A 113757-nucleotide genomic window follows, 5' to 3' on the forward strand; every position below is an offset into this window, starting at 1 on the left:
TTCCTCCCAGCTTGACAGAAATGTATATCCTTTAATCTCCCACAGTGAATCCTCTGTTTGCTTGGGCTTTGGAGATTCAACAAGCGCCGTGTGCAGTTAGCACAGAGCAGGATTCCCCCTTCACTCCCTGTTTTGATCCTGGCCACAGCCACCAAGGACTGCTCTGCCTCTGGATACACAACAGGGACGTGCATCAGGCACCAATTCAGAGCTCCACCCATGCTGTCTGCAGAAAACAGAAACATTCACAGCAAAGTGCAAAAATAATTCAGAGTCTTCCACTTGATCCCTGGCGATGTTTCTGAGCATCCCTTGGCGCATCTCACCTTGTGCACCCACCTCAAGCCCCAAGAGCTACTGAGATGCTTGTTTTCCTCAGCCCAAGTCTCCTTTAGGCATTAAAGGCTCTTCTACCTGTGTTTCCAGGGAGATTAATCAATGCTGTGCACGCTGAGGTTCTGCGTACCCCAATACCCCTCTAAAACACTTCAGCCTTGTTTTTCTGCCATCCCTCCTCCTTGACCATCACCAGCTGCATGCCTGGCGGTCACCATCTGCTGTTCCACCTGGAGTGCAGTGTCCCATTTTTATCTGGATGCTTCTCCTGCAGGGTTTGGATCCGAGCCCCATCCGGTGCCACCTCAGCCGCGCATGGCCACGTCCCGGTGCCCGTCCTGCAGCAGGTCACGACATGAGCATGTCCCAGCGCTGGCTCATGGCTGTGCTCTCACAGGGGTTGATCACCAGCTCCCTGATGCTCTCGTGGGTGTCCCCAATGCTCTCAGTGTCCAAGCAGAAGCGTGTGGCTATGTGCTCGATGTGCGACCCCACCTTGCCCCAGCGCTGCGGGGAGACGATGACAGGAGAAACAGGTGAAGGAGCTGCCTGCCCACCCTGCCTTCACTGCACTGCTGAACTTCAAAACATCAAGGCCACAGCTGCCATCAAGCCCCTGTGGCCTGATGCTGGCAAGTACGAGGTCCCCCAAACCCACATTGTCACTGTGGTATTTTATGAAAAATCCCTTTGCCGGGATTTCTTCTCCTGGGAAGATGAGAAGCCTCACCTTCTCCGTGTTGTGCTCCTCTGGAATGTGATTTGGAGAACCGTTTACCCAGCATGTGAATTGTTTTTACTTAATGACCAGCTGTGTCAGGCTCTCTGGTCAGTCATGGGTTTTTAGTATTCATTCTTGTCTAGCCTTCTGATGTCTCCTTTCTCTTTCTCTAGTATAATTTTAGTATCTCAATATAATATAATATAATATAATATAATATAATATAATATAATATAATATAATATAATATAATATAATATAATATAATATAATATAATATAATATAATATAATATAATATAATATAATATAATATAATATAATATAATATAATATCTTAAAATAAGAAATCAGCCTTCTGAGAACTTGGGAGTCAGATTGTCATCTCTCACCTCATCCTGGGGACCCTCACAACACCACAGCACACACCAAGCAGAGCATTTCTCCCATCAGCAGCACATTCATTTAACTCAGCCTCTGCCTGGCTTCAGGGAGATAATATATTACTAACAGCTTTTTCCCCAGGTCACTGGTTCAAATGCCAGCTCAGTGATTAACTGCAGGGAAATGTTAGCATCTGCTGCCTGACTGGCAGCCCATGTGAACTAAATTGCCAGTTTGGGTTTGACTTCTGCATTGAAGTGTCCAGATCACCACCCTCACTAATAGACATCCTTATCAACACACTCATTTAAGAGGCAAAGGGCTGAACAGGCCAGAGTCTGTACTCCCAAACTGACTGTGCTTCCCAGATGAAGTCAGAGCACAGGCCATTTAATGTGCAGTAATACTGTGATGAAAGAAAGGGAACTTCAAAGGAAATATGGGGGATCAGTGAAGAGGGCTCACCTGCTTGTTGTCACCTTCTTTACAAGGTGACAGCAGCACCTGGGAACCAGGGAAGAGCGTGTACACAGACAGACAGAGCTGCTGCTGGCGCACGTGGTGGTTGTATGTGTATGTCCATTCCTGCACAGAGGAGGAAAAAGAAAGGTGGTGAGAGAGCAGTGCTGATTCTTTCTATTCTTTTACCTGGAAAACAAACACTTTGGCTTGGATCCTGCCCTTTGCAAAATCAAACACAAACCTCACTGACTTCAAGAGGCACCAAGAGAAGTCATTGGGATGTTTCAAGCCTCCCCAAAATTGCAGTTGTCATTGAGGGACTGCAGGTACCCCAGAAAATGCCTACAAAAGCTGCTGGAAGAACATCTTTCATGAGACAAAAGATTCCATTGCCAGAACTGGACTGTGGTTGGAGAACAAAAGGATGGGAAAAAAACCAGAAGAGAGGCAGGAACACTACCAACCACACAATGTGCAATCCTATTTTTTCAGGGAAGAGCAGCAGAGATGCTTTGCAGCTGTCAGTGGGAGACAAGAGGTGATACACAGCAAATGCCTGCAACTCCGGGGGTTCTGTTCCCAAATATCACAAAAGTATCACAAAAGAGGAAAAGCTCTGCTTTCTATCAAGGCACTAGGACCAAATTTCAAAGGTTTGCTGAAGTGGTTGGCTGTAATCATTGCTGCTCTCATTCCACTGGGCTATGCTGGAGGTTTTTTCCTTTTGCTGCTTTTTCACGTTCACCGGTGTTTTATCAGCTTGTCGGCCCCAGAAATAAACTCTGGAGGAGCAGAGACTCTTTGTCCTATGTGATGCTTACCAAACTACAGGAGATCTCTGGGATTGCCATCTTTTTCACCAGTGGATGTTTTTGGGAGAAGAAGAGGAGCAGCTGATAGACTGATGAGGATTTGCAAATGTACTGGACAAAGCACCATGGATGTACAGACACAATGCTTAGCCCAGGAGTGTTTCACAGAAGTTTACTCCAATATTTATTCCAGCTGAACATTTTCTGTCACTCACCTGTGCTCATATTACCCAAGAGCACCTCCTGAGAGAATCCCAGCCTCTCAGGCTCCCTGTTATTTGTGTGTGTGCACAAGCAGACAAGAGCTGGTTTGGCTGATGGGAAACCACAAGCCATGCTTTTACATAACCCTGGAGAGGGACTTCTGGACCAGGTGTTTTGCTTGTAACTTTCTGTGAGCATCAACTCTGAAATTAGAAAGAGCAGGGGGCTGGAAGGGCTTTGTGAGGGCTCCCATCCAGGGTGCAAAGCAGGATGAGCTTCTGCTGTGTAAATGGCTCTGAGCAGCAGATGGAAAGCAGTTTCTGAGCTGTGGCAGGGCAGGTGAGCAGGGCTGGAGGACCAGCAGCAGGCTGGCTTCACTAACATTGCAGTAACCCTGCCAGAGACAGCAAGGACAGGGAGCATAAGGCTTCCCACAAGAGACCCCAGGAGCCATGGCAGATGTTTTAGCAGGGTACAGGCTATGAAAACTCTGAACCTGCTGGGAAAGAAAAGGTGCAAAGAGGAAGCAGAACAGCTGGGAGTTCAGCTATGGAGGAGTCAGAGCTCCATGAGAAGTGATGTGAGCAGCAGTGTGGGCAGTGGAGGGGAAGGCAGTGCTCAAACATATGGCTGTTAGGCTGGGGCTGGAAAAATGGGGCTCCTGGGAGACTTCAAGCCTTTCTGAGTGCTGGAGGGGAATGTGAAGAATGGCTGCCCTGCTCTCAGAGCTGGGATGCCTGCAGTGCCCCTGACTTTGAATGGTGGAGGTTCTGGGTTGCATTAGCATGAGTTATTAGAGCAGGGACACGCTCCTGGTCCTTTGGTATTTGTCACAGTCAGCAGCTCTAACTCCTCTCCTCAACTTCAAAACAGACAGCTACAGGCATTTAACTCCTGGGAATATAAATCCCACTTTCATTCAGGTTCTTAGCCACCTGGAAGGGAAAACATGCTTTTGCACAGCAGACCCAGCTCCACAAGGACTTCACACTGTGATCCTCATACTCTGTGCTTCTCAGCCCACTATTCCCCAGCAGCTCATGGAAATCAAGCCTGGCTTTCTGAACAGCCTGCCCACAGCCTCCTCAGCAAGAGCTGCCCAGGATCTGGGTACATAACAAGCATTCATTTCCAAAGCTCCTGGCAACCACTTTTCCCTGTCACATGGAGCAGGGTTTACCTGATCCCACAGTGAACACGTCCCAGACATCCCCACCACGCAGGCTGTCAGCTGCTGTGTAAACCACCAGCCTGGGAAATCAGGAGCCAAATTAGTCCAGCATCTGTGAAGAACCAAACCCTACGGGGCAAGCTCCAACATCTGTTCTTGGCACCCACGCTGCTACAAGCTGCTCTGGAAACCTGCTTTACATTTTTAACCAATTGCTGGTCATTTTAGCTCAGGACAGGGCTGGAGCTGCACCCATGAGGCTCCTCAGCAGCAGCCAGTTAATGCTGTAACTTGTGTGAATGTTGAATTCTCCAACTAACCCAGGCCATGGGACTTTTTTGTTTGTTTTACATCTTTACCTTCTTACTTCACTGAGGTTATCTCACAGAAGAAGACTGCTCCTACCAGAGGTTCTCCATTATTTTTTTTCCAGACCAGGCTATGTTCAAACCCTCAGAATATTCACATTTTCTCAAGGCAGAGCCATCCTCTCACCCAGCAGTGGACTATGGGACAGGAAGGGTGGTGATAACCATTTTCCTTGAGCTGTTGTTCATCCTAACAAGTGAGGGCTCCAGAGCTGGATGTTCCACATCCAGCAGCAGTTCCACAGCTGACACTGGATCCTACCCTCCTGCCCCCAGGCTGTCCTTCCTCTGTCTTTATCTCAGCTGACAGATTTTCACACAGCTCATCTATCTCGGCAGAATGGCTTTTTATGGAAGCCAGCCCTGTTGAAAATGTTTTATCCAGCTCTAATCATGTCTTCTTCCCTTTCAGCCCTAGATGAAAGCCAAGGAAAATTATGCAGAAAATGAAGAAATTTGAAGGGGAAGGAGGAGGGAAGTCAGTTGAACACCACAGAATCCATGAAGGACTTTGAGTTAAAATATATGCCCATGGCCACAGAAATTTCTTTTTCTTACCCCTTATCTTCCCTTATTTTTATGAGTTGGGATTAATTTTTTTTCTTTTTTTTCCCCATGAGGAACTACTTTATCTCCTAATCCCTGGCACAATGACATGGCCAGCAAAGCAGAGGTTGTGGTGGATGGGGCAGCCTATGGCACTCCTAAGGAGCCCTGCAAGGAGCCAGCCTGGCTCCAAGGCTGCAGAATTGCCTGAGCAGATGCCATCAGTATTTAGAGCTGACCCTGGGCCAAAGAAAAACAGATCTATGAGGTTAAACAAGATTTCCTGCCTTTTCAAAGGCAAAGATGGAGGCGTGGTGGAGCCAGGAGGAAGAGAGTGAACTTGGTGAAGAGAGCATCACCAGCTGCACAGCACAACCAGCAACTCCCTTCCTCCAGAGCCTCAGATAACACCAACCCCTCATCTGGGGCTTGTGACTCTTTCTCAAGGCTTCAGCATCATCTGAGCCGGCACCTGTCACTGCTACTCAGCATTACTGTGAACTGAGGAGATTATTTTCCAGAGTGACCTTTGGCTTGGCATAGCCTGGCTGGCAGATGGAGCAAGGAGCCCCTCAGCCCAGAAAGAGCAATCCCACAGGAGCCCAGCATTCCGTGACAGCCAGGCCTGTGCTGCCCAGAGAGGTCAGCCGTGCCCTAAAGCAGGGGTAGGAGCAAGAGAAAAGCTTTTCTGAAGAAGGTGGAGCAATCTAATTATTCAATTATCCTCTTAAAAATCCCAGGGAAGGACTTGCCAAGGCACGAGTCACCAGAGGATACCGACGTGCTGCCCTCATCAAAGACCCTGGGATACAACTGGCACTTCCACACATCTCAGGAGAGGGATAGCGAAGTACACCAGGTGCCCAGGACTGTCTCTCTGTTCTTCTAAAGTTCTTCTGATGTTTACAGTTTTGTAATGGAGTTTCTCACGCACTTTTCATGTAAATAATCATTGTTTTGCATTCCGTTCTGGAAGAGGAGAGAACTGATGGACTGTTGGTTTGACCAGTGTAGATACAGAGGTGGCAGTTTCATCCTCCAATCCACAGTCACCTTCAGAATTCTATAAATACCAAGGTCCAGAAATAAATGTGCCTTTTTTTTGCCTTGGACATCTCAGCAAATGTCGTTCATTTCGTGTCGTACTGTGACACAGGACAAGCTGGGTGCAGAGATGACACTGCTGTCCCCTGCTCTGCTCACCCAGCCTGGCTCCCACAGCTCCAGCCAGCCTACAGCTGGGGCAGGTCATGCCCATGGAGGAGAAGAACAAAGGCTTTTGAGGGGAGGAGGGTCAGAACAGAATGTTTATGGTTGAGATGTCTCAGGAGGGTCACAGTCTGGACAGATGCTAAATGCTCTCCAGAAAAAGGCCAGATTTACTCAGCACACAGAGGACCTCAAGCCAACTGGGATGAGCATCAAAGCCACACCAGGCAGGTCATCACACTGCCTTTCCTTCCATCACTCTGCCTTTTTTTCCCAAGAAGAGCCAAGGTCATGCCACTCAAATGCAGTGGCAGCTGCTCAGCTGCAAAGCCCAGGTATTTTGGGGTGCAGGCCCAGGAAATGGATGCTGCAGCCTTTCCCCTGTTTCCTTGCTTGTCTAAAAGATGCCTGAGCTTTACATTCCTCTTGCAGTAACTGCTTACACGTGTGTTGTATCCAGGTCAAAGCATCTTCAGATTTTTTATCTGAAGTGTGTCAGGTTTCCTGAAGCTGCTAATGACTTAAATAAATCCCAGTCAGATGTCTTTTCCAAATTCTATGAACTAATACCAACTGACACTTGGTTTGAAAAAAAAAAAACCCAACTATTCACATCTTCATTAGATAGATGAGGACAAAATTATGATCAATTATTTTCCCTCAGATGCATTTCTCTCGTGAAAAACTAGATCAATCTGTTCATTTAGCAAATGAGACGCAACAAGGCATGGAGGGCTCCAGTGGGCAGGAGCACAGGCAGAGCCAGCCGTGCCCTGGGCCCTGCACAAACATCTCATCATCTTCTCTAGCTCAGAAGCACCCTGACAGCCACCCTGAGCTCCTCAACCACCTCAACCACCCTCTGAGAGCCATCCCAGGGGACAGAGCCCACCCTGACTGCTGCCAGGCCTTCTGCAGAGGGAGGAAAGGGCCCCGTGGATCCCCAGGATGGGAAGACAGAGCTCTCCTACACAAAGATGAGGGGTCTTCTTATGCCTCAGTGCCCCTTTCAGTAATTCAGGACCAACACCAGACACCACCAGGGAGGTATTTTGAGACCTCATAAGGGTGCAAGTCTGATTTCACCACTCATCTCAATTTACCCCAACTATGAATGTAGCCAGAGGTCTCACAACGCCCTTCCCCTATACTACAGTTAGAAAATCCTAAAATAAAGAGCAGTTGATTGCCATCGGACAGTCCTGTGCCTCTCTCCTCAAACCATGATCTTCTCACACCCAGTCTCAAGACTTCATGCATATAATGTTGGTAAAGGGCTGGGGCAGCCCAGCAGGGAGACAGCTACAGAAAGGCAATCAAAGCAACCAAATTATTGCTACTATAATAGTGATAATAAAGAATTTGGACAGCCAGGATATTTTCACGGTACTTACTGAGTGCCAAGGAAGCACAGCTTTGATTTAGCTAAGCCTATTTTTCACAAAATGAAGCTTAGGGTAAACAAGACGTGACTTCAGTGCGTTAAAAGTGAAGATTATTGCTCTATTCTGGTATATCAAATGCAAAACCAAGTAGCATTCAAGACTGCTGCATAATCAATCCTACACAGCCTGGTGAGTGTAACACCCACGTCATCCACAAGTTCAGGTGGTCTTGTGGCAACTGAGTCATTAAAATATAAGTTTCACAAAAAAAGTTTAAATATCCTGCTTTAATCTGAACTATTCTCCACGGGTAGAAGTAACAAAGAACTATCCTAGAAAGACAGAGAAAGATAAAAAGGAAAAGGCTTTTCTCTGTTCCTGCTGTGTACTGTGTGCAGTCATCCTGCAATCTGTTTGTAGTGCATTTTTCTGTTCCTTTGCAAAGTCAGTCCTGGATGTGCACAAGAAATAGAGTTGCCATCCAGTGGGAAGTGTTGACCTATTGCAAACTGCTGCAGAATCAGAACAGGAAGATGAAAAGTTCGTGGCGTGAAAAATTCCGAAAATTTACTGCACAGAAATGTCAAAACAAAATGTGTTTGGTAGGAATGAAACAATCCAACTTGTTGGCATGACATTTCTCATTTTAAAATACCACATCAAATTGGTATTTCAGAAAGACCAATACCATTTCATTTTGAAACACTAACTTGCAGCAGCATTTTTCATTCTGATTTTCCCAGATTTTTTTTTTAGAACAGTAGATTCATTGGAAGCTGCTATTGTTGTTAGAATACTTTTCCTTTCTTCTGCAGAGCTAGCCCTGAAAAACATGATGACCTGCTCTCACCAGCTTGCTGTTCATGTGAAAAGTCCATGCAGCAGTGGAAGAAAAAAAAACCCAATTCTGGAACATGGAAACCAGAGAAAATGTAAGAAGCATTACTGTGTGGCACTTGCAATTATATTAACTACATTTTCTGAACTGAACTAATATTCAAGTAGTCATTGTTGATTTTGCCATGCTGTGAAACAGATATTAATTTCCTGCCTACAGACAGGCATGCAACTGCATTTGAAAGAGATGCACATAATGACATGCTTTGTTTGCACACACAAATCAGGGGTATTTTAAGCAATCTCCCCAAGCTGGGCTTTTCATATGCACAGCTACCTTGTTTGAATATGTAACCACGAGGGTTAAGGACGTACAGTTGAGAGGAAGCATGCACACCACACCATTTCCTACTGAATTATTTCATGGCAACCATGGAGAAGCAAGGGATTGTTATCCTCCCTCTTTTATAGATGGGAGCACAGAACTTACTGACATGCCCAAAATTGCAAAGGTGAGTTTTGAAGCTGTGTCTATCTTCAGGGTCTTGCTCCAGAAACCCTCCTGCAAGGCACATGTGCCTGCTCTTGGCTCTAAAATCTCCCAGGGAGTGCTTTTGAGAACATCAATTCATACAGCTTTTTCTCATCTCAGTGAGACTGAAAAAAACCTGAGATCATCCTCATTAAATCCTCACTAGTTTAATGGGCAATCCAATACTGAGAGAATGCAGACTATGAAGTTACAAATGCCACTGCAACTCAGTCCATTCTGAGAGAAAAAAGGCTGAGAGATGAGAGGAAGTTGTAATTCTCTTTGCCTTTGATCTGTGCAGATGAGCAGCACGTGGTGTTCCTGGGCAGTGGCAAGAGCTCAGCATGGGCTCCCATGGAGATGAGTGGGACAGGCTGTCCTGTGGCTCCTGCACCAGTCCCTGCTGCTGCCCAGGGCCTCCACCAAGGTCAGGTGGAGCTGCCAGGGTTTAATGACAGGCTGCCTAAGGAAATACACTGGCAGAATGGGTAAATCCTCCAACAGAGCTTCAGCAACCTTAAGAAATCCTCTTGAAGCTGCCCCCATGGCATCTTCCCATCCAGCGCCATGAGGATACACAACACACCTTACCTGTGCCTTTGGCACTGTGCCCTTGGTGCTGTTACAAGGATTCAAGCTCAGGATGGGGAACTCCTGCTCTTCAGACTTGTGTGACTCCAGGCAGCTCTGCCTTTGCCTGATGATCCCGGTCTGGTAGAGCGATTCCTCGGGAATCCTGCGGGAACAGCGTGAAGACGACATTGTAATGCCCCATGCACAGCTGCCCCGTGCTCAGCTGCCCCAGGCATAGGGGGGCTCTCTGGGGTAAGGCTGCACCATTTCACCTCCAGAAAACGAGGGGTGGCCAGGTCTACCACAATAGTGAAGCACTGAGAGCAGCACGTGGACAGGGACGCTGCAGGAGCAGCGCTCGGAGATGGATGGCTGACCTTTGTAAGAGGAAAAAATAAATAACTGCACCAGGCAAACAGAGCAGCCAGAGCCAGGCTGTGAGCAGCTTTCAGCTTACAGGAGAGGGGAACTTCATAACAAACTGTCACAGAGCCCTGGCATTGCCTGTGAATGCTGCTGTGCAATGCCACACATGGCAAAAAAAAAAAAAAAAAAAAAAAAAGTAGTAAGAAAATGGTTATAAATCATCATTTTCACACAGTGATTCTGCACTCAGCTACTGCATCGGCAGATCCCTGAAGGTATCTCTAGAACTTTACAATTCTTTCTGAGGATGGCTCCTGATAGGGACCAGGGGAATGAATGCAATGGTTTCTGGAGTAAATTGGTAGCTAAAAGATGTCTGTGCAAAAGCAACAATATTCATCAAAGCACTGGGCTAGGAGCAAGGCAGAGACATCTGAATCCAAGTCATAAAATCCTAGGCGGAATGGTTTCACAACAGAGAAGCCTTGAGTGCCACAGAACAGTGTGAAAGGACTGGAAATTAGGTGCTTCTTTAAGGAGGAGTCATTAAGTACTGAAACACCCCAACAGAAGCTATGGTGAATTTTCTGCCTTGGGATACTTTTGTAAGGAAAACTCTCTTATTTCCCTACACAACCTGCTCCCCAGCATGGGCAGGAGGACACCTAATGAATTCCTAGGAACAAATGGACATAACTGATGCTTTGTGCCTCACCAGCCCTGCAGCAAAGAGATTGGAAGAAGCAGATATCACAGAGTGTCACCCTGTGAGCAAGCTGTGCAGCACAAAATTCCCTCTGCCCTTCTGTGAAGCCCAGGGGAGGGGTGCCCATGTCTCTGGGGGCAGGAGGGAGGGATGGAGCATCCCACTGGCCTGCTGGATGCAGGTGGAGGTGGCACATCCGTACCGAAGTTCGGGATAAACGTTCTCCAGGTACCACTTGAAGCTGTGGCATTTCAACTTCTTCCTCAGCTCCACTCTGCTCTGGATGCTGTGGGAAGAAAATATCACAGAGATACAGTGGAAATGATGAAGGTGAGATCCAACACACCACAAAGGGAGGATGAGAGAAACCCATCAGAAATGCACAGGCAGCAAACGCAGGAGCATCAGCAGCTCTGGTTTCTCTGGGTGTGAGCCTGAGCAGTTGTTTTGATCTCTGTCTCTTTGGAGGTCTCACTTGGTAAAATGGCATGATGACATACTGTCATTTTAACAAGGGAGTCTGGAGCTGAGAAGGTTCAGGGAAGAGCACGGTCATTTAAAAATTATCAGTAAAAAATGTATGCTACTATGCAATAACCCTTACCTGAGCACATCAACATATTAGGAAATTAAAATATGCTGTTTGCTATTCTAAGTTACTCTTGGTTTGCAGGACTACAGGAGGCCTTGATTTTCAAGAGCACCTAAACATGCTGGTAAGCCAGCAGAAGTTCATCACACAGTGAAACCTTTTTTCTTTTATTAATCAGGACAAAATTTCTGCTGAGGGACCATGCTGTACAGTGACATTTTCAAAACTTCAGCTCTTCCCTGGGCCAGCCTCCACCTGTGGAGCTGTTATGAGCTGGCTTTTATGGAATAGCCAGAAGTCACCAGTACACCTCCTTTTCACATAGGTCAACTTCTCTATACCCTAGGCAGAGGACAGAGCTGCTGCTTCATTCTGTGCTGATGGATGGGAGGAGGATATTAATTCAGAGAAAACAAGGGAGTCCCCAGGACTTCAAATTATTTATCCTGGAGATTGAAGAGTGGCCACAAGGAATTCAAGTCTGGACTCAGAACCCCCTGGAGTCTGAAGGAAACTTTCTAAGGCAAAGAAAATGTGAAAACGAGAAATGCAACACAAATATTTACAGTCCTCCTGAAAGGCAGGCATCTCACTCCTCACAGAATGAATGGCAAACTCTCTGCACACAAACACTTGTTGCCTTCCAATAAAGCATCAGCAGGCCAAAAATTTGATGATTTTCCTGCCTGCCAGCTGCCACCAACACCTCTGGACTCTCCTACCAAACTCCAGTCCAGGATCAGAAATAGTTCTATGTAATGCGAAGGACAGGACAGAGGCAGAGAGGGTTTTCCCCCACCTGGGTTTGGTTCACTCACTGGAATAAACCAGCACAGCATTTAACCTGGCACTTCATCAACTTCACTGCTGCAGCACATGCCTATCATCAGTGATTTATTGTCACTACAGAAGTGATGTAGCCACATTTCTCTTCACAGAGAAAAGCAAGGCACAATTCTTCCCAAGAACATTTCTGGGTTTCACATTCTCTGAACATCAGAGAAAGGAAAAACAATTCTTATCATTTGCTGTGCCTGTGTTTGTGCAAAAGGAGAATGCAATATGGAGATTGTTTACCCACAGTGATGGTGTTTTGGTTCCTTGGCCTGTCAGGGCCAGGTGTGTGTGTGTGTGTGTGTGTGTCAGGACTGTTGGGTGACAGTCACGAGTTCTGTGCAGTGTATGCAGGGTTGAGTGCTTGGCAGATTCAGTTTAGATGTAATGCAATAATAGTATGGAATAATATAGTCTAATAAAGTAATTAATTAGCCTCCCGATATCGATGGAGTCCTCCTCATCATTCCTCCTTCCTCAGGGCCCTCTCAGCACAGCTATAAAGCAACACAGCTAGTTTTCCACAGCAGGGACATCTCTGTGGGCACCCACTGCAGCAGGCAGGGCTCAGGCAGGGCGCAGGCAGGGCGCAGGCAGCAGGGGAAGGATCCTTACTTCCCAAAAGGCCTCCCCTGGGCTGCAGGCCGGGCAGCATAGTAGTACTGCTTGAACTCGTCCATCCACACCTCGGCCGTGCGCTTGGTGTTCCTGGGGAAGGCAAGGGGACACACTGAAACCAGGGGGACATCTTCCACAGTGCCCCAAGTGACCCATCTGCCCTCCTCCCGGCCTCAGCTTCACCCAAACCCCCTCTGAGCCAACCCATCCCTCACTACTACAGAAGGTGCTCCTTCCTTCCCATTACTCCAAAAATATCAGGCCAAATAAAGCTTGGATTAAGAATTCACCATTTCAAACTCAGCTGGATGCTTTGCACCCACCAGACCCAGAACTGAAGGTTGTCTCAAGCATCATCTCCAAGGCAGGAGTGCCTGGGGGTTTATTTAGTGGATGGGATGGGGCTCTGAAAAGTTTGCCAAAGATTTGCAAGTATTTCCTTTGTTTCAGTCCTGAATGGACTCACCTGCTTTGCGCTCCTGGATTTCACTGAGGCAAACCTCAGCATTCAAAACTTACAGAGAAAGTGACCCCACCCCAATGCTGCAGCATGAGTGCCACACTCCCACATGAGCCAAGTGTCTACAGAAGGTTTCTGAACCTCAGCAAATCTTCTGTTGGCTTCAGATAGCTCTAACTCCTCTTGCAAATGGATTTCCTGCTCCATGCCTATCTGCCTGTCCCTGCCCTGACCAGGGGAGCTCTCCAGTCTCCTGCTCCAAGGCAGGCCAGTGCCTCCAAGCTATTGCTGCCACACCACTGAGCTGCTGTGGGCAGGCTCTGGACCCAGCCAAGTCCCAGGTGCCCAGAAAAGGATTATTGTGCACATGAAGCCAGCACTGCACTGGAGCCTGAGCTGTCTCTCACACTGAAATAGGGGATCTGTGGAAAAGCAATCAGTATGTGGCAGAAAGGTGGAGATATCTTTTGCTAACACCTCTATTTAAACAGAAGTGCTACAGAGCCTCAGATTGCCAGGAGCTGCTTCTCCTCTCAGTCTATACCCTGTAACATTAAGGCTGATAGATACCCTAAGGTTAATAACATCCCAGCTCCTGATACCTACAGGTACATTTCTCCAGACTGATTCTCAGCTCCTTGCTGATTCATGGGCTCCCTCCTCTCTCTCTCTCTAAGGCAATAGTCTAAGTGCTCTTGCTCAAGAGATGACTAAATCAGTGTCTACATCTGTACCTAACCTTGCCCAGCGTGCAGGGCTCCTTTGTTTGGCTTCCTGATCTCATCTGAGTTTACAAGAAACACGGGGATAAGTGCCAAGGCTCACACCCAGGCATGACACAGCCATCCCTGAAGTCCCCAGGGGCCTGTGCCTGGCAGGGAGGCACAAAGCTGTACCCATCCAAGCTCCCCTTGCTCCTCCTGCAGGTGATGCAATGCAGGTGCCACCTTCTCACTCTGGTTTTGACAGGAGAGGTTTTGTCACACCCCAGCCCCTCTGAAGTAGTCCTGCTTCACTAGCAAAAGCAAGAGCCCTCCTAGTGATCTTCAAATTTGTGCTCTGCTCCTTGATGATGCCCTGTGCCTGTCACAGCCATCCCCTTCCAGCTCCACCCACTGGAGCAGGTGTTTAAACATCATAATTCCAGAGAAGCCAAATGTGAGGTTTCAGAATGTGACCTCATTTTTTAAATAGAAATAAAAATGTTCTATCTAGTTTTCTTTAGTTAATATTGACAAATAAGTGCATCATTAGTATGTACAGTTAGTATGTACATCATTAGGATCTGTACAGGTGTTAAAATGTAAGATTAAGATTTCCTATGTTTTTCCTATCCAAAAAGGGTATTGGGGCAGAATTGTAATTTTCAGAGGGACAGTTGGCAATTAGACACTGGCATTTATGAATGGTCATATTACACAGTTGTTTTTTTTTTTTTTTTTAACACCTGCTCCAGTGGCTGGAAATCACAGGTGTTAGTGAGATGCTGTCATGGACATATTTTATGAAAAATCCTTTTGCTAGGATTCTTCTCCTGAGAAGCTGAGAGGCCTCAGAAATGAAATGTAAACAACGATTATCTGCTGCTGTGGAATGCAACAAGCGCATCTTTGATTGGTCTCATGTGGTTGTTTTTATTTAATGGCAAATCAATCAGAGTCCAGCTGTCTTGGACTCTCTGGTCAGTCACAAGATTTTCTCATCAATCCTTTCCTTTCTTTTCTAGCCTTCTGATAAAATGCTTTCTTCTATTCTTTTAGTATAGTTCTAATATATCATTTTCTTTTACTATAATATATATAATAAAATAATAAATCAGCCTTCTGAAACATGGAGTCAAAATTCTCATCTCTTCCCTCATCCTGGGACCCCTGTGAACACCACCACCACCAGATGTGTCATTTGCACTCCTCCCTTTCTCAAGCAAAGGCTGAGGAAGCTGCAGAGAGCCTGGGTCAGCAGCAGCCCTGTGGCAGACAGCTGGGTCTTCACAAATGCTGCTTTCTGACAGTGGGAAGCCCACACTAAAAGGAAAGCCTGCTGTGTAAGCACTCACAGCTGCAGGTTAGCTCAGAATCAACCCTGCATTTACTGTAAGTGCCCCCAGTGCTTTTCTCTGTCATTCACTTAAGCAACAATGTTCAGCCTCACATTCTTAAAATGGAGGAAAACCTTCCTGACCTCACCAGCTGCTCTGATCATCCTTCCCATGCATATTCCCACTTCTGGATTTCCTCCTTCTTTCCCTGATATTTCCAGGATCTTAGCCCATTCCAGACAGCCCTTTCAGTGCCTGACTCAGCCTGTGTTGCTGTGTGTGAGGAGAGGTGCCTGCCCTTCAGCTGGTGTGCCCTGGCAGTCCCTTTGGTCCAGGCCAGCCAGGTGCAGCCCACTGCTGCCTCTGCTCAGCAGAGAGCACCAGCCTGGAGACAGAACCACCCTGCCCAGCAGGATGTGTGGCTCCCATCCCAGAGAGGCACTGGGAAACAAATTTTCTGGTTCAGCTGAGCCACACTGAGCCCTCAGCTGAGGTCACTGGCTACTGACAGACATTGCTGGCAGCCTCATTTTAGGTCATTACAAATGTGTTCTGGTGACCTCAAGGTCTAAACCAGCATTTGCTGTCCCAGCAGTCAGCTCTCAGGGATGTGCTGGGGCCATCCCTTCATTTCTGTGCTGATGAAAGCTACCACATAAATGTCCTATTTCTGTCATATTCTCAACACTGGAGAAATCCTATGGGACAGTTGTATTGACTTATATTTTCTTCAGCTCAAGAAATTCCTGCCCAAGGATATTTCAAAGTTTTCCTAACAAACTTTCCTGCCTGTTTTCTCTGCTCCCCTCTCTCTCTACAAGGGTAAGTCACAGAAAAAAAACCAAAGCAAGTACAAACCACTTACTTGATGTATGTATTGGCATTTCCCTCTGGAAAGATGTAGGGATGTTTCTTCCTGAAGACGTGCCCAACACGGCTGCAGGGGATGATTTCCAGGCTCCCCCCACACATCCACACACGGAAAGAGATTTCTGTAAGAGAAGCACCTTCAGCACTTTGTCTTTCTGTCCTAGAGCAGTCTGAATCCCGGTGTTAGCTCTTACTTCATCCTCTGCAACATTAAACTGGGCTAAATCAATTACCAGACTGGCTTTCCTAGGCACAAGGGCCTTAAAAGCACATTTCAAAGCTTCTTTGCAAGCTGTTTGAAGTCTGTGCACTCGAAACCTGCCTCCAGCACAGCAGGTGCAATCACAATGCTCTCACAATGTGGGACCATAAGCAGGTCCCTTTTCATACACTGCAGAATCTTCTCACACTTTTGTGCCTCCCTCATTACTCCTGCACTGCCTCTTTCAGAGTCACTTCCCTCCAAAGGGCTCTCAAGTTCACCAGGAGAAGCTGTGAATTCTCTCCATTAATGGCCACAAGTGTCATTATCTTTATGAATCCACCACTGACTCTGCAAAGTGGACAGAGAGCTGTGCATCCACCGCCTGTCCCAAAATGGACAGGACCTCACCCTGCCCAGGTACTCTGGGCCTTGAGTGCCAATGCTGCAATCAGGTAAGGCACACACCTGCACACAAGCAAAGGCCAGCGGTGGGAGGCGTTATCCCAAAAATCTGGATAAGCTGTCAGTGTGGGAGATGTCTCCCAGTCACTCCAAGCCACTCTGTGGTTGGCCCACAGGGCCCTTGTCAAGGAAAATGTGGCACAACTGACAGCAGAAGTTATAAAGCCCTTGGCAGGGAGCTGGATGAGGTAGGAAGGGTAAGCAGCATGGCTGATCTAATGGGTCCATCTGCTCCTGATGCTTATGAAGCCATGAATCTGTAGCTCTATTGTCAGACAGTACCAGCGTGGAAAAGAAATTAAATTAAAATGAAAAGGCTCCTGCAGTTCTCCGAATCCTATTTTATCATCTGTTGACAGTGCAGAGCTATATGTAGCATGTATCTACTGCAAAACTAGTAATTCCTTTTCACACACATCCTCCTCCATTTAACTACAGAATTAAGACGGGAGAACACCCATTGTCTTTGCCAACTTGTGCTCCCAGCAGTCCCCTCATGTATGCCAGCACAAGGATGGCGTGTCCCCAGGTTGGATGCTGGCAAGACAAGCCCCTGTGGCAGGAATGGGGCAGTGCCAACAGAACTCCTCCTCCTCCAAGGGTTTAGAAAGCTTCCATCCCTTCAAGAATGCTGACAGCTTCAGGGAGCAAAGGCCAATTGGAGCAAGGACCCCAAAAGCCCCCTGAGCACACAGGGCTCAGCCCTGAGCTGCTGCAGAGGTGGGAGCCAGGTTCATGATGCTTCCAGCACACCCGCCTGCTCCTGAGCTGATGGGAAGGGAAGGCTGACACAGCTGCAAAGCCTTCTTGCCTCAATGCCTGGATCCAAAATCCAAGGCTTTGATCCCATCCCCAACAGCTGGCCCTGGCAGCAGGGACAAGCAATGGCAGGGGTGGGAAAGCACAGCAGGGAGCAGTATTCCTTCCCAGAAACTCCCTCCCCTTCCCTTCACCACCGTGTTTACATGTAAGAGCTGCCAACAGCAGCTGGAGCCGCACCACTTTCCCCAGTGCTGGGTATTAAGAGGCCAATAAAACGTGTCCTTGTGCCATGTCCTGGTGCTATATTGGGAGCTGGCTTCATCACAGCTGCAGGGAAATGAGATTATGGCAGGAGATGGCCACTCTGAGCTGCTGCTGCTCTCGGTTCTCCTCGCTGCTGTCACTTGTCTGTGTGTCACAGCACTGGCCACTCTGCTGGCACTGCTGTGTCAGTCATAAGGGCACCCAATACAAGGGGACAACCAGCTGAGCAGCTCCCTGCTGTGCTGAAAGACTCACAGCATTCACTCCTTGCCTGGTTTTTTCAAAGCCTTGTGAAGAGGTCATCTCTGTGCATTGTGAACTGGGATGAGGACACAGCACAAGGAGATGCTGAGGAGTCTGAGCTCTCTGCACCCTGCAGAGCCTGCTCCAGGTACAGCAGAAACAACAAAAGCACAGATTTCCACAGGAGCCCGATTTCCATCCCTGGAGCCATCCATGGCAGGCAACAAACAAGATCTCCAGACAGGCAGCCAAGAGCTAAGTGCTCCAAGGGACGGCAGATTGAAGCACCAACTAAAGTAAGGTACAGGGTCAGCTCAGAGGGGCCAGGGGAGCAGAAACCAGCTGTGTGCTTCCCTTGACCCTCAGGAGATGTTGCCAGTACCCTAGGAGGGGGTGTGAGCAGTACATGTTGGGGTGTGCTGGAATTGGCCTTCATTCTAGCACTTCTTGCTGGCTTGCAAGTCCTTCTTGCCACTACTCATCTACAGGGAATTCAGTAGATTTAAGATCCAAACACCTACTGTGTCCTCCTTCAAAGGCAAACACGCTGACTTTTGTTCTGCCTGATGGGACACTCTGCCTTCGACTGCTGCACCTGCAGGAGGTGGAGCTGAGAGCCAGGCATTCTTGGGCTTCTTGCCCATTTCCTGGGCTTCTGCTCCTGGGAAAATGGGCAAGATGGGATCTGCCCTGCTGCTAAGCAGACCTGCACTTTGCTGTCACAATGTTAACCTTGATTTTGCTTTCCCACAGGAGGCCATGGTACCCCTGTGTCACTGGCTGGGGGCTGTGTACAAATCACAAATGGGATGGGACTGCTGGGAACGTGCCTTGAGCTGTTGTATTTTCCAGCATCACTCTCATCACATCGTTATGACAATGAGAAGATGCCACCAGCTCACATTCTAGGCAGCAGACAAAGAACTTGATGTTACAAGTCACTTTATAAGTTTTTTGATCACACAAAGCGAAAGCACATTGACAGTAGTTCTATCCAACTACTATAAGCACAGGTACCTTTGGTTAAAACAATGCTTGCTTATTTTGAATACAATACCTACTTGTAAGCCTTAAAACACAATGCACAGAGCTCCATTATCAAGCTTTAACCTTCCTAATATCTTGCTGGATAAACTTTTCTGTAGCTCAGAGAGTAATTCTAGACAAGCATTAATACACAGACCATTGTTCTGTTTGTCCTTGCTTTTCTACAGTTTAAATAATTTTTCTGCTGACCTATCTCATGGCTGCTGCTCAGCTCTAATCACAGTTCTACTGCCTCTGTGGCCTGCCTTTTGCAGTTTTCCCAAAACCCTCTAATTTTGTAGATTCCCACACCCCTGCAGCACTGCCAGTGCATGTTTGGTCAGGAGCAGCCTGCTGGGCCATAGCACCAGCAAGGGAAACCCCTCCTCTGCAGGATGGGTCACAACCAGGCACAAGGAGCACAATGCCTGCTGTCACAGGGCACGGGACAAGGATGGAGCCAGGATGGAGCTTCTCCCAGGAGCAGGCTGTCCTGTCACTGCTCATCTCCCAGGAGCAGCTCCTGCAGGCTGCTGTCAGACACAAACAATGGGCACAGACAGACAGACAGCACAGCATGGCAGCTCCTCCCCTGTCCAGTTCCTTTCCTGAATGCTTTGTTTGGACTACTGATCCAGCAGGGAAGGTGGGAGGGCTGCCACTCCCCTCCCAGGTTTCCTCACAGCCACCCCACTCAGATGCTTTGGGTCACTTCAAAGGCAAGACAGAGAGAAAGCATGAAAGAGCGTGAGATTCCTACTGCATAACAAGATAGAAATAAATAAAATATATCCAGAGGGACAAGGCATGTGAAGGAAACACCAGTGCCAGGCAGTGGATGGATTACTGCGAGGCAGCAGCATCTGCTCCCTTGGATGAGTGACAGCATGGCTGTGTGTGCTGAGACACAAGAGCCTTCCTTCCTGGCCAGCCCCACTCCCCAGAGGTGCAAAGCTATTAAAGCCAGGTTCTGATCTGTCTGCCTGACACTGAGTGCCTCCCGCTTCTCTCCTGGGTACAGCCTGCTGTTCTGATCCACAGCATCACTGCAGCTTCAAAGGGAGAACAGCACAGCCCCATCCAGCTCTGCTGGACAAGGGACAGGCTGTTACCTCTTTCATGTGCCCTCTCAAGTGTGCTTGCAGGAGATTTCTTTATGTCCCTCTTGTCCCATGATAAGGGCCAGAGATCACAGAATTTAAGTGAGCTCAACCCTTTTTTTTTTGGTGCAGGAAAAGTGACAGTATCAGAGAGAGCTGGGCAGCCCTCAGCCACCCAGGGATACAGGAATGGATAAGCAGCCCTGGTGCTCTGCCACCTGTTTGCTGCATGCTGATGGAGCTACAGCTTCACGTACTCTGCCAACTCAAGGAGGGACTGATACCTCAGTTCATAGCTTGGAAATGCTGTCATTAATGGATTAAGAAAAATTCTTTGCTTTACTAAAGCAAAAATAAGATCAGGAAGGAATAGAAGGGTGCATGTAGCGTTCTCTCATCTGTTGGTACCACCAAAGCTGCAAACTGTGGGGTTGAAGGTATTTACCTACAGGAAATAAAGCAGCATGGAAGGCAGGCAATCCCAAGTGCCAACAACTGCTCACTTCCCATCATTCGTGGTTGCTGGATCTCTCACTCTCCTAAGACCACAACCTATGAATGTAAATGAGGGAAACCACCCAGAACATTCAAAGGGAAGCCTGAAATTACCTTGTATCCATCCTGACTCAGAAAGGAAAGCCAATACAGCAAGGCACAGGAGGATGAAGAACAACTCACCGAAGTTCTCTCCACCCCAGATGTCCATGGCACTGTCGTACTTGCCCAGGTGGTTGAACCAGGCCTTGTCGATCACAAACAGCCCCCCAGCAATGATGGGAGTCCTGAACAATGCACAAGGACAAGAGGACACACTCTCAAGCACTGCTGCAGCACCTGGATGCACAGAAGAAGCCCTTCCCTTTGCCTCCCCTTCCAAGACCAGGACATCACCTTCTCACCAAGAAAAGGACAAAACACCCCAAAATGTATCTGGAACCTTTCTTTCAGCCACCTTGGCGTTCTGCTGCCAATCATAAATTGCCTGGCACTTAATGACTGGCTAATGCACCCGTCAGCACAACTCCTACAAGCCCAAAGTTGACAGCCCTGATTGTAGGCTTCAGCATCAAAAATGCACTTAGCACTCGGGGGTTATTCACTCAGAAGGGCTTTTGCCTGGAGCCAGCCTATTAAGAGCACCATTCCACCAGGGAGAGGAAGGCAGAGCCAATTCAGAAGGGCTTTTTAAAAGCCATCACTAGCTGTGTGATCTTTATTTCAAACCAGGGTTATTTTTTTTCCCTTTGGATTAGCTAAGGAAACTGCACAGAGAAGGCCCGTGGAGGAGGGGAGGGCAGGCCCAGAAGAGAGCTTGAGGAGACTTGCTGCTGGCTGGCACAAGTCCCTTCACCATTCACTTGGAGACAGTGTGGATGCTTGGGAGGAAATGGGGTGATTGCTGTGCCCAGGCTAATCTCCACAGCGCCCTACAGTGATCAGGAATGCAAGGCCAGCCTTTGGGAAGCCAGTGAAAGCTCCTGTTAACAGCAGCATCCTAAGGAGAAGCAGTGCTCTTCTCCCCTGGGAGCCTTCTGAGGCCCTGAGCTTCCCCCAACACCTGGGGTCCTCCAAGCCTCACATCTGGCTGGGGCTGCAGACACCAGCACCAGGCTTGCTGCCAGCAGAGATTTTCCAGCAGAAATCTCCATCCCGTGTCATGAGGACAGATGCTCCTGTTCAGCTTTGCTCCCTCCCCTGCACATCCCCATTTCTGAGGAATCCTCAGTGAGGTACAGAAGAGCAGTGCTGATCTGACTAGACACCAAGTTTATCATGAGGACACTGCCTTATTTTTAAGTGGTAGCTGAACTGAGAGAAGTAGCTGTCCACAGCACTGGGCTTTTTCCCCTAACCATAATCCTTAGCACTACCAAAACCCCAATAACCATAAACACACCCCTTCCATCTCTGTGGCATTCTCAGGCTTCAGTGTTGGAGGGTGAAGCTGCACTGCAAAACCCAGGAGCTTGCTAGAGGTACCAGAAGTTCAGAGCTGTCCTGGAAGAGATTCCACACTGCTGTGGAGCATAGGGACACACGTGAGGTCACATGAGAAGCCTGTCCTGCCCCTGGGGTGCTTCGTTTCCCCTCCTGACTTACTTAATGGGCTCGGTGGGATCAAGTCGTTTGGCCTTCTGCTCCGGGGAGAGCTGCTCCCATTTGAAATGCAGACTCCAGTCAAAACCTAAAACCAGAGTAGAGAAGTGCCATGGGGAAATTAGAAATTGATACGGGTTAGGAGGCAATGCAAGCTGCAGAGGCTGTGTTTGATGGAACGTTTTCCCCACCTTCAAATGACTTCAGCCACAGAGATGCAGCTCTTGAGAGGAATGTCCAATGCCTAACATATTTCACTACTACAAATGGACAAGAAACAGCACATTGCATTACAATTTCAAAGTCAAGTGCTCCAAAGGCAGGAAAAGTCAGAATTAAAGCTGCTGCTGAAACCTAGTCCCCCTGTGCACGCTCTGATGGACACTGTGTGCTCCAAATAGCACAGGCATACTAATCAGCACTACACCTGCATCCTCCAGTTGCTGCCTAGGCATCTCCCATCTCCTCCTGTCACTTCCAGTGCTGCCCAGGGTGGCTTTGACGTGACCCTTCTTTCCTGGCTGACCACCTCACCCACTGCAGCAAGCACACTGCTCACACCATCCCCCCTGTGTGTGCAGCAGCAGCACTGAGCAGCATTCATCTGTTCATCTGCTTTTCTGTGAGGCAGCAGGAGACAGAGGTGTGGTGCAAAGGCCAGTGCACACTCCCAGCACAGAATGGATGCCCACAGGACATGCACACAGCTTGGACTCACCTCCCCTGAGGTCTGAGGAAGCTGCCACGTAGGCAAAAGTGTCCAGGTTGATGATGTCAATAACAGGACTGACCACCCGGGTGGGATCCTGCAAGGCAGAAGCAGAAACATCCCTGACTTCAGGTGACACCATCCAAACTGGGCAAGGGGCTCCAAACTCCTGGGGACACCAAGGGCCTGCAAACATTGGTGTCATTCAGTTTTGCCTGGGACAAGCGTCCCTCACTGCCTCCTCCTCCTCCTCAGACTGTGCAGCCAGCTGGGCTGGATGCAAAGCTCCTTCTGCCTTTTACAAATCCACCAAAATATTCCCCTTTCACCTCCCTTAAATACTTTTAACAGGATTTCAGAAGTCAAGTGACAAACAGGCAATTGAAATGACAGAGGAAAAACACAGCCAAATAGCTTAAATATGGGTGTGTTTTTAAATGCACCAACTACAGCAGCACAGTTAGTTTTGCCAAAGTTGTGAAAGGGTTAAAAAAGAAAGACCTGATTTATTCAAAATAGTTGGTGGTGATTTAATTAACATCTTGTTATGGGCAAAGAGATTATACAAACAGTTATGAACAAAAATATCTACAGGAGGAAGAGACTCTGACAGCTTTGACTGGTCTCTTATCTCCCTTTTTCTTTTCAAAAACCCCAAACTCCAATTATAGCTCAAACTTCAAGGTTTTACCCTCACCAGATCAAATTGTTTTTCACAGCTATACAAAGCAAAGCATCTGAGCACACTTGGGCTTGCTCTCTCACTGGGGAAAGACTTTGTTTTAGAAATTAGTCCTGACAAAGAAGCATTCAAATGCAGTAGGAAGAAGCAACCAAAGGCCATGAGCTGGGAGCTGGACTAGACCTGATTTTCCAATTGAGCATGACAAATACTTGGTATTTCCATAACAGGGTCAAGCCAGGGGTCTCACCATCACTTTCTGTGAGTCAAACATCTCACTGAAAAGGGCAAAGTCTGTGCTGCACAGGGAAACACAAGCCACATCCAAGCAGGGTGAGCCTTTCAAACCCTCCAAACCTTTCCTGGCTGCTGCACAGTGCCCCCCAGCCTGCCACAGCTCAGCACAGCCAACATCCTTTAATTGCCTGAGGCCAGGGGGAAGGATTTAAGCAAAGCATCTGCTCTGTGTGCTGAGCAATGCAGGGAAACGATGGCATCCACTCATTTAAAACCTGTCCCTCAAGCATCTTACTGGGGAGCACTTCTAGCTGGCTGACACCCACCCCTGGTTTCAATTCCACTCTGCTCACTGCATGCCACAACTTCTTGTAAGAAAATCCCCTTCACATCTGGGCTGAGAGCACGACTGCAAGGTGCTAACCTTGAGCAGGGCTGTCCTCTCCCTGCCATGTCCTGGGAACATATATATTTGCTCAGCTTTCATGAAGGTCTCTCTGACCCTCACAAGAAAAGCACGGCATGCTCAAGAGCACAGTGCTGTTGCTATGATTTATTTTGGGCTGAGCACCAGATCTTATTATAGGCAGCTTCATCTTTCTGTTTTTTTTTCTGCTACCCACCCATACCAGGGCATGTTAATATTAACAACAGCCAAACCTTCAATTTTCTCTCACAAACCTGAGCATTAATTTCTGCAATGCTGTTCTCAAACACACTGTATGATGTATGGATCTAAACCAACAGAAAAAAACTCTGAAAATGCCCCTGAAGATAACAGTTACATTTCAGCCTTGGAGAAGGGCAGAGTGGCTCTCAGCCTCTACCTTCCTGATCTTGTAATGGACAACAAAAAGGGCCACAGTTGCTGCTCTGGCCCCACGGCAGGATTAGGCAAAGATTAGGCAGGCTGCCCTTCATGGGTCTCCTTTTTCCCAGGAAAGCACCAGACTGGGGGTATTTGAGCTGGGAGTGGGGTGGGTCACCATTCACTGGTCCATCCCATTTGCAAACCCAGTTTTGGGATGAGCTTGTTGAGTCATACTGTAAAAATACCTCGGGACAGATAACTACATTTTTAGAAAAGTTACTTGGTTGAAATGCACCATTAATGACTTTAGAGATATTTGTTCCATAAGCAAAAATAAGAGCCCAGGCCCACACTCCCAGCATGCTGGTGTGAGACACTGACCATCACTGCTGCTCCCTGGGACAGGGACAGGGCTGGGATCCCCCAGGCCCTCTCTCTTTCCCCCACTCTCCATCACTTGCTCTTCCTGCTTATTTCCAAATCCATGTGCTGGCTGTGTGCTGCCCATGCCCACCAGAGGAGGGGAAAACCATGATCAGCTGCAGGCAAAGCTCGAGGTGGAGCCTGATATGGGTTCCCAGTGGCACACATGGGCTCTGGCACTTCCCACCATGGAAAGGGGCAGGAACGGCTGCTCTGGCTGAGAAAATAAGAGAAGCCAAGAGCGGGGTGACTGGGCTGTGGTGGCAGAAGTGATGGGTGTGCTTTGAGGCACTCACCGCTCGTTTGCTTGGAACTTAAAGCACATCAGCTCAGAACAGGCTGTTCCTGGGAGCAACGGAGTCAAAAAATGCTCCTCCCAGGCAGCTGATCCTCATGGAGCAGCTGGCCAGGGAGCCCATCTCTAGAGCACAGCCTGAAGGTGGCAGCAGTAACATTTCATACACTTCACTGATCAATACCTTAACCCTGCTGGCAGGGAGGGGTACAGTGGGCCTGGAAGGAGATTGGAACTCTGCCCTTATCCTGCAGCTTCTGTGAGCAGTTAAAAAGCAGGCATGCAGGACCCCTCTGGCTTTGCAGGTTCCTCAGCACCCTTTGTAGTACATCTCCCCTGCTGCCTGAGGCTGCAAGATGCTGGGCAAGGTCAGGGCAAGCTCACAGACTGCCTTACTTCCAGCTGGGGAAAGATTCAATCCAGAGGAGTTTACAGAGGTGATGTGTGTGTTTGATGCTGCATTCAGACCACAAGGCACTGGAAATGCTCTGGTGATGCTGCACATGGCACTCATATTCACCCATCCTGTGGATGCTGGACATGGGGCACTGTCCTGGAGCTGGGTGGGAAAGCAGATCTGCCAACTCCCTTCCTGCTGCCTTCACTGCCCTTCTCCTGACAAAACACATCAAAAGCTCTGGATACTCCTTACTGAAGTACAAGCAGGGCTTTGGCACAAAGCAGGGAATGCCTGCCTTTAAAAAGCCCAGAGGAACAAGTGATGCTGTAAAGCTTAGTAGTAAATCCCAGTCTGGACAGGCAAGCCATGAGGCTCCAGTGGGATGTCACAGCATGTGTTCTCATAACTCTACCAGAGCCATGATCAATGATATGAACAGCCCATTTCCATCACATTTCCATCTATCTGCAGCTCTGTGGCCCAGGCTGCAAGCTGAGGTTGGGATCTCTCCAGTGCTGGCTGTGCAATGACTGCCAGCAGCACTGACTGCCCTCACCTGTGTGGGGTGGGACCTGCCCTGGTGCTGTGCCCCCTGCCCCTGTCCCATTGCTGACACACAGAGGGGATGCACAGCCCCGCCATCACAGCTGCCACATCTGCAGGTGTGAAAAGCAGGATGCCTTAGGTGAGGGGCACTGTGAACACCAGCCAGGCACGTTTTTCCATGACCCACCACCTCAGCTGCCCTTATGTCAATGCAACTCAGGAGCTATAAAATTGCTGAGTAATTAACAGTGGCCATCAGGAGCCAGAGGTGTAGCGAGGGTGAAGGGAAAGGATGAGGATGGTGCATCCACACCCTGGCTGATGGTGGATCAATCCCTTGCACTCTGCTGCCAGCAAGTCAGGGCACAGAGCTCCCCTGACTCGAGTGACAAGGCCAGCAGCCTCTGTGTGCACGTCTGGCAGGAGAGACACCGCCACAGAAAGGGGAATGTCATTGTCTGCTCCGAAATCAGCAGAATTTAAATCCTATTAAATCAATTTATTAGTGCTTAATTTGCATGAAATTAAATTCGGCCCCTATTCAAGGAGCCGTCACTCCCTTAAATCATCATCACTGAGCATTTTACATGAGCCTAATTAAAATCTCTGCTGGAGCACTGCCCACGTATTCCCCTACCACCACTCAACCTGTGCCTGCCCATTAGAGTCCCACTGCCCCAGAGACACCTTGTCCCACCCACCCACGTGCTCCCCCAGCCACACACACACCCCACCTGCCTGCTGGGTGGAGGAAGACCAGAAAAGGTCACTTTGTACCCCAAAAAGGCCTCTTTGTACCCCAAAAGGCCTCTCTGTACCCCTTACTTGGATGCTTGCATGCAGTTGGTTATGGTGGGATGGTCATGCCCACTGGGAGGAGGAAGAGGAGGGGGACAAGGGGATGCATCCCCTGAGGGTGACTCTGGTGTCTCAGGAGCACTCACCTCCTTGATCCTCTGCAGCAGGGGGAGCAGCCAGTCCTTATTCACCTCGCAGTGACTGTCCAGGAAGGTCAGGACACCTGCCGTGGCCACGTCTGCCCCTCGGATTCGGGATCGGATCAGACCTGTTCAGGGACACACCGTGCCAGCTGCTCCCCACACACCTGGGTCACATCCCCAGCCTCCTCCACTCGTGCTTCTCCTGGTTTTACCCTGCCCAAATCCCACCCAGATAAAGCATGGCCCAGGCTCATTGCCTCCTTTCTGGTGCTGCAAGGTATGCCAAGCATTTCCTAAGATCCCCAAAGAAATAAATGGCTCCACCAAGGTTGCTGATTAATGGCATTTATGCCAATATGTAGTTTGCACAATTAATTTTGCTGTCACCTTCTGGGACAAAGCATGAGTCAAAATGCTTTCATGTCCCTCTGCAGGCAACAAATTCAACACAGATGTGAGGCAGTGGGGAATGGGACACAGGAATTGGGGGTGGGAACACCTACCAGAATTAAGCTTTTCCCAGACTACTAATTTTTCCTGCTGCAACCCCTTTTGTTTCCCAGTGATCCCCAGATCTCTGTCCCACCCTGAGGGCACTGCTCAATGGGAACACATTTTCCACCAAGGAAAGAGGGTTGGCTTTTCAAGGTGCCTGACTTATCAGGGTCATGATGGTGAATTTGAAATCATTTGGAGATGGGAATGGATTGCTGCACACATCAAACAAGAGGAGAAACAGGTGACTCAAGGGGAGCAGAACATCTTTATGAAGGAGAAATAGTGGCAATACAAGGGGACACATGGGCAGATAAAGAGACAGGATTTCAGGGAACAGTTACACATCAGGTTCATGCAGGAGGTCACTGACTTTCATACTAAAATTCCTTAGGGGAAAGGGCTTAAGCAACAGCCTCTGAGCTGGAGAGGGAACACGTGAACAAAGCCTGGAGCATCCAGAATTTGCCAAGGTCTCCTCCTGCAATGCAGACTTGTATCTCCCTGTATCTCTCTCTGTGACTCCTAAGATCTTGTGTGTAGGTATGCTCTTCTTCACCGACCCTTGCCCTTCCCAAACCCTGGCAGCCCCTGGGGGACACAGTTTAAGTGATGAACTCAGCAAGGTAAGGTTGAGCTCCCACACTGTGGCTGATTTATAGAGCACCAATAACTGCAGGTCCCTCAGGAGCTGGAGATGAGCACACATGTAGTACCCTCATAAGGCAGGGGAGAAAGGTGAGGAGGAGGTGCAGGTCTATGGAGATCTCCCTTAATCTCCAGCTAAAGCAAGAATGTCTCTTACACCCATGGGGCCTGATGCCACCCTGTCACCAGGCCTGCAGAGCTGAAACCTTCTGCAGAAAGAATCCTCAGAGAAAAGAACCTGTTCCACTCCTCAGTCTCCTCAACCCAACACTGACCTGGATGCACACCCTGGATTTGCAGCACCAAAAAACTTCTTTGTCTTTAGTTATCCTAATACTGCAAACCAGGATTTGAAACACATTCAGGCTATGGGGAATGGGGAGATGTCTCCAAAGGTTGCCAGCAGCAGTCCAGTAGGACATGCATTCATCCTCCATATAGCCCTTCTTAATCTCTCAAATATAATTAATTATTACCAAAAAAATCCCACAGAAGCAGCAGGAGCAGATCTTCTCTTTTTCATTAGAGCTAACATCTTTACAAATAAGACCCGGGGCTTTGTTTTGCCTGTTCTAATTTTCTGGCTAATAAGCTACAGCTGAGCCTCACTGGAAATCTTAATAGCCCCATCTTTTTCAGCGAGAGAGGGGAGATCCATTTCAAATCCCAGCTCTTTATCACACTTTCCTTAATCAGGGTCCCCCTTATCCCCAGGAGCCACTGAGCTCCTTGCTGACCACTGCATGGAGGGGGGTCCCCATGGCCCCATGAGCGTCCCACCTCCCAAAATGTGTGTTTCCCACCTCCCAAAATCCGTGTTTCCCACGTGGGCTGAGGGCAGGCAGCTCCTACCTTCCCGCCGGCCGTTCCGCAGGCACTTCACCTTGGGCAGCTGGCCCAGCAAGCGGCAGTCATCAGCTGGGGACACACAAAGGGAGGACAAGTCACCTCCACAGTGCCTCTGGCAGCAGAAATGGGCACTCCCAGGAGACACTGGCAGCAGGGGAGAGGACCCTGTCCTGTTCTGGTTGATGGTTTGTTAGGGAAATGGAGCTGCTGGGTCACGACAGCCTCGCCCCTCAGTTCGTGGAGCATAAATTTGGCTGGCAGAGCAGCAGTTTTCATAGAACTTGTGTAAATTCAGCAGATTTGCACTGAGAGCAGCTGAATTATGCTCTAAAATCAGCACAGAAAAGTTGTGGTTCGGGTCAGAATCTAAATTTCTGCACATTAATGCAAATGACTATTTTTGGTAGCTGCAAAGCAACGCGCAAGCTGTTGATGCGTGTCTGCCTGGCGGGGCAGGCGCTTCCTGTGGTGGCCTGGAGCCTTCAGCAAGGAGAAAGGGATGCTCAAAGAGAGTCCTGTGGAGCAGCTGGGGGCTCCTCACGCCCTGGGCAAGAGCTCCATGGGGCAGAAAGGCCTGACAGCCACCTACACCTGAGCTAGGGAGGTCCTGCAAGCTTACATGCAGCTCCAGGATCTGTCCTCACCCAGATTTCTGCAGAGTGGAGGATGTCAGGTGTAACCATCATTCATGGGTTGTGGAGGTCATAGTGTGGGTGTGTAGAGGTGGAAGGGGCTGTGATGGGTATACCTCACCTCTCACTCCTCTGCCTCTTCTTCCTCAGCACTACAAACACAGAGGTGAGTGCCCCATCCCCTCTGCCCAGCCCCTGAACCCACACACTCAACCCTGAGCACCGTCACCCCCTCCAGAAATCTCTGTCAGCAAGAGATCACTGTACCCACACCCAGGACAGAGCTGGAACAGGGCAGCAGAAGTGGCAGGGCTTGGCTATGGACCCACAGTGAAAACCTGCTGGGGATAGTGAGAACTCACGTGCTGGAGAACTGCATCCCAGTGAATAACAGGTCAGCAGGCAGAGGGAGGTGAGAAATGAGACACAACTGGGCACGAGATAAAAGCACTAATTGCTTGGGGTGGGTTGCAGGGAAAAAACTGACCATGTGTGTGTAGTGCATTATGCAAATGCGTGTATTTTATGTAAATGCATGCAGAGCAGATGCCAGCAGGCTCAGACTATCACAGCAAAGATGTCAGATAGCTGAGAAGTGCTGAGTAGCTGAGGGGCTGCCCTAAGTTACACAGGAAACCCCTCTGGTGCCCTGGGATGAGTTAAGACCCAGCCCTGCTGGGACAGGGGAGCTGTGCTCCTACAAAGCTGCCTCCTCCCAGGAAGGCAAATGCTTTGCCTAATTTAGCCAAATACTTGCCATTTACTTCCTACACCCTCCAAAAATCCCTCTGCTGTTCTGCAGGGCAGCTCCAGTCCCTGCAACTGCTCCTGTTCCCCTTCACAGCCATTCTGCCAGATCCCAGACTTGCCCAGCCTGCCTGCCCCGTGTGCTGGAGCTGCTCCAGGGCTCACCACAGTCACAGCAGCTCCTTCCCCTAGCTTCAGCAACTTCCCAGTGCCAAGAAGTGGGTCTTGTGTGAAATCTGTCCCTAATGCTCTCCGCGGCAGTGCCTATTTATAACATCCAAGAGCAAAGCCCAGATCCATTTCTTAAAAGAAACCTATCTGGCTTTGTTTTCACGTTTCCAAGTAAACAGCTTTATTTTGCAGCTCCTTGAAACATAAGTGCCACAGACCACTCAGCCAGTTTATCATCCTTTTTATGCCTGAGACAGTGTTTTTTGAGCACTTAGATCTTCAGCTCTCCCATCAAACTAGGCAAGGTCTTTAGCAGGGGTTGTTCCCTGGGAGCCCCTGGGGCTTCAGCTCTCTTCTAGTGGAGACCAGAGCTATTGATTTCCCTTGAGTCACACTATTAACTGGGAGGCAACAGCAGGAGGATGTGGGCTGTTTGTGTGGTGCACAATGCTATTTATGGTGCACCTCAGAAATGGGAAAACCCATGCAGGGAGTCCTCTCTTTCCAAGAGTGAAAAAGAAGGTAAAAAAAAAAATAAAAATCAAGAATTGCTGACAACCTACATAAATGTATGCAGAATATACACATAGGGTCAAGAGGGTCAGACTGCCATTGTCCTGTGGAATTCCAGTGGTGCCAACCCAGAACTGCCCCTGGCTGCAGCTGTGGTGGGATACAGCCGTGTAAGGATTGGATTCACGTCTGCTGGGCATAAAAACGATTTGCCAAGAGCTTTTCTTGCATTATTTTCGTGGGAAGAGGTTGGATCATCTGGAATTTGAATTCTACACGTGGCGATGCAAACCCAGCACAGCGGGGTTTGCTCTTCACAGCTACAGAGCTTTAAATTTCCTTCCACTCCAGCAAACTAACTCTCCCCTGCCTCAGTGCTAATCCCAGTCTCTCCCAGGCTTTTGGGCCCTTTGCTTTTAACAGGGAAAGGGTCACTTACGGTCATCACTGAAGTCATCCACGAGTATGATTTCATGGACGAGGTGCACCGGGGTGCGGTTCAGCACGCTGAGGGATGAAGAGAGAAAAATCCATGACAGTGCTTGACCAACTTAACAAGCCAGCAAATGGAATGGAAAAGCCAAGGAACTGACCCCCTGCCAAAGCACAGAAGACCAGGCTTGGATTTCCACAAAGGATATACTAGATAACTCAGAAACCACCCCCCAGTCATCTACAGTGCCTGGCTATCACCCTGTAGCCTGATCTAGGAGCTAAGTGCTCTGTACTCCTAGAAAATAGCTGAGATTCACCCTTCTCACCTTTGTGAGCAAAAGCAGAGCCCCACATGAAGCCAGGAAAAGCTGGCTTTTTTTTTTTTTTCCTAAATTGGACCAAGATTCCTAACTGGACTTACAGCAAAGCTGCCATCACCTCTCCACCTCCTCTGGGGCTAATGATATGGTGTCCAGCCACAGCAGGGCCAACACAGAGAAAATTACTCAGCTCAAACCCATCTTTACATGGCTCACAGCTGTGGCAGGACAACTCCTGTTTTTATCCACAGGCTGATTGTGTTGCAGAGGCTGCTGAGAGGATAAGAGCAGGGTTGGAGCTCGCCCAGGTAATGAAAGAGAGGCAGGAGGATGTGGTTCACAGCTCCCTCCGTGTAGACAAACACTGAAACGTGGCTCAAAGCTAAAATCTTCCCTTAATTAAGCCACCAAAGGTTATTATTGTTATTATTAAAAAATCTAGACCTGTTCTTTCCCTTTCTCTCACGGTGCAGAGGTCGTGGATTGGTTGCACTGGCTCCGGCAATTTAATCTCAAATAAACAGCAGTGCAGCAGTCACCCTGACACGCAGGACATGGAGTTGCAGTTGCTATTACACATGCTTAAAATCCTGCCCCAGCAAAGGGTCAAGGCCAGCTGCTTGAAGCAGAAGCCCCAGAGCATCCCAAAAGCCTCCTAAGTGCTTTGGTTGGGCTTTGATAATGCCAGTCAGATGGTACAGGCTTTCACAGCATTTAAACTTCTTTGCCTTCATCCTGAGCACGGCTCCTCTTCCACAAAGCATTTAAAATCCCCCCAAATTTCAGATCTTCAGACCTCCCACTGGCACAGGAGGGCAGTCACCCAACCACATAACAATCTTTCAGCCCCTGATCCCCTGCCAGATCCTTATTAACAGGTTCTCTCAGTCTCTCAAGCTCCCAAAACTCTTGCAAAAAAAAAAAAAAAAAAAAAAGAAAAAAAAAAAAAAAAAAAAAAAAAAAAGCACCTGAAAGTCTGGAAAAATCACATCCCTGGCCCAGACCACAGTAAGGAGAGCTACTTATGGGAAGCCCTAGGGAACCTGGGAGCCATCGAACCAGCTGGCAAAAAATGCAGCTCACCCCACCCCACCCAGGGGGGGTTCCCCTTTGCCAGGTGCCTTCTGCCTGCAGAAAGAAACAGTTGAACCAGATTTTTCTTTTTGGAGGCATACAGGACATCCCAAGGCAGATGCATGACATAGAATCATAGAATCAGAGAACGGTTTGAGTTGGAAGGGAGATCATCCAGTTCTAATCCCAGTGCCACAGGGAAGGGACAACTTCCACTAGAGGGCTCAGTGCCCCATCCCACCTGGTCTTGAACACTTCAAGTAAATGGGCATGTACAACTTCTCTGAGCAACTCACAGTAAAGAATTTCTTCCATATATAATCAATACTTACTCCATGGTGGTTTGTTTGGGTTTTTTTGGTTTTTTTTTTTCCCTTGGGGAGAAATCCTCTGTAAAAAGGAGGTTTCCTCTCAGACCAGAGTAGGTAAGCCTAGCACCTCCCTTGTGGAGCACCTCAAAAACCACTTCCAAGAATTACTTTCTCTGGAAAGACAATCCCAGGATCTTGGAAAAAAACCATTATTTTCCCCCACTTCAGATGCCTTTGCATGCTAAGGTTTGAAGGAAGAGAAGGCCGCTGTCCCCTCAGCAACAGCCTGGAGCTGCTGTGGCCACCCCAACACTTTGGCTTGTGCCAAGCAGAGTTAAACAACACCTCTCTAACACCTACAGCCTGAATGGAGTACTGGGAAAAAGTGGCTCAGCGCTCCTCCTCCCACTGGGGCACACAGAACAATTTAGATGTGCTGTTTCCACCTGTCAAGTGTTTTTTAATTATTGTTATTAATAGGCTTGTTATTTCTTAGAAATCCCCGTACGCCAGAGCTGAGTTCAGCAAATTACCGTAGCCGAGCATCAGTGGAGAGAGACAGGAGAGCAATATCATGCTCAGTGGAATATTTAACAAGTGTTGATTGCCTGGAAACCTAACTCTGTGCAACCTGCAGGAAAGAAGCAGGCTTGTAAAAAAAGCCAGCAAAATAAATAAATAACCCACCGAGAGCGGAAGGGGAGGAGGCAGAGGGAAACTTGGAACATTCAAGGCCTGCCTCTGCCTGGTCTCCCCTAAAGATCTGGCTGCCAGAAATGCAGTGCAGGGCTAAACTCTGTGGGAAGGTGGCTGCAAAGGGGCTGATTCTGCTGCTTTTGCTGGTACCAGCCATTAGAACTCAACCAAAGCACTGGGCTGTGTAGGCTCAGGCCTGAGCTCTAGGCAGTACTCAGTGCCTTAAAGGATCTCCTGCCAGAGAACATCTATGGAAGAAAAGAAACCACTTCCATTCCAATGGGCCACTTCCATTCCAATGACCCTTCCCACTCCAATGGGCCACTTCCATTCCAATGACCCTTCCCACTCCAATGGGCCACTTCCATTCCAAGGGACCACCTTCAAGGCCCTGGGATGAGGAGAGGCGCAGCCCAGTCCCAGCTCAGTGCAGGCTCCCGCTGTCCCCAGATTTGCTGCTAACTCTGTGCCTGGGCCTCCCGCCCCATAAATCAGGGAAGATGACCCCTAAGTGCCAACAAGGTCCATCTGTGGCACTGACCAGAGCAAGGGGGAAAAGGCCAGCACGCTGACCCATGAGGGAAGGCCATCTCCAAGGTCTCCTCCATGAACTGTCACCCTTCCATGGGGTTAGTGACAGACACCACCACTGTGGGTGGCACACACCCCCCTCCCAGCAAATCCCTTGTGGGACTCACTCACCACACAACACTTTTCCCAAATTCCAGTGAACAGCTCACCCTGGTGAGGGCAGTCCAGAGGCTCTATGGTCCCTGCTGTTTCAACGCACTTTGAGCTCATTATTGCCCCTGCAAGTCAGAGCACTGACCCCAGCCAGCCCCAAAACTGCTGCTAAAGCCAGGGGCCACTTGATGCAGGCACAGAGAGACGCCCAGCAAAGCCAAATTCCTGTCTCCAGTGCATTTTCTGCCTGGTGCTCTATTAACCACATAATACCGTGAACACACAACATAAGCACCCCTCCTGCAGCGCTCCCCAGGGAGGATGGGAAAAAGAGGCATCAAATCCTCCACGTTTTCAACATTACAGTTTTTGGGTTGGTTTTTTTTTTTTTTTTTTTTTTTCAGCTAGACCATAAAAGCTCTTTTAAAAATTCAAAGCTGGCTTTTCTATTACTTGTGCCTCTGCTCAGCTTTGATTTTTTTTTTTAATACTTTCCTTTCTTTATGTCTGGGCATGGCTTTTTTTTCCCTTTTATATGGGAAAAATCAGAAGACAATATTACAGTGCTTTGAAGTCCCTCTGTTATTATAGATTTTCTTTCCCTGAAATCAAACATAGGTAGATATATACTGCAGTGATGGATATATTTGAACAAATCAAAACAGTTTCTAAGTTCTGCTGTGCCAAAGATCACAACATTTTCTCCCTTAAATTGCCAAAAGACCTGTTACCATCAAAATGAAAGCTCATGCCTCCAGTCCAGAAAGTGCTTACTCACCCTAATAAGAACAGGTTTGCTGCTGAATTATCTTTTGACAATGCTGAAACTTTCTTTGTCCTGAATTATTTACCTTATGCACACATAGCCATGGAGAATTTCACCTTAAATTTTCATCCTCCTCAAGAATTTGCTGGGATCCTTTTCCACCTACCCAAAAGGTAAGCACTGGATCCAGCAATTTCATCTCCAAATGAATACCAGTGCAAAAGTCACCCAGACCATGTAAGACATGGAAAATGTTTGCAGGCAGGAATTTCGACCTTCTGACCAAGTCAGGGTGGTTTTGGCCATCATCCACTTGCTATAGGGAGGTGACTGTGGACACCCATCCTTGAGAACTCATGAACCTGTTAATTCTCTCCATGGCAACATATTAGGACTTGTTGGGAGAGGGAAAAAACACCTTTGGGAGGATAATGAAGTATGAAAAGGGCCAAGGGTCACAATTATCAAAATCAGACTGAGTATGGAGAGAAAATACCCACCAAAATGAACTGCTTCAACAACCCCAAATGGCTAATTATGTAGGAAGAAAGACATCACACCAAGAATAACCATAATGAGCTTTGATTACACTGCAGCTTTTGCATTTTATTCTTTCAAATACCCACCAAGCTCTTTGAAATTCAAGAGTTCTCTTATGTTAACATCAAAAGGTAAGAGCGCACGGAGGGCTGTGTACTCAGTCACCGCGAGAGATGATTAGCAAATTAAGAGAGAAAAAAAAAAGTCCAGGGTTTAAGCAAAAAGCAGAAAAGAAAAGAAGAAATGAAAAAATAGTCAGCACAAAGTGCTAAATATACAGTTTCTGTGCAACACCTGGCTTGTTTTTGCTTCTTTAATCAGGCTCATTTCAGTTATGGCACAGACTCCATATGGTGCCTAAGCAAGGAGGCTTTGTCACCTCCCTGCCTCAGATGTGTCTGGATAGAGACAAGGCAGTGGCATGAGGGGTGGGTGAGAGGTGTTGGCTGCCCAGGACACCACTTCTTTCACCTATGAGCACTGGAAAATGAAAGGCATGATATTCACTCTGCTAATTAATGATCTAAATATTTGATGTGGTATTCACAGCGCTTGCATCAGGACTCCTGCCAAAGGATGTGTTTTGGTTTGTCAGCAAGAGGTAAATAATTTAAGTTTTCTTATTCCTGCCCTGAGCTCCCCAGCTGCAAGTTTGAAGAATAAATAAATAAAAACCACTCAGCAGAGTAAACGGGACCGTCTCACCATCTGCCCAGCAGGTCATCCACAAGACAGGATTAGGATTCCCTTGCTAAATTCAGGCTAGTATAGGATGGAAAGACAAGAAAAAAGAAATTGTTGTTTTGGAGGGGTTTTACTTTTTATTTTAAATGCCTCTGTATTGCTTATTTTCACCCTTGCTCCTGCCTTCCCACCTTGTGTTTACTCACATGGTCCCATCTCATGCACTGTTGGAGACTCTCACCAGTTTTAGGGACTGAAAGACACAAAACTGAACCACAGAGGGAAAAGGAACTTGTTAAAAAGTCAGTGGTTGAAACAACCTAATGAGACTTTCTGCACAGTAAAAAAAACCTTAAAAAAACCTCTCCAGAGCTACTTTGCTATTGACCATCTCCTCCTTTCAGTCATCTTCTTCTGTTTTCTATTTCCCCTTTCTCATGACACCCATCCCCTACTCCCTGGACAGTTGTACATATTCACAAGCATTTATAAATGCTGACCTCACCATTTCCAGAGATGTGGTCCTTCGATAAATTTACTTTTTCTTTTTTTTTTTCTCCCCCTTGCTTTACTTCCAGCTGGCAAATGGTCAGAGAAAAGATCACGAAACTTTTAAATGAATTCATTATTCAACACAATCCACCAGCTTCTCTCAATAACTCTGACAACGCAAAATGTCCATAAATGAACTGTCCCAAGCGCTCCCAACGTGAACTGATTAAGGGGTGCCAGGGAAGCCACGTGTTGCTGGTTCCTACCAAGAGCCTGAAGCACCCTGAGCCTGCAGCACAGTTCAGCCTCAGCACTTGGGGAGCACTGAGGCTCTCAAGCATCCAGGAAAACTGCAGGAATAGCAAAATCCCCCCTGCTCAGCAAGTAAGTGGTCACTTCTGCAAGAGGCATTCCCCTAAGCAGCACTTCCCTCTGGCTCTCCTCTCTGCTTACATAGGGAGTGCCCCTTTTGCAGGGTCAGTGCCCCATCACCCATGGCTTTGGACCAGCCAAGAAATGTCCCTTTGTCCTATCTCTTGCTCCTGGACAGGGTGATTAACACTGAGAATCTCAATTAACATGAGAACACTGATTCTTCAACGAGGCTGGAAAATCCAACATACTGGAACTCAGGAAACCAGGTTGCAACTCAGAATCTTCCACCAGCTATGGAAAAATCACCTCTCTGTTCCTCAGTCTGTCCATCTGTCTGTCACCTCGGTTATACCACTGCAAACATGGACTAGGGAGAAGAGGTGCCAAATTTACCCACCACAATGCTAAAAGCAGTTGGCCACAAAATGCCCCAAAAGGCACAAAGCACTGCCAAGAGGACAGAGTTTGTTTTAAATGGCCAAGGAAAATTATCCATGTTGTTACAGCCACTGTGGGATGGAGTCATCTGGAAGATCTAATTAAACCAAGTATTTGGTGAGCAAGAGGGAAAAAGCCCCAAGCAGTCAGAAGGCACAGCAAATTAACCCACAGAGGCTAAAGAGGCAGATGAACCTACAAGAAAGAGGGCTCAGAAGGGGCCCCAGGGCTGGGGAAAACCTCCCCACAGATTAAGCATGAGCACTGGAATTGCCAGGACCCATAAGAGAGAAGGAGCAGTGCAAAGGGGCAAAGCTGTGGTGAAAATCGCACACGACCAGGTAAGGAAGGCAGTAAAGCCAATTAATCAAGCCAAGCAAATTGAAAAAAAGAGGAACAAGAAAGAAAGTCTTTCTATGCTGGAAATAAGAAACTTCAAAGGACAATCACCTCAAGGAAGAAGTAAAAATTCAATGTACCTGTACTTCTAACCTTGCCATCACTGCAATGAACAGTTCTCTAATGAAGCCAGATATGGGGGATCCAGGCCTAAGAGCTGTACCATGGGTCTAACATTTCTCATGTGACAACATCACTCCTGGCAGGACAGTCAGGTGCTGAGTTACGAGGGAAAATGAGGTTAAAATCCATCCCTGCTCTTCCCATGTTATATTTCAGGAGCTAGAGGACTGCACTTGCCACCTCTGTTACAAATACAACTGGTTCTGGAGAATGGCAAACTTATGCAAGGCACTGAAAAGATGAAAGGGGAGGCCCAGTACTGAGGAGGTGGTGCACAGCACCAAGCATCAGTGTCACCCAAAATTCACACACGCCAGAGAGAGAAAGCAGTGACAGATTACTGAGTGTGAAGCAGGGAGACAGGATTGGGCATGAAACCATAAAGCAGAGCAGGAATTCAATTTCAGGACTGTCAAACTCACTTGTGGCCCTGGATACACTCACCTGAAGAAGGATGCTGAGAGAAAAGCTCAGCAATGACATGACAGTGAGCAGGGCACAGCTGAAGCCTCCCCCTAACCAGCAACCCCAGTCTGACCAGCACCAGCAATGGCAAGGGGTCCCTGGGGATGCCAGGGCTTAAATTTAAAAGCCAAGACTTGCAGCAGGGCACATGAGATGTGCACCACTGGCACAGAGCACAGCACACCCAGGCTTGCTACAGAGCAACCCACCAGCCCAGAGCTGGACACAACCTTCCCACAAGAGAACCTGCAAATTCAAGGCACACCTTGGGATTAAACACAGATTTCAAAAAGCCTGCAGTAAAAATGAAGCCTTCAGTCTATCCACGACAGCAAAACACAGCCAAGAACAAACTGACAAATGAAGGGATGGCCTCATGCCCAGAGTGCTGCACCGTGCGGCTGCAGGAGGACAGAAACCCTCCCTGAAAATCTGCTCTGCATGTGTGTCATTAGGGCTTCTCAATTAGCAAGCCTTTCTGGCACTGGAGAAGCTCACAGAGCAGCGCTGGAGCAGATATCCATAGAATGATAGCTGTCCCTAGAGAGCTGGGCCAAAACACAGCTGAGCACTCCTACCCAGCTGGATAGAAAAGCTCTTAGCCCAGACTCTGTCTAATCTGCTGATGAGCCCTCAAGAGTTTCCCATGCTAGGCCCTGCAAAGGGAAGCACAGCTCCTCACTTCCCTGAGCATCCCACTGTAAAACCTACTTCTCAGAGAGCAGCTTTCAGGCTAATTTCTCCCAGTCTCCATTTGAGACCACAGCTGGCAGGTCTGCTCCTGTTGCTGTGGTGAGGGCAAACAGATTCTGCCTTTTTCATTTGTGATGACCACTGACCCTCTTACCAGAGGCTCCCAGGAGCTCTTACCTGCGGATTGTCCTCAGCAGGGTGGACCTGGCCTCGTTGTGGAAGGTGATGACCACGCTGGTGGGCGGCAGGTCCTGGCTGTAGTGCAAGGTCGTACACCTGGGGAGGGAGAAGGCAGAAAAGGCTGAATTCTGGTGCTGGAATTCAAAGCCAGAGGCAGGCAGCACAGTCCAACAGTAAACGGTCTCCAGCCGTTATTACAAAGAAATAAATAAGACATTTTTTGTGTGAATAATTTATAGAGGAATCCAGGAACTGCCAAGTAAGCCATTGAGGATTAAAGCAGCAAAGAACTGTCATTAATGGGAAGGGATGAGAAGGGAGGCACACAGCTGGTGGCCCTTTCCTCTAACCAGTGCTTCCCAGCTACCCACCAGCGCTTCTCTCATCCCCTGGCTCATGGCACCATGAGAGGTAAGAGCATGCCTGCAGCTCCATCTCCCTTCCACCTCACTCTCAGCCTCCTGAGGAAGCAATTCCCACCTGCCAGCTGCAAGGTAAACCAAGCTCTGTTTCTAAATTGATTGTTTCCTTATTAATTCCGCCTTAATTACATAACCAGACTACAGGGAAGACTGGGATTTCAAACTTTCCAAGCCAGCCTTCAGAAGGTGAAAACCCACAGCTGCAGCCACAGTCCCTGCTGCCTCCTTCCCAGGAGGAAATGTCACAGACTCTGTAATTACTTTGACCTTTAGCTGATTAAATTTGTGGCTTTTATAGACCCACACCAATATATTCCCAGCTCAGAAAATCCAGATACCCCTTACATCCATGCTGCCCTTTCCAGGGCCCTATCAGTCCCTTAAGATGGTCTCAAGATGACACAACAGGAGCTCTCCATCACAGCCATCCTGTCCCTTGCCATCCTCATGCCATTTGTCTGCTCCTGTGTCACTGCCCAACTGCTACCGCTAGCACCCCTCAAATGCAGCAGGAAAGAGCACTGAGCAACCACTTTTCCAAAAAACCATCAGCTCACTCCCCCAAAAATTCTGGGCCACAGAACCTGCAAGGTGAAGTAAAAACAGATGGAAAAATTAAATTGGATATGGAGAGGAGAAAACACGTAAGAGCAGCCAGATATTGCTGGTTTATGCTATTCAGAACAGCATGTTGCACCTCTCAAATGCCAAAATGCTCTATTTTAAACGAGGTTTTACATATTTTAATTTTGAAACTGTATTTCTGATTATTTACAAAGTGAACAAGAGTGCACAACAGGAGAAACAATTCCAAAGATAAGGAAAAAATGGTATCTTGGGTGGGACAAAATATTTACAAGCTCACGCTAAATTAGTTGCTGCTTTCTCTCATTGTTTCACTCAAAACCCTTTCCAAACCCTGCTTGAACTTGACCAAAAGCAGGTTTCTCATTACTCCCCTGCTCTTTCAGCACAGTCATCCACACCAGGAATTCACCTTGGAGCCAATTCTAATTCTGAGTCCATCCCAAAGGACGCCGAGGCCGCGCAGCTATTCCATATGCAGGAGAAAGTTCAGCAGCGCTGCCCCGTGCGACAGCACCCTCATCCATCAACGCTGCATCCCAGGGATGCTGGAAACAGAGCCTTTCTGAATTATGGAACAGCACTGGGTCGTGCCCTGAGCTGCTCCCTTGGGTCACTGCAGCATCACTGGCACCACCCAGTGTCCCGCTCCAGCCCGGCCATCCCAAGCTGCTGCTGCTGCTGGGTTTTGCCATGCCCAGGCTCAGCTCCCGTTTGCTCTGCGGAGCTGCAGGGACAGACGATGGCAGCTGCTCTGCCTGTGCTATTTATACTCGGCTCCCAGATGCGTGTCCTTCCACCCACTTCCAGCAGGGCTCTGTGGAGCCAACAAGGGAAGCTATTTCTGGCAGAGAACGAGCGGGAGTGGAAAATACAAAGTCATCAATACTTTACTTATGCTGTTACAACAGCCCAGGAGCTGGTAAAGAAAGCAGGAGCTGGGAGTGTCTGTGCCTCCCACGGGTGGGAGTGCTGGGGCTGCTGCAGGCTGGCTCAGGCTCCTCCTGAGCAACAACCTGCTTCTAAAATTCCAGATGCTGATGCACCAGACTGGCCCAACCAGGCAGTGTGCGTGTGGGAGAAGCTGGAATGTCACACAGGGGCACCTCCAGAGCTGCAATTCACCTCTGGCTCGTGTCTAGTGAGGCTTGTCACATCCCCAGGACAGGAATGATGCTGCTGTGGAGCTCCAGCCTCGCTTCGCCTCTGTGACTGTGGTTATTCATATTGTTGTATTTCATATTTCTCAAGTCCCATACTGTTGCAATCATATTCTTAAAGTTCATACCTTCTTGGCTGGTTTTCTACCAGGCAGTTCTTCTCTGCAGCACAGTTCTTCGTGGCTTCTCAGGGGCTCCTCCTGGGCTCTCAGCCCACCCCTTTTATTCCAGTTACCTTCACAAGCTACAGCTGCTGCCCAACTAAGGACTTTGCAGCTGTAGCTCATTTGGAGTCCTCAACTAGGACCCACTTATCTAATACACAGATCTTACAGGGACTCTCGCCATATGTGACCAGCACCACACCACAGCTGGGACTTGCCTCTCCAAAACCCCTCCAGAACTGGGACTTGCCTCTCCAAAACCAGAAGCTGCCTGCAAAGGGTGAGGCAGAGCTGCTGGATCTTCCTCCCAGGGCTCCTCCTCCTGGGTGCTTTGTCGCAGACATCTTTTCATTAAAAATCTTTCTTTAAGATTTTTTGTTCCTGAGAAGCTGAAAGGCCTCAGGAACAAAATGTAAACAATGGTTATCTGCTGCTGTGGAATGCAACAGGTGGATCTGTGATTGGCCCATCTCAGATGTTTATAATTAATGGCCAATCACAGCCCAGTTAGCTTAGACTCTGTCCAAAACACAAACCTTTATTATTCATTCCTTTCTATTCTTAGCTTAGCTAGCCTTCTGAGATGAAACTTTTCCTTCTATTCTTTTTAGTATAGTTTTAATGTCATATATATCATAAAATATTAAATCAAGCCTTCAGAACATAGAGTCAACATTCTTGTCTCTTCCCTCACCTGAAAACCCCTGTGAACGCCATCACAGTGCTTTATGGCTCTGACTCTCTCCTTGCCCAGGATTTTACCCCTAGGTTCTTTAAGGAGCCCTCCCAAAGTTTCCTCCACTTGGTCCCTTTTTTTCCCCACCCTTCCTCCCCCAATGTAACTGCAACTAAACATCTTAGGTCCCCAGAAGGCAGATTTCAGTTTAAGTTGTTGACTACAAGTGTCTTTTTTGGCACTTACTTGGGTAATAAAAACCACAGCTTGGAAAAGCATTAAATCCAGCATGTCCAGAATTATTTTGTGTGACAATTACATCTGGGGTAATTTCAATTTAATACCTCACTGCAAGTGAAAATTGCAGCATGCAGCCCTAAAATTGCTGTAATAATGAAAATAAACCTGCTAAAAGCTGCCTGTGCTACCTCAGGCTGTCACTGGATAAACGTTTTGTGCTGCTGATGGTATTTCATAGGTCACTCAGTTGCCAACAAAAATACAAAACAAAACCAAAACCAACACCCACAACATTTTCAGGAAACCAATGAAAGTTTGAGGGTTTTTTTTAGATTGTTAAAAAAAAAAAAGGAAAGAAAAAAAGGACAACAGAAAAGCAGTAACTGCACTGCCTGTATTTGCAGTGTGTTGAAACTCACTGGCTAAAGCCATTTAAAGTTTGATGCTTTGAAACCTTGCAGCAGGACTGGAGAGCAAGTGCAAGCAGGAAAGCTGCCAGGCAGCTCTGCAGGTTCCCAGCATCTGGGTGGGGTGAAAGAAGACAGAAGTTATGCTGGCCTACCCTAAAAACCCCAGGGATAGCATCCAGATGGAGAAAAATTCTTATTTCCTCATGCAAGATGTCAAACTTCATTTGACGGGAAGAGTCACTTTTTGATTGAAGTTTTTTTTTCCATTCAAAATGAAAATAATTTCACAATCAGGAAGTTCTGAAAGGGGTAGTCTGGCTACAAACACCTTAGGAATCACTTGGAAAATCCCAGTCTGGACTGGCTGCCTGTCATACTTCCTCCAGGTTGGACAGGGCAGACCATCTGCCCCCACATTCCCAAAGTGCTGCTAACTGCTGAGGAATAAATAATGCATTGCCTGTTTGTGGGGACATGGAGCAGACAGCCAGAGCCCTGCACTCACTGCAGGAATTGCAAAGCTCTCCTGCAAAGTCCCAAACTCTGGAAACTCCAGCATTGCCCTCAAAATCCCTTTCTCAAGATATTTTCCTTGAGCTTCTTCAGCCCTTGTGCTGCTGGTGAGCGCAGGAGTATCACAAGCTGGTGGCCTCCACACACAGAGCTGCCCCCGCATCCTTAGAGATCCTCCTGACAGGGCAGCACACACCCATTTCTAGGGAATCTGAACCCATCTTACATTTAAAAATGGCAAACTTTACTCTCAGTGCCCCTCACCAAACCAAAGCCCACCTTGCCACCACAGCTGCACAGCACAATGGTAAAGATTAAGTGTGAACAAGATAAGACTTGATGCTGTTTAGTTTTAACTTTCATATCTAAAAAGATTCTGTACTGCCTTGGTGTGTGACTCTGAACTTCATATAAAGTGTTAGCAAGCTCTCTTCACAGTTTAGTTAGACCAAAAAATGCTTTTCCAGCCTGAGAGCCAAGGACACCGATGCGGCTTTAGGCTCAAGAAGTACAAACAACAGCAAACTGAGGAGAGCTTTGTGACTGGTCATCCATCCTGCATCCACCTTGGATAGAGCCACAGCTGGGTTCTTGTACTGCCCAAGGTGTATCCTTTGAAGGCCTTTTAACAAATACCTACTTTATTCCTTTAATTCTGCCTAGTCTCTGTTCCAGATCAGCCTCTTTAGGCATCAGACCCTGTTCCACAGCCTCTTCTGGTGCCCCAAGGCTCATCCAACATTACATGTCCACAGTGCAGTGCTGTGTCTCTCAAAATCCATCTCTTACATTCACCCTCTCTGTACCTCATTAAATTCCCTCAAAAAATGATCATCCTTATCCCCTGGCTTCCCCCTGCCAGACTTCTGCTCATTCCTCTGCTCCACTTCAACAGCCATCACTTGCCAACAGCTCTGCTCCGAATTTTTAACGTTTTCCACAAAGTCCAAACTCTCCCTCAACTCAGCTCACCACTTCCAAAGCACTCTCTGCATATTTATTTCAAACAGCAGCTGCACCAGGCAGAGCTACACCATCCTTCACCTCCCTGCTGGCTCCTCTCTTCTCCTTGGAAACACATGGGAGAACACAGTCTTGTCACCATGCATCCAAAATAAGGGTATTTGGGTTTGTGTGCACTCTGCTGCCACAGGGCTGTGACATCAGCCCAGAGGACCTGCCATCACCAACAGGATGGGTTCATGTTGTATTCATATTTCTCAAGTCCCATACTGTTGCAATTATATTCTTAAAGTTCATACCTTCTTGGCTAGTTTTCTACCAAGCAGTTCTTCATGGCTTCTCAGGGGCTCCTCCTGGGCTCTTGACCCACTCCATTTTATTCCAGTTACCTTCACAAGCTACAGCTGCTGCCCAACTAAGGACTTTGTAGCTGTAGCTCGTCTGGAGTAACTAGGACCCACTTATCTAATGCATAGATCTTACAGGGACTCTCCATTGGTTCACACCAGCCCTGATGGACAAACCACACTGATTTCAGACGACATTCCGCAAGGAATGTTGAAAAATTGCTCCCATGGAAGAAAATTAAAATTATGGCCCTGGTGAGAAAGGAAGCCACTACTCACCACAGGCAAGGAGAGGGCTGTCAGTGGAAAGGAAAAGATCAGAACTCCCGGCTGTCCTGGCCAGTAGCAAACACTGCTAAAAAGGCTCTGCACACCTGTAGGGATGGGTGGCAGGACATGCAGGCACCTCGGTCACACCTCTCAGGACAACCTCTCAGGGTGGCATACACAACGGTGGAAAACTATTGTGCCTGAGCCCTGTCTTTGAGCTGAAACAAAATTCATAGATCATAAAAACATAGAATGTTTTTATGTGGGGTTGGAAGGGACCTTAGAGATCATCTAATTCCAACTCCCTGCCTTGGGAAGGGACACCTTGCACTGGAACATGCTCCTTTAAATCCCATGCAACAACTGAACACCTCCAGGGATGACATTCCACAGCTTCTCTTGGGAACCTATTCCAGCGCTTCATCCCTCTCACAGTAAAGAATTTCTTCCCAAAAACTAACCGAGGAGACTTACACGAAAATTGTCTAAAAATTGGAACCCTGGCTATGGTTTGATATAGAGGGGGACATGATTTGATATATGTGGGGAGGGCATGCCCAAATATGGTCATGTGGGTGTGGCCAAATTCCAAATATGGTCATGCAGGCGTGGCCAAATTCCAAATATGGTCATGTGGGTGGGGCATGCCCAAATACGGTCATGTGGGCGTGACCAAATAGCAAATATGGTCATGTGGGCGAGGCATGCCCAAATAAGGAAATGGGGCACACCCAAATATGGTCATGTGGGCGTGGCCAAATTCCATACATGGTCATGAGGGCAGGGCATGCCCAAATAAGGAAATGGGGGCGTGGCCAAATAAAAATATGGTCATGTGGGTGTGGCAAATTCCAAATATGGCCATGTGGGCGTGGCCAAATTCCATATATGGTCACATGGGCGGGGCATGTCCAAATAAGGAAATGGGGCATGCCCAAATATGGTCATGTGGGCGTGGCCAAATTCCAAAGATGGTCTTTTGGGCGGGGCATGCCCAAATACAGTCATGTGGGCATGGCCAAATCACAAATATGTTCATGTGGGCGGGGCATGCCCAAATAAGGAAATGGGGCATACCCAAATATGGTCATGTGGGCATGGCCAAATTGCAAATATGGTCATGTGGGCATGGCCAAAGTCCAAATACGGTTATGTGGGCCGGGCATACCCAAACATGGTCATGTGGGCAGAGCCTGCTATAAAACAATGCATGTGCCAAATCATATGGAATCTGGGAAGTTCATAGAGCTTACTGCTGGATAGGACTGTGCACCACCTCACCTGTCCTCTGGCAAGCACAACCTCTGGCATTTCTCCCAGTTATTTCTGCATTTTCCAGTTATTCATGCATTAAGTCCAGTGACTTGTGCCTGACTGCAGAGTACCTTTCAAAAAATCATTACCTGATGACCTCCAGAGATGGAAAATCCAAGAAGTCCTGCTCACACCACAGTCAGTGCATCAGTCTCATACAAGAGTAAAAATGGGACACAACAATTCAGAATTTGCTTGACCAGAGCGCATAGAGGGGTCAAGTGATCTCCATGGCATTCACCTCCCATCAATACCCTTGCTTCTTGGCTCTCCCCAAGCCCCCCCTCCTCATGTTGCCTCAAAGTGTTTTTCATTCAGCTTTGAGAGACCTTCAAAATGCTCCTTTCCATCCAAGTTATGCCAGCATCTCCTGCTCCTTCTCTGGGTTTGCTTTGCCCCTCCTTAGCCAGGAAGAAGCTGCCAAACAGAGGGCTGGCCATGGCCTGTGCATCCCCAGCACCACCACGGCACCCAGGGCACAGCTGTGAGCAGTGAGACAATTGCTGCTGGCACATCCCTGCATGTGGGGTCAGCTTTGGCACAAAGACATACTGAGAAAGCTCTGGGATTCCCTCTGGTGTTGCCTCTAAGCTCCACCAGGACACAATCTGAGTGTGGAGGTGGCAGCTCAGAGCACGGATGTGACTGTCACAGCACAACAGGAAAACCAGCAGTGGCAGGAACTGCCACCAGCTCCAGACCCTCTGGTCCTGCAGGTCCACCTCGGGCTGGCCATGGCTGTGGGCAGGTTGGTGCTACAGAAACACCAGAACAAAGGCCTAGAGCAAAGAGAGGCTGGAACACAGCTGGAAGGCTCAGCAGAAGGAAAGTAGCCGTGCCAGAAGGAAAGAAGAAAGGACACGGAGTCAGATGTCAGCTGGCAGTGCCACATGATTCCACAGAATGCCAGCTCAAGTTTGGCTTGCCAAGGTGAAAATATACCCTTGAGAAAGGTCAGAAGGATTTATCTGTGCTGGACTGGCATGTGCCTCAGGTCTGCATTCCCAAAAAGGGGCTGAAAAATCCCTAGGGTGGTATGAAACAGACGCTGTCAGGCTGGGAGAAACAGTGGTGGTCCAAAGAGAGGAATCCCTGGTTGGGCAGATGACTTCAGGGTGTACAAGGGCTTCAGCAAGGGTAAGGAGGCACATCTGCAACAAATACTCACTGGTGGTTCCTCACAAGGAATTATTCAGCAGGTTTGAACTAGATGTAATTTGATAAAATTGCAAAGAAGGCCCTGAGGAAAAATCTGCTGGGGCTGTGAACCAGCTCTGGCTGTAGATTAGATGTCCAGAGGAACCTGTCCAAGTCTGCTCCTTCCCCACAAAAATACTAGAAAATGCACAAAAGACTAGAGTCCTGCAAATTGGTGCAGCTTAACCACTGGCTGACCTGAGATCAGTCTCCTTGGGTTGACCAAGAAATACATTTTTCTACACAGCCTCTGGAACCTGAAGCAGTGCTGGATTTGGCTAGCATGCAATTAATATTTCCTCTAACTTGCTGCCTCTTTCAGTCTCTTTCTTTCTTCTCCCTGCAAGATAGGTATCTGAAAAATTAATCAAACGACTAAATTTGAAGAAAAGGGGAAATGCAAGAAGGCAAAAATAACCTTCTGTGCACATGATGTGCTGCTGCCTGTGAACCTCAAAACTGATGAGAAGATGCATTTATAATTCATTAAAAATTTGCTGGGTTTTTGTCTTCAGAAAAGGAGAAGGGAAAAGAAAGAGAATTTACTAAGAAGGAAGGAAAGAATAGCATGGTTGCCTTTAAAAACAAGTTAAACCAGATTGTGTGTCTTGATTTTCAAAGCAGCTCATGAATAATTCAGACTTCTAGGGCCCTCCACACAGACTCAGGGTCTGTCTTGCTTCTTGACTCCCTCCACCCTTCCTTGCTCAGAACTGAGGCAAAAAAGAAAAACTGAGCCAACAAAAGTGAAAAGAAGAAAGCAAAACCAGTACAATTCAGTAGAATTTTAAACTGATGCCAGTTTTACTGGAATACCAGAGCTGACAGCAAAGTTTTTCACTTAGTGGAAGTAAAAGCAAAATCTGGTACATTGCACCTTCATGGACAACCACCAATCCATTATTAAAGACCTTCAGAAGCCAGGAAAACCTGAAATTACATTTCAGATGGTTAGAACCCTGGATGTAAAGATTCCTTAGGGAGGATGCTTTCTGACCAGAGAGTTTCCTGGCATCATATGGCAAATCAAAGCTGAGAAAGTCCCCATCCTCACAACACCTCCACAGTCACAGCTGGGGAAGCACAAACCCAGCTCCACGCTGTGACAGCTCAAAAACACTTCCAGCATGTAGGGATCTGCAGTGCTCAAAGCAGAAATCCACCCAAATGGCCCCAAAACAAAATGCCCTTTTGCTGCAGCTGATGGACTAGGAACTTAAGGTGCTGGCTAGAAGAAAAAACCAAACAAGAAGATGGAAGAAACTGTCTCATGGCCTAAATTATCATCAGGAGCGAGTCTTGGAGAATTAGTTCCATTATTTACTAATAGTTGACTTTGATTTCAGCCTACATAAACGTATTAGGTCAATAGAAATAGCAAGACAAGCACGAGAGTTAAACAAACAACTTCATTCTGTCAGAATTACTCGGAGCAAGTTATCAAAGTAATCGATGGCACATAATAACCATAAGACAAGTGGTCAATATGTTACAGCAGTCAAAGGCAGAGGATGGTTCTAGCAGAGGGTGATCAATGACACCCTGGGAATGCTGAAGCACTTGCTGATGAAGGGATGGCCACCACGAAATCATCACTGGGCCTTGGTGTGATTCAGGTGGGTGCAGCCTCTGAAGGCCACCGAGACAGGCAAGGGTTTCTCTTCCCTAGAAAAACACCAGGATCAGTCCTTTGCAGGGAAGGAGGCACCTGGAGTTTTAAAAGGAAATCCTGTGCCCCCATGGACTGACTGATGCCACTGTCATATTATCTGAAAAATCCCTTCGCCAGAATTTCTTCTCCTGGGAAGCTGAGAAGCCTCAGGGAAAAAAGGAAAACAATAATTACCTGATTTGTTTCTCCTCTGTTTTGCTGCTTTGGAATATGGTTTGGACATTGTTTACCAACTGGTCATTGTTTCATTGGTTTCATGGGAATTGTTTTGACTTAATGACCAGTCATGGTCAGGCTGTGTCAAGACTGAGAAGAGAGTCACAAGTTTTCAGTATTATCTTTTACAATACAGACAGAAGGCTTTGTCTATTCTTTAGTATAGTTTTAGTATAGTATTCTTTAATATAATATAGATCATAAAATAAATTATTAGCCTTTTAAGAACATGGAGTCAGATTCATAATTTCCTCCCTACAACGGGGACCCCAGAAAATACCACAGACTGATGCTGGCACAGCCACCTCAAGGGCCATGGCTGGGTCTGCAGTCAGTCCCGGTGTGTCAGAGACCCCCATCCCTCCCTCTATCCCCTGGGAAGAAGCCTCTCCCTGGTGCAGTGATGCCTCCCACCAGTGGCTCCTGCACCCACCAACGCACGGTGCAGCATCACTTCCACTCCAGCACATCGCTTGTTCCTCAGGAGCCCAGTGTGTACTTTTCATCTGATACTCAAAATCACTTGCTTTTAAATACAGCTTGTCATTTTTAGATGACTCAAATGTCAAAAACATTTGAGATCTAAATGAAATTTTTCCCTTTTCAGGATGAGAAAAACAGATCTTTTTGGCTCTAAGTTTTCCTGCCTTTTTACTTTTAGATTCACCAACAGCTTTGCTTTTGGTTTATCCTGAAATTGCCATCTCCTGGCTTTTCTTTCTCTTAAATAACCAAAGGACTGAAACACTGTTATTCACTCAGCTCTACCAAGCCTTACCTACCCACATAGCCCCCAAACTCCAGCTCCAGAGATGTGGCACTGACAACACAGACACAGCCCAGGTGTAGGCAGCGAGGTGGATCCCACCACCCACTCTGTCTCTGTTTCCAGCTCCAGGCTCTTGAATAAAAGCAGCAGTGCCTCTCCCCAGGCACTGCTCACCTTGAAATGGAGCAGTTTGTCCTCAGGGCACAGTGACTGGCAGGTCACTGTCTTTTATTAAATTCCCAGCTCTCACTCCTCCACTCCTCTGTGTCCCCCATGGTGACAGGGACATGCAGAAAGATCACTGCTCCACAGACAGATAGCTGGGGAACAAGCTTTTATCTCTGGGTGAGTGTGTCACAAAAGTGGAGCTAATTAACTGGGGCTCTGTTTTTGAAAAAGGTTAATATTTTATCAAATGTCTTCTGTCTCGAGGAATAATTAGCCCTGGCAGCAGTAGCTCTGACATTTCCCAAGGGATTGAGCAAGAGGCTGGAGAGAGACACACGTGGTATTGATGGATAGACAGCAGCTCAGCTCTGGGCTAACAGGGCATCTCACCAGCAGGTACTCCTCAACACAAACCAACCTGCCACAGGATATTACAGAGGCAAACCCCTCTCTTCAAAGGCTGTACACATTCTTCTGGTCCATTCCATGCCCTCTGGGGCAAGGATGCTTTAAAAAACCAAGGCACTGTGACTCAGCCAAGAGCACTGACACTGGAGCACCAGTCCCAATCCCTTCTCCCCAGGCACTCTCTTCCCTTATTGCTCCAGCACCCCAGTCTGCAAAACAAAAGGGAAATCCCATGGGTTCTCCTAATTCTTCCATCCCAAAACCAAGCCTGTTCTCATGGGGGAATCAATGACTGAAGTAAATTCCCACAGGGACTGTGCAGGAGGAGGTTCCCCCAGTGCCTGCACAGAAATCCTCAGTACAATGCACAACATCTCTCCACAGGGCTGGGATGCAAGCAGGGGAAACTGAGGGACTGAGAAAGGATGAGGGAAGGGTCATTTCAAATTGACCCAGAACTGGTTTGTGTGTGCATTTTTTCTTGGCAAAACGCAGTGGACGGGTGAGTGGGGAATTTCCAAAATGAAATCAAAACTGTCTCATAGGGAAACAAAGCCAAAATGACTTAGGGGAAAGAAATACATCACTATGTGGGGGGGAGGGAGGGGAGAGGGAAGTTCTCAGCTTTTTTCCCCTCTCTGAAACTGCAATTTTTGACAAGGAACACGAAATAAAGGTATTCTTCAGGGAAAGAACAGCTGGGATGGAAGCTGTGCGTGCTCCCCTGTGAGCCCCTCAGATTCTCTTTGGGAGGATGCCTGTCCTGTGCAGATGCTTTTCCCACCCAGGGGCTGGGAGGTGGGACAACTTGGATGAACAAACCTCAGCAGTAAGAAATGCAGCATTATACCAGGATATTTGCTGGAACAGTGCAGTCATCCCCACTGCCTGCAGCCAGGCCCCAAGACACTGAGTCCCCACAGACTCCCCCAGGACCCACCTGCCAATCCCCTTGGGCCTGCAGACACCTTTCAGCCAAGAGTACAGCTCAGGAATGGTTTCTGCTCACTGTGCAGACAAGTGCCATAACTCACACTCCTTGCACAGCCCACTCACATGGAAGTAGCTTTGCCCTCCAGAAAAAAAAAAGAGTAACACAACCACTTAACTGGCACATCCTCCTGCATCATAAACACCTGCCCATACACTTCCATCAGCTCCTCACAGAGCCCAGCTCACTCCTCAGCTGATTCTCAAGTTACCTTCATCCTTCTCATGCAAGAAAAAGAAGAGGGGATGAACAGCACTGAAAATCCACCACTGCAGAATAAATGCTGTCACATCTGCCACCTCCCTACAGCAGACACAATCTAAACACAATCAGCCCTGCTCCTGGAGAAACACCAGCCTCCCCCAGGCCCAGCATTCCTTCCCAGAACCATTTTTAATCAAAGCTCCTCAGCCTGCCTTTTCTCTAGCCCCTCAAGACACAAAACTGCAGCATCTCACCTCACCTCAGCTCCTGCCCCTTGGTGACAGCCAGCATCCAGAGCCCATGACTCCAGGGCACGAGTCACAGCCTGGGACCGCTGAGCTGTGCTCCAAAAGCCTGAGGGGAGCCACCACACTGCCAGGGTGAGGAGGACACAGCACCTCTGAAACCAAGAGGGTGGCAGGAGCTCGTTTTCCTGGGATGGTGACAATGACCCAGTGTTCCTGCCAAGGAGGCAATGCCGAGTGAGCCAACCCAGCACCTCTAGCTCCAGGGAGGGATTACAGAGCAGTACCATAGGCTACCTCAGGCATCTGGGTTTGGATTGGGATCTCAGTGCCTGAAAGCCTCTCTCCTTTCCATGGAAGTCTGGAGTGGTATGGGTGTCCATGATGCCCAGGAAGCACAGCAGCTCCCTGGAAAGACACGGGAAGATTCAACGTGGGCAATGGCAGAAGCCCTATCACATCCAAGGAGGGAAGAATGGATTCACTTGAGGATAAGTGAATGTTGGGATGATGGTCTAGCCAGGAGTGCTGCCAAACAGAGATCCCAGCTCAAACATGGGCAGCCATCCACAGGGAATGCAACTTCTCTCATTGCTCAAGCCCACAATAATCCCATTTCATGCAGACCCTTCTCATCTACTCCTTCTTCCCCTACCACATTCAAAAAACCACCAAAACCAGAAGGCTTCAAAAGAGGACAGTATGTAGAAAGATATTTGAAAAAAGATCACTGCATTCATCTGTTTTTGTCCCCTGAAGCCAGCTGTCCCTGCCTCAGAACCCATCAGCTCAGCTGAGCCCTCCACCTCCACCAGGAAAAATGTGGGGCAGCAAATGTCACAGACACTGGGGCAGCCACAGATGCTCCAGTATGGGGACCTGGACACTCCCCAGCTATTTCCCAGGATTGTGCGTGTCCAGCTCAGTTCGCAGTTGGCAAATCCCCAGAGAGACTCATCACACATCTGCATGAGCTCTCCAGGAACAGAAGGTGCAGCAATCAGAAAGAGGCACCTCAGTGCAGGTATTCCCACACCTGTACCAGACACCAACTCCAGCAGAAGCAGGAAAACACAAAATACTGGATTTCTGCAGGGCTAGAACAATCCAGTCAATATTTTTGTCCACTTTCAAACAACGTAATGGAGTGGAGACTCCATGGGATTTTTGTCTTTGACCAAGTTTTCTCAACCCCACTGTTGGCAAAGGCTTGCAGTGTTAAGCCAGAGAAGATCCATGAGCATGGTAGTTAAAATAACCCAAAAATGATGAACACCAAAAGAGGAGATGACAGCACCTCAAGCAACTTCAAAATTGTTTCACAAACACAGGAAGCTGGGGGGAAAGAACTACAAATTCCACATGCTGCAACCAGGGTTTTTAAATTACATCAGCTTTTACAAAATGCTGGGGGGCAAGCCTAACAGGCAGGAGTCCCAGTGGGCTCATTGCTTTCTGCACTGAGACAAACCTGGGCTGATTACACAGCTGACCCAGCTTGGAGCAGAAGGCTGGATCAGAGACCTCCTGTGGTCTCTTCCAGCCCAAATTATTCTATGATTTCATGAAGTGCCAGTTTCTGATTAATAGCTGTCTTGCTCTCCTTGCTTAGCTGCCAAGAACTGCCAACCTCAATACTCCTTGTTCTCTGTGCTACCTGAAAACAATCTCTCTATGTTTTGATCACACAATAGTTCCTCAAACCCCCTTGCAGTTTCCAGTCCAAATTCACCCAGAAGAACAAGTGCAAATGCCACTATGTGAGGTGAGCACTCCACATAAACACGAAAGTTTCAGATTTAGGCCACAAAAGCCATCTGATCAAGGGCACAACCAAGACCTTGAGCAGTTGTAGTTTATCCCAAAGGAAAAAGCCAGCCCCTACTCTGCTTAAAGGACTGTTCTCATTCATGCTGAGATATCTCAGCCTAGGGAGATGATGGAAAAACACAGTACTGAGAGCTAACCTCTTGGGGTCTGGTGTCCAAGGAAAAAAAGCAATCATGCTGTTTCCTAACAGAAATACTTCTGTGTAAAATGTGTTTTCTGCCACTGATTTGTGTACCTGCTCACCTGCAGGGTCATGCTCTGCTCTTGCTGTCACTAGAAATAAGGAGACCAAGACCAAAGGCAGGAGTATCCCAGATCTCATATTACCCAGCTGTTTCAGTCCCAAAATGCTTTGCACGCAAAAGATCTGGACAGCCCTCACACATACAGGATTTTGCTGAAATATGATAAATCTTATTTTGCAATGAAATGACAAATATCCTGGCTCTGCCCAGAAAACAGAGTAACAGCTGGAATAATAAATCAAGTGACAGAAAAACTCCTCAGGCCATTGCTGACAGCCACCCAGCAGCTAATGAAGAGCCCCAAAGGCAAGAAGAAACCTGGACCATCTCACACCCAGCCACCCCAAGCTCACACAGGGTGCTGCCACCCTTCTAATGGGGGAACACCCACACAAGAGGGTACAGGAGAGAGCAGAGCCAGCAGCACAGACACCTGGCCACACCAGGACACCTCCTCCAGCTCTCACCACTGCCACGTCCAGAGATGTGGCAGCATCTGAGCAATCCCTTGTCACAGACATCTTTTATGAAAAATACTTTCTTTAGGATTTTTCCTCCTGAGAAGCTGAGAGGCCTCAGGAACAAAATGTAAACATTGATTATCTGCTGCTGTGGAATGCAACAGGTGCATCTGTGATTGGCCCATGTTGGTTGTTTCTAATGAATGGCCAATCACAGCCCAGCTAGCTCGGACAGAGAGCCGAGCCACAAACCTTTGTTATCATTCCTTCCTATTCTATTCTTAGCTGGCCTTCTGATGAAACCTTTTCTTCCATTCTTTTAGTATAGTTTTAATGTAATACATATCACAAAATAATAAATCAAACCTTCTGAAACATGGAGTCAGATGCTTATCTCCTCCCTCATCCAAGAGCCCCTGTGAACACCGTCACACTCCCTCTCCCATCCTCCTCACCTGGCTCCCTCCTTCATCCAACCTCATGGGCAGGGTCCATCCATCTGCCCTGCACTCAAGGCTCCTCTGCTCAGCCCTGCCCCAAGGAGATGCTCCCAGCAGCACCAGGCACAGGGAGACCACGAGCACATGCACCTCTGCCCACACCAACTCTTGCCCTGCTCTACCACACAGCACCCCCTGAGCCAGCAACTCATGAGACTCTGCTTGAGCAAGCACATCTTAAAAATAATAATCCCCCAGGACTTAGTCTGCATTACACAGGAAAGTGGATTAGCCCAGCTACACTCCAGAGGCCAAAGTAAGAAAAGTGTGGAGTCAGCAAAGTGAAAGATAACAGGAGACCTCAAAAATCTATGGGTTTGGTTTTGCTCTCAACTGTGCAAGGTCCACCTAGGTCCCTACAAACCCTCCCTCAAATTCAAAGTGGCTTTGGTCACCTGCTAGGGATCCTAGGGACTTACCTGCTTCTGCAGGTCTAATGTTCAGGCATCATTGTGGACAGCAGAGCCTCCACTCTGTCCTGCCTGGGCTTTTCCATACATACTGGCATCCAGACATTAAGTTCTTCCTTTGGGGACTCTCAAGAAACCAGGAAAGAAAGGTAAAATGCCTAAATTTTTCCTATGTGGGGTAAAGAAGAACAACCTCAAAGTGGTTTTGGTCTGGTAGGAAAGGAAGCTGGAAGAAGACAAGGCAATGTGAGAAGTCCAAGGCCATCATAAACACTCCAAATCAAAGGCAATGCTGCCAGCTTTTCTCCCCTTCGACTCCTCATTCCCAAGAAGACATCACCACATTGTCAGTGCTCGTCACTGCTGGGGGGCAATCACCAACTCACCCAAAAACAGAGCCACTGCTCAGAAGCAATCATCAACTCACCCAAAAACAGAGCCACTGCTCAGAAGCAATCATCCACTCACCCAAAACCAGAGCCACCCCAAAGCCTGTACATGCCCCAGCTACCCTCTTGCCATCTGCACAGGGATGCCAACATGCCACGTGCCAGCTATGCCCAAGAGGGACACGGGGAAGGGCAGAGAGCCATGCTCAGCCCCAGATGCCCACAGGTACCACACCCAGCAGAGGTGACCCTCAGGACCACCTGTTCTTTCCAGTTATGCCCACACTCAGCACAGCCAGGTAATTTTGCCTACCCCAACCACTGTGATGTGAAATGTGCAAGCTCTGCACCCTTGGGATGCAAGCTGAAATTAATGGGTCAAAACAGCACTGCAGTGTGTAATGCTCCTGCTTGAGGGCTGAAATCCTGGCATTTCTGGACCTTGAGAATACAAGACAGCAGCTCTCTGCCTTAGGGAAACCTCACAGGCATCACCTGCATCTTCCCATCCCTCCAAAACCAGTCCATATGAGCAGAGCAACCAGTCCTAAGCTGCCTTCCTACCCAGGGGACACTCTCCAGCTGGCTTAGCACAGGGATTTAAGACAAGAAACCTGGAGGAAATCTTAGGAGTGCATGCTGTTGCTCTCAAAGAGAATAGGACTATAACACTATAACAGCAGAGGTTTTTTTAGGGAGCACAAGCTGGCAAGGACCTGGCTTCTGGGCTGCCAGGATGCTCTCACCTTCAGCAGACAATGCAACACCTGATCTTCGTGCCTGCAGCATCCCTGCCAGCCTCATGTTTCAATCACAACTTGATCTTAGCAGCTGCTTTCTCTGTCTCACACACACACATACACACCCCTAAGCAGCTGTAAAATTAAACTTCAGTTGGGTAGGCAGGACCTCTTGTAAAGCACTTGAGACTCAGGGAAGGAGGGAACCTCAAAAATGCAGTCTTGTGCTAGAATTTGAGAGGGCTCCATCCTTGGCCTTCTTGCTTTATCAGCTCTTGAGACAGCACTACTAAACATGTACCGCTGAAGTAAGAAGCAAAACAAACAGAGGAAAACAGACGCTGGGAGATGCCTGAAGCTGGCTGACGTGATTTGCAGCAGCTGGAGAAGTCTGCTGGAGGCTCTCACCTCTCATCTCCTCTTCTTATCCCCGATTTCCCCCTCAGCCTGCACAAACTCCCGCCCAGGCCGGTCCCAGCGAGCCTGGCAGCCACAACAGCATCCGCGCATCCAGCAGAGCCAGCGGGGCACGGCGAGGCGGGGGTCAGCCCAAGCAGCATATGGAGCACTGGTGTGGCAAGCACCAGCCTCCCCAGGAGCTGTCTGCCACAGATGGAAAGAGCCCAGGAGCCATCAGGATGAAATCTTCTGGCTGGGGGCGACACGTCCCGGCTCCTGCCGGCGTTCCGAGCGGCTGAGCAGTGCTGGAGAGCTCCGCTCCTCTCCCCCGGCACTGACTCATTCGCTGCCGCTGCGGTCCCGCAGCGTGCCGGTGGGAGTTGTGGGAGGTAGGGATGAGGTAATTCCCAGTGCATGTGGCTATCCTGGTGGAGGGAGACTAGCCACCCACTCCAGAGGAATGAGCTGGCTGTGCATAGTCTGGATAACCACCAAGCTCCAGGTCCGCTGTGCTGATGCAGTCACAGGGATGTTTTAACCTTGAGTTTTGGGGAAGATGGGGTGCAGCACAACAGGAGCATCCAAGGTCTCCTCCTTGGAGAAAGGCAGCCCTTTATGTAGTCCAAGGGTGTCTTGGTTTGGAAAGACAGGAGTCTGCTAAGGAGGGCAGGAGCCTCCCCTGAAAATGTAAACTCTCCCCACCCCTCTGAATTGCTATAAATTTTAAATTAACGGGCTCTCAGGCAAAAATATGGGAGCAGGAAATAACAGTTCTTTAATAGGGAAAGGAAAAAAAAAAGGATAAAATAAACAATGCAGCACACTAGAACAACACTGACAGAGTCAGAACCCAACCTGACACCCTGTGGATCAGGGTGTTGGTGCAGTCCCATTGGAATTGTGGCTGCAGCCCTCCTGCAGTGTCAGTTGTGGTTCTGTTGGAGCAAGGGGGGTCCTGTAGAGAAGGATGTATTCTTCCTCTGAAAATCCAGTGGAAGAGGAGGCAGCTGCTGTTCCTCTGGGGAATCCAGTGGAGAAAGCCATACTGGTGTCTCAAAACCTCTGGATTATATCCGGGTAGCAATGCTTGGTTCCTCCCTCTGGGCAGAGCATCTCCCAATGGGATGTTATAGCTCTTATCAGCCATGCAGTGACATTCAATAGTCTGTTATCAGCAATGTCCCCTCCCAAGGGAGGTGTGAATGTGGTCACTCAAACAGAGAGATAAAGCAAACTGCCCACTTGACAAAGGTAATTGCCATACAGATGGTGATGGAAAACATCTTGCATGGCAATCTTCAACAAAGAGCTCAGTCAATGTGCAACCAGGAATGCAGTGAAACAAGGAGGTCACCAGGAGCAACAGTCCAGCTGTGATATCTCCCAGGCCAGGTGACACAAAGTAGTCCTCAGAAAGCATGACAGCTCCCTGGCTGAAATCACCCACAAACCAAGCTGAAGTTCATAGCCCTGCACTAGCCAGAGGCAAAGAGAGCCACCACGGTTTTTCCTGCTCTGATTTCTTGGAACACTGCAATTCCTCTCCATCTGAAACTATTCCACTGGCTGCAATTTAAAAACAAAATCAATCCAGCAAACATTGCTAAGCAACTGGCTGTCAGTGCCACATCCCATCCCATTGAAAGTATTTGCCCTCTCCATGACCTCCTGGCAAGGAGCTTGCTGCTCAGCCCTTGCCAGATTCTGTACATTCAGCTATCGCTGGCAAGTCCAGATGCTTGGCTGGATTAGTAGAGATAACTCCAGGAAACTTTCTGCAACCATCCCAATGAAAAACACCCCACAGAGAAGCTGTGAGGAGCAGCATTCCCACATCCCAGTCCCTAGGATTAAGATCCAATGTGTGGGTCTCTGGGCATTACCATGGTCTGAAGGTCCATCTCAGTGCTGTCACACATCACACACAGGCAGAAAGGATGGAGAGCCAACACACTGGAAACCTTGTCACAAAGCAGAGCACAACATCTCACCGAGAGGCTGAGGGAGAAGTTGCTTATCAATGGCAAGGAGCTGAAATGATGGATGAGACCCTCTCCAAAGCCTCCAAAACCCTTGCACAAGCCGGGCAGGAGCCTCTTGGCACAGTGGCACCCCTGAGTAGGGGTCCTGAATTGCCTCAAAGTCAGGTGGAGTAGAATTGAGGCTTAACTCTCTGGGTTCACTCTGAGCAGCTTAATCCCAGTTTTCCATTGAAACCAAGCCTCTAAACACAGCCTCCGGTGGGACATGCAGCAGGAGCACTGCAGGTGTCCCTCCTCCCTCAACAGCCTGCTCCACACAACCCTGCTCTCCCCTTCACAGGAGGGCACCGAGTCAACCCCATGGTGCATTCCATTTATACGTCCTTGCACAGCCACCAGCAACTTCTCCCTCCTCCGAGAGCAGGCCACGCTTATCCATGCTTTCCCACACATTTCTGCTGCACAGTTCAAGACCAGCTTCCAGGCTGCACAGCAAGGCCTGACCATCACCTACAGCAGCTCCCAGGACACCTGTGCTGTAAGTAAGGATTATTTTTCCAGAGAGGGCTCAGCTCTGCACTTTCCTCTCTCCCTCAACCACCAATCCCAGATCCTTCTCCCTCCTTCATCGTCTCCATCAGCGCCTGCCTCCCCCAGACCTGCCGGCAGCTCCATTTCCTCCGTGGCTACTCTAATGCTTGGCTAATGGTGCATCATCCGCAGCATTCCTCAGGCATACTCAATAAATCAGAATCCAATTACCGGGTTAAGGATATTGGAAACAAATTAAATTAGCCCCAGCCCCTCCCACGTGCTGTGCCCTCTCTTCCTCCTTAATGAGAACTTTTCCTTCACAGGAGCACTCAGTGCCACATCTGCCCGCCCAGGAACAAGGTGGCTGCCACTGCACACTGAGGGTAGGCAAGGGGCAAGCAAGGCAATCTTCCCTTTTAATAGGGCAGATGGTTAATATCCCTGGCATTAATTCTCTCCAGGAATAGCACACTCGCTCTCTGCTCAGCTATAACAGGCGTCCGTCAGGGCTGACAGCTCCTCTCCGGAGAAAGGAGCATCTGGTCCTTACAACAAAAAGAAACTAAATAAATAAATAAGCACATGGCTTGCTACAGAGGGCTGGGGAGCTGGTGCTGTTTCAGCATTTCAGCCCAAGTGCTGCATTTGAACTGGAATGGGGGAAGTTCAGAGCTGGGTCAGGTGCCAGGAGTGGAGTCACTCTGATCTGGGAGCAGGGTGCAGCACAGGCAGCAGGGTGCTATCGCTGGGTCCAGCACAGAGCTCCCCCAGAGCAGGACTGCCTCAAAAGGGCTCCCAGGACAAGGCAGGAGAGACAGTTGCTGCCTGCAAGCTGGGACACAATGCCAGGCACAGCTCCATGGAAAGAGCTTGCACCAGCTCTGGAGTGGTGACTGACAGCAGGGGCCAGGCATATGCTGTGTCCTCAGGTGACAAAGAGGAAAACTGCATGGAGGGGACCTTGGGAGCTTTTCCTTCACCACTGGGACATCCTCACATCACCCCATCCAGCAAACTAACAATTAACCCCACCGACCTTCAGCAGGAAGGGCAGCTCTTCCCCAGTGAGATTGGAAAGACAACCAGAGGGAGACTAAAGCTGAGACCTCAGCAATCAAGGGTGCACCAAAACTCTCATCCCACCCTTCTCACACTGACAGGGGAGTGCAGCTCCATCTGCAAGGCAACAGTTGCTGCAATCCTCCCTGCCTTTCCCAAGAGCTCCTTTGGGCACCAAAGGATATCTCTGACCTCAGTGGCACTGGAGCAGCTAGTGACCCAACAAGTTCTTACCCTTCTCTCCTCCTCACTCAGCAATTACCCCTTATTCCCCACTCCTCTCTCTGCAGAGCAATTTCAGCACTCAGCAGTTATTTTATCCCCCTTGCATCACCTCACTGCATCTGCAGAGCAAGAGTTCCCAGCACCCGTGAAGACTTTGCCCAACAGCGAGACTTGCTCTAGCAAACCCATTACTTTTTGGAAGGGAAAATAAAGGCCTTTCCTTTCTTTCCCTATGGTCCTGGAATAGCTTATACAGTTTCAATTAACAGGTTTAAAACTTCCAGATATGCCAAGAAATGAAGCAAAGGGAAACATTCAATCTCAGAAACACAACCCAGGCAGACCCAATCCCAAGAGCACCCAAAACCACATCCCTGGAGGGGAACAGGACTAGGCCTCTGTGAAAAATGCATGTATTTTATGATTGGCTTTTTGCAAATATTAAAATGAATATTATATGTGTTGTGTTAGAAAGTAATGCTGTATTAATTCTCTTAAGTAGTGTGTTAAATATAGTTTTAGGTTATAAAAAATGTTAAAATAGAAACTATGCTATGTAGGATACTTTTTTCAAAGAAAGGACTCACAGTGAGATAGCAGCCACAGGACACCTGAATCTTTCAGAGAAAAAGAAATTTAGAGCCCTCTTATCAGAAGAAACCAACTTCTTCCCGCTTCGAAGGTGCTGTTAGGATTCAAAGGGAGAAGTTGACGATGACCAGACAGAATCCTGTGTTTGAATGGAATTTATGCATCATGTATGAGGTGTATGAATATGCAACAGGCTGTTGCTTTTAAGGGTTAATCCTTTGTTAACAGGTGTCCTTTTTCAGGCTCGTGCTGCCCAGAAAAAGGTACCCGGACGTCCATAGCTCTTGGTATTTATTGTCTCATATTGTCCTAATTCAATTTGTCCAAATTATTATCACTCTAATTGTATTACTATTTTTTATAACCATTTCATTACCACTAAACTTTTAAAATTTTGAAAACAAGTGATCCGCGTTTTTCACGGCCCCCGTGCCACGAATGTGATCTTATCCAATAACTGAAGTTAGGCGAGGAAGAGGAGGAGGCAGGGGGAGGCAGCACCTGTGGTGGCGGGTGTCGCGGACAGCGCGGTCACTGGGGATCCTCTCGCTCTCGCGCTGGTTGAAGGCATGCAGCCGGTACGGGTCCTCGCCGCCCTTCCACCTCCGGGCGCTCAGGTACCTCCGCTCTTCAAACTGATCCCACAGGTCGTCCCAGTCCGCCTCCGGCTCCTGCGCGCACAAAGGCAGCCCCGTTAGACACAGCAGAGACCGGAGCGCGCCTGACCCCGCTCCAGAGCTCCATCATCCCCACAACTCGGGCAAGTGCTGCAAGAGCAGCCAGCGAGGAGTTCTGTTATAGCAGCCTCTTCCAGCCAGGTCTCATAAGCTCTCTGAGGTCTATGACATACCCAAGATGGCTCAGCTACCTTTGGAGGCATAAAAATCAGCAGGACGGCTTCTGCTGCAGTGTTGCAAACAAAAAGGCAAAATAACAAACAGAGAAAAACCCAGCCAGGTGCTAGAGGTTCTTGTTCCTGGTAAAGCACCTTACAAAAAGCGATTAGTTTCTTTGGTCACTTCTTTTTCTAGTAAATTGCCCCAAAGGTGGGACTTTTTGGCTTCTGTCCAACTACCTCTCCTTAAGTTTGAGGTGAAGTCCCCCAGGCCTATGAGGTGGCTTTTTCACCTAATCGAGAAAAGAAACTTCTGGGCTTCTTTCCTTTTTGAGGGGATAAAGGATAGTCTTATCACTCCGTCAACAAGAGGCACACTCCTACAGAGTCCTATAAGGTCTCCAGGGTTTATTTTTTGTCCTTACTTTCTGAAACAATATGTCAAAGAGAGCCTGTCAATTTGAATTAAAAGGACTAATCTGAATCCAAATTCAGGTCTCTGGTGAATGCCTCTCTCAAGCAGCACAAACATTTTGTAAAGGTTTTAATGTCTCTCTAGGCAAAAAAACAAAGTTATTTTACAACACATGACCCATTGCCCCCATAAGCTTTCAGGTAGGAAAGGAGTAATCCTACATTTCCACAGCCACATCCTAGCCCCAGCTCCAGCAACAGGACCCTGGAAGAAGGGGAGTATCATGCTCCCAGCCCAATTTCAGTCCATCTTTGCCACCACACGTCTCCCACCAAGGACTTCAGCCCTACTGCAGGGAGAAGAGAGGGAAGCACATCCCCCCCTGCTCCAGAAGGATGGAAGAGCTGCATTTCAGGGTTACCCAGCAGCTTCAGCAACCTTGGGGGCTTTAAAAATTTCTTGGTGGCTCGCTGCTGTTGGGGTTGAAGCATCCCTGAGCAGCAGAAGCTGTTGGGGGTTTAAGCATCCTTTGGCAGTGTCTGAGGCAGGCAGCACAAAACAGCACCGATAAGATCTCATCGCTACAGCAGCACAACCTCTTTGATCTCAGCCTACCTGTAACACTGAGAGATGCAAACATTTACACACATCTCAGCCCTAAAGAAAATTGTGATCTTATCCAATAATTGATCTTTTCTTCTGCTTTTCTTTTTTTTTCCCCCCTCCTCAGTTCACACCATCTCAAAGCCGGTTTTGCCTGCTAATAGCGCAAAATGAAGCTTTTGAAAAGGGCGATTTTTATCCCGTAATTGATTTTACTTGCATCTGGCAGAGCATTTTTTGTAGTTACAGGAAAGGGAGGAGGGAGCTTTGGCTCCTGCAAGTAAACCACCACAGGAGCAAGTCAGGCACCTCCAGCCTGATACACCACATCACCCTGTGTTATTGCAACATGAGCACTCCCAAAGAGCCAACAAATTCCAGGGATGCAGGGGTTTCCAGATACAGGGTTGTATTCATCCTCCCCATGTGTGACCCCAGGACCTCTTCCAGCACCTTCCCCAGTGTGAGGCGATCAGAAGAAACCCCTGAGTCACCAGCCATACTGAGAGGAAGTTATTCAGGACTGGAATAAAGTTACTCAAGGCTGGGAGAAAGTTACAAAACCAGTAAGGTCCCTGCAGGAGTTTTACGAGGAGGATGCACATAACCCAGCCGCGGACTTTCAGAAGGGCTGACGTGCACAGGGTGATAAATGCTGTTTATGTTGGGTTTTTTCTCAGGCATCTTGCAAAACATGATTTAGCACGGCAGTAAAAGATCAGGGAAGAGTGAGGCGATTGCAGGGCGCAGCCAGTGACAGCCTGATGTTTATAAGATTTCACGATGACCCCAGGAGGGCCTGGCGCTGCTGAAACAGCCACCGGAGCTGCAGTCCCTAAATTTTAATGCTGTGAAGAAAAATAAAAGTTGGTTTTATCAAACTTCATAAGAAGAGAAATGGCTTTCAAAAGTGGCCACACAGCACTTAAGGCTGTAAGGTGCGTGTGTGTGCTGTTTTGGTTTTTGTGATGTCAGGTATACCCAATAGGCTTGGATCAGATAGGAGGGTAGAGCTGGGCAAGAATCTGACTGATGGCTCAGGTGGGAGGGCTGGTGGATTCCCTGAAATCAAGAAAACTGGAGCTTCTGCACCTGCTACAAGTGCAGCAATGCTCTGGTCTGGCAGCAGAAGCAGGGTTTGGCACGTGGCACGGTCCTCCAGGGTCTGGGATGGCATTTTCCATCTAACTCCACTCATGTGCTGTTACCAGGGGTGGGGTCCCAGCAGGAAATGGACAAATACCAGTGCCATACTCCACAGTATTCACCTCTCATCCTGCTCATTGCATTCCAGAGCTGCATTCCTCATTCACTCTGCAGTGACTAATTAATACTCCTGTGCAATCTCCCCCTGAAAGACACCAGCCTACCTTGATTCACCCAGGTTCTTCTTTTTGAGCTGAGGAAAGCTATCTGTGGGATGGATAATAAATATTGGGTAATTAAATACACACCTGAGATCTACAGTAACTAGATGCCAGAGATTAAACACTTATTTCAATCCCTATCTGGCCACAAAACAAGACCAGGGATTGGGTACACTTTTTCAGCCAGAGGTAGATACTGGGGGTTGGTCATTTGCTTTTGATCTGCATCACCTGCCTAAATCTTCTGGGTGTTCTTTCCATCCCAAGCCTCCCTAAAAGGGTAACTGAAATTGGAGCAGAATGCTCAGCTCAGACACAGGTGCACACTGACCTCTGCAAAACACAGCTGCTCAAAGCAGGAGAGGAAAGCATGAAAAGCTCCCAGCTCTGCAAGCAGCAGGAGGCAGGAGACCTCACCAACCTGCACACAGGGACTCACCTGTTTCTCACCTGCACCTGATCTGAGACAGGGAATGAGAGTTAAAGCACCAGGAGAAATCCCCTTTGCTCACCCAGGGACAGCACATTGGTTACAGGTTACCAGATAAGGTCTTCATTATAATATTTCCACAATGTATAATCACCTCTTCCTCACACCAGAATTCTGTCTTGGGAGTTATTTAACTGATGTGCTGAAATCTAAATTTAATTTATTATGATCTAACTCACTTTAGAGGCCAAATTACCCTGCACTAGAAAAGGATCAAGTCAATATTCCACTTGCCTTTCTATTTATCTTCCACAGGGCTCATCTCTCTGAGTTTCCTATTCATTTTCTCTCACGTACTAGTAATAAATTTTCATTTTTTTTTTTTCTTGGAATTAGGTAATTTCTCTTTCAACACTGCAGTTTAATGACTGGTATTAATTATAGGAAACACAGTCAACGCTTAAGAGAGTTTGAGAGACTCAATGAGCAGAAGGAAAGAGAAGAAAAATACATCCAAGGAGGGGCTGTCTGCTCTTGGCAAACAAGTGTTGCCTCTTCCAACACCACACTGGGGAGTCCCCCAGGGGTGCTCAAGGACAGGGACACCCACAAAAAGACACTGACAAATTATTGTGGAGAGAAGCTTCCATCTCACATCAGCACCCAGCCAAGAGCAGGGGTCACCAAGAGCTTTGTCTGCCATTTCAGTAAAGCACCCCCCAAAAAATGACCCACTAAAGGCACCTCCTCCAAAACCACCCATCACCCTCGTTGGCTTAGGGCACACAGCCCAGAGCAGGCACAGAGGCAGCTTTTCACTGTAACTGTACATTAAAGATTAAAAGCCTCTCACTGCAAAGATGTAATTCGTCATCTGCCTCTTAAATCACAGCTCAGAAACAAAACAAAACAACAACAAAAAAAAAAAACAACCAAAGAAACAAAGAAGGGAAAAAATAATATTTAAGGAAAAAAAAACAAGTGGTGCTGCAGGGGGAAAATGGGTCATTAGCAGTAAAACTACAATTTCCTGGCAACTGCTAATGCCTTGTTTATGTGGATTTCTGCGAATATGACATTTTAACGGCATAATAATTGTGTGATTACAGTACAGCAGGGATTGCTGGAGCGGGAAGGAGGAACAAGCAGCGGCGGCTGCTGCTGTGGGGCTGTGGTGTCTCCCGTCAGGGCACAGGAGGCCGGGCCAGGCTGGGCACTGTCAGGGAAAGGGCAGCTGTGACAGCACTTTGGGCAGCCAGCACTGCAAGGGCATGTCAGGTGAAAAGCCTCCCCAGAGGAGCCAGCAGGGACAGGGACGGGCAGGTCACACCGGGCCCCAGGGCCAGCCTCCAGCTGCCCAGCAAGACAAGGAGCGGGCAGTGCGAGCCAAAGGGAGACTCTGACTCACTTTCTTCTTTTGCGGCACTGTTTTAACATAGAGAACTTAAGCCTTTGCTAAAATAAAAGCTGTTTTCCTTTTGGGGCTGCTGAGTTCTGCCTTCAGACCAGAGTGAATCAGACCAGTGCCATGAGCATGGTTATTGCAAATGCAGGGCCACCGATGATGGGAGAGAATGATGCACCTGACTCCATCCTATCAGAAAGCTAATTTATTATCTTCTTTTACTGTATTATATTAAAGATTACTATACCATACTAAATAATACAGAAAAGATACTTACTGACTGCTAAAAAGATAATAATGAAAAGTCATGACTCTTGCCAGAGTCCCGACACAACTTGGCCCCAATTGGCCAAAGAGTCAAAACAACTCACACCAGAATCCAATGAAACAATCACCTGTGGGTAAACAATCTCCAAACACATTCCACATGAGCACAACACAGGAGAAGCAAATGAGATAAGAATTGCTTCTCTTTTCCTCTCTCTGCCTTTCAGCTTCCCAGGGGAAAAACCCTGTGCAAAGGCATTTTTTCAGAGAATGCGAATGCCACACATGGCATTTCAGGAGGCAGCAAACCCAAGCCAGCCCAGGGGGATGGCAGAGCTGACAGGGTTTTCCAGGGAACCCATCTGGCCACAAAAAGGGTTTTGCTTGTGCAGGTGTAAAGATGACCCCAAAGGAATCTGGTAGCAGCCAAATGTGCCTCTACCTCCATTCCTCTCAAACCCAGCTTTCCCTGGAAAAATCTCATCCCGACAAAATACCTGAAGGAGCACTTGCCACTGAGCCCATTCCCTGGGACTCAGGCATTAAAAAACCAGGAAGTGGGGGGGGAAATTAAAAATTACATCAGCCTATCACAAGGTCCAATAAGCAGGTGAAAGCTCTGGAAACTCAGATGCCATGCAGCACTCTGCTGCTGCCCAGTCACGCTCTGTCACTCCTCTGCCAGCGAGGACATCCTTGTGCTCAGCAGGCTCGGGGGCACTGGAGGCAGAGGGCAATCTTTCAGCAGGAACTGCAACCAGGCATTATACAAATGAGATTTAGGAGTCTCACTGAAGCGCAGGGGCCCTGCAAACAGGAGGTTCAATTATAGAGCTGCTGCTGGCCCAGGCACTAATGCCATCTGAAAGGATTATAGTACTTCAAACAGGATAGGGCTCATCCCTCCTCGTCCCCCGGTGCCAGCACGTGCACTTAAGAGGGTCAGCAGCATCAGAGGGAAAAGAAGTGGGACAGTGTCAGACTGCCTTTGTCCTCATCCTCGAATAACCCAGATGGAGCACTGAGGTACAAGATCCTTCAGTCAAGTTTTGGTGTACTTTTCTCAACCCCAGAGCCCAGTGCCTCGGCTTAGCCCTGAGTGAGCAGGGCTGTGCATCCCAATGGCCTCAGCCCCAGGATACAAGGGGGAGACAGGCAGCACACCACAGCCAGCCTCTGTCCCATCCAAAGAGGAGGTGGTGGCGCCAAAAGCAGGCTCTGGGTCTTTGGTAAACAGGCTTTGTACTCATCCTGCATCACATCCTCAGTGCATCAGGTACCCTTCAACACCAAATTCACAGCAACCCTGGAAGTCACCTCTCTCCTCTTACCCTCCTTCCTCAAACTGCACAATCCCTGAGCACTTAAATACAAACTTAAGTGACTCCAGGCATTTGTAGGAACAAAGACAAACCCCTGTTTACATGCTTGAAGCTAAGTACTTGCTTAAGTGCTTCACTGGCTCAGTGGCCCTGCTTTGTGCTGACACAAACCACACACTGGGAATGGAGGCAGCTCCGGCCGGGACCACGATCTGCCCTAATTACTTTTCTGACCCATGGATATTTTAGCTCCAGTTCATTTATTTGAGGGCTGTGAAACTCCTCTTCCTCCTGCACTGGTCCCTGGGCACAACATGATGAGCACCTTGGTGGCAGCTCCTCTGTGACCCCATGGGGACACACAGCAGATCCAGGATCCCACCCTGCTCCAAGGAGGACCAGCACCTCCCCCTGCTTGGAAGTGTTTTTTTTTTGTCTCTCAAGGAAAAGCTTCTGATCTGAGTCTGTTCTGACCCCACTTTGGAGGAAGTAAGAACAAAACAAAAGAAAAATCAAATAAAATATTAATACAGATACCTAATTAAAGCAAAGCACTTCTCCAGCAAAGCCTGCCCTCCAGCTGGGGTCCCTGGAGAAGCTTTGAACATTCACCATCAAGCTTCTCATTGCCACTGACCCTTTCCTGCTCATGCACATCCACAGGCATTCTGCTCCATCTTCAAAGGATGGAGCATCTCCATCTCCTCCTCCTCTGCTGGCTCAGCAGGGAGCACAAGTCCTTGAGGACCCTTCAGTGTCCCACTTTCTCACCTGGCCCTGAGGCCAAGACCACACTGTCCCCATCTTTTCTGCCCTTGCTGCTCACACCTCCTGTGTGGGCAGAGCCTGGTGATGCACACGCACATTTACACAACCAAGGCACCTGCTACATCAGGCAACAGGAGTGACAAAGGCTGGAAAGGGGCCAAGGAAGATGTGACCTTCAAGAACTGGAAGAAGACTTGACCCTCACAAAGTACAGCTGCAACTTCAGCCTGGATGGAAACATCCCCCCCAAGGCCTTGGAGAAGGCTCTTTGGCATCTTCCTCCTGTCATCCCTACACTCAGACATCAGCTCAGGTGGTTGGCCACTGGGTCAGTGCAAGGAGCTGATGCAGGGCTAAGGAATCTGGGCCACCATTAAGGCAATCACAGATAGAACCAGCAATTTGTTTATCTTCTTGCCTGTATCTGTGGCAAAAACTACACATGGTCTGAAACACCCTCCAGAGGCTTAAATCTGTTGGAGTCTCCAGCCAAATATAACAGCATGAAAAGCCACTGGAGAATTACTGATGCTTCTTCCAGTAAGGGCACGTAAGCTTTAATTTTAAAATGGATGGCCAGGGCAGGCACCAAAATGGGGAATTTATTTGCAAATCAGGAGCAGGGGACTCCAAGCTGCACAGAGGGAAAGATGACAGATTCATTGCTTTGATGAAAAGCCAAATTTTGTTTCAAGGGCTTCCCTTAGGAGAAAACAAGTCAGCTCAGACCACACTTATCAGCAAACAACTGCTGCACTGGCAGTGGTGCCAGGTTAAAATATACCCACATCTCCCACAGGCAGCCAGAGCTCCATACATGGACAATGCTCCTACCTGCTGGCTGTAGCACCAGGCCATCATTTCCCTACAGAGGGACAAAGCATGCCAGCAGCCAGCATCACACACCCCAGAGAGACCCCAGGAATTCCCATGGTGGCCCTCACCATCTCCAGCATAGTGAAGAACCTCATTCCACTCTGTGACAATGGAAAGGAATACAGGACCCAGGCCACTGACCTCTAAAAACAACATCCAGCAACAAAATTCCTTGCATTTCCACCTAGAAAGATGCTCCTTAATCTTGGATCCCCAAAATCAGGTGTGTTCATAACAGTCTCACTACATAAAGAACACAGATCTTAACTCTTTAGAATTACAAATTAGCCCATAGGATAGCCTGACACATGGAGACAAATCCTGTGTAATTAAAAAGGAAAGGAAGCCGATTATATCCTCCTGGAGAATATTGCTGCCTGCTTCTGTTTTATTTATACGTTCGAGTGTATAATGAGCTGAATATTTAGGAGGTCAGCACAAACCAAGCTGCTGACTGGACAAAAGAGAAGACCCAGCTCTGTCTGTACTGAGAGTCAAGCAGAAGGATGGAGAGGATTTTTGGTCATTTCCTCCCACGTCTGCCCACAGCTCTCCTGGGATGCTGCAGGGCTTCTCAGAGAAGTTCAGCTGCTTGTGCTTGGGCTGCATCAGTCTCCCCAAGTTTCTATCTAAAAATGGTCTTTGGGTTTTCCCACAGCCCCAAGAAAAGGATGAGCAATGCCAGTCCAAGTCCACTGGCACCCGTGAACGCCTCTATAGGGGTTTACAAATGGTAATTCTGGATGGCAAACCAGACAAAATACATTTCAAGAGCCTCTGCTTTCACCGAGATTTTCATTTTTTAAGATTTCAGGTTTTAAAAACCCAAAATAAGTGGAAAAGTTGAGAATCAATTCCCAAACCAAGTTCCCTGAGCTGATGGGAGCAGCCCCCCACCAGTACTCCCAGTGCCACTCCCATCAGCAGTGGGATGCCCACAGCACCCTTGGCCCCTCTCATTGTTCTCCACCTGCTAATTCCCAAAAATGCCTTTGTCCCCTGCCAAAGGGGATCCCCTCAGCAACCCTCTCTGGGCTCACCAGGGTGCCAGGAGATGCCAAGGAGCATCTTTGGGGCCATGGTGCCACACCAGCCACATTCAGCACATTTCCAGCATCACCAGAGGTCAAACATACTGAGAAGAGCCCAGAGCAATGATGGGTAAATAAAGTAGCAAAAGGGAGTTCCTACATGGACAGACAGTGTTTTGTTTTCCTCCTGTGCCTTTCAGGACAGACATGAGCTGCTTCCCAGCCATGAAGGTCGAACCAGCCTTCCCAGGCTTCAGCAGGAGCAGCAGATGATTTAATACTTAGGAGCCCATAGCTCTACTCAGTCTCCAGCTGAGCTCTGCTCCTCCTCCTGCAGAACAGCCAAAACTCCCACCAAACCACAGAGCTGGAGCACCTCAGAGGTCAGGGAAGGTCTCCCCTTCCCCATGGAGCTGTGGCTCCCACATGCCAGAGGACAGCCTGGGACAGGGCACATCAGGGCAAAGGAAAGGGAAAAGGGAACAGGGAGGGGAGAATAAAGGAGCCAGCCAGGCAGATCCCTACTCTGAATGTCCTGCTCTGAACCCAGCCCTTTAAAAATCAGGAGGTTAATCCCAAGCACTCCTCCCAAGAAGGAAGGGATGTGCTGTTAATATAGTCAGCATCCTCGACCCAACATGGCCTTTTCACAGCAGCAAAGCCAGGGGTAATCCATCTGGTAATTGCTTCCATGAGGATCTTTACACAGCTTTAGAAACTAATGCTAGTATCCTTCCCTGAGCAGCCACCCTCCCAAGGCAGGCAGCATCAAGGAGTGATGGTAACAGCAGCATGTGAATGTGAAGTGTCTCCAAGGGAGGGAAAAAACCACATGTATCATAAAAATAGGTATTAACAAAAATACAATAATTGCAAACACAGAGGATAGTTGCATGCATGGCTTTAGCTGCCTTTAAGAAGCCACCAGCTTCACCTTTCCCCCTCCCTCTGACAGCTAACTGCTTTGGGGAGCAGAGATGTACCAAGACAGCACCAAGGCACAACCTGCTCCAAGGAAGGAGCTCAGCAAGGACAAGAAATGCTGTCAGACCAAACTCTCCCTTTCTGCACTTGATTTCTGGTTGTGGAAAAGCCCTGGGCTCCCTGCAGCCACGCCTCAGCTTCCCTGCTCCTACAGTTCAGTCACAGGGCTCCCACTGGGCAGGAGCATGGCCTGCGCTGAGCAGCTCCAGTACAGTACCAGGGCTGCTTCTCCCTTTTCCCACCTCTCACCTCTAGCAGAGTGGGAAGAGCAGAGGAAAACCCTTGCTGGTGACTAACCCAAATGCCCTGAGCCCTTGCAGAGAGCCTTCCTGCCCTCTGTGCAGTGATGGGCTGCAGCCCAGCCCAAACCATACCAAGCAGCTATGGTGGCAGCAGTGCAGAAATTCCTGGGCAAAGCAAGACTTCCCCAACAGATTTAAAAGCATCATTGGGAGACATGAGAGCTGCCCTAACACACATGATGCAGGAGGATGCAGGGGCAGCAGAGGCTGTGGGGTGCTGACCTATGGGGCAAACTCTCAGGGCTCAGCTGGAGCTCAGGACCTGTCAGTGCCCACCTGTCAACTGTGCCCCTGTCAAAAAGCACTGGTGACCCATGTCCTCATCCCAATACACACATTTTGCAGAGGAAGGTGTTTCTGTAGCCCAGAGCTGGTCCTCAACACACAGGTGCAGGGAGATGAAGCTCAGGTCACAGCAACGATGCTCCAGGGTGTGTGTACTCCTCAGATGTACCAGCCCATCCTCCCCCCAACTCCCCTCAAGGAGAAACTAGATATAAAACATTTGTGACAGCAAGGACGGATCTAAACCTTTGATCCTCAGGTACCTGCTGCTGGAGTGTCTGCAAGATCCTCGGCCTGGGTGCACCATGACTGACAGCACCGGAGATACAGCAGCATAATTTAGAGCACATGTGTCAGCCCAGACTTCCTCTATCTCAGCTCAGTAATACAAATAAAAAAAAAAACAAACAGCACTGGCTAGTGAGAAATGCACCCTAGGAAGGAATGGGATGGCAAGTTTGAAAATAATCCAGCCTGCTGGGGAAGGACTGTGGGTCCTGGCCAGCCGTGAGCACAGGCACTGCAGGAGCCCTGAGTGCTGTGCCTGGGATTGATGCAGGCTTGGCTGGGGATGGGCAAAAACAGAAGCAGGACATGGCTGGTGTGGCCTGGCCAAGCAGATCTCCAGGCTCTGGCCATCCTCCAGCAGCACAGCCCTGCTGTGTGCATGGGAAAACCCTGAGCAGAGCCACGTCTGGGCACGGCAGCCGCAGCACGGGCATCACAAAAACCAAACCCATGCTAAGCCTAAAAACCAAACCCATGCTAAGCCTCCTGATCCAGCAAACCCAAAACATCCAAGAGCATGGGGATCTGGAGGGAAACCAGGAACCAGCATTGAGCTTTGCTGTTATTATCATAAAAAAACCCCAATCTGCATTTGGCACTGATTCTCTCCCTCACATACAAACACACGTTTCACTGCAATAAGGAAAAGAGCATTTTTGAAGTCCTCAGTCACGAAAACACAGTATGGAAGTCTTGGTGAGCATCTCCTGCTTGGGCTTGGACCAGTCCCCTTGTCTGATACAGGAAGAGATTTCCTCCACCCAGGCAGTGTGGCTCATGGCATACACACATTAAACTCCACAATTCCACACACTGTGGGGGCAGCAAGCCCTGCCACATATCTCAGTGTCTCAAACATCATCCCCTTCCATGCAGACACCAGGGCAGTCCTGTAGATGACATTCCGTCACAAGATGCATGTGGGCAAGCAGAGCAATCACACCACAAGCCAGCAGCAAAGCTCAAATGCAGGCAGAAATGAGCTGCCCTGAATCTCTTGGGTTTTCATGCTTTGGCAGTGGCAATGGTCATGGGCACAGTTCAGCTTCTTGCAGCACAGCTGGGTGGCAAGACAACACATGTCCCACTTAGTGGCCCAGGCAGCACAGAGGGGTCACCACACAAGGCTTGCCCACCCAACCACCACAAACAAGCTGATAGGCAGGACCTCCAGGACCTCTGAAGCCAAAGAATCACATCTGGAACAGCCTCATGCTATCTTCCATGGGGAGCATCTCATGCTGGGGGGACACATCAGCTCCACCAGCAGCTGGGCACTATCTGCTGAAGGCAAAGCTCCCTGCCCTCAGAAAGCCGTGAGAAGGGAGGGAAGTCCCCTGTGTGACACAAGCAGAGGCTGGACTCACATTTAGGCAGTCCCATCACCCATCTGGGCCACATCCCAGCCCACATGCCTTTGATCCCTCTTGCTCCAGCAGCACCACGCTGCCCTTGCCTGCAGAGCTGCATTAAGGATTAGGTGGGATCAGACACGGGATAATACAAATCAGGCCGTGTTTGCTGCTGGCAGGAGCTGCAAGGAAATGAGGAGCCAGTCTTTCCAGCCAGAGGGAAACAAGATGCTGGCAAACTCTGGCCAGGCAGGCAAGGAAAGGAGGGATATGGCTGAGACCTGGTTAATGCATGCAGGTTTAGATATATAGTGCCTGATGGAAGGGAATCTCCATGGCTAAGGAGCCATGCCTCCTTAGCTGACCTTCCTGGAGGAAACCAGGGCAGCAGAGATTGCAAAGGAGGTACATGCTGCTGGAGGGAAGTGTCTCACACCACTCCTGCTGGGCCTGTGTAACCAGAGATGAAACACAACCTTCTGTTGTCTGGATGGTCCTGAAAGCACCAGGCAAATCCCAAGTTGGTGATGTTGCTTCTCTTAATGCTTCTCTTAGGCATCCACTGGGCTTGTTTTTTCTCACAGACCTTTTTCCATCCTTACCCTCTCCCACACACTCCAGCAGCTCTTCTCCTCCAGCTCCAGGCCTGTCTCTATCTCCCCTCACTACCCCAGCCCTTGGCACCAGTCAGTCTTCAAACGTAAGGGAGAAGATGCCTGGGGGTACACTGAGGCTTTGAGAGGCATGCTGGAGCAAGCAAAAGCCACACCACCTCAGGGAAGAGCAGAAACCATGTGGGATAGAGAAGATGTGCCAAGCAGCAGACATGCTACTCCATGATCTTGCCCAAAAACACAGCAGCCAGTGCAGAGGTCCTATCAGCTGTGCATAAGGCATCTCAACCAGCACTACAAAAAAACCCTACCTGACTGCTTTTATACTTGATTTACTGTTGTAAAAGCACCTCCAGAGCACAAAGCTCCAGCTGAGAGCTTTCATAATCTTTATACCCTCGCTAGAGCCCGAAGAAGAAAAACCTCATGAGATGTGAAGAGCTCTGGACATAGCACCACAGGCTCCCAGCTCTGAGCTGGATGACCTGTCCTGGCTCATGCACAGCCCTGGGAAGGGAAGGAAAGGCAAGGCAGGGGCACAGAGCCCCAGCAGCAATGCCTGCCACTGCCCCAGCCAGCCTGCACACAGATGGTGACAGCACTGGTCCCTGTGCAGCCAGCAGCATATGCTGCTGCTGCTGCCCACATCAAGGCAGATGCCTGGAGAGATGCACCAGAAATAACTGGTTACACAAGCCAAGACTTTTCATCTATGCAGTCAAAAAGAGTTTTAATCCCAAACTACTGGGTACAGCTCAGCATCTGAATTCATCCCCCCTCCACCCTTTTTTTTCTTTTTTTGCTGCAAAAGGAACAAGGGCAACAAAATGGACCTAAAAATGTGCTAAGACAAAAGAGGGCCAGTGGGATGTACTGGTGGCTGCAGACAGCCAGGCTGGTGAACATCTGTATGGCAGAGAGTTTCTGCTCCTGCTCTGCCAGCAACCTTTATGTCTGCTTTAACACGGGGCAATAATGCTCACTTAAGAGTTTCATGCTGAATTAATCATTGCAAAGTGCTCTGTGATTCAGCCAGGAGAGATAGGAAGGCAGTGCTAAGCACAATCATAGCTGTACTCAGCAAGACTAATGGTCTGTGCTGTGCTCTGGCCCTGGGAAGCTCTGCTTTAGCTCCTGAGCAGGATGCACAGCAGCCCCAGCAGGGATGCAGCCTCCTCCTCCCTGTCCTAGATAGGCACACAAACATCTGCCCAGCTGCCTGCACTGGCAGGGGCTCAGCTGGATCCACCCAGCTCTAAAACTGCTGAGCTGAGGAAGGTGGTGCTCAGAGGAGCAGGGCAAAAAGAGGATCTCATTTAACTCTTGTCCAGACCTTTTCCCCGTGCATCTTGTCCAGCCACTGCTGGACCCAGCCAGACTTCCAGCACCTAGAAAATCCAGTTGTAGGGGGTTCCACAAGCTGCTTGTGTCCCAGCACACTGAACCTGCCCCTGCCAGCTTTCTTTGACAATCCCAATTTTGCCCAGGAAGAGATGGGAGCTATTTCCTATCCACCATTTGTCTGCCATTAATGACTTTACAGACCTCCAGCACAACTCCTGTCCTCCACCCCAGACTGAGCATCCTGAGGCTACTTCTTGCAGAGAAGCCATCACCTCGTGTCCCCCCCCTGCACCATTTCCAGCTCTCCAAGATGGCAGGGAGCAAAAGCAGGCAGGATTTGCTGTTAATTCACATGGCAGCACCCTGCTTGTCCTCACAAGTTACCCAGGAAAGGCAGCTCAACAATCCCATCCTCCACCTCCCTACTCAAATGGGACTACAAAAAGAAAAGCAGAAAAGCCTCCTCATTCTAAAATACCAATCCAGGCTGCTAAAAGGCACCAGGATCCTGGTAGAGCAGGACAAGATGGTTTTCCCCTCCACAGGGCATTTGGCAGGGGCTGTGCTATTTCACATGTCACAGCTGAGCTCCAGCAGGCTCACTGTGGCTCATCCCTCACTCCTGCCCAGCTCCAGCAATGCCAAACAGGAAAGGGCAGCCAGCACTGCTGGAGCAGGGCTCAGCTGCCAGCACCAGGCTAAGCCCACCAGCCTTTTATTTCCCAAGTGGTGAAGATGAGGAATAAAATTAAAATTCTTCGTTGTGTTTAGATTTAACATTTTATCTGTGCTGGAAGCAGCAGGGGAAATGTGGAGCAGGTAACCACTCCATGGCAGAAGCAGCCAGAAGAGACACTAGGGCATCTAGGGCAAGTTCTGAGAAGCTCATTTTAAAATGTTCTCTCCGCCAACACAGATAAATATTTGAGAAAAAAAAAAAGCCATGAAAATTCAGTTGACTCATGAAGAGCAAGCACGTTAAATATAGAAAATAAATTAAATAATTAAAGGGCAAAAGAAACGGGATTTTAGCCCTGCTTTGAGCATAATTTTCATTACAGCCTTGCCCAGGGAGCTGCTTTTCACCATCAGACTGGGTGAAACAAAGTGAGCTTTTTGCCATGCTTCTAGGCCACATTCCCAGGCTTCCCACTGAGGAAGGGAAGCACTGAGCAGTGACCTGAGTGCAGGGTGTCCTGCTCTGTGCCCCCAGACCTCCCCATCCTTTCTCCATGTCCTGATGGGACAGCTGAAGTGTGGAACAGTGACTGCTTGGCCCACAGAGAACCTGAAATTCCCCATGGGATGTAAACCCACTGGGAATATGCCAAAAGCTGTTAGCCCACATGCTGGGCTATCCCAGAGCTGCAGGTGTATGTGGCAGCTCTTTGGGTTCGGTCCAATTCAAGCATAAAAGAATAAAATTAAATTAAATTTTTAAAATCCAGCTCCAGCTAGTCTCAGAAGCCTTGGGACAGGATGAAATTTAGGCTACAGATGTTACAGCCAAATCCTATTATTGCCAGGAACTCAGCCCTGCAATTTAAAGGTGCCCAGGCACAAACCCACACCAAACGCGGCTCCCAGCATCTGCTGCACTCAGAAATTACACATCTCAAAAAGGGCAAGCTTTTGCATCACTTGTGAAGCATCTGCAGCACTTTTGGGAGCTCAGAGCTGAGCTGGCTCCCCACAAGTCTCAGCAGCCCCAGGGCAGAGCAGCTGAGCTCTGCTGGGGAAGCCCAAGGCTGCCCAGGGAGGAAAGAGCCTTTTCCAACCCTAGAAACCATTTCCCAGCACTGAGGCAGGAAAACTCTCCTGGCAAGGCTGTGCTGGCAGGGACATGCCATGGGCAGGGGCACAGCAGGGATTTGGGGCACCAGTGTCCATCCTGACAGCTCTCTACTTCCACAGCCTGCAAGATACAAAGCAAGGATGTGAGCAGCAGCCTAACAGCCAGGGAGAGGATGAGCTCAGGGTCAGGCTCTTTTATTAACATCCTTCTCTTTTTTCTGACCCTCAAAAAGGTCCTTTTCTCTTTCTGAAGTGACATCCTCTGAGTCTCCACTGCAACAGCAGCGGCACAGGGGTGACCTGGTCAGCCCACAGAGGTAAAACAGGAGAAACAACTCCAAAGCACATTTTTGTGCTGTGATCAGATGGCTGAGAACCAGCAGCATCAGCTCCCTAAATAGCACATGGCATCTGAGGCTACACCACTGATCTTGGCAACAACCCCTTCCCTCTCAGCTGCAGAAAACCTATATATAGGAAAATACATATATGGATATGTACATGTATGACTTCCACATTACTTTGCCTTTTCCAAGCAGTCCAGTAAGGCATCACAGATTTGCTTTGCCCAAGCAGGAGACTGGCATGGCCATGGCTAAGCAATGTCCCCCACTTGCTGTGCCACACTCAAAGTGTCAGCCTCTTGCTTTTCCTGCCTTGCTTCAATGTGTGTGGCTCACTTTTGGTTTCAATTGCAAAGTCCCCACATTCTGCAAACTAAATGCAGCTGGAATCGAAATCAAAGAGGAAAACCACCCACCAACAAAAATCAAAGCATCACACCGCCAAAAATCAAGTGGGATGCACAAAGCAGAGAGCTTAAAGAGGGAGGAGGGAAATGGAAATTACACTAATAGCACATTTTCATTTGTAATAATCTGAGAGCTGGGTAATGACACTGGAAGGTGAGCTACCCTTGGCCCAGAGAGAGGTGGCTGTTTATGAAACCATCTGGCTGTCAGCAGCTCAAACACCACGTGAAGGAAGAGTGCAAAATGGGCAGGTAGAGCTGGGCTGTCAGCAGCCCTCTGGGTTGGGAGAGGATGTTCTGTCCTCTACCTGAGAGAGGGGGAGGAAAACAAAAATCGAGAAATTGTCTGCATTTTGGGGCAGAGTAGTAGTCTGTGGTTTATGGGGTTGGGGGTCTTTTTCATTGTACCTAATTTGTTTATTTAAGAGGAGCATTATCAATCATTCTTTTCTCAAAAGCAGCACCACAAACAGCTACAGGAGAGTATTTATTCCTTTGTTTTTAAGACAGCATTGCACAAAACTGATCAGATCTATTTAATGGGCTGTTGAACAAGCTTAATGCCAGCCTCTAACCTTATTGTGGCTCCTAATGATTTTACAAAACAAAGAGCTGGAAGAGATCGACTTGGCATTCCTGGCCTCTGCCATTACATTCTGCTCAGACACAAGCAGCACAGCTGAACAGCAACAGGTGGGATGATATTTAATGCCCACCTCTATATCCTGACATTGTCTGGTTTGAAATAGAGTCCTCATGCCATTTACTGGCAGTGAAACTAATAGGATTCTGTAAAAATCAATCCATAAATGCACAGACACTGAAATGAATGGTTCCCTCTCTGTTCCATTTATGGGAGGGCTCTTTTATGGATATCTATATGCCAGCATCAAAATTGCAGGAACAACTTTCTAAGTCTTCATTAAATTCAAGGGGACGTTGATAGAGAAGATTGCTTTAAAAGAAACTGCTATTTCCCATGGCAGCTCATTATTACCCACAAACCCAAAAAAGCTACACTGGCTTGTGAGAGCTGTCCCAGCTGCCCCACATTCCTGCTGGGCACACTGGAGCTGCAGGAGGAAAACTGAGATCAGGGTTAGGATGGGACATAAGCCCACCCTGCCCAGCACAAGGCTATTGAACTGAGACTGTGTGCCACATCCACCCACATGCTGAACACTGCCAAACCCTCTGCTGGGGTCTGCCCCACCAGCACAGGCTTCCAGAGAGGAAAAATAAATTCCTAAACTAAACAATGCTTCCTGATAACATATTTGATGGAAGTGCATGAAACAGAGTTTCTTCCTTGCACTACCCACCACGTTAAATGGCAGGGTGTTGGTTTTTGGGATTTAGGGGTTGTTTTTTTCTGGAGGAAGCCCAAAAACGGCATGACCTGTTTGTCACTCCTGAAGATATCAGTTTATCAGAACAGTCTGCAAACTGAGAGATTACTTATATTTCTGCCTCTACATATTTCCTGAAAACCTCACAGTAATTCCTGTCCCAGAAGCCAACTGGGAATGCTGAGCAAACCCCTGCACAGCTCTGCATTCCCTTCTCATCCCTCCCAGGAGTGCAGGCTCTGGGCTTTGCCTTAGGTCCCACTTTGTGGTCCCCAGCCCCACTGCTGCAGGCAGGGATGCTTCCACACGTGCCCTCCTGATTCTGCACCACTTGGAAAAAATGACTGGGATAAAACAGCTCTGCCAGCTCTAAGGGCTGAAAAAAGCTGGGCAGAGAAGAGCCAGCTCAAGCACAGCCCACAAAAACCACTGATCCAGTCCCTCCTGATCCATAAGCTTTCTAGCTAATGGAGGAGGAGACGGGACCCCATGGACTGGCTTCACCACTGCTGGCCAGGATCACTGACACCCTTGGTTATCCACTGGAATTGTCTCAGGGAAAAGCCAAAAGCCAGAAAGCCATTAGCACATCACCAGATCCTCTACCAGGGATAACTTTCCATGGGGCTTACAACTATGTCAAACATAAATTGGGATAAAGGGAAAAATGTACATCCAAGCCCTTTGTACTTCTGCAACAATCCATCTTGTTTCTGTCAACTTAACATCTGCAGAAAGATGTAGCTCTGCTGGAAGAAAAATAGCTCCTAAGTGCTCCTGGTCCTGACAGATCCCGAGGCACACAGCAGAAGTTCCCCACATCCTCCTGGCCAACAGCCAGGCTCACAGAATTGGATTTCATCTTACTCTCTTTCACCTCCTCCTTCAGCCACTTCAGAGGCTTTTCTTCAGCTCTCCTTCCTCGTATTTCACTTCCAAGGGCACAAGACTACAATAGCCCTGTTTTTTTCTCCACACCCAGCCTCAGAAAAGGAATCATTCCTGACCCATCCAACCAGGCACCTTGTGTCCAACACAGAGCAGGAAGGTGCAGACATCTCTGCACTGACAGCTGCACACAGCTCCCTTAGGAGTGATGCTTTGCCCATTTTTCTGCCCTCAGGAGACCATCCTGAGTCATGAGACACTTTTTCCCCCCATCTCTTTTTCCTCTTACAAAAGCTGTGGCTGAAGGCAACAGACCCTCCTGCTGCCAGCCATCAAGTGCTTCAAGCCACAAAAGCCTGGCAGCAGTGAGGTCCACAAGACAATTACTCTCATCTCCCTGCAACTAACTTCCCATCACCCACCTTAATTTTTTCCAACCCAGGATCTCTCCAAATGAGACACCCAAAACTCAGCAGCATCCCCAAGGCAGGGGCACGTTCCTGAACGACCAACTGGTGTTACAATTTCATCAGTGCTACTAAAGCCTCAATTTCCCCTTCAATTTCTGCTTTCCCTCCATCCAGACTGACAATTCTCCGATGATTTTCGCTGAATTCAGTTCATTTTTAGTTAATTTGGCTAAGATTTTGCTAAAGTTAGCTAAGTAGCTAATTTTACAGAGCGTCTGCCATTAAATCATCCCGTGCCTCAAAGTCCCTCTCTATAAAAAGAGACTCATTATCACTGATTTGTCTCTAAATGACGGAGACTTTAAATCACTGCCACACAACATCTGGTTTGTGGCCCACAGGGAGCTGCCAGGCTCTGTTCAGCTGGGTAACAACCCACAGGTGGAGATGCCACTGACTCAGCTCCAAGCCTCCTTCTACATCCCCAAAACTCAGAGAGACAGAGCACAGCCAGCTCAAAGACCTAGAAACTGCTGAAATCAGTAGAAGGCTTCAGCCTTGGGGGCTTTCAGCCTTTCAACAGCAGGAAAGTGCTTTAAAACTCAAAAAAAAAAAAAACCAAAAAAAAACCAAAAATCAAAAAAAAAACCGAAAAAACAAGAAACCCAGCTAAGGCAGAAAGCAAATGAAGGGTTGCAACCTTAAGAGCTGCAGAGACATTCAAACAATAGTATCTCAAACCTTCCCTGCAGCTGTAGCCAGCAGGACTATAAACTGGCCCCTGATTTAGCTCCATTTGGTGCCCTCTATCCAGCCCACGCGGCAGATACCAGTTTCCATCCTTGTCTCCACCATCCATTAGCTGCTGTCAGCAAGTGTGGGGACAAGCTGGGGTGCCAGCACAGCTCTGCATGCATGGGAACCCCCTTTTCTTCCCCCAGCAGGTCCTCTTGCAGCACCTCCAGACACTGCTGAGCTGAGAGGCCTTGGCCGTGGTAGATTTCCATCTCATAGCCCATCCATTGTTGAGTATGCTGTTTTCTTCCCAATTTTTCCTTCTGTTTCCCCCTCCTTTTTTTTTCCTCTTCTCCCCCTTGGTTCATTACATCCATCATTTATATCCACAGCACCAGCCAGCTGATTTACTGCCTCGATCAATGCAGCTCCAGCATGAAAAAGAGACACAACAAGCTCAGCATGCAACGGGGACCCAGCTATGGGAACATGGAAGGACAAGAGGGAGGGACAGGGAACAAAATCACCCCAAAAGCAAAAGCCCCAGCAGCACAACTTGCTGTACTGAGAGGGAGTGCACAAAGTCTGCAAGGACAGGGCAGTGCCAGGGGAGATCCTGCCAGACACTCCTGGAACACAGGAGTTTTGAGGCTGAACACTCTATGAGCAGAAGAGACTTGGGAAAGAATTATAATTTTTTTTTGCCCCTAACCAGGCAGCAGAGAAACATACTCCATCAGGATCGACTTGGAGCACTTCTGCTAAGCACCTCGTTTGCTCTCCCTCTCCTAATGAACAGCGTGACAAGCTCAGAAATCAATGGAGGCCCTGAGCGCAGCTCCTGCCGGCGCCCAGCCAGGCGTCCCCGGCCCTGCTCTCCCTAACTCGAACCGACGGCAGCGATTGCCCGACAGCTCCGCTAATGGCCGCCCTGTCAGGGCTCCTCACACACACCCTCAGGGCAGGCCAGGCAAACACGGCGTTTGTGGAGGTGCCAGCCTCCTCCCCAGCAATAGGTGTGCACAAAAGGGGGGATGCTGCAGTGCCACCGGGAGCCGGCCTTGGGGAAGTCCCCAGCACTTCCCTGCAGCTGAGGATGCTCGGCTTGGTACTTCTCTCCCAAACAACCACTGAAGTTTCTAGGCCCCTGGCCCCATAAGGAAAATCCAAGTCTTCTTATGGCTGGATGGACACTGCACATTTTGGGCCAAGTAGGAAGTGTGGGGACACCTCCAAGACAAGGCAGCTGCTGGAGATACCTGTGGCTGAGCAGGAGGGCACACCAGGGACTGTGAACAGAGCCCTGGGGGACAGAGAGGGGTGCAGAGCAGACCAACAAGCAGAACAGGGTGCCAAGAATCTGCTTTTGGCTCTTTTCCCTCAAATACCTGGCATACTGAAGATGGCCTGAGGCAGCTGAGGCTGCACATGAGGGACACGGCTTTGTTGTTTTAAGTAGTGCAAGAATTCTATTATCATTATAAAGCAAGGATTTCATATTGCGGGAGTTTCATACCTCCTCGATGTTTCTCGTAGGCATTCCCTCTAAGCACTGACTGTTCCTGGTGCTTGCAGCAGCCATCTGACTTCTCTGACTCCAGTTCCCACCAATCCACTCTTTTATGCCACCAGTTCTTATTGGCTACAGGTGTTGCCTGTTATCATCCAGCCTGTTCCTAATCTTCAGTAATAGGCTCCAGCTGCAACTCATTGGGGGATAAGATTACATTCTACATTCCCTTCATTTACCCATACTGTGTCCCCCTACACGGCTTTGCTGGAGTAATAGCTGCATCCCAGTGCCAGACATGGAAACCCAGGAGCTGTGGCAGTGGCTCAGGCATGACGGGGTACAAACACTCCCCAAACCCAACAGCAAGCAGGAGCAGCTCCCCACCCAGAAGAGGTTAGGATGCAACATGGCTCTCTCACAAAAAACAGCCCCTAGCTTCAGTTCCAAAAGCCTCCCCACACCACAATCACAGCAGCCCCTGCTCTGCTGCACCCCAAGTACATACCAGTGTATACACACAAATATGTATTACTGAGTTTGCTGCTTCTGCCATCTATGCCTGAAGAGAGGATGAGGAGAAGATGTATGCAAAGCACTGCTGCATCAAGCATGGGCTGCCCTGAGCCCTCCAGCTCCTTCCCCTCACAGTTCCCATGCCCTGTTCTCTTAACCTCTCTGCAAGGGGCTCATTTCCCATCTTGTTTCACAGCTCCAAACTGTTCTGCTGTGCTTTGTTTGCTTAAAAAAATGTCGTTAAGAGACAGCAAAAAAATAAAAGAAGTGGACAAACAGGAGGGATTTAACTCTGCCTTTACATCTCCTGGCTGGAGGGGCTTCACACACTACTCACTGTGGCATTGGTGATTTAATCATCAATGCAACACTACTGCAAACAGCAGCAGACAGCAGAGCTGGCAGGAGTAATGCTCCCTCCAGCAGCGTGAATATTAAGGGCGTTTAACAGCCCTTGTAATCACACTGTGGCTCCTTGCAAGAACACAGCCAGGCAGCACAAGGGAAGGCACTGAACCATGCTGCTGGGTTATCAAACTTCCCCCTGCTCCTCACGGGACTGAAATCAGCCCTGCTCACAGAAAAGCGAGCACTGCCTTCCCTGAATGTTCTCTTCAAACCAAATCCCATTGTCTTATATATTACAACAGTTCTATTATCATTTATAGGTTGTCTTATATATCAAGAGTTCTTTTATCATTGTAGTGCAAGGATTCCATATCCTCAGAGCTTCATACCTCCTCTGAGCACTGACCATTCCCAGTCCTTACAGCAGCCATTTGACTCCTCTCACTCCTCTGCCTCTAGTTCCCACCAACTCACTCTTTTATACCACTGTTCTTACTGGTTACAGGTGTGGCCAGTTAAGATCAGGCCTGCTCCTAATCTTTAGTAATTGGTCCAGCTGCAACTCATTGGGGGATGAGATTACATTCTACATTACCCATACTGTGTCCTCCTACAAAATCCCACATGGCAAAAGCCCTTAAGCACACACTGGGATGAACTGGGTGGCTTGAGAGCCTCCCTCGGTGAAAGCCAGCCTCTTGTGGAATTTGGGCCCTTGTAACATGGGGCAAACATTAGGAGCTTGAGCAAATTAATCTCCTGTACCTGTCTGATGCACTGGGAAAGGATTACTGGGGGAGGAGAGGAAATCCTGAGCATGGCATGAGTTTAGCTGTGCCTCAGGACTTGAGATATATCACACTTTTTAGGTCAAGCATTAGTTTGTTCTCAAAGAAGAAATGTCCCCAGCTTTTACACTTTGGAAGTTTTTACTCTTTCATTGGATTAATACAATTCTGAAAAGTTCCCTGTGATTTTGAGGCAAAAATAGCCAGTTATCAATGACATCCTACTGTAATGAAACACCTGTGAAACACAGCCACTCCTGGCCTACAGACCTGAAACAAAGCTTCTGGAAACAAGGGGTAAAAGTGGAAATTTATCTGCTTTATCTCTTAGATGCAGTAATGGCTGCTGGTTCTGCCTGAAGATGGGGAGAACATCCTGAGAGCCAAGCCTGCATTCAGAGAAATGCTGGGTTGTCCAAAGCCACACACACACAGCTGGTGCCAATGCACAAACCAAGATCAATACAAGGAGATCAGCAGCAAAAAATAGTTGATCCCAGTTGATATTTACACATAGAAACTCAGGACTGTTTGGCTCTTTTGGCTGGACTAACATCTGCATTGCCAGGAGCTCCCTCTTTCAGGTTATCTCAGTGCAGCCTGTGCACCAGAGGGAAGGGAATTAGCTACCTGGCCTTCCATTCACACCTTTAATTATTCAGCTTATATTGATATAAAATTAATTGAAGCAGAATAAGCTCTTCTCCTAAATACAGGTGCCCACACGCAGGAATCACTGAGATTAAAAGGTGCAAATTACTTTATTTAATGAGTTAATTTCCAGCTATCACATGGGCAAATCTCTGTGCTGGGCCTGTACCTGCTGCTGCACCAGCTCTGCCCCAGTGGCACGGCTGCTGTCCCAGCACGATGCTCTGGGTAAACAGAACATGTGCAAAGGTTTGGTTACACAGCAGAGATGTGCTTCACTCTGTGAATGAAACTTCTCTTTCATTCACAGAGCCACGATGATGGCAGCAGGAGCTGCGGTCCCAAGGATGCAAGAAGGCACCAAGAGCGAGGAAATGCCATTTTCCAGAACGCCCCTTGTGCCTTTTGGGGAAAGCTGATCGCCCTCCGCCTCCCAGCAGCTGGTGCCCTAAAGCACCAACACCATTTCCTGCTGTTCCCCCCACGAGAGCAGAGCTTCTGCCTGCAAAGCCAAACAGAAACTGCCTTTCCTTTGCTGACATTGCCTTCAGGAGGGAAGGTGTCCTCACCTTGCTGAAGAACAGCATCTGAACGACCTTCCCCAGCATTCAGATGCCTGCTGGAGCTCACTCTCACCTCTCAAGGCAGATTGTGTTTATGTTTTATGTCTGATTTTTGCTTCCTGGTGCATCCAGGAGGTCCCTGCTGAAGAGGCACATCCCTGCCCAGGTGCAGTAACAAAGGCCACATCACCAGGCAACGTAACACTGCTCTCATCATTCAATTCCCTTTCTCACCACTTGCAAATCTAATTTTTATTTTCAGATATTTCACTTTCTCACCGTTTCTAATGCTCCTGTGACCAAACCCTTCACACATCACCTCTGCAAGGGGTCTGCACCCCAAAATCAGCTCCTGCCATGCCATGGCTGCCAGCATACTGCTGGGCTGAGGGCACATCCCCAAGGGCTGCACAGGGGTTGGATATTTTTTTCTCTGAAGAGACTTAAAGCAGAGATCTTCCTGCAGGATGGGAGGGCAGGACAGGAGGTTCTTCTTCACAAAGTGTTTTGCTGTGCCACCGAGAGCAAACCATATGCAGCCTACACATCGTACACGGTTTAATCCAAGCACTATGTGTATATTCATCCATTTGGATCCCAGTGGCAGCAGCAGATGGCTGGGTAATGCGTGTTTGAGTCTGCCTCTCTCCAAATTACACTGTATTGTGGCACCAGGAAAATGCAACGGGCATTATGGATGCCATGATTCCTCCCTGCTCCATTCCTGTGGAAGGCAGGACCATGCTACACAAGTCTCCTTCCCAGTTTGGCTTCCACAGTGCCAGAGATCCAGCAGCTCCCAGTGTCCTTCCACTGTTCACCTCACCAGAAAATGTGCCCACCACCCCAACCAGATCCTGAGTTTCACATTTCATCTAGGCGAGGTCAAAGTGCAAAGGGCTGCGTGCCAAGCGTCCCCCAAGGCAGATCCCAAATGATATCAGAGAATATTATTCCATCCTGAATGATCCTGAATCAACCCACTGGGTAAAGCAGATTACCTAGACCCAGATGGAAAAAAACTTCATTTAAATAAAAATATATTCTTTTTAAATCACCGTTTTGTAAGAAGAACTAAGCCAGCCGTTGAAAGCTCACACCTGTAATACCTCCCTCTTATTTTTCTCCATCTCACCTAACAACAAGCAACTAAAAATTCAATGCACAAGCAAGAAAAGATGTGCAGGAACTCCATCCAGCCCGGGGGGGGGGCTGCAGCCAAGGCACCACTGAACATATTCATGTCTTATTTGTGAGCCATGTGTCTCCATAACGGGTTATGAGGTGTGGTTGTAACTGGCGGATGCCGACGGTGGTCCTTGAGGAGGAAATGGTGTGTGTCTAAATGCAGGCAAAGCTATTTGGAAAGGCAGGACAAAGCAGCCTTTCTCTCCTGGCATGGGCCAAATCACATCCTTTGGACTTGCTCCTTCAGTGGCTTCAAAAGAAAAAGAATCATCCGTCTCAATTTCCCTGGCTCTGTGAATAATGTTTGGAGAATAGAGGGTGATTTCATAGCTCATTTGTTTTTGCACCGCATGAACCCTGCTCTCCTCGTATCACTTTCCAATCAGGTTTATTGCTGATGTTTCCACAAGAAAACCAAAGAGGAAAAGGCTAAGACCCTGAGTCTCACTAGAGATTGAGGGGAAAAAACAAAAGTTAAAAAAAAATAGGAAAAAACAAAAAAAAAGGAGAATCTCTCTTTCCCTTGTCTTTCAGCCTGATCTGAAAATGAACCTGTTTTGCTTCTGAATCAATTCTCTCCTGGCACTGCACTTCCCGCAGTACTTTCCGAGATGAGATGCAATCATTAGCTCACTTGCTCCTCCAAATAATATCACAAAGCTGGAGCTCGAGCTGCTGTGCAGTAAATCATCACTAATTTCTTCCTGTGTGTGGCAAGGCAGGGTTTGGCCAGGGGACACAAGCCCTGCCACACCCTCCCAGTGCCACCACCCATCTGTGCACCTGCTGACTGGGGACAGTACAGCATCCAGCATGTCACCTTGTGGAGAAGTGACACTGGCACATCGTCCCTTATTCAAACACCTCTCCAATGACCCACAAAGGACCACCACACCTCTCACTCCCTCAGGCTGCACAAAGGGTTAACCAAGGTGCTCAAGGGGTTTCCAAACAGCAGGACTGAGGCAAACCATCAGTACAACTAATGCTACCTCCATGAACAAAGGGGTGAACTCCTGCTGAGCCTCTCACCACTGATCATTTTCATCAAAGGCACATGTTAAAGACAAGAAATCCTCCTCCTGCAACTCTTGTGCCACTGGCACTCAGAGCCCATCCCACAGCAGAAGGCCTTCCAGGTACCCTACAGACTGATCCAGCCTGGCCTAGAGCTGCCCTTCCCACCCCAGCAGCAGCTCTATGGGAAACCCTATACCTAGGCAGCCTCACTTTCCCAGCTCCTCTGGAAATATGTAGGAAGACTGGAGTAATACTGACTTAGATGAGCAGGAGATGGGGAGCAAGATCTCCTCTTTGGCTTACTCTTCCTGTAACACTGATTCCTGCTGAGATTCTGGAATCAAAAAGGGTAAAGAGGGTGGGAAATCAATTTAATTGCAGCTTAGTAAGCAACTGCACTAAGCGTCGCTGGCAAAATCCGAACATTTTGCTGCGAGAGAAAGGGGGAGAAATGGCTTTTTCATTGCATGGCAAAGTGGATTGAGAGCAAACTCCCCCCCATCATCTGCTCCTCACCCCTTCCTTCTTTAAACAGGAGGAAGCCAGCAAGAAACACCGAGCTAATGCCAGCAATCTCCTGCTCCTGCTCCTCCAATTAATAGTCAATCGCTGCACCCTTTGTCGTTAGGCTGCACGTAATTACTCCTTCACGCAAACGTCTTCCTTAAACAGACCCTACTCCTGCTTTCTCGCAGATACATTCCCCTTAATTGGTTTTATTGCACCAAATGCTGGCCTGCCCTCACAGATGAGACTCTCCCAGGCGGAGTACGCTGCTTTTGCGTCTCCACAGCTTCTTCCAAGCTCTCTTTTCCCACTGGCAAAGAGATTACAGCACGGAGAAGCACAGCCAGAGGCACCAAAGTGTCATCCCTGTGAGCTGTGCACACAGAACACACACATCCATGCACCCAAGGAAAACCCTGGGCACACAAAAACGCAATATTCAGCTTCCCAGGGATTTGTCAGCATGGGACAGTAACGCTGCCCCTGCATTCATGAGGGATCACAAGACAGTTTTATTTGCAAGGCTGAATCTCCTGGCAGTGCCCTTCCCATGCTGGAACTTGCCAAGCTCACACCTGCGGAGCCACAGCAGCTCAGCAGTGTGCCCTCCACACTCAGCCCTGGTCTCTACACAAACAACCAACCTCTCAGCTTCAGGAGGCACAAAAAATCTCCAGTCACAGCACCATGAAATGCTCCCTGGACCTGCCTTCCCCAGGCACAGCATTCCCATTTATAGCTCTCACCCTGCAGCCATGCCATGTGCAGAGTCCCCTGCCTGTGGGGAGGCACAGGTCACATTGCAGAGCCAGGCACAAGAGATGTCTCAGCAGAGCAAGCAATAAACCCAGCCAAGACAGGCCCTGGGCCATGAGCCCATCAAAATAAATCAGGATGATGCCTTCTTATCAAGGAAGGGAAGAGCGAGGAGAAAACAGTGAGTTTTTGAGTAAACAATCCAGCTCTGTGTGTATCTGAGGTGGTGAAAGGATAAATAGGACAAAACATCTTCCCCGATAGTCAACATCTTTCTCAAGCACAGAGACACGTCAACATATGTGCTGTGTCTCTGAAGCCTTGGCATCCAGACACAGAGCTGATTTTGGAGACTTCTCCACTCAAAAGTAAAACTTTTGTCAAGCCTAGCCCTAAAGGTCACCAAGGGCTCCAGGCTGTGAGCCAGAGCTGAGTCCTCCAAAAACCCCATCAGCAAGGGCTTGAGCCCTTCTCTGTTACCTAGGAAAGGATGATGCCACACCATGTCACAGCAGCTGAAGAGGGATGCTGCAGCCCGCAGCAATTCCACGTGCAGGGCGCTCTACAGACCTTGGCAGGAGAAGCAATTTACAAGAGAAACCACGACACTCCTGAGCCCAACCCACCCTCAGAGCATCACCACCTCCAACACCCCGTCAGAGTGAAGCCGCAGGACTCTTCCAACTCTTTCTATCCTTTCAGAGCACAATAAAAAGTATTTTTCTTCTTCTGGTGCTCAACAGTTCTTGTCAACAAAACACGTACCACCTGCACAGAAATTTATTTATACTCTTACCAGAAGAGAAGCAGAATCCTTGCCTCCTTTCCTTCCCTCCCTGATACTTCTTTTAAAAGCACCAAGCTAAGAAAGGCACCTGTACATTCAAATGCTCACTGTTTTGCAAAGCAAACAGGTCTTGTTCAATCAATATTTATGCCCCCATCAGTCACAGCTGCAACACAGAGCTCCACCACAATGTAATGGAGGCAAAATTCATTCATTGCAATTACCAGTGAAAAATTAGGAGGGTTTTCATTGACTGGTTTTTGTTCCACAGGTATCCCAGGGAGCGCTGTAATGCACAGCAGGCAGGTGAATTAATCGGGGTGCACCAGGCAGGCTGCTCACCATTTGTCCACAGCTGGTTTGGCCACTGAGGAGAATTCCTCACCTCACCCCTGCTCCACCAGACCTGTCCTGCCTGATCCCACAGATGAGGGCTGCCTGGGCATGGCTTTCTGTTTTATCCAGCGCTAAACACACAAGCAAGAGAGAGAGGAACTGGATTCCATCACAGCTCCTTCAAAAGCAAAGCTCTGCACATCCTAGAAAGCCTGGTTTTGCTCCTAGAGATTTCAGAGTGGGATTTCACCAACAAAGCAGGAAGTAAGTTTCCTCTTCTCTCACATCCTGGACCTATCCATGTCCCCAGCCAAGCCCCAGTCAATACAAGCTTCCTGGGTATTAAACACTCTTCCTATTTTTTGGGGTTTTTTTTGTTCTCAACAGCCTTGCCACTTCAATCCCTTAATTGTCAAGATCTGAATTTTTGCAGGATACACAGTTATTTTAATCTGTTAAGTGGCTCTGCTGCTATAAAACTGACAGGAATTTAATATCTGGAGACTGTCAGCTGAGCTCCAGGTGCTGAGGCTTTCTAGATGGCAATGATGCAGAAGGAAGCACAGGCTGGTGGTGCAAGGCACATAAGGACAAAGCTGTCAAGGTCCCTCTGCACTGAGCTCTGACCCTGCAGGGCGCTGAGCAGTGGGGCAGGCAGCGAGGCTGCTGGGCTTCTCCACATGTCCCAGGAGCCATTCCCCAGCTGCCTTTGAGCACACTCAGAAAGGAGATGTTGCATTGCAAACACTAGTACAAGTCAAGTAGAACAGGTCATTCTTTTTAATAAAGGAAACTTTTCCTCTGTAGCTTTTCTCCTGCAGTCAAGCCCATCACAGACCTGCTTTCCCTCCAGAGGCTGTCAGCTGTGCTTCAGCCATACATCAGAGGGAGCAAGCTAGCATGCAGGAAGGAATGAAGGGAAATAAAATCCCAAACCAAACAAAAACTAGATATATATATATTTTTTTTTTAGTCCTGCCCTTCCTGCACACATTGCTGGCCCTGAGTGTGGGAGCCCAGACCCCAAAAACCCTTCCCTGCTGCAGGGCTCTGCCACACAGCCACTGTGGTCTGATTCAGGTGCAGAAAAAGAGATGACCAAGGGTTTATCACTCGCCTGCTCATCTCCTGCTCCCTCACAAGCATCCCCAGCCACAGCCTGGCACAGGACACAGGAGCCAGCACGCCAGCAAAGCATCGCTGCAGAGCCAGCTACAAGCACTCCTCACAATTAATTTGGGATTTCGCTTGTAATTAATCCCGCGTATCAGTTCCCCTCATTATTCCTTAATGTAATTAAGTTATTAGTTTATATGCCCCCCCCCCCCCAAAAGCAGAGCAGGGGGATGGATCAGAGGGAGGCAGGGGAGATGCCGGGCAGCAACATGGGGCCATGAGCACTGGAGCTCATGCCAAGCCCCACCACTGCCTCCCTGGGGGACTTCAGGTGGGTCACTGGCAGCCTCATTTTCCAAGAGGATAAAACTATTCCAATTCCTCTGGAGTCCACCAGAGACAGAAGGGTACAAAGTTCAATTAGCCTCTCTGGGTCCTGGTTTATCCAGCTGGAAAACTGCCGGGACAAGGAGACAGGCTGGAACTAATTAAAGCTTGCAAAGTGCTTGGAAACCCTCCGCCAAAAGGCAGGGGAGGAGGGAGGCTCAACGAGTCCCAGCTGATCCATGACCCCGGGCAGCCCCGCGTCCTCACAGCCCCATCCATCAGGCTGGGCTTCCCTGCAGGCTGGGCTGGGTAAAGCTCCCTGGCAGGGGCAGGCACCCTGCCACAGCTCCTTCTCCCAGCCAAGTCACAGGACTGCACAAAGGGCAGCAAAAGGGCGCCTGTTCTAACAGGGCTTGATCTGCCCCTTGGAAAAGAGAGAAAAAACAACCCCCAAACCCCAAGTAACAGAGTAAAAACAGCACTGGAGGGACTGGTGAAGTTATCCCAGGAACAACTTCATGATCCTAAACACGGCCAGTTTTGTTTTTCCATACCCTACCAGCCCTGCAAGGTTGCTACACCCCCCGGCCAGGAGGGAGTCCCACACCCTAAAATCCAGCCCCAACCTGCTGCTGCTGCCCTGGCATGCACCACCAGCAGCTGCAGGCAGCAGGGAGGAGGAGGAGGAGGGAAAGGAGCTGGCAGGGACTGAGGGAAGCAAGGGCTGGCAAGAAGGAGGAGCCCTCTGCCTGCCTACCTACCACTGGGCAGCAGCAAGAGATCCACAGAGATGGACTGCAGGGGAATACAAGGGAAAAAAAATTACAGGGCAAGGTGAAGCCAAGTTAATTACAACAGACTGCTGCACCCACCTCGTTGGGCATGAGCAGCTCAGGAAAGCTCAGCTACTCCTGCAAGACCTTCCCTGAACGCCTGTCCTCACCAGGTCCTTAAGATACCAAGCCAGCAGCGTGTTTTGGGTAAAGCAAGGACTCAAATACTGTATTGCCCCCCCTCAAACCAAGTTCCTGCCCCTTGGAGCACAGGACTGCAAGAAAAACATCACAAGCTTTCCTTTGGGAAGCTGCAGCCTGGACCTGGCTTGGGATTTGGGGTAAAGCAGAGGGCAGGGTGCAGACTAAAACAACAGCGATTGATGGGCATCCATGGAGCCAAGGGCAGCAGCTCTGTGAGCTCTCAGCAAGCCACCAAAGTGCCACAGCCAGCCAGGGAGCTCGGGCACTGCCATCCAGCATGGATGTGTGCTGGGAGCCCTGCTGGGGACAGGCACGGGCAGCAATGCCAGCTGGAGCTTAACTGGAAAGGTCTAAAGGTTAAACCTGCACAAGGCATGATACACGGTGTGCCCATATCCACAGAAACACAGCTCACCTGGGAGAGGAGGGGGGAGGGAACAGCTTGGAAAACGCTGCCAGCAAAGTTTATGTGGATTTGCTCCATTTCCCCTCTGTAGCTGTCTTACGATGTTTGAGCTGCTGTTAGTAATGCATCATCTCCTCTGGTTTCCCGAGGAATTTGGGAGGACAACCCTTAACTTCTCAAGTTTTCATCAGTAGCATCCAGTCCCAGTGGCCAGGGCAAGAGGACACAGTACCAGGCTCCTCTCTGGAGCACAGCATTCCTGCCTCTGGTAGCCCAGTCAGAAGTGTTGACTGAAGGGACACCACATCCCCATGCTCATAAGCAGCTTATAAGTCATACTGTTCCAAAGGAGTTTGCAAAGCCAAAAAATTCAATGCATTAAAAAAAAAAAAACAAAAACAAAACAATCTGCACTTTATGAATCTCAAGAGAGATGCAACTGTTTGGATGGAAAATTCAGAAGAAAAGAAGGAGAGGCAATTTAAGCAGTCAGATTGCTGGAGTTATGGCAACTTGGCAGTGGCAGCTTCAAAATGTGGGGACAGATCCTGCGTGGCAGAAGTTCCCTTCACCTGCTGCGGGAGCCAAGACCAGCCTGTAACAGCATCAGCAACCTACACCCTGAGCTGGGGAGCCTTGAATGGGAGCAGAAAGTCAAAATGGGCTGCAAAATGGCAGTGATTCAGCGGCAGCTGGTGCTAAGCGAGAAGCAAGGTTCATTTCAAGGAGATTATAGTAGCCCCTGTCAAACAGGGGAGAGGTCTTTTTTTGCAATCTTTACCAATACAGTTCCGATACCAAAGCACAGTTCTAGTTAAGAAAGCCCTCGTCTCCTAACTCTGCTTTCAGTAACTTATTTATTGCCTTCCCCAGCTTAAATAAATAAATAAACGTATAGATAATTATGTCTTTTTGGGGCCTGAAGTCACATAGAATCATTCCCTTCTTCTAGGATTGAAAGATTTACAAAAGCCTGAAGAAACCTCCTCAATCATTTTTATTTAAAAAAACACGGAAAACCAATAATTCCTCAGGATGAAAAAATCAAAGTAAGCTTTATGAGTTCTGACTTTTTTTTTTCCAATCAGGTCGTTAATTCAGTTGCTGAGGTGACAGACACATATGAAACTCTCCAAAGATGAGGCAAACATGTAAAGCTGTCACATATTGTGGGCCAAACACTGCTGGGTGTCACTGGTACAAAGAAAAAGGGGGGGAGGGCTCACACTCTTCCACTGCCACAATAACCCCAATCTCGGAGTATTTTCAGGAGCTGGGCTTCTAACCCGGATTAATTAATTCAAGATTTACAACAGTACAACTAAGCAGCATCTAATCTATGTCCTTTGGAAAGTTAACCCTCAGCTAAGCCCCAGCCGCTCTCAGCGAGGAAGAGAGGACACGGGAGCCGGAGAGGAGCCGGGACCTCGTTCAGCCGAAGCTCTCGCAGCTCCCCCGCTCTTCGTCTGGGCAGCGAAACTCCTCCGATTCACTCACTCCCAGTGTGCAGGAGATGCTCCTCGCATCTCTGCCGTGCTGTCACTCCGGGCACTCAGACACGGCACGGAAAGCGCGACTGAACGCACGGGCACTCTCGTCCCAGCCCGGCCGGGGCTCCCAGAGCAGCACCATTGCCCGATCCTGCTCTTCCAGCCCCGAACAAGCCGCGCTTTAACCGGGCTCGCCCAGCCCGCGTACGCCGAACGCGGACCATGCAAGCCCGCTCCCCTCCGGTCCTGTCAGCCCGGGCAGGACCGAGCCCTTCTCCTTCAGGGCAGAGCCCGGGAGCACGGCGTGACCCAGGGGGAAAGGAGCCGCCGGTCCCCCAGCCGTGAAACGAACCACGCGTCTGGTTCCCTTGGGGAGCACCGCTCCCCTCGCTCCCCATGGGATGCTCCAAGTTGGCGGCGGGACAAAGGGCCGGTACCGCCGGGGCACTCCTGGTGAAGCGGGGCCGGGGGGTCGCGGCAGGGGCTGCCGCTGTCCGAGACCGAGCGGAGGGGAGAGGAGGGGGAAAACCAAGCCCAGGGGGTACGGAAAGGGCCCCAGTGCCCCCCTGCAAAGGCACAGGTCCGGTACCAAACTTGAAGGGGAACGCGATGGGGTGGAGGTCCCGAAAACCGCCGGGAACTTCTTCCCCGGGCGGCGGCATCGCGCCCAGGTCCCGCCGGAGCAGCCGCGGCCCCGCCGCCCCTTCCTCACCTCCGGCGTGTGTCCCTCGGGCTCCGGCGCCTCCAACTTCCTCCGCGCCCCGAAGAAGAAGAGGAGGAGGGCGGCGAGCCAGAGCACCCCCAGCAGAGACAGCGCCAGCCGCCGCGTCGGCCGCCTCATCCTCGGCAGGAGCGAAAAGTCCGGCGGGGGCAGCGTGAGGCGCTGAGGGGGAGCCGCGGGCGGCTCGGGGGGCAGCGGCAGCGGGGCTGGCGGGCAGCACGGTCTCGCCCGCCCGCCCGCCTCGGAGCCGGCGATGCGAGTCCCGGGCTGTGCATGCTCTGCAGGGGAGGGGAGGGGAGGAGGAACGGGAGGAGGAGGAGGCGCCGGGAGGAGGGGGGGCTGGAGCCGGAGCCGCTCGCCGGGAAAGGTGCAGCGCGCAGGCAGCCGGGCTGGTCCCCGGGGAGCTGGCGCTCTGCTCGCTCCGCGCCGGCGGGGAGGCAGCCCCGGGAACGGGGACAGCGAGGGGTGCGGGGGTGTCCGTGTGTAACCGGGGACGCCCATCCCTCTGCCCTGCCTCCCTGAGTGAGCCCGGGCCGCTTGCACGCCAAGGGATGCGCGGGGCTGGGCGAGTTTGGCCCGGGTCGGTCCCGGTGCCCGTCCCCGCCCGACTCCGGGGCGAGAGGAGGCCACCGTTCAACAACACACAGAGGAGGCTCAGACATGATGGGAAGATTAATTTAACCAATTGAAACAGCAGGGGGAATTCAGGTAGGTGGAATTTAATTACTGGATTTGGAAGAGAAGATGTGTGTCTCCAGAGCTGTCAAGAACACTTAAAAAATAAAATCATAATCATCAGCTGTTGGTATTCTGGCAGCAGCTTAGTGCCGGGCCGTGGTCCTGCAAGGACGGCCCTCAGCTGTCATCGCTGTCCCATGGGGTGTTCCCTGCTGGCTCCATACACAGCCCCAGCACAGCAGGCTTGCCCATATAGGGCAGCCAAAGTGGGAATTACAGGTGAAAAAAACACCTAACGCAACTCCAGAAAAGAGCTGTCTCACCCAGCTATCCCTGCTCACCTGCCTGAAGCTGCTCCTCCGATCTCGCCACTGACAAGTATTACATGAGCTGAGCAAACCTTTGCAGAAGACATTAGAGAATAAATTAAGTATTGGAGCAGATGTGAGTCATTCATGTTAGTGCAAAAACTATACAACAAACCCCATAAAAACAGGAATCCATGCATAAAGTAACATATGGAATGAAATAGAGATAAGATGTCAAATGCTGGAAAGTCCAATGCACATGTTGTAAACAACCTCTCCTATGCATTTCCCCACACACTTCTCCTGGCTTTATTATTTCCTGCAGTTGTTTTCTGTCACTTGCTAATTTATCATTTGCGATCTTCATCCTCTGTCCTCCTCTGATTTATTTCCAGGGCTCAATAAGCCCTTCTCCCTAACATAATCCATGCCTCTCAGGCCCAACATTCACAGAAAGATGCCCAGATAAAAATTTCATTAGCATCCACAAAAAGGGACATTTCTCTTTCTTTGTTTTAAAGCTGTGTGACTTTGAAACACCTTTACCAGAAGCAGGAAATCCAGGTCCATCAGGCAGTGAATTTGAACTTTGCTTTACAGCCAAGCAAGAGAAGAACTAACCAGGTGGGAAGAGGGCAGAAAGCTCTCATGCCCTGGTGAGCCACCAACCTGATGCCACATGGGAAGCCCACACCAACCTGAAAATGCGACCTGTTCCCATGGCATGCATCATTTCTCATGCCAATTAACCTTCCTCAGCCCCACGTTCAGGGTGGCTGGAGCATCACACTGCACCTCTGCCACCATGAGGCATCTCTGCCCACCCTAGCTGGGACCCACAGGTGCTGCTCTCTCCAAACTGCTGCCTTATGCTCCTTCCTGACAGCCAAGGTGAAACACCTGAGCAGCTTTCAGCAGCTGAGGCACATCAGTGATAGCTTTTACATGACTTATAGTTGTGTTCTTGCTTTCCTGCTGTTGGGACAGACTGGTTTCTACCTCTCACATACCTCCTTTGGATCAGGAATGGCTTTCTGACCAAAAAGATCACTTTGCCACAAGTAGAAAATAGCCACAAGTATTTTCCTGCCTGGGACAAAGTGACCTTGGCTGCTGGTAAACAGTGTTCCCCCAACACCTTTTCAGAGGGTGCTGAGTTTTTCCTACCAGACCTCCCTCTGTGCAAGGAGAGTTTTTCCAGATAAAGGCACCTGGAGGGTGTTATCATTCAAAGATGGATTAAAAACCTTGTCTTTTTTGTAGGTCAGGCTTTCAGGGGAAGCTATTACAAAATACGGAGGGGAAGTATAGAAAATATCAAGGAAATACATTACAAATTAGATTACAGGTAAGGTAATAAATAGGACATACCTGACAAAAATGCAATCAGATAATGCTTTTCTTATTACCTTGAGAAACAACTCCCTCTGCTGAGGGAAAGCTTCACTGGCAGGGCTCGGTGCCGTGATGGATAACTCGCTGTTATCCCGGCAAAGGGCCGATGTTTCCCTGCTGGCACTGCCACCATTCCAGCCAGGGGGGACACTGCAAATCCCAGCTCTGTGCAGCTGTCCCTGTGGAGGCAGGAGCCCCCAGGAACTCTGGCTATGCGTCGTTCTCAAGGAAGGATTTTCCTCCTGACGGTGTGCCTGTGTGCTGGGACAGATAATATGTCAAGCAGATGATGGAAACAGCTATTTAAACAAGAATACAAATCTAGAGGTTCAGAGACTTGTATAAAAAATAATAATAATAAAAAAAGTTTTCTGTTGCATTATTGACCCATATCTTTCCCGTTTCTCTAATTTTTTTTATCTGCCAATCTCAGCTGCTTCACAAGTGAGGTCCACAACGTATTACCTGTTTCCAACACAAGGAAATTTACAGGCAGTACAGCCAGAGACAGAAAAACAATCTAGGAAATGGGTGGCTGGCATTTTTGGTATCAGCGTTGGAAAGCTGATGAAAATGATTGCTTTGTGAAAGGAAAAATATTATGGACATGATTTCTGAGTGGGAGGGGGACTCTTCACAATCACAGCTTCAGACAGTGGCCCTTCAGGTCCTTTCAGGGATGGGTGGAAGGGGAAAGTGGCTTTCCTTGCTGTTTCAAGGACATGTGTAAAGCATATTTCAAGGGAATCTAACCTCAATGGGTCTACAAACCAGCTGGACACTGCTTCAGTGCAGTTTTTACTAGGAGTACTCTGGGGTTTGTGTTCAGTTCACATCTGAGATTCCATTCACAGAGTGTTTCTTTTCCAAAAGGATCACAAATACTTTGCAGTTTTTTCTCAGAAAGTTGAAAGGGGCTCCAACAGAGTCGAGAAGTGATCGGAGGAAAGGCTCAAAATCCACCCCCAACTTGGGGATACTGAGGAGTCTCAGCTGAACATGGGAGGTTATTGTGAGATTGAGGAGCTCCACTGAGCTCTGGATTGAAAGGGGCTTCTAGGACAGAGCTCCCCTGCCAGGGGAGGATCTGGTTCCGGCAGGGGTAGCTTTAACAGGAGTCTGGTTCAACTTGGGGTAGCTTTAACCAGGAGTCTGGTTCAACTTGGTGTAGCCCAGCACTCAGTGCTGTTCATGGCAGTGCACAATCCCCATGAAGAAGTGCTGCCTCCAGTGGCACACGTATCAGAAAGACTCTGCAAAAAAAAATAAGACATCAGCATTTGAAAGGGTCTGCATGGTGATAGGTGGTTATACAGGGGGCTGGATTTCATTCAGTGGTGCATCCTCCAGGCTCAGGGGAAGATGTTCATTCAGAGGTTTCTCTCCCCACCCTGGCAGAAGGTGTGCTGGTGTGCTCCCAAATTGCTGTTCTGGCAGGTGCTGAGCACTGGCCTGTTTCAGCAGGAGCCCAGCTGTCCCTCATCACCAGCAGCAGAGGTGCCAGCCTGGGTGCAGAAGCTCCAGGACAACAAGCCAGCACCTGCCCTGGCCCAGCAGCACCCCAGAGCCCCAGCCTGCTCCCAGAGATGACTCAGAACCATTTGATACCCCTCTGTGGGTGGAGCTGTGCTTCAGATGTGAACAGCCATGTCAGTGACTTCGATATTTAATATGGGAACAAAATTCCTTTTTCTGACCTGCAGCTGTTCAAAAAGCCTCCGGGTCACTTGGTCAGTGTGAGGAGAGGGAGGGCAGGAGTCCCTTGCACAGGAGCAAGGAGGATGTTGCTTTGCCATGGGGGTCCCCAGCTCTGCAGCACTTGACATCACTGTGCTGTGGCCCTGTGGAAAGCTGCTGCAGGGGTGCAAGTGTGTGCTGAGCTGATGGTTCCTACGCACAGCTAAATCTCACACAGCCCTCAGCATTGTGAGGGCAGCCAAGGCTCTCTGCCACCTCAGGCAGTGCTCTGCCATCTCAAAAAACACCTTTCACGATGGCTGTTGAAGGTAATGTGAACAGTATTCCACACTTTTTGTGGCAGGAAAGATCTGCCTTTGTTTTGTGCTGTAACAGAAGCCAAAAAAAGTCAGACCAGTGCTTATATGAAAAATGTTCTCTCTGTGTGCCCTTGGAGAAAACCAAAAATGTTAGAGGAGAGAGCTCTGGCCTAATACCAGGAGAATTGTAAGTTAAAGTATTAAAAAAACAAAACCAAAACTTTTCATTGGCTGTCTCCTCTCCCTTGCTGAGGTAACAGAATTGTAGCTTGTCCTACATCTGCAGCTTAAATGGGAGGGTCAAACGTGAAGCTGTGAAGCACTCACCTTCTCCTCTAGGGTGATGATGTTGCTGTGCACCTCCTCACCTACTGCTGCACTCAGAAAGGGAAGTGCAGGAGTTCCTGCAGGCTTTTTGCCACTATCAGTGTTGCAAGCAGATCTCTTCCAGTACCTCTGAAGGATTTTTTTCCTTTTAATTAAACCGCAAGCATTCTTCTCCAGCAAACTTTCCACGATGGCATCTCCAGTTAATTAAACGTTTAAGCTGTCAGGAAATGCCATGCATTAAAAAAAAAATAAAATAAAGAGGAGAGCTGCTTTAATAGCATTTGTTAATTGAAACTCTCATCAAGTCAGCTGCAGCAACAGAAGCTGCTTCCCAAGTCGATGGGCAAGAGCACACACCCAGACATTTGCCTGCAGCCCCTACAAGTCAGACTCCCACCTCCAGGCTAGTGTCTGTGGCACTGACGGATGAGGCAGAACTGAGCTCCCTCACCACTGGAACAACTGCAAACACTTCTCTGTAGTGAAATTGAGGGAAGGCTGTGGGAATTCTTGCTTACCTCAAGGTATTTTCCATTCCCAGCAACTGCAATCAAATGGGCACCCACTTGTACTTGTGTTTCATTCCCATGATCCCTAGTCCTTGTCTCCATTTGGTGGAGCACAGGTTTTTCTGGACTTGATGCAGCTTTTACTCACAGCATTTCCAGGTGCCCAGTGATGCCAGTTCAAGCAGGTGTGGGAACAAGGGGAAAAGCAACTGGAGATTTGAAGGGAGACACATTGACTTCAGTGTCTGACTGAGGGACATTTTAGCAAAGAACAGTTCCCTTGACCTGCCCTGCCTCTGGACTTTATTGCTACAGTAAAGCTCTCTGGATCCTGTCTGTCCCCAGACGTCTCTGGTGCTTGTTAGTCTCTCCTGATGTTCCTATTTTCTGGAAAAAGCCCCCAGATACCCACAGCCTGTTTTTTCCTTGTTTTGGTGGGGTAAGCTGCCTAGCTCCAGGTCACTGCACCACCATCAGTGGCAGGCACTGCAAATGGCCACAGACGGGTATTTGAGACCAAAGGCAGCAGAGAAAGGGTTTTATGGGCCAGGTTGCAGCACACAATCAATAAGCAGAGCACAGGGCAGGTGAACCTTTACCAGCAGCAGCTAAACCTGTGAGGTCCTGGGCACCCTGCAGCTCTCAGCTCTGGTAAAACCCATGCTCCCAGTGCTGCTGGGGCTTCCAGGGTAAGCAGAGCTGCTCACCTGTGCTCCTGTGTGCATTCACACACATGCACACCCCGCCCCCATCCCCACATCCATCTCTAAAAGCAGAGAACCCTGCCAGAATTCAGACCAAACCCTTTTGTTGCTCTGAATGTGCTAAATCAGTCCCTTTTAGCCAGCTGCAGGACTGTGTCTCTCAGACACATTGAAGCCCATAATTGTGGTTTGGACAGGTGACACTCAACAGAATAAAGAACAAGTCATGTGATGGGTGAGAGAACACATTAGCTAAAATAAAGCTTTGTCCTTAAAGCACCTTTAATGCCTCTGTCCTTTTGTGTGCAGGTGTTAAGCAGACTTCAGAATTAAATCTCTATTTCTGGGATATGTAAGCGTGGCCCAATGCCAACTGGGATCTAGGCATCTATTAACACAGCTGGCAATATGCAATATTGCACCAGGCACTTCTGGGGAAGGAGGGTTTTCACAGCTGGGTGGAAAGTTTTACCCTCTTCCCCCTGTAAAATTTTTCACAGAAAAAAATCCTGACTGTTTATCTTGCCCTTCTCCTGGGGGCACAAACACTGGAGACAGGGAGCCACACATCACCTTACTTCTTAAGGTTTTAATCCCATTATTTAGGTGAGGTGACTAGGAATAGACATTTCTTCATACACAATCCAATCCTTTAAGCATAAAGACAGGGATTTCTATTTGATCAAGCAACCTCCCTCTCTCACAGTACAAAAGTTCCAAGGGGCTGACAACTACAAACCCCACAGCTCCCTGACAAATAGTTAACAAGCAGTTAACTATTTGTTAACTTTTGTACATTTACTCTGTACAAAAAGACTTAGTAATGTCAATGGCTGTGCTTGCTCCACGTTGATCTTTTCACAGGATCCACTGTGATCTCCTACACAAAAACACACACGGTGCTAGAAATCCTGCCTGCCTACAAGAGAATGGTATTCTACCCTGAACGTGCTCAGGTGGATTAACATCTCCTTTCCCATCACCAAATCACTGCTGTTGGTCAGACAGCAAAGCAGCAGCTTGATTCTCCCACTAGGAGGACAAAATTTCAAGGCTGTTGTTTAGAAAACAAAGTAACGTTTAATTGCACACATTTGTTTTGCTGTTATTGAGCAAGAACAAGTCAGAAGCCCAACAGCATTATTTTTCTTTCCCTGCGTAGAACCTCATGAATGCATTCAAACCTGTTAGTGTTTGTTAGTCCCAGAGGGTCTTGTTGAACCAGAACGATCAATAGATGCAAACAGAGCAGGTAAAGAGGCAATCAGGGCCCTAGAAACTTGAAATATTTTCCATTAGGACACCTTAATAACTTCCCCATAACAAGTATTTCAATGGCTGGTGCTACAAGCGAGGAGACATCCCAGGCAGGAGCAGTCTGGGCGAGACATGTGAGGGATGAAACCCATCTTGATTTTACCACCCAGAGCAAAATGTGCTCTGGACAGCAAGATGTTCTCCAAACACCTTGGGCCATCCCATGCAGGAGAGGCATTTCACAGGAACTTCTGCATCTGGAAGATAATTGGAGGGAACTGCTCCAACGTTCGGGGTTCTGATCTCCTCGCAGTAATGAGCACACAAGCAGGGGATGCATATGCATGAGAACGTAATTAGGAGTGGTAAAACCTGGAAGATTTTCAAACTCTGTGGCAATTACCAACTTAAACACACAAAAAATTAAGATAGCCTTATACCCAAAGGAAAGTTATTATTCAAAGTGCCTTGCCTCATTATAGTTAGCTGGAGCTCAAGCAGCAGGCTGGTGAGCAGGGGAGAGCTGCCTTCCATTAGCAGCAGGTGCTCTCCCTGGGATGGAGGCAGGATGCTGGCATCCTTCTGCTCTCTCCCAGACATCTCAAACGGTCCCAGAATGCTTCATGGGAACAAAAATAGAAAGCACAGGGCACACATGACTGGCAGCTTGGCCTCCCCTGTTGCTCTTTGGGCTTCTCTGGTGAAGAGCATTCATGGACAGAGAGCTATCCTGTGTAAATAGATTCACTAAATAAATGTGGTAATTATACTGAATATTATTCTCAGTAGAAATAGCAGCAGGCAAATGATTTGCATAAGAAATGTGGATTATTCATGTAAATGGATGTGTTATTTGTTTATAGAAAAGATTAAGTCTTGTCTAAAGACCTAGAACTCAGCTATACATAAAAGCAAACACTTAACCAGCCTTTCATGCCTCCACTGTGCTCTGCTCACCTTTATCAAATTCATCTTTGCAGTACTACCTATGTTTTCCTCATCAGTCCATTTTGCTAAAGCTCAAGCTCAAACAGTGCAGGGGATAGTTCATCTTCTCTAGGGAGCTTGTTTGGGCTGCCACTGAAGAATCTTTAGTGGAATCCAGGCTTTTAATCTTTGTTTCAGCAAGCTGAGCCTAGTGCCAGGAGAAAAAGGAGTGGTTTCTAGGTTTGAAGAGCTGTACAAAAAGCCTGACTTGTAAGGATGACTCCTTTAATTACCCTCCTCCATGTGCTGAATGCAATGAAGGGCTTGGATCCCAGGCTGGCTATCCTTTCACAGTCCAGAAGTCTCAGTTTTGGAGGAATAGGGCAGGTGAGGATATTCTGGGCAGCCCCCAAGAGCTGGGCTACTGATGGAGACCCTGTGTGCCCACTCTCCAGCCACAGCCAGCTCATCCATGGAGTTCTTCCACCCTGCTTCCCAAGCAATGCAGAAGGGGTTGATCCCACTGCAGCCACCTCCTGTTAACATCAGAGCAGCCTCATCCCTCCCTGCAGCAATCCCCAGGGTTATTCACCAAAGGAAAACACTGGCTTCACACAAAGAGCAGGCAGACAGCCTCAGCTGATGCTGCAGGGCCTTCACCCTGCCATTCAGGCCTGCAAAGCAGCCAGCTCAGCCCCTGGACACAGCCTGGGAAGGGCACAGCACCCAGCACAGCCTCTGAGGAAAGCAGCTTTACCAGCAATCAGGAGACCTTCTCTCTGGGCTTTGTGAACTAAAGGCAGCTCTTCATATATTGCCAACCACATCCTGGGCTGCATCAAGGGAAGCAAAGCCACCAAGTCCAGGGAGGGGATTCTCTCCCTCTGCTTGTGAGACTCTGCTCTTGTGAGACTCCATCTGGAGTACCAAACCATGTCGCAGACATCTTTTTATGAAAATCCTTTCTTTAGGATTTTTTCTTCCTGAGAAGCTGAGAGGCCTCAGGAACAAAATGTAAACATTGATTATCTGCTGCTGTGGAATGCAACAGGTGCATCTGTGATTGGCTCATGTTGGTTATTTGAAATTAATGGCAAATCACAGCAGAGCTGGCTTGGACAGAGAGTCTGAGGCAGCTGCCTTTGTTATCATTCTTTCCTTCCTATTCTTAGCTTAGATAGCCTTCTGATAAACTATTTCCTTTATTCTTTTAGTATAGTTTTAATGTAATATATATCATAAAATAATAAATCAAACCTTCTGTAACAGGGAGTCAGATCCTCATCTCTTCCCTCATCCTAAGACCCCTGTGAACACCGTCACAGAACCAGCTCTGAGACTCCCAACAAAAGATGGATGTGGACCTGTCAGAGTGAGTCCAGAGGAGGCCATGAAGATGCTCAGAGAGCTGGAGCACCTCTCCTACAAAGACAGGCTGGGAGCGCTGGGATTGTTCAGCCTGGTCCATGGAGACCTAAGAGAACCTTCCAGTACCTTAAGAGGGGACATAAGAAATGTGGAGAGGGATTTTTTACATGAGCAGGTAGTGGTAAGACAAGGGGGAATGGCTTCAGATTGAATGAGGGTAAGAATTAGACTAGATACAAGGAAGACATTTTTTTCCAATGAAGATAGTGAATCACTGGAACATGTTGCCCAGAGAGGTGGCAGATGAGCAGAGAGGTGGCAGATGACCTGTCTCTGGAAACATTCAAAGCCAGGTTGGATGAGGCTCTGAGTAACCTGGTGTTGAAGATAGCCCTGCTTACAGCAGAAGGGTTGGGCTGGATGACCTTTAAAAGTCCTTTCCAACACAGATTATTCTACAATTCTATATGCCAGGTCATTGAGAAGAAATATTCTCAGCTGGTCTTAACTTTCAGGCATATGTAGCAGCATGGGCCACCAGAGGGTCTGTTGCCTCTAAATAATTTGACAAAGGAAGAATGTCTGCCTTGCATCAGGAAGGGCTTATTTCCTGTCACAGTGAGCTCTCCAGTGACAGCTGTGTCTGTCTATCTAGCTCAGGTTCTGGCTCCTTAATTCAGCAAAGTATTGTGGACTTCTCAGCTTCCTTCAGCCCCCATATCGGGTGGTCAGAACTGACAGAAGTTCTTTGATGTTCTACAGATTTAAAGCAACGTTTTTCATAATTTAAAAAGTAGTGTTGAGGAATGGCACCTCCACATGGCCTTATCACCAAACTTCTCTTGCCATTTTGTATTTCCAAGTACTTGTAAACCATAAAAATAAAAATAAAAATGAAGAATAAATGGGAGTTCCTTGGTTCCTTGTACTGGACTCAGCAGTTCATTCCTGCAGCATAGGAATTATTTTCTGGTAATTCATCCCCTAAATTCTTTATGTGCTTAGCTATGTGTTGGTTTGATAGAGTATCTCTTTCTTTTTTGCATTTGATACAATTAAAGTTCTGCAAAACTCAGCGATTTAAACTCTTGGAAACTTGTGCACATTGGAAAATATTGATCCATATGGGGGAGGCTGTGAAGTGCCCAAGCCTTGCTCCCACGCTCTGCCCTGCACAAGTAGAAAAGCGAGCTGAAATGGAAATTGAGTTCTCAGTAATGTTCAACTCAGCTGTTCAAAAATAATGGCCCCTTCAGACCAAACTATTTTGGAGATGCTCAAGGTTATCCCTCCTGTCTGGATCTGCCTGGTGAGTGCTGGGAGGCCAGCAGTCAGAGTCCCTGAGGATGAGCATCTTAACATCAGGCTGACGTTTCCCCAGCCTCACTGAAAGGTAGAAGTTGTGCACAAGGGATGCATCCAGCATGGACAGTACCTGGGTTTCAGAAAAGGGCTCTGAGACAAGCATGGCTCCAAGATAAAATGAGAGCTCCAATGGTCTGTGCCACCCCTCTCCTGGGACATGTGGTCCCACATGAGCCAGTTCCTGCAGGAGTTCAGACATCAGTTTGCAGAGCTGGAGCTGATGGACAGCTGGACTTAATGTTGGCCAGAGGATCAGGGGAACACCTCAGCCATCTGTGTTAGTCTTTTGCTACAGGCATTCCTGTGCTCTAAGAGTAGGAGACTTCAGGAGGAGACAGTTGTTAAGACTAGGGTTATGACTCTGCTGAGCTCTGAGATCACGGAGCAGCTAGGAAGAGTGGGTGATGTTCATATTGTTTTCTTTTTTCATTTTAAAAGGAAACACAGTAAATTACAATAAACACCCAAGTTGCAGAGAAGGGTCGACAAGGGTGGGTGCTCCAAAGGAGCACAAAAAGCACCTACTCCATTAATGGGAGGGAGCTGTACCCAAAGACTCACAGAGCAAGCATGGCCCCTGTAGCTGAAGCAGTATTCCAAACTAACACTTTGGAAGGGGTTATGGAAAGGGGACACTGTGGTAATGGGCCAACCACAGACATAATCCCACTCCTGCATCCTCTGGAAGCTCAGCATTGAGCTGCACAGGCTCCAGGAGCCCCCAGCAGCCTCAGCCCAGGCAAAAAGCAGCACTGCTGCTGCCAGCAGCCAGGCTGAAAGCACCCACTCAGGCTAGCTTAAGACCAAATTTCTCACTCTTATGCTCCAGCTCTTCAGCAGTGCAGAGCTGCTTTCAAGCAATAAGTCATTTATGTCTAGCTGCAGCATATTTATGAGAGAGAAATCCTGCTTTTACCTGAAGAAAAAAAGCTACTTTAGAGCAACTACCTCTTTCATTTCACCTCGCTTAATGAGCACCAGCTATAGACATCCTTCTTGTAGCCACATTTCCAGGAGCATGAAGGGCTCTACATGGTTCTGCAGGGTGATTAGCTCTTAACCCTTCCCTCCACATTTGATGTGTGCATGACAAATTAGGAAGGAAAAAAAAGGTCTTTAAAAAATGTAACATTTCATAGCAATCACATTTTGGGTCTTTCAAATCTGAAAACACAATTCCCACATTTGTACGTGGTTCATTGCAAATATTCCATCAAAATGTGCTGCAAGACAAAACTGGATTTGTAATTGCTGCTCTCTTAATGGAGATCCCCTGTGCTAGATTATGAGTGAACATTTTCCTCCTCAACAGCGGTAGCAAAGTCCATTTTTCTTGTCTCACACAACAGCTGAAAATTTGTACAAAAAACAAGTTCGTTTTCAACCTGACTCTTACTGTGGATTTGAGTTCCAAGGATCAACACAATGGTCCAGCTACAACATTAATAGTGATAATGGGGACATGTAATTCACCCTAGAATAATTTTCTAGGACACTTATGGCATTAAACACTTACTCAGTAACAAAAAAGTAGCAGATAAGCCCAGGTAGAGAGCACTTCTGCCTGGTATCTGCAGCCACCACAATGCCAAGGGTGTCCTTCACGAGTGGCATCACTGTCTGGCACTGCCAGCCTGGGTAGAATTAGTCAGGATTTTGTAGGTTTTTTCCTTTATCTGTGGAATGTCAGCTTCCTACATTACATGGCTGATGTGAGCAAAACAAAGGTCTGCCTGCACTGGAAGGGAGCGCGATGGAGACATTCATTTCCCCAGAATAGGTAGTGTAACAAATCAATCCTGACTGCACTGATAAATTGAACTTCAAGCTTGGTGATACTGCTTTTCAGGTCTAATTCAGTGTAAGACACAGCAGGAAGGAAAGGCAAAGGCACTCGTTAGCATTTCATTCTGCTAGGAGCTGCACCCTGAGCAGAGGAGGGGAAAAAAAATAAATTTTTCTTCTTCGTTTTCACCACAGCATTGCAACAGTTCTTAAGGAAGGTGGCATGAGGTTCACAGGAATATGTGGGGGTGTATGTGCAGAGAGAGGTGCAAAAGAACTACTCAGAGATCACTGGCTTCTTGCCAAGCCCCAAACCTCGGGGATGGGGTCATAATTTGAGCTCCTGGATGGCAACAAGAATGAAGCGTTGCCTATGGGAAAAATGCAGTTTCCCAGTAGGAGGAGGATTACAGAGCAGCCATGCTAGGGTATGCAAAGGCAGGAGGACCTCAGGAGGCTCAGGTCGGGTCAAATCTTATCTCTTAACAGAGCCCCAGGCTGAATACAGATCACTCCCTCTGGGAACTGCAGAAGTACTTATTTTCTAAGTAAATAGCAAGTCCTGCTCTTGTGTCACATAGCAGCCATCACCCAGGGGACCTGATCCTTCTCCCCCTGGCACTGCAAATATTAACAAAGGGGATTTTTGCCCTTCAATTTTCTGAATAATGATGAAAACATCGTTCCTCTGTATCACACTCCAGCTTTTCACCCTCTTCTACATTGCAACACAGGTTTGCATTCAACCAGACTTTAGGAGAAAAGTCTCCACAGCCTTCCGTGAAACATTGACCTGAACAGCTCACAGAGGAAATAAAAGAAGACTTTAGGTTTGCAAATTTTGAAATCCCATTGTCAGAATTGAGTCTCCTGGTGGGGTTGTAGAACTGGAGAGTGGGTGACTGAGGACTGGTGGACACTTGGATTTAGCAGTGGCTTTAACTCCATGTCCCCATGTTGTCTCTTCATCCCATCACTGCCTCATACAAAGGCATCTGCACTAGTGGGACACTTTGCACTGGTGGAGAATTTTCAGGCACCATCTGCCCCTGGAAACAGGCTTTTCCTTCCAAAAACTTCAAAAGTTCTCATTTTTATGGCGCCAGTCCAATGACAACTTGCCCTTTAGCAGTCCATTTGTGGGTCATGGAGTTAGGATTACATGTACTGCTTAATAATCAAAACCAAAGCAACATTATTCATTCCACACGGAGCATCTTGTGGTGTGATCAAAGCCTGCTGACACAGCTTGGACAGCTTTGATAGTGCAGTAGCCACTTGCATGAATAGAATGCCTCATAGCAAAGGATTGCAATGTGCTTTTAGTAAGGCAGAAGTCCTGGTGGCCCCACTGTAAAATGTGTAAAAGGCAAGGTGTGACTTCAGACAGAGAATTACAATGCAGTGTCCCAACAGCATTTAATTGTTACCCAGAAAGGCAGAAATACTCAATTCATGAGTTTCTATCTCAGACTGGGCCAGCTTGGTGTCTCCAGGGTGGGCACCCCTAGCTGCCTAAGGACAAGAGCCCATGACCTTGGGGTGATTTGCCTTGTGGTTACTTGTCCCCGGAGAACAGCTCTTCCCCTTTTTGCCTAAAACTGCCACAGCTCTTCACTGTAGCCACCACCTGTCCAGCTTTGCTTGTCATTCCTGTAAGCCTCAGATCTTCTGGAGTCCTGTTAGGCTTGAGAGTGGAGCCTGTCCTGTTGCCATCTAGACAGAAGCCCTGACATGCAGAATGCATGTGAGCAGTGAGGCTGACTGGTACCTGTAAGGCTGGCTGTACCCTCAACGTGCACACCAGCTCTATCCAGGAAACATGAAATACTTCAGGTGTGTGTATTTGCAGCAATAAGCTCTAGCTGAAGACTTTGTTTGCAAAGGGTTGATTAGTTCCTTTCAACTTCATCTCAGCCTTATTGTTACAATATACCTCACCATCCATCTCCTCTTCCCACTCCAGACATTATTTGCTATTCTTGCTCCTGCCTTTTTCAAAAAGGACTTTTATTAGCAATACTAGTCTCAAGCCATAGTCCCACTTTTCTTTCATTTCTGCTAGAGCAATACCACCCACTGCACAGCTCAGCATCCCTGAAAATGCTGTGGTTACAAACGAATGCATCCTTCAGAAGCATTTCAGACCATTTTTTTTCACAATGCACATTGAAAATGAGGAGTAATATATCTTCAGAATTGCCCAGAAAACATTATTCTGTTAGCAATATAAAAGCTTCACAGTGTCCGAGTAGGTGCCCTTGCCAAAAACATTTTATTGTGAGCCAGATAATTCAGTTTGAATTGTACATGGTTTGGTATAATCATTCCAGTAAAGGATTCTTTACAATTCTGTAACAGCAAGTCACATGGCTCAATAAAGTTTATTGCTGCAAATGCTTAGTGATTCATGGCATGGATGAATTCTGTTTCTTTCCTGGATCAAGTAATCAATAGCAAAATAATCTCCCTGCAATTACATCGCTCTGCATTAAAGAGGTGTGAAGTAAATAAGTACAAAACCTGATAGAAAAAAACAATGTGTACAACATTAAAATGAACTGCGACGTGAAACTGGGTGTCCTGCACCAGTTTTGCACACAGCCTGTGGCGGAGCCATGTCCAGCACACTCCCAGCCCAAAATGTGCAACAAACCCAGCTGGGACTGAGAGATTTCCCTCCCATCATGCCCAACAGAGCCTGCTGTGAACACTTTGCACTCACACAGATCCCCTGGACACTCCCACGGGTGACAGGGACCATCCTTTCCAAAACACGCTGAGAAAAGCGGGACCTACGCTCCCTCAATCAACGCTTTTGGTTCTCCCAGCACTGCTCCTGCACACAGTAAATCAGTGTTTATAACATCCCCTGCTGAGCTGAGTGCAAATTAAATCAGGCTAATTTAGTTTGCACCATCATGTTCAGCTGCTAGTCACAAAAGGAAACAGAGACGTGCATTGAGAGGGGAGCTGCTGATGGAGCCTCCTCGGGAGCCTCTTTGGGAGCCCAGTGGGACACAGAGCTGCTCCAGGGGCCCTGGGTGTCCCTGCTCCCTCCAACCTGCTCTGCTCCACCCCACAGACTGAACCCTGTGACTCCACAGCAGGTCTCTCCCAATAGATGATAGATATATCATCTGCAATAAACAAGTACCAACACAGCCATCTATTTATCTGGTTCTAACAGTTTTCTCATAAAAACAGGATGAAAATGATATTGCTTAGAAACAGACTGTTCTGGGGAATAAAGTGCATGCTGTTGTTTTTACTGCTTAATGCCTCCTGACTGGGAACACTTATATGCAAAGGAGTTCCTCCATAAATATGCTTATGCTATTGCTCAGGCCTCAGTGCAGTGGTGAGCACATCCCTGAGCTCAGCCATGCCCAAGTTTACTTTCTTACCCACAGTCCACCTCATTCCTGAATATCACATGCACTCTGAAAAAAATATTTATGAGATTAAGCACCTAAAAAGTCACCAAAAGCCAGAGGGAAGGCTGCCTATGCAAGCTTAATAGAACTCCTTCCTACAAAGGTATTAGAGTGTGATCTTTCATTACATGTTCATTCCCATTGGAGCTCTGTTTCATTTAGCACCCAGACTCAGACTAGGCTGTGCACTGTAAAAGAGCCTCAATTGAGCTGTCTACAGGAATGCAAAAAAAGGGGGGAAAAAAGGGAAAAAAATCAAAGCAGCAACCTGTAACAGCCACTTAGCATGGAAATTTCCAGCCCAAATAAATCAATGGTAAGAAAGTGGAAAAGGATCCTACAGACAGATGCATCAAGTAACTCTCTCATAGATTTTGATGTGAATAGTCCCACTTATACCATGTTCTCTAACACTGCTCACAGCCACACACCTGGCTTGTACTATTTAATTAGCTACAGCCTACATTTACCTGCATCCTTTAGAAGTACACACACACGCTCACCCTATAGAAAATAAATATCCAAATATTTTATCAGACAGATCCTGTATTTGATATTACCCTACTGAGAACATTCATTCCCTGCCAGTTTCTTAATATGGGATCAGTTTACTTTTCACTGTACTTTTCAATCTGCAGAGAAAACTCACTGCCTTTCTGAAATAAATACAATCATCAAATAAATGCAATCATCATACAGCAAATAGCTGGAGGGTCAGCTCATCACTGGGTCAAATCAAATTAGGGCCATTTCATTAGGGCTATGTCAATTTATAAAGCAAAAGAGACGGTCTGAACGCTTGCAAATCACCTTTCCAAGCCAGGGCTAGGGAAGAGTGTGAGTCTTCACCCCTTCTTTCTCAGAAGCCCACAGATTCCAGCTCTCTATCATGGGCCTAGCAGCTACAGAACTGTGATCCCTCTATCAGGTGACAAGCTACTCAGGACAGGGCCTTTTCCCTCACAGATTCAAGAGCCCCACCAGCAAGCACAGCCTCTGGGCACTGCCACACTGTGTGCC

The 113757-nt window shown here is 48.4% G+C and overlaps 1 protein-coding gene across 1 annotated transcript; it reads right to left on the bottom strand.

The window, feature by feature from the left end:
- Nucleotides 1-212: 212 nt before the first annotated feature.
- Nucleotides 213-96825, bottom strand: GALNT14 (polypeptide N-acetylgalactosaminyltransferase 14). The gene is made up of 15 exons (XM_058021346.1): nucleotides 96669-96825; nucleotides 62757-62926; nucleotides 39954-40052; nucleotides 31721-31788; nucleotides 29222-29287; nucleotides 27230-27351; nucleotides 22901-22988; nucleotides 22186-22270; nucleotides 20764-20867; nucleotides 16019-16145; nucleotides 12653-12745; nucleotides 10814-10897; nucleotides 9558-9702; nucleotides 1906-2025; nucleotides 213-843 (listed from the first exon to the last, which is right to left on the bottom strand). The coding sequence occupies exons 1-15, from the start codon at nucleotides 96795-96797 to the stop codon at nucleotides 685-687; spliced, it is 1659 nt and encodes a 552-aa protein (XP_057877329.1). The 5' UTR covers nucleotides 96798-96825; the 3' UTR covers nucleotides 213-684.
- Between the last annotated feature and the right edge of the window lie 16932 nt (nucleotides 96826-113757).

This window comes from Melospiza georgiana, chromosome 3, assembly GCF_028018845.1.
Source record: "Melospiza georgiana isolate bMelGeo1 chromosome 3, bMelGeo1.pri, whole genome shotgun sequence".
NCBI lineage: Eukaryota > Metazoa > Chordata > Aves > Passeriformes > Passerellidae > Melospiza > Melospiza georgiana.

Bases quoted from the DNA above. Each gene is read 5' to 3' on its own strand.
- GALNT14 (XM_058021346.1), bottom strand. From the start codon at position 96,797: ATGAGGCGGCCGACGCGGCGGCTGGCGCTGTCTCTGCTGGGGGTGCTC. The intron at 31,789-39,953 runs GTAAGAGCTCCT...TTCATCCCTCAG, and splicing joins CTGCTGAGGACAATCCGCAG to CGTGCTGAACCGCACCCCGG. The intron at 10,898-12,652 runs GTAAGGATCCTT...TTCTTCCCACAG, and splicing joins CAGGGGAGGCCTTTTGGGAA to CATCCAGAGCAGAGTGGAGC.